This window comes from Schistocerca nitens, chromosome 3 (genome assembly GCF_023898315.1).
Source record: "Schistocerca nitens isolate TAMUIC-IGC-003100 chromosome 3, iqSchNite1.1, whole genome shotgun sequence".
NCBI classification, from domain to species: Eukaryota; Metazoa; Arthropoda; class Insecta; order Orthoptera; family Acrididae; genus Schistocerca; species Schistocerca nitens.
The window spans coordinates 745,607,062-745,726,941 of record NC_064616.1 but is presented as its reverse complement, the minus strand read 5'-3'; the positions used below and the strand labels follow the sequence as shown (position 1 = coordinate 745,726,941).

The 119,880-nt window shown below is 39.9% G+C and overlaps 1 protein-coding gene across 1 annotated transcript; it reads left to right on the top strand.

Annotated features, from left to right (window-relative positions):
• The first annotated feature begins 7,921 nt into the window (after positions 1-7,921).
• On the top strand, positions 7,922-91,945 carry LOC126248728 (vang-like protein 2-B). Its single transcript, XM_049950045.1, has 9 exons — positions 7,922-8,408; positions 8,488-8,605; positions 20,392-20,586; positions 32,144-32,404; positions 40,351-40,503; positions 49,476-49,685; positions 66,808-67,015; positions 82,387-82,595; positions 87,548-91,945. The coding sequence occupies exons 1-9, from the start codon at positions 8,296-8,298 to the stop codon at positions 87,764-87,766; spliced, it is 1,686 nt and encodes a 561-aa protein (XP_049806002.1). The 5' UTR covers positions 7,922-8,295; the 3' UTR covers positions 87,767-91,945.
• Positions 91,946-119,880: the final 27,935 nt, after the last annotated feature.

Genomic DNA, 119,880 nt, shown 5'->3' with positions numbered 1-119,880 from the left:
TAATTTTTCACAAGAAAAATATTCCAGTTCTTGTTATCTTAACTGACTAATACTACACGTTTCTGGCTGCAGTGGATTACACATATAGATTGATCTGCATCCCGTGTTTATCGCCAAAGGTTGCACAATCGCCTGACATTGGTTCCCTTCATTAACCAAAAGCTTAATTTGATCCTGAAGAAGCGCAACTTTGTGTAGTTATCTCGAAAAGTTCGGATCAAACTACAATAGTTTACGAGCAGCTATGTATTTTTATGTAGCATTCCTTTCAGCGAATTGAATTTGCCAGTAACACAAACACTAGTAAATATGTTTCACACTCCTGCAGGTGCAGGAGTAGTTATTAATGTATTGCACAGGCGTAGAGAATCAGAAAAAGTTGACAGATTTTGTAATATCAGCTAGTTAGCGTAATGAACCTATTATTAGAGCACGATCTAAACGGTATGTATTTTCTGTCAGTGTATGAAATACCGTATTTTAAAAATTCGGCGAACTGTTTTCAAATGCATACTGATATAGGAAATTTTCTTGCTAAAGATCTTTCAGATGGAGAAGTTGCCAGTAAGATGCAAAATGTGTTGCAGTAATTCAAGATTATTGATTGTTAAGCTTACTTTAGTATCGCACAACAGTGTGAATTTAAAATAAAAGCTGCTTGTGTGCTTTTCATTAGTGTTTTTGCTGATAAATGAAAAGCAAATGAAAATTGTCACTGTTAATGAAAATGAGAAAAGTAAAGCAAAATGCCAAAGCACATTTTTAATGGTCAGAACCATGACAAAGTAGGTGATAGTTTGTTTTTTTGATGCGAGATGTAAACTTATAAACGCGTCAGAAATGAGTTATTTAAATTGCAAATACAGAAAATGAGATATTCTACACTGAAGTGCCAAAGAAACTGGTCCATCTTCTAATATCGTGTAGGCCCCCCTCGAGCAAGCAGAAGTGGTGCAACATGACGTTCCATGAACTTGACTAATGTCTGAAAGCGTGGTGGACGGAATTGAGACCATGAATTTTGCGTGGCTGTCCATTAATCCGTGAGAGTACGAGGGAGTGGAGATCTCTTCTGAACAGCACGTTCCAAGGCAGCCCAGATATGCTCAATAATGTTTACGTCTGGGGAGTTTGGCAGTCAGTAGACGTGTTTGAACTCAGAATAGTGTCCCTGGACCCACTCTGTAGCAATTCTGGACGTGTGGGGTATCGCATTGTCCTGCTAGAATTGTCCAAGTGCGTCGGAATGAACAACGGACATGAATGGAAATGATCAGACAGGATGCTTATGTATGTGTCACCTGTCAGACTCGTATGTAGACGTATCAGGTATCCCATGTCATTCCAACTGCACACCATCACAGAGCCTCCACCAGCTTGAACATTCCCCTGCTGACATGCAGGGTCTATGGATTCATGAGGTTGTCTCCATACCTGTACACGTCCATCCACTCCATACAATTTGAAACAAGACTTGGCCAACCAGGCAACATGTTTCCAGTCATCATCAGTCCAGTGTCAGTGTTGACAGGCCAAGGTCAGATGTAAATCTTTCTGTCGTGCAGTCATCAAGGGTACACGAGTGGGCCTTAGGCTCAGAAAGCCCATATTGATAATGTTTCGTTGAACGTTTCGCATACTGACACTTGTTGATGGCCCAGCATTGAAATCTGCAGCAATTTGCAGAAGGGTTGCACTTCTGTCACGTTGAACGATTCTTTTCAGTCGTCGTTGGTCCCATTCTTGCAGGATATTATTCCGGTCGCAGCAATGTTGGAGGTTTGATGTTTCACCAGATTTCTGATTGTCACGGTAAACTCATGAAGTGGTCATATGGGAAATCCCCATTTAATTGCTACCTCGGAATTGCTGTATCCCATTGCTCATGCGCCGACTATAACACCACGTTCAGACTCTCCTAAATCTTGATAACCTGCCACTGTAGCTGCAGTAACCAATATTACAACTGCGGCGGACAATTGTTGTCTTATGTAGGCGTTGCTGACCGCAGCGTCGTATTCTGGCTGTTTACATATCTCTGTATTGTATACCAATTTCTTTGGCGTCTCATTGTATATCAGATTGTTGAAATAAACTAATTTTTTATGTCGTTAGTTTCGATTTTGATGAAATTTGGTATAAATTACACATATGAGAAGTCCAATATTTAGTACAAGGCTAGAAGAACATCGTGGCAACAGCGTTCTTTCCCTAATGTTCTGGTATAGCAAGGTTTATGGCATTCAAGATTAAAAATTAAGGCGAATGATCTAGAAATGTAATCTGTTGTAAGAATTTGCAGGTTAAACGGAAACCTCTATACCTTAGTTTCTCTGCTAATTTTCACTCTCCTAAATCTTTATCATTAATTTTTACGAAAATTTTGATTATCATTCCTCGATCTTCGACAATCTGTCGATGTAAGCCTTTAATACTGCCATATCTTGCAGTGCACAAATTACAACTACACTCCTGGAAATGGAAAAAAGAACACATTGACACCGGTGTGTCAGACCCACCATACTTGCTCCGGACACTGCGAGAGGGCTGTACAAGCAATGATCACACGTACGGCACAGCGGACACACCAGGAACCGCGGTGTTGGCCGTCGAATGGCGCTAGCTGCGCAGCATTTGTGCACCGCCGCCGTCAGTGTCAGCCAGTTTGCCGTGGCATACGGAGCTCCATCGCAGTCTTTAACACTGGTAGCATGCCGCGACAGCGTGGACGTGAACCGTATGTGCAGTTGACGGACTTTGAGCGAGGGCGTATAGTGGGCATGCGGGAGGCCGGGTGGACGTACCGCCGAATTGCTCAACACGTGGGGCGTGAGGTCTCCACAGTACATCGATGTTGTCGCCAGTGGTCGGCGGAAGGTGCACGTGCCCGTCGACCTGGGACCGGACCGCAGCGACGCACGGATGCACGCCAAGACCGTAGGATCCTACGCACTGCCGTAGGGGACCGCACCGCCACTTCCCAGCAAATTAGGGACACTGTTGCTCCTGGGGTATCGGCGAGGACCATTCGCAACCGTCTCCATGAAGCTGGGCTGCGGTCCCGCACACCGTTAGGCCGTCTTCCGCTCACGCCCCAACATCGTGCAGCCCGCCTCCAGTGGTGTCGCGACAGGCGTGAATGGAAGGACGAATGGAGACGTGTCGTCTTCAGCGATGAGAGTCGCTTCTGCCTTGGTGCCAATGATGGTCGTATGCGTGTTTGGCGCCGTGCAGGTGAGCGCCACAATCAGGACTGCATACGACCGAGGCACACAGGGCCAACACCCGGCATCATGGTGTGGGGAGCGATCTCCTACACTGGCCGTACACCACTGGTGATCGTCGAGGGGACACTGAATAGTGCACGGTACATCCAAACCGTCATCGAACCCATCGTTCTACCATTCGTAGACCGGCAAGGGAACTTGCTGTTCCAACAGGACAATGCACGTCCGCATGTATCCCGTGCCACCCAACGTGCTCTAGAAGGTGTAAGTCAACTACCCTGGCCAGCAAGATCTCCGGATCTGTCCCCCATTGAGCATGTTTGGGACTGGATGAAGCGTCGTCTCACGCGGTCTGCACGTCCAGCACGAACGCTGGTTCAACTGAGGCGCCAGGTGGAAATGGCATGGCAAGCCGTTCCACAGGACTACATCCAGCATCTCTACGATCGTCTCCATGGGAGAATAGCAGCCTGCATTGCTGCGAAAGGTGGATATACACTGTACTAGTGCCGACATTGTGCATGCTCTGTTGCCTGTGTCTATGTGCCTGTGGTTCTGTCAGTGTGATCATGTGATGTATCTGACCCCAGGAATGTGTCAATAAAGTTTCCCCTTCCTGGGACAATGAATTCACGGTGTTCTTATTTCAATTTCCAGGAGTGTATATGTTTTCCTGCTCTGAGTTGCTGACCCGAGGCTAGCCGAGCACACCCGATCGGTACCGAGACACGATTATACGATTATATTTTTCAGGTTTGAAACTACTATGTTTGTCCTATTGATATAGGCTGCTTCAAATATTGAAGATCTCTCGAAAACGCGTCGCTGTTGGTAAGATTTGTTATAAAATGGTTCGAATGGCTCTAAGCACTATGTGACTCAACTTCTGAGGTCATCAGTCGCCTAGAACTTAGAACTAATTAAACCTAACTAACCTAAGGACATCACACACGTCCATGCCCGAAGCAGGATTCGAACCTGCGACCGTAGCGGTCGCTCGGCTCCAGACTGTAGCGCCTAGAACCACACGGCCACTCTGGCCGGCTAAGATTTGTTATAATTAAATATAAGGTAATAACATAACGACAGATGAAGTCTTCACGGTGTTTAAATTTAAAACCGAGTTGGATGTTGTAAGGCTCTATAGTGGCGTTGTGATTCAAGTGCCTGGTAATATAAAAGAAGTCTAGCTAATACGTCGGTCGCATTGTGCTACATCTAAAAGTGATTTTTTTTGTCTTTTCTAAAAAGATTCTGGGACTTTATTAACTGAAGAAAGTATGTTCTGTAATGTTTGATATTATGTACAGAAAAGAGCGCTCTCTCCCAGGAGTTAGTTGTATTTCTCAATAATTCTCAAATTAAGCATGGAACACGCAAATGCCAGTAAATGTTCGAAATACGTTGATGATCTAGTAAAACAAAGTAATTACCACTCAAAGTAAAAAGCATAGAAAAGACATACATTTGAAAAAGCATTAAAACGTAACTTTTCCCATCCTCCTAAAAATAAAAATTTAATCGCTAGTTACATAAAGTAAACGTTTTCCAAACAAGAACATCCTAATACTACTCAGATGTAATTTATTATGATATTAGAGCAGGAATATAATTGCAACTCATTTTTTCTTGTTATTTCCGTTACTTTCAAAAGTGTAAAGGTAGGTAAGTTTTCTCGCAGTGAATTGTAATTTTTCCCATATATTACAAAATATTTAACACAGCCACCACTCTTTTATCATTGGGAAAACTTAACCTCAAGTATTTATCGTAATACATAATTATGATTTAGAAATAGCCAGTATGAAGTTGGCAGGTTCACACTTTCAAAGAAAAGGCAAGAATGTTTTTCAAAATTAAAATGAATGTACCAATTGAAGATATGAATTGCAGCTGTAATTCGTGAGCAATAATGGCTACCACAGTCACAGTACTCCATACATACAATACTTTTACGATTTCGGAAGAGTGCTACAGTAATATTACATTTATTAGCCTGGTGTTCAAAGCATGAATGATTTTGTATATATAACTAGACAAAATTACATTATGTATGTGGTCCTCAAATGAACAAACAATTCAACTAAAACAAACTCGATAAACAAATCAAATCGAATAAGATGAGGAAAGATGGGAGTTATCCACCGATACACAAACAGTAAATCCGTTTCAATTTTTTAATACTAATGGGGCACACACAACGATTGGCTATTTGCTGACCATTTCTGAGAATAACACAACTTTGTTATCCTCACATTACTTTCAAGCTTGTAAATAATTAATTATTGACAACAGCAACCAGTCTCATTACTTCAGATAGGTAAACTACTAAAAAAAATGTTCCCTAGCTGGTGGCATGCATCAACATGACGATGGGTGCAAGTCCCACTCCCAACTGAAATAATGATGAAACTTCCTGGCAGATTAAAAATGTGTGCCAGACAGAGAATCGAACTCAGGTCCCGAAGTCGAGTCTAGGTCTGGCACACAGTTTCAGTCTGCCACGAAGTTTCATATCAGTGCACACTCAGCTGCAGAGTGGAAATTTCATTCTAAAATCATGATACCTATTCGTCCAGGGGCCACACATTGGGGGCAACGTTGGTGCTAATAGTGTTCATCCAGTGCGTGGATCAATGAAACAGCATTGGAACCAATGTTGGCTCCAATGTTGGTACGACTCCATTGCTTGTCGGTATTTCGATGGAACATCAAAGAACATTTGACTAATACCGCTACGCGGACCACACATTGGCACCTTCATTCAGTTCTATGTCTTTGTCATTTCGAAACCGTTGGTATGTTATTTCGTTGTCATCTTTGTAATCATTTCTAAGTTGAGTTTTTCGAAATGTCTCAGGAACAGTGGAGTTATATTGTTTACAGTCTAAACCACAAAAGCACCACCCGATACCTGCAAGTCAGACAAATTTATCTTGGTTTTATACGAATTCAACTGAATGTTGGCTCAAATGTTTGGGCGCTGTCCCACAAATATTTGCCAACGGCACTAATGTGTGGACGTAGATTAAGAACAAAATGGATGACAGTTTCACGCATGGAGGTAAAAATAAGAGTTGTCATGACGTCACAAACTTGAAGCCGACCCAAGGTAAGACCCGCCATGTTAGCTGACCCAAAACATTCGCTTCTGGTGGTTTGATTCCGTGTAGTCGTGAAGTGTTTTGATATAAAACAAAAGCCGGCTTGCGTTGCTTACGGGTGTACTAATCGTTCTGATTGTAGTCTAAAGTTTAAACAAATCACATTTCATTCGTAAGTGGACTTATTTAAGCGCTATTTTCTTATATATACTTGAAATTTTGATGCACTGTAAAGTTTTACAGTATGGTTTTATTTCTGTGATTTGACGTTAGATTTCGTATCAATCCAAAGCGAAGAGCTCTCTGGAGATGAGCAATACACTTGGTTTTCATTGTTTGATTATTCCCAAGTAACTGAAAAGTCCTGGCAAGAAATATCTTGGAAATGGGAACTAATGTTTTAAAATGCAATGACTTAATATAAAAGTAATGTAACTACATGTAGTTAATTAAATCTTCAGTAAAATGTGTGGAACACCTGTTATAGTGGTTAAATTATAAGTACTTAAAGGGTTACATATTTGTTAAAGGAAAGTTCCCTATCTAAGTCCAAGCTATTTAGATAATTACATTAATCACTGTGTTGTCGTGTTACCCTGTAAATTGCTGTTATTTGCCGCACCGAATGTCACTTGGTACGTACAATTTAATAACAAAGCAGATGTGTAGACTACAATTTGCCTGACAATCTTAAATTCAGTTTTTTTCCTTCGTAATTTAACGAATCTTTCACTTTGTTGACATGACAACTGGCTTGTTTATATCATCCCTGCATACATCTATGGGACACCAAAGGAAATAAGGTAAGTTTCTTACAAACTTGAACATTTAAAATTTGATTTGAAAATGCAACGAATACAAATCGGTGCCTCTAAACTATCAATCATTGCTTTCGGAGTTCTGGCTTTATCAATTATTGACACAAACACAATGAAAGTGAATAGAAATGGATTACGAAAGCACGATTTTCATAGCACATACTTCTCGGTTATTCGAAGCGTGTAATCAAAAAGGAATTACAGTTCTGAGGCCAGAAGCGTCATAATTTCGTGTCGTATTACTGTATCGAATACGCATTTAAGACCAGAAAAACGTTTGAAGTTGCGTTCCTTATGCTGTGTTGTTCACTAAAACACTGTAACATTAACTATATAAAACAAATATCGCGTGTACACGACAGAAATGACGAACAAGAAGCAATTGTAGACACTCGTTTGCTAATGTTTTGGGGGATCCAAGGTGGCGGCAGGCCCCGCCTACTGGCTTCAAAACAACGTACAGCGTTAAGTCTGTAGCGCCATCTCCCCTTATTCTACCTCCATGGTTTCACGAGAAGCTCGCAGCGCCCAGACACAATAGGATCGGGCAAGTCGATAAACGTTCCCAATGGTCGGAACTTGGCAAGTACACGTGATAGTGACGTCACGGAGAAGTTTCCCGTGGTGAATCTAGCGACTACCAAAATTTGACGTTCTTCGATAACGACCAAGTTTTCGACCTTACCGCAATGTCGTACTATCGATGTATGAAATCGAACTATTTCTGTCATAGGATCGATACGTACGCAAAGTTCATAGACTTTCAAGACAACGCTGTTTTGTATGTGATGTGTTGATGTAGCCGAATAAGAGAGGAATTTATAAATGTTGCGCGTGTTGATGAAGCTGGAGGGAAAAGCTCCAGGTTATTCCCATTGTGCTACACTTGTAGTGTATTTGACATGTTGGTTCAGAAGCAGTATAGTTTCACGAAATAAGGCATTGTTTGACAGCAAACGATGCAGTCGCGTACTCAGGTCTGATTATTGGGACGTGCGATTAGCGTATATGGGATCACTGTGTCTTATACGGTGTATTGAAGTTGGAGCTAAAATAAAACTACTATGAGTGCATACAGGTCAGAACAGACGTGATGAACAATTTACTGCTTTCCGGAGCTGTTTAATTTCTTTAATGTAGCTAGTAATGGAGACGGAGTCTGTGAAGTCGGCTGTGAGCGAACAGAGTACCAGATCCAGGAGATCGCGAAGTCATACTCACAGGAACAACCACAGACTACATAATAATCATAGCTTAAGGTAAGATGAAGCGTAAATCGTATTAAGTTTTATGTTGGCAAGTTATTTCGTTTTTGTTCACTTCGAGACATTTTCCTAGGAGCAGCCGAAGTAACAGGAAAGCAGAGGATTCTATGGCACCTTTCCAGACGTCTGTCACTCTTAGAGATGAAAATCGGGGTGGTCAGGAGGTGATTGAAGTCCAGATTCTTCCGCAGGTAGGACTGCAAATAGAGTTGTACAACTTGGACCATAAGTGAGCTATTTGGCACCCTTGTCCAATTTGTTCTTGGTGCATTATAACATGCATGAGGCTTGTATGCAGAAAATCAATTACAAAAGTTACTTTTTGATAATACTTAGTTGAGTCACATGTTAGAGCTTGCTACAGCCGTAAATAGTATGTTTCTGTCAAAGTGCATTATTATCTGAGTGAATAACCTGATGCTGGGGGTGGCTAGGAGGATGAGAGCAACAACTTAGTAATAATAAGATGATGGTCCAGAGCATTGTGTGATTACAATGTGAAATGCAGAATTTTTGTGCTGGTGTACCACTTTAAGCTGTCACACAGATCATCATCTTATTTCTATTGAAACTAACTCTGTATTTGCAAGTCATTAGGGAAATCAATGTGGTGCTTTCCAATAATTAGTTGAGTCCTATCACTGCGGCAACAAAACCAAAAATCAAGTTTGCTGTCCCAGTTATTGAACGATGGTGTTTGTTTTTTTGCAAAACATTTATTGGCCTGATAGCTAGATTCTTTTGAACTCAAGTTCAGAGTTGTGGCCTCATAACTCATATGTCATAAAAAATTCTCTTGTGCCCTGTCTTATATATGAACGAACAGTCTTGATTCACATTCAAGAGGAATAATTTTCAGATTCTCATTTAGGCCTACTATGGATTTTCTACATTACTTGAGGAGGGCAGCATTCTCAGCTGTTTCCTACTGTATTTTTGTACAACTGAGAATATTCTTCCTATCTTATGATGTCTGTTAGATTATTAACTACAACCTTCATTCCTTCTCTTTTTGTATTTCAGAGCAGTGAGGTTCAAATTCCAGTTTAGGTTGTCTGTCGGTGCCCATAAGCTCATAAAGTGACTGCTGGTATGGTACCATATACTGGCCGAGACCTTTGCTTCTGCAGCTGAGTCAGTGTTCCAGTGGCATTATTGTTTGTGAGACATTTAAAATCTAACCTTCCTTCTTAAGTGTTTGTAGAATTTGTGTGGTGTAGCTTTTTGTTGTTAAATCTTTTTGCCAAATGTTTGAAATATAGATTTTTAGTAATGAACACTACACCTTCTTTGCGAGTCTTTGAGAAGGATGTGTGTTTCCCAAGCTTTACATTCACTTACCTTGGTTGATTTGTGTAAAATTGGCACATTGTCTCCCCCCCCCCCCCCCCCCCGCCTTCCACCCCTCCCCCCTCTGCTTTTTCCAGTATGGCTCAGATGTAAATATTAGGCTTTGCTGCCAGCCAGTGTATTAATACAGCTAGATTTTCTGTGTTCACTTTCGTTGTCTTCACCAGCTCAGAACCAATTTGTCACCTTCCAGTCCAACCTATACCTCAGGCTGCACTACAGATCACTCTGTTATCACAAGCTAAAATTTTTTGGGGTGTGGGAGGTGGTCCAATACGGCGTCATGATGATGATCTATTATGCAGTTGATTTTGTATGTAATTACTGCAGTCAAATCCATGAAATGTTCTATGAATTACCATCCTTTCTGTGTAGATATGAGTTCTGCTCCAAAGCATTGTTCTCGGATTATTGCCTTACCAAGACATTTTATTTTAGTAATTTTAGAGTGAAAAATTTAGAAAAATTAAAGCTTCTAATGCGGTTTTGGCAATCTTACCATATTAAAATTTTGTGTATTGTGACTTGAAGAGAATTCTTCCCCTTTCAGGGCTGTGTGTTGTGATATGCAGTTGCCTATGACTTTTTGTCAGAAATTCCTAATTTGTTAGGTTTATTTCTTGAAAGTTTGAAGAATTATTGGATCAGTTTTAGTGGGCAATAACAATTTAGCTGCAGTGACTTTAAGAGAGAAATATACTCAGTGTCCTAAACTGGATTAATTAAAGCCTTTTATACCTCTTTGCCTACACGCTACCAAATTATCAGCTTTCTACCTACCAGTCACCACAACCTATATCGGAAAAAATAATATAGGCCTAGGTGGAGAAAGAAAGTCAGTGTTCTGTTCTCTTCTTATTGGCATATATTTGATATCACACACAAATCATCATTGCATCACAGGATAGAGCCAGCATCTGTTGTTGGTACATTCAGTTGGCCCAAACTTGAATGGGCTGCTCATTGGCTTCTGCTACAGCTACTAAATGTATTATAGGTTACACAAAGTCTGACCAACTGCCAAGTAATGATATTGATTACAGATTTATTTTTTCTACTGGCATGCCATCAGGAAAGGAACTGGTTGTGTTGATTCTAGGCTCGTTACCTTGGAAGCACTCAAATGAATTGCATCTTAGGGAGATATCATTTTCCAAGTATATGTATGCAACTGTAAGTGATAGAGCATCTTAATTTGGTAAAAACCAAATGAGCTAATGTATTTAAGACACTGGTCTCTCAGATTTGGGAGGATGGAGGATTATGCTCTGTTAGGCCATCCTGATTGATGTTTTTCATAAATAATGTTAGGCAGATTCTGGGCTGGCTATGAAGCCAAGGCCTTGTCTAGTCACACACCTTTATGCATCAGTGTGACGCGATTCTTTTTTTTTTTTTTTAATTTTGATGATTTTTTTGAGCTGGAAGCCCCCATACTGAGCAAGTTATGCGAAGTGTATTTTCACAGCTTCCTGGACCACTGAATCATGATAGGATTAAGCAGCTCGTCTGGCATCTGTGAAAGACGATTTGCTTTTATGATCCTATGTCGGCATGGTAAAAGATATGTAGTACTAACAATATGGACTGCACAAGAATATGCATTGAACACTAGCACCACACCTGCTTTTTACAGCTCAGCAAGTCTGAAATGGCTTATCATTATATTTCCTGCAACCTTTCTATGGATTATGGAAAACTCAAGCTACTTGCTGCAACAACATCCTATTGGGATTCAGTCTCAAGGAAGCTGTGGAAATACAGTCAGCAGATAACCTTGTCAACAGAGACGAAGGTATCCAATGTGACAAATCATGGAAACCACTCAGTTCATGTCTGCAGTCTCAGAGGAATTATTATTAGGAGTCCTCAGTGGCTGCCATTCCAACACATGTCATCCATTTTAGTAATCAACCACATAATTTGTAAGCACTGCAGAGTTACTGACCCTGTGCTAGCTTTGTTTTTCTCTTTGGCCCATAAAGTTTTATCTATAACTGATGCTCTTGATGCTGACATTATCTCTGTCGCGTGCACAGTTACTCCACAGTATTGTGTCACGTGGTTTAAATGCTGCCAGTCACTCACCTTGAAGATGATTGTAAGGTTATCAGATGAAGTATCTGAAAGAGAAATAATACTATCCTGGATGCACACTGAGGATTATGGAATAATGAGGTGTTACTCAGTCCAGTTGGGAAGAAAAGATATTCATGGTACAACTTGACTAAAGGAAGGGATCACTTGGCAGCTCATGTGAGGCATCAAGGAATTGTCGATTTGGTAATGGAAGGGAGAGAGAGAGAGAGAGAGAGAGAGAGAGAGAGAGAGAGAGAGAGAGAGAGAGAGAGAGAGAGTCAAACCAGTCATCAGACGGAAGACCACAACAGTGTCAATAATACTAGATGAGATATATAATGCAATTTTAGGTATGAATAAAAAAAAGAGCACTGGAGATAGTGGTGTTTCCATAGAAGTGGCCAAAGCTGTAGGCAAAGCAATATGTTTCTCCTTTTAAGGGGTTATTACAGAACAACTGCAGAGTAAGTCAATTCTCCCAAAGTGGAGGAGCATGCTAATTGTTCAACTTCATAAGAAAGGTGACTGACAAGAGAGGAATAAAATACTGTACTTTACTGGGAGTCAATGGTTTTGAGAATGATTTTCTATTTTCTGAAGAAAAAAGGCATTTTTCAGCATATAATAATATAGAATATAGTGTCAGCATTGCAGCTGCTAGTTGTTCATTAGGAGAGTGAGAAGTTCATTACTGAGATAGTAGTCAGAGAGGGAGTGTCCATACCACCAAAACTATTGTCCGTCCCCGGTAGCTGAGTGGTCAGCGTGACAGAATGTCAGTCCTAAGGGCACGGGTTCGATTCCCGGCTGTGTCGGAGATTTTCTCCACTCAGGGACTGGGTGTTGTGTTGTCCTAATCATCATCATTTCATCCCCATCGATGCGCAAGTCGCTGAAGTGACGTCAAATCGAAAGACTTGCACCCGGAGAATGGTCAACCCGATGGTAGGCCCTAGTCACACGACATTTACATTTACCAGAACTTTAACAGATAAGTCCAAATGGAGGATTTATTTGTAATCGTAATGCAATTATCTTTCAAATAAAAAAATCTCAACAAAACATGTAGAACTAGTGGATGTTTCCAGATTCCTAAACTTGGAAAACTGAGGCGGACTAAATATTAATGGAAAATATCTGTTGACAACTTACGTGGTTTGCGTCTAGTGCAGAGAAAGTTCAACAGTGGATGGAGTCATTTAATACAGCTAAGTTGAAAATATGCCTGAAAATCTATTATAATAAGACATAAATAATCTACAAGAAATACACGGAAAAGAATATAGCAGGCTATCACTTAACAATGAAGTCTTTTTAACTGTATGATTAGTTTTTGTTTTATTTTAACTATGGCAACTGAAGACAGCAGCTGGTTGCACAGGGAAAAAAATAAACAGGAGAATAGAAGTGACCTGGAGTGCTGTTAATAAACTACACAGTTTTTGTGCTTAGCTTTTGAATGTGTCTAAAAATGAAACTTAGCAGTCAATGTGCATTTCCAGTTTTGCTTTATGACATGGACATGAAATGTGAAAACCATTGAAAAACAGGATAGCTTATTGAGCTGCAGAGACATGTCTAAAATTATTGGGAGGGATGGGAAAGAAAATGTGCTGTGGAAAAGACATAATTATGACTGAAATTAAATTAAGAAAGACTTTCAGCCAGGTAAATAGGTGGGAGCAGAGATATGGGAATGTGAGTAGATGATGATTGAAAATGTGCAGGAGTGACATGGTTTTAGCATAGTTCATATCAATCAGGCAGGCTAGGAAAAATTCTTACCTTCATAGTCTCAGATGTTGTTGAATTTATATGTTAAAATGAAGGACTAAGTAAGAAACATGTTTTTTTTTATTTTTTTTTTCTCCAAAAAAATTTCTGCTCAGAGATACAGCCCTCGAAAGATGACACTGTGCAAACCATTTTGAACATGTGAATTTTCGAAAAAAAATTTAATGCCTTATCTCTGGAACAGTTCTACCTGTTTTGTTGAGATTTTTTTATTTGAAAGTTAATTGCATTACGATTACAAAGAAATCCTCCATTTGGACTTATCTGTTAAAGTTCTTTTACTATAGCATTCTGAACTTTTTTATAATTTATGGATGTTTTTTTAAATACCAGTCCATAAAATTTTGACTTTTTTCTGTTGATTAGTACCATATATTTCTGAATTCCCAGAAAAGGAGAGCTTCCACTTTGAGGTTGAACAGGTTTTATAAACAATCGAAATTTTTGCCATACATAAAACCTGTTTTATTACCACATTATCACATAACAGATTCATAAAAATCAAATCTTAGCCTTATTTAACATAATTTCAGTTTTGGAAGATGAGTAAGACTCATTTTTCAAGCATTTTAAATGATTCCAAAATGTATGTGAAAGATCAATTTATACAACTTCTGTGCACTCTGTTTTGTGCCGAAATTAGCCAGTCAATGAACTAAAAATGTGTTCCACTGCTTCAGTATGGTCCTTTGATATAGTGATGCCTTCCTATTGAACCAATAGGAACTGGAGTACTTACAGTCTTCAAAACATTGTGAACAGGAAGTGAGCACTGTTGGTGTTGTTGCTGTCCTCCAGCTGGAAACCTATATCCAACAGCTGGTCCACGTGGGAGCATAAAAGTTCACTACAGTTTCGTTTAACTCGTAACTGGTGTCCGTAATCTCCGCAATCCACCAGTCACACACACACACACACACACACACACACACACACACACACACACACCACCACCACCACACCACCACACCACAAACATCCCTCTTCTCAGATTGTGAATCTGAATATAGAAATGAAATGATTGTTGGCCAGGAGGCTCCCTGCAGGGGAGTTCGGCCGCCGTATTACAAGTCCTTTTTAGTTGATGTCACTTCGCCAACTTGTGAGTCGATGATGATGATGATGATGATGATGATGATGATGGACACACAACACCCAGTCGTCTCGAGGCAGGGAAAATCCCTGACCCTGCTCGGAATCGAACCTGGGACCCCATGCGCGAGAAGCGAGAATGCTACCACAAAACCACGAGCTGCAGACATCTGTATATTGTCCTGCTGTTTCTGAGGTGTTGGCCGAATGAACGAAATTTCTTCTTTCTTGCTCTTTAATGTGTGTGCAGTATGAGTTTGCCCATGTTGAGTCCAAAAATGTCTTCTGAATTCCTTTCACAGGAGTAGTTTCTTTGGACCATTCTTCTTTTTTGTGCTCATGGAACTCTTCGATTTCCTCTTTGGACACAAGAATGAGATGCGTGGATGTGTAATATTTCATAATATTTCACAACTCTTGTAAAATCCTCAGCATTCTGAATCACAGCTGTATTCGGTCTGGAAAGATTGTTTTGTAGCATGGTGCTTCAGCAGGCCTCCTACACCATCACAGTGCCACTTCCCGTGACCAGTAGCACTTTATACCCAATCAGTTGGTACAAGCGACTTACTCAATTCATACAGCTGGTAATGATTTTTAAAATGACTAGGAGCACCATCAGAAATAGTGATCATCTTCTCTGCCCTTGTTTGCAGTTGAAACTGCAATAATTGTAGTCTTGTCCTGAAAATATGTCACTGCTGTAAACATTGAAACCTGGTCATTACTCCAACGATACCCTTGTACTTCTTGTGGGAGAATTACAGACTGGTTCTCAGAAAAATCACAGTGAAGCACTAAACATAATTCTTCAGCTTATAAAGACCCTTTCACTTATGCAATGTCTTGTTCTTGCAATTCCTTCAGATGCTGGCGTGTTACTGCTTTCACTGACCATCTGCCAAGTTCATCAATGAAACTGTCAAAGGCAACAGTTTTCTTAATTAGTTTATTTACCTCCCATGTTGCATATGTAATTTCTGCAGAGTTTTCTGCTACATCTTCCAGGCCAAGTTGTCTGTCAAGACAGTCCTCCCTGTCCAGGGCAGTCACCACATTCTTGATACAAACAAGTCTCTCGCTTTACGTCACAGACTACTGATGACTTCACATGCCCAACCAAGATGTCACATGTCATGTGCTCCAGTAATTTCTCCAGAGTTATCACACAAAGTTCAAAATTTGCACAATACACACATAAATATAGACATCTCTAGGTGGATGTGGAACTACCCACTTGGGTTGTAGTGCATAAAATTTTGATCTTACAATATGTGAAGTTGTATAGTTGCTCTTATAAATTGCAAGAGTTTCTTTAATTTTGCGAGTATGACTACAGTATTTGAATTTGAGCTGCTTCTACAGTATCACCATAATAGGGACCTGGTCTTCCAAAGACTCCTTTTACAATCACATTACTTGATTTTTCTACCACGTACGTTGATACTATTGTTTTCTTTGAAAATGTCTCTGGAATAATAGTTAAAACTTGCACATTTTCACTGTAGGATGCACAATATTAAACACCTCAATTGATGTTTGTGGAAAATTCCTGGCAAGAGGTGCAAGAATGCTTTGGTTCATTTTCTTCTGAAGATGGAATTTCTACTTTGAAGAGTGTGGTCAGTTGTGTTATAGTATATTCATTCATAACTTTAGTATTTTCCCCTGTGCTGTCTTGATGCATAGAGCTTATGACTCGACTTCACTGACCACGGTTTCTTAACTGGACTAGCACCTACCCTGTAGTTGACTGATTCAGGGTATTTATTTCTTCGTCTATCGATGCAAAATTTGCAGCATCTGCACCATGGGAGTCTGCACCCTGTTCAGATACTATAGTTATTCTTTCAAAACATTTCAAACACTAAAAGTCATTACTGGAAACATCTTCACTTTGAAACAGAGTCCTCAAATGAGAACACTTATTCCCAACCTGAACAAAGTCTGTTTTTTTTATTTTTTTTATTTTTTTTGTATATATCACTCTTTTATGGATATGCAAATAGTTGGCACACTTCTCTCTCCGGTGGCCCCAATCGGAAGACATTTCAAACAGTCCTTTTCACAAAACGCACTGCAACTGTGTCAATTGACAAATTCCTCACGAAAAAAGAACTCACTGGATGGTCTCAGATTTCTTAGAAGCCTCTTCAGTAAACAAATTAGCACTGAACAACTACAATACAGAAACCTACAATGAACAACCATGACAGAGAAACTGGCAAGGAACTACAACAAAAAGAAATAACTGCAACATGAAAGTGAAGAGAAATAACTGCAACATGAAAGTGAAGAGAAATAACTGCAACAAAGACAATAGAAATAAACATTGTAACAAAGAAATTGCCGGCCGCGGTGGCCGTGCGGTTCTGGCGCTGCAGTCCGGAACCGCGGGACTGCTACGGTCGCAGGTTTGAATCCTGCCTCGGGCATGGGTGTGTGTGATGTCCTTAGGTTGGTTAGGTTTAAGTAGTTCTAAGTTCTAGGGGACTTATGACCTAAGATGTTGAGTCCCATAGTGCTCAGAGCCATTTGAACCATTTGAACAAAGAAATTAGTAAGAAACAACTTCAGTGAAGACATACATTACCCTTAAAAAAAAAGAGGATTTTTTTTAAAAATAAAACCTGTCCAACTGAAAAGTGGAAGCTCTCCTTTACGGAGAATATAGTACTACATGGGAAAAAAAAATCTAATTATTGTGGATTGGCATTTTTGGAAAAAACCTTTTTTCTGTAAATTATAAAAAAAATTCAAAAGGCGACAAGAACTTTGACAAATATGTCCAAACGGAGGATACCATTGTAATTATAAAGCAATTTTCTTTCAAATAATAAAAAAACTAACAAAATATCTAGAACTGTTACAGAGATACAGCATTTAAAAAAAAAATCCGGAATTCACATTTTCAGACTGGTGTTCACAGTGTCATCTTTGCAGGCCTGTATCTCGGGGTAGGAATTTCTTGGGAGCAAACAAAAAAATGTGTGTTTCTTACTTACTCCTGAATTTTAACGTATGCTAAATTCGATAACATCCAAGACTATGAAGGTAACACCACCCCCATCCCCCCCACCCCCACCCTGCGCTTTAAGTGATGCGGATAATGCCTTTTATGTAGCTGAAGACCATAATCTGCGGAAAGTCTCGAAGCCTTTATCTAGCAGTGGATATCAAATGACTGATGGTGGTGATTATGGCCATATGCAGAAAGTACAGACTACCATCAAGAAAACTAAGGCATCCATCTGGAGTGAAAGGATGTATGTGAGAGGCATATACCAAGATGAGAAATAAAATTACACCAAAGAAAACAGAGTGTGAAACTTCGTTACTAGCATAAGAATGACAACGAATGGGAAAATTATCAGTGAGGAAAGACTAGAAATAGTTCCTGCTATTTCTGAAATGCTTGTTATCCATTAGTTCTGGAAAATATTTTTAGGGGCGTATTTATAACCTTATGATTCAGAAACAACACATGTTTATAAAATTAGTAAAGGAGATAGATATTGAATGATATGACAACTGAGAGCTAAGCTGAAGAAGGACAAAGTGTATGAAAGCACATAATTAACATCTAATTGTGTCTCAAGTGTAGCAATCTGTGTGGATAACTTCTGACTTCAAAGACTAAAGTAAATGTGTTTATTGTCTGTGGCTATATGCCAACTAATAATGAGACAGCATCAAAAAGCACGTCAAATTAAATTTTCAGTTCAGAAATAATTTATTATGATAAATTGAAACTGAGTAACTTTCCACCAATTGACACACCTCGACTGCAAATCTTGCTTGAGAAAATATTCAAGAGAAGATAGGAGACAAATGACCTTAATTTTGTGTACTGCATATGGAAACATTGGTTTTGATCCTATTCATCTCCCCAACTAGAAATTTTTGTTCAAGTCATCTTGTATCCTCCTACAGTCACTCAGTTTCGACACCTTACCACACACCACAGCATCATCAGCAAACAACCACAAATTGCTGCCCACCCTGTCCACCAGACCATTTACATATATAGAGAATAATAGCACTCCTATCACACTTCCCTGAGACTCTTCTGACAATAACATTCTCTCAAGAACACTTGCTGTAGAGGACAACATACTGTGTTCTATAACTTAAGTAGTCTTCCAGCCACTCACATACCTGTGAACCTACTACATGTACTTGTACATTCTTTAATAGCCACCAACGGGGCACTGTGTCGGACACTTTACGGTAATCTAGAAATATGGAATCTGCCTGTTGCCCTTCATCCATGGTTCATAGAATATAATGTGAGAAAACGGCAACCTGAGTTTTGCATGAGTGATGCTTTCTAAAACCAAGCTGATTCACAACCTGTGAACCTCGCAGGAGAGCTTCTGTAAGGTTTGGGAGGTAGGAGACGAGATACTGGCAGAAGTAAAGCTGTGAGGACCGGGCGTGAGTCGTGCTTCAGTAGCTCAGATGGTAGAGCACTTGCCCGCGAAAGGCAAAGGTCCCGAGTTCGAGTCTCGGTCGGGCACACAGTTTTAATCTGCCAGGAAGTTTCAACGGAAACATAGTTTGTAAAGAGAATGTCGCTGAGTTTTTTGCGGACTCTGTGCTAATCTTCGTCATCAAGATAATTAATATTGACCATTTCCTTTCCAGAAGACTGGGCAGTCAAAAAATTTTCCTCGAGAAGCATAAGAGACTGATAAATGTGCCAAAAATATTGTCAAATAGCCAAGGCACTGAGCATTGGATAAGCACTAAGAAATGACAAAAAATTACTCACCCCAACATGTTGGCATTCTTAGCAGCTTATTCACAATCCTTCACCACAGCTATCATGTATCGTGAAGTCATGACAACAGTCTCTGACATATCATAAAAAAAGAAAAATCACATAAAGCTAGGTCAAATGATTGTGGAGAACTTTGAGTAAGATGACAGCATGTTTATATGCATGGCCAATGAAAAATTCTGGAAATTAATATTTAAGATGACTACAACCATATGTATGAAAGTCAGTCGAAGTGTCGTCATGTTGCAACATGAAGTCATCACTATCTTCAAATAATTAGAATGTAAGCCAGTCTCATAGCATGCCTAGGTGCACAGCAGTAACAATTCTCTCTACAAATAAAATGATCCATATACTTTGAGAAAGGATGTGACAGAAACACATACACTTGAAAGGAAATGGCGGGGTGTCTCCTAGTCACATGGAAATTTCTTAGATACTTTCTCAAAAGGCGAGGGCCTTCATTCAGGTCGGTGCAGCACACAGTTTTAATCTGCCAGTTTGACAAGACTGTAGACTCAGTTGCAGAATGAGATATTCATTCTCATTCCATTTTTTTTATGATATGTAGGGGCTATAGAACCACTACTAGCCACCTTTCAACATCAACACAATTTTGTCATTCTTCCGTTCTTCGTGCTGTGTGTTTCTCGCAGTTTGTCATACAAATGCTACATATAATCAATTATTCTCTGGTTTGTAACAATGTTATTAATGGTGTCTGAGAGTGGCACTGAATATAGTCATTGTTCTTTTTTATTTATTGTAATGTGAGTGTATGATGTGGTGCTATATTGTGCGAAGGCCTAAGAATTAATTGTGACTGCACTAGAAATATTGTGATTACACTACATTTTTAAATTATGTATTTTCATATAGGATGACAACTGGGGCGAAAACACTACTGCCTTGACAGGCAACACTTCTGAGCAGTCAGATGCAGAGGAAATGGCTGTGAGCCAGTGGAATGGAGAACCTGACACAGGCTTCAGTTTCATGTGTCATCGGTATTTGGGATCTGCCCTTACTGGATTTGTGTGTGTAGCAGCTTTCCTCAGTCCCCCTGCAATGGTGGTATGTATTCATTTTTACTGTGAGACAGAGTAACTATCCCAGCAATGATTTGGTATATTGTTAACTGTACTACTATTACCACCCTACTACTACTACTGCTACTACTCTTTTTACCTTTACTACTGATGTCTTTGTGGTGTAATGTACCTACTGTCACACTTGGTTCGTATTATTAGGTTAGATAATAACTTCTTCTTCTTTTTTTTTTTTTTCTTTTTTTTTTTTAAAATAAGGAAGACCTACACAGATGAGACAATACACTGTTACATTGAATGCTGTGTAATGTTGTTAATGGTGCTACAGGCACATGATGCAGTAAGGAAAGTATGTATAAGCAGAGCAGAGATGAATGGGAATTGTTATGTTGATGATACTACCTCAAGTGGGGAAATGCACTGACATAAGTGACTTTGACAAGAGGTAGATTGTTATGGCTGGTGCCTGGCAATGAGCACCTCGGAAATGACTGTTTGCATGCCACTGTTGTGAGCATCAATAGAAAACAGTTGGAGGATGACAAGGTGTTGGATGTCGATTCCTCATCACAGGACATGGCGGTCACAGGCTTGTTCATACTGTAAAGCAGGATAGGCGTCAGGCAGTCTGTGGCAGATCTGACAAGAGTACAATGCTGGTACATGCACAAGTGTTTCAAGAGTACTGTGTTGAGTACTCATTGTTGAATATGGAGCACTGCAGCAGATGACTACCTACATGTTTCCGTGCTGACCGAATGATATCATCAGTTATAAGTGCAATGGATGTATGATCATGGAGATTGGAGCATAAATCAATGAAAACTTGTGTCCTGGTTGTATGAATCTCTTGTTACACCAAGTCGATGGCCGTATCTGGATACACCATAATCCAGGCGAACAGCTGCTTGAAACATGTAGCATTCTTTGTACACAGGTTGGTGGGAAGGTGTTATGTTGTGAGGTACATTGACCTGTGCTTCCATGGAACCTGTGGCAGTAATCAAAGGGACCGTGATAGATACAGACTACATGAACGTTATTGTAGACCACCTTCATACTTGATGCTTCCCTGATGATGATAATGGCATTTTCAAGCAGAATAACTGGATGTCACATGGTCAAAATTAAGCTACGGAGGACTGAGGAGCATGATTGTGAACTCATGTTGATGTCTCGACCACCAGATTTGCGTGATGTGGACCCGATGAAATACGTCTGGAACACCATCGGGTGACAGCTCTGCACCCACAAACCACTAGCCTATCACTTACACTAATTGCGTGACCTGTAAATAGACATCTGGTGCCACATATCTCCAGTAACATACCAAAGTTTTGTCTAAACCAGCCACACAGAATCTACTAACTGCGTAACACAACTGTCAAATTCACCATATGGTGTCATAGCACACCACATGTCTTTTGCGGTTCTTGAAAGTCAAAGATATGAGCTGTCACAACAAAGATTTTGCTTCTTTATGTTTTTTTAATTATTTTTATTAAAACTGGAGCACTGCCTTTGCTCTGCAAGGTGTACAGCGATCTTTAAATGCTGTCTGGTGACCAGTAAGTCTTCCTGTGTGGCATGATGCTGGCAGACCCAGTGGTGTGGTCATGTTTTATGCTCTTGTGGAGCCTTCACAACTGTATTAACTTCTACGTCCATTTGAATGTTTAACAGGGATATTAAAGGTGTTAGTTCGGGTTTTGTTGACACTGAGTGTACAGCTCTCTCAAAATCTATAAATACCAGACACCACAGTAATTCACACTCGTTGCTACATTGTATAAGTTCATTCCCAACTAGTAAGATGTCCAATGTGCTATACCTTTTTCTAAACCCAATTTGCTCCTTTGCTTTATTAAAATCTAGTGTTTTTCTATGCAGCTTGTATGTTGCCATCTCACAGTTTCATTTGCTGAGAGTAGTAGCTTGGGATCACAGGATGATAGTGAAGAATATAGAAGGGAAAAAATCAGTAACAAATATATCTGAACCTGAACTACGCTAAATGAAATCTGGTGAGACAAAAAAGACGTTGTCCCTTGGTTTTTTGGTTCACTTTATTAAAGAGAAGTATTATTCAGATCACTGGGTGTAGTTTCAATGTTTGAACAACTGAATCGTAGATACATGTGTGGGTGGTTTTTTTTTTTTTTTTTTTTTTTTTTTTTTTTTTTTTTTTTTTTTTTTTTTCCCTGATGGCAGAAATGGAAATCGTTGCAGAGTCATACTGAATATATGAAACTGTCTCAAACCTTTTGTTGGGCAACCAACTTCTAAGGATAATAATGGTTGTGGCCATAAATGGGCTTAAACATCTTGCCTCAAGAAGTTGAAGGTACAATCCACTTTAATGCTTTCAAAACATCAGTAATTATCATAATTGAACAATCTGGTTTTGCTAAAGAGAGACCACAAGAAACAGTTACCTATATACCTAGCAACAACACCCAACTTTACAAATGAAAGTGTGTGATTCCAGAGTTCATTCCCTAATTTGATATGTATACTATATAGACAAGTACGTAAAGTACATATAACAACAGCTGGGGTCTAACAAAGAAGAATTTAATTTTGATAATGTAATCCAAATACAACTAGTTCCGAAGCCACAAACAACAAATTAAATCATAAAACAACTTAAAAATAACAAAGTATCTGGAGAAGACAATATAGTTGCTGAATTATGGAAACACTCTAGTGACTACTTTATTATGTGTTTAACTAGAAATCGCCCACCCCATGAACCATGGACCTTCCCATTGATGGGGAGGCTTGCGTGCCTCAGCGATACAGATAGCCGTACCGTAGGTGCCACCACAACGGAGGGTTACCTGTTGAGAGGCCAAACAAACATATGGTTCCCGAAGAGGGGCAACAGCCTTTTCAGTAGTTGCAGGGGCAACAATCTGGATGATTGACTGATCTGGCCTTGTAACACTAACCAAAACGGCCTTGCCGTACTGGTACTGCGAATGGCTGAAAGCAAGGGGAAATTACAGTCGTAATTTTTCCTGAGGGCATGCAGCTTTACTCTATGGTTAAATGATGATGGCATCCTCTTGGGTATAATATTCTGGAGGTAAAATAGTCCCCCATTTGGATCTCCAGGTGGGGACTACTCAGAAGGGCGTCATTATCAGGAGAAAGAAAACTGGCATTCTACGGATCGGAGCGTGGAATGTCAGATCCCTTAATCGGGCAGGTAGGTTAGAAAATTTAAAAAGGAAAATGGATAGGTTAAAATTAGATATAGTGGAAATTAGTGAAGTTCGGTGGCAGGAGGAACAGGACTTCTGGTCAGGTGAATACAGGGTTATAAATACAAAATCAAATAGGGGTAATGCAGGAGTAGGTTTAATAATGAATAGGAAAATAGGAATGTGGGTAAGCTACTACAAACAGCCTAGTGAACACATTATTGTGGCCAAGATAGATACGAAGCCCACGCCTACCACAGTGGTAAAAGTTTATATGCCAACTAGCTCCGCAGATGATGAAGAGAGTGATGAAATGTATTATGAGATAAAAGAAATTATTCAGATAGTGAAGGGAGACAAAAATTTAATAGTCATGGGTGACTGGAATTCGATATAGGAAAGGGGAGGGAAGGAAATGTAGTAGGTGAATATGGATTGGGGGGGGGGGGGGAGGGAGGGGGGGGGGAATGAAAGAGGAAGCCGCCTGGTAGAATTTTGCACAGAGAATAACTTAATCATAGCTAACACTTGGTTCAAGAATCGTAAAAGAAGATTGTATACATGGAAGAAGCCTGGAGATACTGGAAGGTGTCAGATAGATTATATAACGGTAAGACAGAGATTTAGGAACCAGGTTTTAAATTGTAAGACATTTCCACGGGCAGATGTGGACTCTGACCACAATCTATTGGTTATGAACTGTAGATTAAAACTGAAGAAACTGCAAAAAGTGGGAAATTGAGGAGATGGGACCGGGATAAACTGAAAGAACCAGAGGTTGTAGAGAGCTTCAGGAAGAGCATTAGGGAACGATAGACATGAATGAGGGAAAGAAATACAGCAGAAGAAGAATGGTTAGCTTTGAGAGATGAAATAGTGAAGGTAGCAGAGGATCAAGGAGGTAAAAAGACGAGGGCTAGTAGAAATCCTTGGATAACAGAAGATACATTGAATTTAATTGATAAAAGGTAAAAAATATAAAAATGCAGAAAATGAAGCAGGTAAAGAGGAATACAAACGTCTGAAAAATGAGATCGACAGGAAGTGCAAAATAGCTAAGCAGGGATGGCTAGAGGACAAATGTAAGGATGTAGAGGCACATATCACTAGGAGTAAGATAGATACTGCCTACAGGAAAATTAAAGAGACCTTTGGAAAAAGAGAACCACTTGCATGAATATCAAGAGCTCAGATGGAAACCCAATTCTAAGCAAAGAAGGGAAAGCAGAAAGATGGAAGGAGTATATAGAGGGTCTATACAAGGGCGATGTTCTTGAGGACAATATTATAGAAATGGAAGAGAATGTAGATGAACATGAAATAGGAGATATGGTACTATGTGAAGAGTTTGACAGAGCACTGAAAGACCTAAGTCGAAACAAGGCCCCGGGAGTAGACAACATTCCATTAGAACTACTGACAGCCTTGGGAGAGTCAGGCGTAACAAAACTCTATGATCTGGTGAGCAAGATGTATGAGACAGGTGAAATACCCTCACACTTCAAGAATAATATAATAACTCCAATCCCAAAGAAAGGAGGTGTTGACAGATGTGAAAATTACCGAACTATCAGTTTAATAAGTCACTGCTGCAAAATACTAACACGAATTCTTTACAGATGAATGGAAAAACTGGTCGAAGCCGACCTTGGAGAAGATCAGTTTGGATTCTGTAGAAATGTTGGAACACGTGAGGCAATACTGACCCTATGACTTACTTTAGAAAATATATTAAGGAAAGGCAAACCTACGTTTCTAGCATTTGTAGACTTAGAGAAAGCTTTTGACAATATTGACTGGAATACTCTCTTTCAAATTCTGAAGGTGGCAGGGGTAAAATAAAGGGAGCGAAAGGCTATTTACAGTTTGTACAGAAAGCAGATGGTGGTTATAAGAGTCTAGGGACATAAAAGGGAAGCAGTGGTTGGGAAGGGAGTGAGACAGGGTTGTAGCCTCTCCCAAATGCTATTCAATCTGTATATTGAGCAAGCAGTAAAGGAAACAAAAGAAAAATTCGGAGTAGGCATTAAAATCCATGGAGAAGAAATAAAAACTTTGAGGTTCGCCGATGACATTGTAATTCTGTCAGAGACAGCAAAGGACTTGGAAGAGCACTCCAACGTAATGGACAGTGTCTTGAAAGGAGAGTATAAGATGAACATCAACAAAAGCAAAACGAGGATAATGGAATGTAGTCGAATTAAATCGGGCGATGCTGAGGGAATTAGATTAGGAAATGAGTCACTTAAAGTAGTAAAGGAGTTTTGCTATTTGGGGAGCAAAATAACTGATGTGGCCGAAGTAGAGAGGATATAAAATGTAGACTGGCAATGGCAAGGAAAGTGTTTCTGAAGAAGAGAAATTTGTTAACGTCGAGTATAGATTTCAGTGTCAGGAATTCGTTTCTGAAAGTATTTGTATGGGGTGTAGCCATGTATGGAAGTGAAACATGGACGATAAATAGTTTGGACAGGAAGAGAATAGAAGCTTTCGAAATGTGGTGCTACAGAAGAATGCTGAAGATTAGATGGGTAGATCACATAACTAATGAGGACGTGTTGAATAGAATTGGAGAGAAGAGAAATTTGTGGCACACCTTGACTAGAAGAAGGGATCGGTTGGTAGGGCATATTCTGAGGCATCAGGGGATCAGCAGTTTACTATTGGATGGCAGTGTGGAGGGTAAAAATCATAGAGGGAGACCAAGAGATGAATACACTAAACAGATTCAGAAGGATGTAGGTTACAGTAGGTACTGGGAGATGAAGAATCTTGCGCAGGATAGAGTAGCATGGAGAGCTGCATCAAACCAGTCTCTGGACTGAAGACAACAACAACTAGAAATCATTACTTAAATCTGGAGAGCAAACAGCATTCAAGCAGAATTGACCTTTGCATTAATACATCCACTCACAAAAAGGAAAAGAAAACATATCCTAACAATTGTCGGGGAATCTCCCTCTTTCCAGTGATGTGACAATATTGTTATTCATTCTTCATTACTAGATGGTTATTCTGTTAGTAAAAGTGTGAATGGCCTTTCAGACCATGATGCACAAATTTAAACACTAAAAGGCTTTTGTACTCAAACCAGTGTCATATTTAATTACAAACTATGTAGGAAAGTTAATACAACAGCAATAGAGAGTTTTTTAAACCTTGCCAAGGAACAAGAGTGGCAGGATGTTTATAGTGCTGGTAACATAGAAGACAAATATAATGCTTTCATTAACACATTTCTCATGCTCTTTGAGAGTTGCTTCCCATTAGAACATTCTAAAGGGGGTACTAGCAGTAATAGGGAGCCCGGGTGGCTGACTAGTGGGATAAGGATATTTTGTAGAACAATGCAGAAATTTTATCAAAATGTTAGAAGTAGTCACGATCAAGCTACAGTAGTCAATTACAAACAGTATTGTAAAGTGCTTAAAAATGTTGTTAGGAAGGTAAAGAGTATGTGGTATGCAAATAGAATAGCTAATTCACAGGATAAAATTAAAACCATATGGTCTGTTGTGAAGGAAGTGTCTGGTCAGCAGCACAAGGCCGATGATATAAAGTCAGTCTGCATTAAAAATATTTGTTACTGATAAATCAGGTATACGTACAGTATCTAACAATCATTTTCTGAGTGTTGTTGGTGAATTAAATAAAAATTTAGTTTCTACAGGAAATCGTATAACTTTCTTGGCAAATGCCTTTCCGAGATTGATGGCTGAAATACTCCTCTACGATACAGACAAGAGGGAGATTGAGTCAATAATTAAATCACTGAAGACTAAGGACTCTCATGGATATTATGGAGTGTCTAGCAGAATATTAAAGTACTGCGCTGCACACTTTATCCCTGTATTTAGCCATATTTGTAATTTTTTGTTTAGGAATGGTCAGTTTCCTGAGCAATTAAGTACTCTGTAGTAAAGCCACTTTATAAAAAGGGATAATGTAGATAATTTTATACCTATTTCTATGCCATCAGTGTTTGCAAAAGTTATTGAAATGGCTGGTATATAATGATGATTGATCATTTTATATCACATGATTTGCTATCAGATGTACAGTTCGGCTTTGGAAGTCGTCTAACAACTGAAAATGCTATATTCTCTTTTCTCTGTGAGGTACTGGATGGTCTCAACAAAAGGTTTCGAATGCTAGGCATATTTTTTGATTGAACTAAGGCATTTGATTGTATTGATCACAAAATATTGCTCCAGAAGTTGGACCATTATGTAATACAGGGAGCAGCTCACAATTGGTTCACATCTTACTCTGGCAACAGGCAGCAAAAGTCATTATTCACCATGTTGATAACGGCTGTGGTGTGGGGTCTGAGCAGGGTACTGTCAAGCGGGGGGTGCCCCAGGGATCAGTGTTGGGGCCACCTTTTTTCCTTATTTATATAAATTACATGCCCTCTAGTATTACGGGTAGCTCTAAAATATTTCTGTTTGCTGATGACACTAGCTTGGTAGTAAAGAATGTTGTGTGCAACATTGGCTCTGTTTCAAATAGTGCAGTTCATGACAGAAGTTCATGGCTTGTAGAAAATAAACTAATGCTAAATCACAGTAAGACTCAGTTTTTACAGTTTCTAACACAGAATTCAACAAAACCTGACATTTTAATTTCACAGAATGGGCATATGATTAGTGAAACTGAACAGTTCAAATTTTTAGCTGTTCAGGTAGATAGAAAGCTGTAAGGATATTTTTGGCTCAGAAATGTTCGTTTCAGGCAATAAGTGGTGTAAGTTCATGAACCTTTTTTAGTCCCCTGTTTTTGAGTCTGGGTATTTTGACATTGGCCTCTCAATATATATATTCCTTACTGTCATTTCTTGTTAACATTATTAGCTTATTCTCAAGAGTAAGCAGCTTTCACTTGGTTAATACTCAGCAGAAATCAAACCTACATTTGGATTGGACTTCCTTAACTCTTGTGCGGAAAGGTGTGCAGTATACTGCTGCATCCATTTTCAGTAAGTTACCACTCAGATTCAAAAATCTTAGCAGTAATCCATGCACTTTCAAATCCTTACTGAAGAGTTTCCTCATGGGTCACTCCTTCTATTCTGTCAAGGAGTTCCTTGAAAAATTAAGCTGATTCTTATTGTATTTTGAGTGTTGGGCTCCATAAGGTTCCCTTTCTGTGCAGCAACCATGGAATATAAAATATAAAATTATAAGGAATGTGGCAGCCAGTCACGGAACCGTGATTTGTTTGTGTTGTTGCAGGTCAGTTTCGACTGGTATCGGTTGTCGTCGGTGCATTTTTCTAGCCGATGCATACCGTGGGTGGGTGTGCTGTCCTTGGCAGATTTCTATCATGATAGACATCTGCCAAGGACAGTGCTTCTACTTGTGGCATGTGTCATTTGGGAGGATGTGCCGATGGTGGCTGGTGTCGGTTGAGGTCGGTTTGCAGCGGGATGGGTGAATTATGTTTCTGTGACTGGTTGCTGCATTTTTTAAAATCTTATTGTATTGTTGATTGCATTTACTTAAACATGTGAACTGGCTTTTTTCGGGTTCATAAACATTTATTTTTGTCTGTTATTACTTTTATGTTGTAATTTCTTGTACTGACACGTCCATGAGCTTGGAGATTTGCTCCTCAATTTGGTCCTACGGAACTTGACGTGTAAATAAAGAAATCTCGTCCATTGCACTTTCGAGGAAAGCTGAAAGGATACTTAACTCTGAACTAGGAGAATATCAAGCAGAATTTCGGAAGGCAGGGTCTTGCACAAAACAAATATTAAATAAAAAAATACAGAAATGAGAAAAATCAGAAACTTGAAATATAACTTTTGCAGATTTTAAAAATGCCTGTAAATCAGACAGAAATGCGCTAAACATTGTAAAAGAATTTGGGATCAATAATAAAACCACAGAAATAATTAAAGGAACTTTAACAAACACAATGCCAAAAGTAAAGTTTGTGGGTGTACTATAAAAACACACTGAAATACTTTTAAGACAAACAGGTGGTGTGTCACCCCCTATGTTTCAACTGTGTGTTTGATAAGGTATTTAAAGAATGGAGGTAGGTAATCCATCAATATTAAGGATGAACAACTAGGCAGAAATAAAAAAAATAAAGATTATCTAGCTTTTGCAGTCGATGTGGATTTAATTACTGACTTGCTGGGTTGTGCCAAAGAACAAATTACAGAGCTATGGAAATAAACAGCTGAAATAGGACTAAAATATCATTTGAAAAAAAAAAAACCATAGTTCATGACAAGTGTCAGTGATGTTTGTAAAAATTTGAAATTTGTAATGGCACAATATAGAGAAATAAATTATTTTAAATATGTAGGACAATAGATATAATGAGCAATACAAAATATAGTGCATCCATGGGAAGAGCATTTCATGTGACAAACACGTATAACAAAAAATCTTAGTCGTGGAACACACAGTCAAAACGCAAACAGTGGTAAGGTACAAAACAGTATATGCATCAGAAACCCTTAAACTAGCAAGATATGAGGATCTTGAAAAATTGGAAAGAAGAATTCTAAGGAAAATACGGGGAACTAAAAGTAGTAGTAATGCTGAATACAAATTGTGAAGCAAGAGAAGACTCTATTTGAAAATGTAAACTTTAACTAATGTAATGAGAAAAAGAAAACTACTGTTTTATGGACACACAAATACCGAATGGCTAGTAGCAGACTAACCAAGCAGGCCTTCAACTTATTACGCAGCTGGAAATTTAAAAAATCACATGATTAACTGAAACTGACAAAAATATGAAAAACTCTGGAGTTAGAATGATCATATTAAATAACTGAATATTTTCTAGAGAAGCAACACAACAGGAAAGAAAGAGATTGGTAAATGGTATTAAGTGGACACAGGTAGCATAGGAATGACACACTCAAAGGATTAAGGAAATCTGGGAACAAAGAAATCAAAACACGAAGAAGCATTGTCAAAGTTGATTTACTCTACCCACCAAATCGATGAATAAGTTAAATAAATAATACTTTGGAAGGGGAAAGATCAGCCTTGGTTTAATAACTGTAGTAAGGAGTTATTAAAAGCTGAATCACTGATTCAAGAAAATTGCTACCACCACTGAGAAATAAATGCAAAATTTAGTTATAACAAACACACAGAGCGGAGATGGGAGGGGATGGTTTTCAAAACAGTCACATCTCTCAAAATGTTGAAGATCTGAATAAGTTTCAGCCCTGTGAGAGTCAGTTAACTTGTTGAAATAATCTCCTTGATTACCTACTGAGAATACTGGTACTGTGAAATAAAGTGAAGGCAAAAATTATGAATTGTTTCACAAAGGAGAACTCTACCACAGCCCATTCTTTTGCTCACTGTATGGACACAGGTGAAGAATATGGAAAAAGATATTTAATGGTAACTGGATGTGATTGAATGCATGTTGTAAATATGCAGATTACAGGTTACACAACAGAATGGTCTCTTTTCCTAGCAGCTGTTAATTTGGAGGTAATTTAAAGCAATGGATTGCCTCTCATGACGAGGCACAGGTCATTTCAGTTTTCGTGAGGGCACTGGAGTGAAACAAAAACTCAGTGAACTATATTAATTCAATTTGTTATAGAACTATGGAAAGTATTTAGTTCACCTTTTTGGTGACTGAACAATTCCACTGTAGGGACCAGTACAGTTTTCACTGGCAACATTCCTGCACAGCACAGCTGTTTCTAGATCCAAAATACTGTAGGTAACAGTGTTCAGTTTGTGTTATATTTCTTGGCTGCTGTGTACTCTTTGATAAATTCCCCACTGCCAATTCATAAACACATAATATCCAAATAGAATCATTAGATCATTCACAGTGGGGAAAAATTGTTGGAAGTGTAATTAGTGTTAGTTTTAACCAAAGATATTATGATAGGGTCATTATTGTTACTTGTGTTTCTAAATAAAATGTAAGACAGTATGCATAAACAAGTGTAATAAATAGGGGAAAAAGGAGAGGGGGGGGGGGGAGATTCTTCAGTTTCCACATTCTGTCCACAAGTAGATTATAAAAAAGAAGTTGGCAATGCTTATATATATATCCCCTCTGTCTGTGTGTGGACTCCAAATGTTGATGTAACTTGTTGCTTAGGAAATGTAGTGCTATTTTGGGAATAAATGTGCAATAGCTTGTGTAAAATTTTTTTTTTTAATGTTTAGCAGTAGTTGGAAATTATTCAGATGCCAAACTATTAATATCACAATGCATTTACAAATCATTTAAAAGAAACTATTAAATGAGAATCAGACATAGACTATATCTCACAGAGAAGGTATGCAGGTACACAAAAGGCAGAAAAGTATTCCATTGTTCTATTTTATAACAAAGCTGCTTTGTAAATGCCTCTGTTCTTTGTGGATTCAGGTATTACCACGACTGCCAGGGTTGTTACCGATGCCACTTCTGCCTAGTCACCAGCAGTCAACACTGGCATGTGGCACTGAATGCAAGGGTTTGCTTCTAGCTCTTGCTTTCAAGTTAGTGATACTGGCTGTCGGTGCATGGGCACTCTTCCTCAGGCGACCACCCAGAGCTACTATGCCTAGAATATTCCTGCTGCGGGCAGCAGTCAATGGACTAGTGTTAATTTGCACGTTTGCTTACTGGCTGTTTTATGTTGTGCAGGTAAATAACTCCAAAACTGGAAAAAGACATCAAAATAATTTTTGTATTAATGATCTTTGAATTGATATATTGCTGTTGCCTTCAGTAGTTAATTGTTTCCTTTTTGCAAGTGGTATGTATCTATTCTTAGCAATCTGCAACTTATGTAAAACACTTTACCTTTTAATGATATGAATATAACAGAGGGAAACATTCCACGTGGAAAAAATATATCTAAAAAGAAAGAAAGTGATGAGACTTACCAAACAAAAGCGCTGGCAGGTCGATAGACACACAAACAAACACAAACATACACACAAAATTCTAACTTTCGCAACAAACGGTTGCTTCGTCAGGAAAGAGGGAAGGAGAGGGAAAGATGAAAGGAAGTGGGTTTTAAGGGAGAGGGTAAGGAGTCATTCCAATCCCGGGAGCGGAAAGACTTACCTTAGGGGGAAAAAAGGACGGGTGTACACTCGCACACACGCACATATCCATCCGCATATACACAGACACAAGCAGACATTTGTAAAGGCAAAGAGTTTGGGCAGAGATGTCAGTCGAGGCGGAAGTACAGAGGCAAAGGTGATGTTGAAAGACAGGTGAGGTACGAGCGGCGGCAAATAGAAATTGATGAAGGATGGGAGACTGCATGTGATGGGTTGAAGGTGTTGATCTACGTAGGCAGAGATGCGTTCTTACCAAGCCCCCACAGAACGCATCTCTGCCTACGTAGATCAACACCTTCAACCCATCACATGCAGTCTCCCATCCTTCATCAAAGACACCAACCACTTTCTCGAACGCCTGGAATCCCTACCCAGTCTGTTACCCCTGGAAACTATCCTTGTAACCATTGATGCCACTTCCTTATACACAAATATTCTGCATGTCCAGGGCCTCGCTGCGATGGAGCACTTCCTTTCACGCCGATCACCTGCCACCCTACCTAAAACCTCTTTCCTCATCACCTTAGCAAGCTTCATCCTGACCCACAACTTCTTCACTTTTGAAGGCCAGACATACCAACAATTAAAGGGAACAGCCATGGGTACCAGGATGGCCCCCTCGTACGCCAACCTATTCATGGGTCGCTTAGAGGAAGCCTTCTTGGTTACCCAGGCCTGCCAACCCAAAGTTTGGTACAGATTTATTGATGACATTTTCATGATCTGGACTCACAGTGAAGAAGAACTCCAGAATTTCCTCTCCAACCTCAACTCCTTTGGTTCCATCAGATTCACCTGGTCCTACTCTAAATCCCATGCCACTTTCCTTGACGTTGATCTCCACCTGTCCAATGGCCAGCTTCACACGTCCGTCCACATCAAACCCACCAACAAGCAACAGTACCTCCATTATGACAGCTGCCACCCATTCCACATCAAACGGTCCCTTCCCTACAGCCTAGGTCTTCGTGGCAAACGAATCTGCTCGAGTCCGGAATCCTTGAACCATTACACCAACAACCTGAAAACAGCTTTCGCATCCCGTAACTACCCTCCCGACCTGGTACAGAAGCAAATAACCAGAGCCACTTCCTCATCCTCTCAAACCCGGAACCTTCCACAGAAGAACCCCAAAAGTGCCCCACTTGTGACAGGATACTTTCTGGGACTGGATCAGATTCTGGATGTGGCTCTCCAGCAGGGATACGACTTCCTCAAATCCTGCCCTGAAATGAGATCCATCCTTCATGAAATCCTCCCCACTCCACCTAGAGTGTCTTTCCGCCGTCCACCTAACCTTCGTAACCTCTTAGTTCATCCCTATGAAATCCCCAAACCACCTTCCCTACCCTCTGGCTCCTACCCTTGTAACGGCCCCCGGTGTAAAACCTGTCCCATGCACCCTCCCACCACCACCTACTCCAGTCCTGTAACCCGGAAGGTGTACACGATCAAAGGCAGAGCCACGTGTGAAAGCACCCACGTGATTTACCAACTGACCTGCCTACACTGTGAAGCCTTCTATGTGGGAATGACCAGCAACAAACTGTCCATTCGCATGAATGGACACAGGCAGACAGTGTTTGTTGGTAATGAGGATCACCCTGTGGCTAAACATGCCTTGGTGCACGGCCAGCACATCTTGGCACAGTGTTACACCGTCCGGGTTATCTGGATACTTCCCACTAACACCAACCTGTCAGAACTCCGGAGGTGGGAACTTGCCCTTCAGCATATCCTCTCTTCTCGCTATCCGCCAGGCCTCAATCTCCGCTAATCTCCAATTTCTATTTGCCGCCGCTCGTACCTCACCTGTCTTTCAACATCACCTTTGCCTCTGTACTTCCGCCTCGACTGACATCTCTGCCCAAACTCTTTGCCTTTACAAATGTCTGCTTGTGTCTGTGTATATGCGGACTAAGGTAAGTCTTTCCGCTCCCGGGATTGGAATGACTCCTTACCCTCTCCCTTAAAACCCACTTCCTTTCATCTTTCCCTCTCCTTCCCTCTTTCCTGACGAAGCAACCGTTTGTTGCGAAAGCTAGAATTTTGTGTGTATGTTTGTGTTTGTTTGTGTGTCTATCGACCTGCCAGCGCTTTTGTTTGGTAAGTCTCATCACTTTCTTTCTTTTTAGATATACTTTACCTTTTAAGTTACTTACCACTAAATGCTAAAATTGGGATGTTCCAAATAAGAATATTTGTTATAAATATGATCAGTGCAACATGTAACATGAACCAAACCATCATGCTATATTCCGTAATCTTGTTTCGGGTTCCATAATCTTGCTTCGGAGAATGATTTATAGAAGATTTTTTTCTGATTATAGTGTCATTGTTATATTTGATTCCTGCATCTGAACATAATGCGAGATATTTTTCAGCAGATGATTAGCCTTTCAGATTTGGTTGCTGGAGATGTGCTGTCATTAATGACATTAAAATGCTATTGAAATAGTATTAGCAAATTGTAAATTGCTAGATGTTGCTGAACTTGGTCAGTTGATAAGGGGGAATGACTTTAGCCTTAGCAAGCAACATGACCCAATGGTCAAGACACTATACATGTTCCGTAAAATTTTGGATGAACTGCCGGACATGTGTAACTTGGCGGTGTCATATTTCGGCACAGAGTCTTCTGGCTATCTTCAGGTGAATACACGATGCATGTTCTGGTGGGGTCTTAAATATGTGATCTCAGTGCATTTTTGTCATTATTTACCTGAAGATGTCCAGAAGACTCTGTGCCAAAATATCATGGCAGCAAGTTGCAGACATCTGGCAGTTCGCCCAAAATTTTATGGAACCATCTGTATTCCATTAAAGTTTTAAATTTCACAGTATACATGTGTTTGGGACAGGGCTCAAATCCCTATCTGGCCATACTGACTTCAGTTTCCATAATTTCCCTACACGACTTTAATAAAATGCTGAAATAGTTTTCTTGTGAAAGGCCATGGCTGTCTTCCCACCCTATCTTTGTCCCGTCTTAGCTCTGTGCAGAGTCTCTAATGACTCCTTTGCTTCAAGGCATTAAGCCTTTTTTCTTGGTTATCACTCTCAACAATCTTCCATTGACAAATGCTGTGTGTTGTTAGGTTCATTGTTAGTCACAGATGTTTACAGAAGCATAAACACCACTTTTGGTGATTATACAGAAACATGATGCCTTTGCATCAGTAAACACTACTGCGTACATGTCATTGAGTACTGTTTGCAGGTAGATGACTCTAGTTACACATGAGAGTAAATGGTAAATAACTGTGGTAACTAATTGAAATAATACTACAGACTCAATAAGAGGGCGAAACTTGAAAATGTCCAATAGTAACAAAGACTGTTACAGAAAGAGTAACATAAACCAGTACTGGCCACATCTAGATTATGTTAGTTAGGTTTTCTGGCTGTGTATTCATGTTAGTAACTGCTTGAAAATGATTCTGATAATGTTATATCATATGTAAGATAGCCTTCATGAAATTTAGTGCCAAAGGAATGATTTGCATGTTTGGTCTCTGTAAAAAGGTCAGACAAACTGGCCACACTCTGGCATGTATTTCCCTGCTTCAGGCAGTATAACTGAAAAATATTCATCTACACATGCACAGAATATTCCACAAGCCACCATATGGTGCATGATGGAGGGTACCTTGTATCACTACAAGTCGTTTCCTTTAAATAGAGTGAAGCAAAAAGACTGTCTATATTCCTCTATACAAACCCTAATTTATCTTATCTTGTCTTTGTGGTCCTTACACAAAATGTATGTTGGTGCCAGTAGAATCATTCTGCAGTCAGCTGCAAATGCCAACGAAGCGCCTCCATAGTAATTGCATGCTGATCGAACCTATCGGTAACAATCTAGCGGTACGCCTCCAAACTGCTTCAGTATCTTGCTGTAATTTGACCTGGTGGGGATCCCAAAAACTCGAGCAGTACTCACAAATGGGTCGCACTAGCATTCTATATGCGGTCTCTCGTATAGATGAGCTACACTTTTCTAAAATCCTCCCAATAAACTGAAGCGAACTATTCGTCTTCCCTAGTACCGACTTTATCTGCTCCTTCCATTTCATATCACATTGCAGTGTTATGCATAGATATTTAATCAATGTGACTGCATCAAGTAGCACACCACTAATACGGTGTTAAAGGGAACATTTTTCCTATTCATATGCATTAACGTACATAAACACTTGCCTTCAAGGACAGGGACCGATGACCGTGGCAGTCTGGTCCCTTTAATCCCACAAACCAACCAACCTTAAAGGTCAACATATTGTGTTCCGTTACTGAAGTAGTCTTAGTCGCGTACGTATCTGGAAACATATGCTCAGAACTATAAGTCTCCAGTGTGGCACCATGTCAAATGCTTTCCAGAAATCCAGGAATATGGAATCTGCCTGTTGTCCTTCATCCGTAGTTTGCTGGATATCAGGCAAGTGAAGTTTTGCATGAGTGGTACATTCTGAATCTGAGCTGATTTGTGAACAGAAACTTTTCTGTCCCAAGGAAATGTGTTATATTCGAACTTAGAATATGCTCAATAATTCTGCAACAAATCAGTGTTAAGGATACTGATCTGTAATTTTGCATGTCCTTTCTTTTACACGTCTTGATCATGGTGCCCCACAAAGGAGTTTACACTGTTTGAACTTTAATAACTCAAACAAAATAACAAAAACTGTGAAATTTAAGTCACATGGATGGTCACGTCATTACGGAGGATGTTTTATAGTTGAAGGTGTCAAAATGTCCCCATCAGCAGCAGTATGGCATCTGCAGTGCTGCAGAACAGATTGACACAAGTGTTATGGAATGGATTCATGGGCAGTCACAATCACCTCTCTGTCATCGAGCATATGTGGCTTTGTGTTGTTGACGCTGTTATTCAGAGCTCCTCACAGTAAGAAACGTATCAGTATGAGATTGGCAGAGCTGAATGGAAACACAACCCCTCTTCATCGTCTCAACAAATGTTTCACACAGGAATTGCCACACAGCATGGTGATAATGTGACAGTGCACCATCTTGTTGAAAAGCAACAGTCTTCCCCTTGGTACCAGTGGTGAACAGCTGGTACAATTTGTTTCCGCAACATGGAAAGCTACTTTACACCTGTCACTGTTCCTTCAAAAAAGAATGGCCTACAGGTCCTCTGACGGACATACCACGCTATACTGATAACCCAGGAAGATTAACACCTAATTTTTCCATAAATTGGGAATTATGTCTTGCCCAGTACACACAGTTGTGGTGATCGATTGTTCCATCCAATTTAAATGTTACGCCATCAGACCAAACAATGACATTATTGCAGATCCAGTCACAAAATTCATGACATCTATCCAGATTGTCCTCATTCATCATGTGAAGCAACCTGGGAATGTTGTATTTAAACTGTACTTGTTTTAAAATGTGGTGAACACTTGATTTGCTTAAACCTGGTTCACACGCAGCTTGCCGTATGGGCTTCTTTGAGGATCTTGTGAAAGCTTGTACCGCAGCGTCCACCACTTTTTTGTCCACTTCTGATTTCTTCCTGCCACATTGTCCCATCTTCAGATCACACGCACTTCCTTCTCTCACAAACATGTCTTGTAATTTCATTACTGTCACATGTGATGGTGGTGCAGTATCAAACTCTGTCTGCCATCGTCTCTGCACTACTTTCATATTTTTAAAATTCTAATAACACTTTAAAATAAATTTTCTTTGCTCTGTGGGCAATCTTGTTGTTATAAGTAATTACCGGCAACTGAAAATGAACAAAAGAAACAAATGAATGGCTACACACACTAGTCATGAGAGCACCATATAATCCCAGTTGGATCAAGTTTTTTCAGTTGCTTCTCAGTGCCAGGAATGCCTGTTACTCTGCCTTCTGTGTTGGAATCTGTGTGGCTGTCAAACAATGATATGTCTGTATGATCCTCCTGTGTGAATGATTTCTTATGAGTGAAATTTAAAACTTCAGCTTTCTTTTTGCTGTCCTTTATTGCCACAGAGACTGGTCAATAAGTCACTGGATAGAAGCCTTCAGCCAGCCTAGTGCTTTTACATAGGACCAGAATTTTCTAAGTTTCCCAGCAAGATCTTTATCTAAGGTATGGCTGTGGAAATTGTTGTATGCTTTTGCATTGATCTTTTTGTAGATGCATGAACTTGTAACTTTTGTCTGTTATCATTTCCACATTCTTTTTTGAACAGTGTGTGCAACAATCTCTGTTTCCACAGTATTTTCTGAATTTTGTTACTAACTCCCCGTGGGTCTTTTCCATTTTCAATCCACTTATTTGGCACACGTTTCTCAAGAGCACGATCTACAGTCAGTTTAAACTTTGCCCATTATTCCTTCATTTCCATCATATCAGAACTAAATGATGTTCATTCCTTGTGTAAGTAGGATTCTAACAACTACTCACCTGCTCTTTCAAGAATAAATTCTCTCAGTAAAAACAAATGAATAGCTACACGCACTAGTCATGAGAGCACCCTATAATCACAGTAAAAATGTTTGATGATTAAGTTGAGTTTACCTAGGTAGATTACACAAATCCAGAAAACTTGGCAGTTAGACTCAATGTTGACCTCAATAGACAAAATTTTTTGTTGGCTGCAATTAACACCCACCCTTCTATAGTGTCTAATCCATCTTTTCGATACATGTTTCATGCCCCATTAAATGTTTTAGAGTGTTCTACTTCAGGTTTCATCCAGATCTCCATTTATAGTTTGAGTATGACAAGTTTCCTAGGGGATAGTAAATTGCATGGCATCTTAGCGTAGAAGAAAACTATATTTCTTTTCTCAAGTGTTAGATAAGTCAGGAGAAATATTACCCATTAGTTTTTTTCAGCCATATAACTTTTCGCGACTGTCATGCGTAATAAGAAAAATTAGATAAGATCCAAAGAAGAGCAGCATGTTTTATTATAGGTCCATTTAGTAACCGTGAAAGAATCGCAGAGATGTTCAGCCACCTCCAGTGACAGGTGCTGCAAGAGAGGCATTCTCCATCACTGTGTGGTTTACTGTTAAAGTTGCAAGAGCATACATTCCTAGAATAGTCAGCCAATATATTTCATGTAAAGGCCATGAAAGTAAAATCTGAAAGATTTGAGCTCATACAGAGGCTTACCGACAATTGTTTTCCCATAAATCATTTGCGACTGAATTGGAAAGGGACAAAGTGCCAGTGGTTCACAAAGTACCCTCTGCCCTATATCCTAAGGTCACTTGCAGAGTATTGATGCAGATGTGGTAGTAAAGTTATCACCAGTGCACAATCTTGTTTCTTCATAATCAGTAGCCCTATGTGTAAACTCGTAAATTTTAATGCAGAGTGAAATGGTTTTAATTTTATTAAGAAGATATTGACACACCTTGTTCTGCATTAATGCTGTACAGTGAATTATATTACTTTCAGTAAATTTACTTATTTTGATCAATTGTTGCACTATACAATATCATAATTATCATGTAATAATGGTAATGCTTTTTTTAAATTACTTCCAGGTCACAGAGGGTGGACTGACAGGTGGAGAGGCAGTAGAATACAGAGGTCTTGTATCTTATGCTGGAAGTTTGACGGACACACTGTTGTTCATTCACTATTTGGCTGTCGTATTAGTAGAACTTCGACACTTGCAGCCTATGTATTACATTAAGGCAAGTATCTTTTGTTAATTAAAATAAGTCTCATTAGAATTTCATAATGTAGTTGTGATGATTAGTCACTAATTGTTAAGTCAACTATGCACCAGAGCTGCATTAATTCCTTCAGTCTGGTGAGGCTAAACATTATTTGAATAGCTTTTCCTTGATTGGTTAGAGGAACACCAGACCAATTCCAGGTCATTAAATTACACACGACAGCTCACAGTATTTCGCACACTCAAACGGCAGCTGGAAGGGAACGTCCTTTCATTGACTACACATTGCAGTGAATCCTAAATTGCCCCATTTACAGAGTGGGAGCTCCTTAGTGCCCTTGTACATTGCCCCGACACAGCTCCTGTGCCTAATCGCATCCACAGCCAGATGATTATACATCTCTCGTCTGACTACAAGGGACACCTTCTCATCATCTTCAACCGGCTCTGGTGCAATGGCATCTTGCCATTGCAATGGTGAGAGAGCACCATCATTCCGGTGCTCAAACCCGGTAAAAACCCACTTGATGTGGATAGCTCTCGGCCAATCAGTCTCACCAATGTTCTTTGTAAGCTGCTGGAACGTATGGTATGTCGGTGGTTGGGTTGGGTCCTGGAGTCACGTGGCTTGCTGGCTCCATGTCAGGGCAGCTTCTGCCAGGGTCCCAGGGTCGCTCTACCACTGATAATCTTGTGTCCATCGAGTCTGCCATCCGAACAGTCTTTTCCAGACGGCAACACCTGATTGCCGTCTTTTTTGACTTACGTAAAGCATACGAAACGACTTGGCGACATCATATCCTTGCCACATTGTATGAGTGGGGTCTCTGGGGACCACTTCCGATTTTTTTCCAAAGCCTCCTGTCACTCCGTACTTTGTGTCCAAGTTGGTGACTCCCATAGTTCCATCCATATACAGAAGAATGGAGTCCCGCAGGGCTCTGTATTGAGTCTATCTCTATTTTTAGTGGCCATTAACGGTCTAGCAGCAGCTGTCGGGCCCTCCGTCTCACCTTCTCTGTATGCAGACGACTTCTACATTTCGTACTGCTGCTCCAGTACTGTTGTTGCTGTGCAGCGCCTCCAGGGAGCCATCCACAATGCGCAGGCATGGGCTCTAGCCCACGGCTTCCAGTTCTCAGCCGCAAAGTCGTGTTTCATGCACTTCTGTCGGCACTTTACCTTATTGATGATCCACTCACTGCAGGGGAGACATATCAGTTCCTAGGACCAGTTTTCGATGCTCGATTGACTTGGCTCCCTCATCTTTGTCAGCTTAAGCAGAAGTGCTGGCAGCACCTCAATGCCCTCCATTGCCCCAGCAACACCAATTGGGGTGCAGATCACTGTACGCTGGTGCAGCTGTACAGAGCCGTTGTCCAATCCTGAATTGACTATGCAAGTGTGGTTTATGGTTCGGCAGCACCTTCACCATTGCATTTACTCAACCCTGTGCACCACTGTGGGGTTAGACTAGCGACAGGAGCTTTTAGGACGAGTCTGGTGACCAGCGTACTGGTGGAGGCTGGTGTCCCTCCACTGCAGATGCGCAACTGCTACCAGTTACCTAGCACACATTCATAGTTCCCCTGAGCATCCGAATTACTGTCTCCTTTTTGTGACCGCAGCAGTCCATCTCCCGCATCAGTGACCCTGATCGGGGCTAACGATTGTGGTTTGTGTGTGTTCCCTTCTCTCCGAACTGGAGTCCTTCCCTTTACCACCTCTACTTGCAGTCCGTTCACGTACACCTCTATGGTGTACACCTTGGCTGCAGCTTCGTCTGGACCTTTCGCATGGCCCTAAGGAATCTGTTAACCCCACCGCTCTCCGCTGTCACTTCCTCTCGATTCTTGACGTGTTCCGGGGCTCTGAAGCGGTTTACACCAATTGCTCAATGGCTGGTGGTCATGTAGGCTTTGCCTATGTTCATGGAGGACATATTGAGCAGCACTCATTGCCAGTCGGCTGCGGTGTTTTCACTGCAGAGCTGGCGGCTATCTCTCGTGCTCTTGAGTACATCCGCTCATGCCCTGGTGAGTCATTTCTCCTGTGTATTGACTCGTTGAGCAGCCTAAAAGCTATCAACCAGTGCTACCCTCGCCACCCTCTGGTAGCGTCCATTCAGGGGTCCATCTATGCCCTGGAAGTCCCGCTGTTCCGTGGTGTTTGTGTGGACAGCAGGACACCACAGAATCCCCAGCAATGAACTTGCTGACAGGCTGGCCAAACAGGCGAAGCGGAAACCGCTTCTGGAGATAGGCATCTCTGAAGCTGACCTGCGTTCTGTCTTACACTGCAGGGGTTTCCGGCTTTGGGAGATGGAATGGCATAACAGTATGCACAACAAACTGCATGTCATTACGGAGACTATGAATGTGTGGAAGTCTTCCATGCAGGCCTCTCGCAGGGAATCAGTTGTCCTCTGCTGGCTCTGCATTGGCCATACGTGGCTAACGCATGGTTACCTACTCCGTTGCGAGGACCCACCTCACAAGGGGAGGCCGCCAATTGTGAAATTCAGATTCGATTCATACTGCGCATAATAAAAGCTCATGGCCAGAGGTGTAATGTGGCAAAGCACCAAGATGCACTTCTCAGCCGTTGTCGAGAAAATCGACAGTTAAAAGAAACCGTTGCGGTGAAATACTCTCTACGATTAATAACTTTCTACAGCGTCGTGGTGCAGCGGTAAGCGCTCGGCTTCGTAATCCAGAGGTCGCCGGATCGAATCTCGCACCATGCAACTTTTTTTTTTTAGTATTTGTTTTTTGTAATTCAAATATATATATATATATATATATATATATATATATATATATATATATATATATATATATATATAAAATTCCCGGCAATCAGTTGCAACAATTATGCATATAATCATTATGTTTTCCGTAAACAAAGTTGTATTTTACAAATGTTATTAATTGTCTTCATAATGTTAACCACGTATAGTTAACGGAAGACATAGAAACGATATTCCGAAACGAATACGTATAGCGTAAAGTCAAACGTTCGAATTAGAATAGACACCCCACGAACACAAATTTGCTGTGGCAGGTATGAAATATAAACTCCGTTACTCGCTCGTTACACTTGAAGAACAGATGTTGAATGGGCCGAAACGAGCCGCCGCATAACTAGCGTAGTTGCCTGCTAACTTCGAAAGAAGGTAGATGTGGTCCCTAGCGCAACTTACAACATCGTCGAAAATCAGTGCGGACGGGAGAGCTTTGGTACACCCTATTAAACAAACGGAAAAATGGAGGCGGTACAATTGGAGAGCGATCCGCCTTCACCAACATGCATAAGCAAAATGATGTCACTTACTAAACGAAAGCGCTGGCAGGTCGATAGACACACAAACAAACACAAACACACACACAAAATTCAAGCTTTCGCAACAAACTGTTGCCTCATCAGGAAAGAGGGAAGGAGAGGGAAAGACGAAAGGATGTGGGTTTTAGGGAGAGGGTAAGGAGTCATTCCAATCCCGGGAGCGGAAAGACTTACCTTAGGGGGAAAAAAGGACGGGTATACACTCGCGCGCGCACACACACACATATCCATCCACACATATACAGACACAAGCAGACATCTCACAAGCAGACATATATACAAAAAGCTAATTATAAAAAAAAATTGCATGGCGCGAGATTCGATCTGGCGACCTTTGGATTACGAACCCGAGCGCTTACCGCTGCGCCACGACGCTGGAGAATGTCAATAATCGTAGAGAGAAATTTCACCGCAACGGTTTCTTTTAACTGTCGATTTTCTCGACAACGGCTGAGAAGTGCATCTTAGTGCTTTGCCACATTACACCTCTGGCCATGAGCTTTTATTATGCGCAGTATGAATCGAATCTGAATTTCACAATTGGCGGCCTCCCCTTGTCAGTGTCACTGTGGCTCCCAAATGACAGTCATCCATCTCTTGCTGGACTGCCCACTTTTAGCCGCTCTGCGGGAGGCTTTTAACTTTCCCAGCACCCTGCTTTCCGTGTTGCCTCCACAGCAGCTTTAGTCTTACGTTTTATCCGTGAGAGTGGGTTTTAGTGCATGTCCTTTGTCCCTTTGTGTCCTCCACCCTAGTGCTTTTAGGGTGGAGTTTTTAGTGTGTTGCAGAGTGGCTGGCTTTCCCTCTTTTATCTCATGGTTGGCCAGCCACTGTAATCTGCTTTCATGTTTTACTCTCTTCTGTTTCTAGTGTCTCTCTGTTGTTTTCTTGTCCTCTTTTGTTCCTTTTAATGTTGGTTGCCTTCCCTTTGTTCATGTTGATTTTCCTTTCTTTCTGTTTTGTGTAATATGTTTCATCCATTTTATTCCCACACTTGTGGCATTGTTTTATTATGAACAAGGTACCGATTACCTCGTAGTTTGGTCCCTTCTCCTGCCTTTTAACCAACCAACCACCAACAGCTCGCAGTATAATGGATGTGAACCCTTCACCACCTTGGTTTCGTGCAGTGGCCTGTGTTCACCTTACACTTGATTCACTTCCTAAGGAACTACTCCAGACTTGCCTCTATTACCGTTCCTTGGCCTTTGCATAGAATTTCGTGATAATACCTTTGTGAGCACTGATGGCTCTCAGACTGGCTGCGGAGTTGGGTGTGCCTTAGTCATTGGCACTGACAATTTTCAGTATCGGCTTCCAGAACTCTGCTCAGTATTTACAACAGAGCTCTTTGCCCTGTATCTGGCCACATGGTACATCTGGTGATACAGGCTTTTCAATTGTCATTTGATTCAACTCTCTGTCCCCTTCAGAGCCTGTGTTTACTGTACACCATCCATCCCTTAGTGCATTGGTTCCAGGAAAGCGTGCTCACTCTTGGTGGAGCCACTGTGAGGTTCATGTGGGTCCCTGGTCACGTCGATATGACTGGAAACGAGGCCGCTGCTGCTGCTGCCAAGGCTGCAGTCCTCTTACCTCGGCTCGCTAGTTCTTTTTCTCCCTCTGATGATCTCTGTGTTGCCATCTGTCAGCGGATGGTGTCACTTTGGGATTGCCACTGGTCCTCCCTTCATGGGAATAATCTCCAGGGAGTTAAACCTCTCCCTGCGGCTTGGTCGACCTCCTCTTTGCCCTCACGCCTTAATGAGATCATTTTAGGTAGGCTGTGTACTGGGCGCTGTCTTTCAGCCATCACCAAGTGTTGAGCCCCCACTACTTTGTGTCCATTGTCATCAACCTTTGACGGTTAGCCATTTCTTAATGGAATGCCCTTTTTTAACCACTTATGTTTTAATTTATGTTTGCCATCTGAGTTATTGGCTGCTTTAGCAAATGAGGCACGTTTTGTTGACTGCATTTTACTTTTTATCTGTCCTAGCAAAGTGGCGACTATATTTAAATTTATAGTTCAGGACCTCCATTGTTTCTATGGCATATTTTGTGGCCCTTTCTCCAAGAGGAAGTCAATGTTTTTTAGGTTTCTTTCCTTCCGTTGATTGGGCTTAATGTGTAGTTGCTTTTAACTCCTTTTTCATCTTCATATTCTATGGTTCTGCCTGGGCACATATGACTTTAGTTGTTTTTGTGCCATAAAACAAACAGCTCACTATGATTTTACTTCATCATTTTTGTATGTAAGGAATGTTGCTGAAAGTTGGTAACTGTGGCAAAATTTGATAACTTGAAATCAATAAATACCACATCACACACACATCACATTGGGGATTAATTTTTGTATAGCAAAGACACTGAAACAACTGTGGACTATTTTTTCATTGATTGTAAGTGTACTAATTATCTGATATAATTTTACCTTCACTGAATGTAAGTGTACTAATTACCTGATATAATTTTACCTTACTGTATGGACTTCTTAAGTTGCCGCTAAGTGTAATGATTATTGCTTCCCATGTCCTCGGTTTTATTTGTTTTGAAACCCTATCTATTTCATAAATGTATGAACCAGGAAACTGAATTGAAGGGCAGGCCACAGTGGCACTATCATGTTTATACCCAAGAACAGGGTGGGAATATAAATTTCAGTACTTTTACAAATGTGACTCAGGTACAGAAGTCATTTATTAATAATTCATAATTAAATGCTCATGTAAAACAAGAATGCAAATGAGACCTACAGTATATTTATGTGACCATAGCTGGCAGCATCGGTAGAATGACCCACCATGGAGATGTTACTATCTTCCTTAGCTGTGTCTCTCGAATCATTGTTTGCTATTTGGTGTGGACATTAATGACAACTCTGTGTTTGCGTCATTACTGACTAGTATTATTATTTTCAATATGTCAAAAATCCGCCTGAGCTGTGGAATGTTACTGGTCTTTACCCAGGTTTCAGCTAGAGTGATCTAGCCTTCTTCAAAAGCATAAAATAAACTAATACATGCCAGAATAAGGCACGGTCCAACATAAAAAGCTAAAGTACCATGGTACCGTGTCAAGCTACGTTACTTAGCTGAGGAACAGCCCCAGCTCCACTTTGTGGAAAGCGGTCGGTTAGCTGCGGATGCTATGTTAGAACTGACTGTGGCACATGGATGTGTACCGAGCAAGACGATGGATCACGCGCATGCACGCACGGAAAGTCAAAGGTGCCTGCCATTGGCTGTCTTTATGTTATGTACTGGGAAATTACCTATAGTTAAACCGTAAATTTGTGAGAGAACAAGGCATTAAGTAGATAGAATCCTGATAAGCATTAACTGTAAACTGATACTTTATTAACTGATGAGAAATTTACTTAGACAATAAGTTGTTAGATTAAAACCGCGTATGATCACCACTGTGTTGTATGGTTCTGCACGAGTTCATGCGGGGGATGAACAAGGTTGTATGTCCGTAACGCGAGAACTTCTCAGGGTTAGGAGAAGGCAGAAATAAAATAATTTCAATTATACATGGAGTAATATGTCAGTTTGTTAATGTGAAATTTGACTAAGGTTGAAAACTTGTAGTCACAAGGGTGACGTGGAATAAAACTCACCTGCGCGCCACAGTCAGTTCTAACGTAATGTTGGCAGCTAACCGACTGCTTTCCACGAAGTGGGAGTAGGGCTGTTCCTCAGCTAAGTAACATAGCTTGACATGGTACCATGGTACTTCAGCTTTTTATGTTTGACCGTGCCTTATTCTGGCAAGTATTAGTTTATCTTTTGCATCTGAAGAAGGCTAGATTACTCTAGCTGAAACCTGGGTAAAGACCAGTAACATTTCGCAACTGAGGTGGGTTTTTGACATATTAATTTATCACAGTTGCTGACAGGGTTGCAACATGTTAAAAATTGTTAGATTATTATTTTCAGCTGCCTAATCCATCAGTGCTCGCGCTGTTTTCTGTAGTCACAGTAACAAAAGCATCAACTGTTAGTATTTCAGCTCCAAGAGCTGCAGATGCTTGACTATTTTGATTGGAGATTTTATTCTTTGAAAGATTCCAGGTCAGTGCTGTGGGATTTAGGTCTGGATGGTATGATAGCAATTGTAGGTGAACAAAGCTGTTTCCTTGCAAAATTTTGTGTCTGGAATAAACATGAGAAGGTTTTTGCTCCTTAACCAAGTTCAACTTTTTTTATATCTGGCTCAGGATGTATGGGATGCTTGGCCAGCCAGGACTGCATTTCACTTTCTAGTGAACTATAGGGAGAGGGTTTACTCTCTTGCTTGTTGTGATATGGAGCATTATCAAAGCTATACTTCTAGGACGTATACTTGGAATAATCTGGATATCTGTGTATCTTGTTAATAATTTTGGTTTGTCAATTTCTGAATGATAGTACAATGTTTTGCATTTTGAATCATATATGAGAAGTGATCCGAGAACAGAATCCATGTCACCGCCTGTGTGCATAGCAATTAAAACAGACTGGCTATTTTGTTTGACAATTCTAATTGTACACTGTCGCTTTGCAAATATTTATTTGAAGAAATGTTGTGGGTTTGAATCCACATTTCTTCTAAATAAACCACTTGCTGCGTTGGTTATTATGCTCCATTTTTTCTGTAAATATCTTGTTTGCACATGAGTATTCATTTATTTTGGCAACTTTGAAAATGAAATATTTTAATAGAAAGAACAATTTCTATTATAGTTCACTTGTTAATCTTGAAGTCAAGTGCTGTGAAGTTTTCACAAATTTGGCATTTTTTGTGTTCATAATAATGCAGAAATTGCTGCCCAATGACACATATATTTCTATCCACAAATGAGTATTTATTGTGTGCACTACTTCTTTTGGAGTAAATCTTGAATATCATTGTACTTGGTATCGTGTTCCTCCTCGCATAATTTGTAAGTAGTCAGGGTACTCAGTATCAACATTTTGTTTGCAATTGCACCTCCTTCTCCGTCAGCACTGTCACATTTTTCTCCTTTTTAATGTCAGTAAATTTGAAGACATTGACAGCAATCCATTATACCTGAGTAGGAAGACATTTTCTGCAGTCACATCCCAAAATTTTACTCTGAGTTAATGATGTGCACTACTTTTGAACTGGAATGTGGCGGTACCTAGTCTTGTGACCAAGTTATTGTTTGCTGTGACCATGTTTGTATTTCTCTGTGTCAAATAATAGTAATTGTGGTGCATCACATTTCTCATGGCAAAAACAATGAATATTGGAATACCTTTCCCTAGAAGTAAATTCTTATGACTACCAGAAACATAAGCCAGGCAGTAATAGCAGTAGAAATGAGTGACCTAATGGGTATACGTAAATCAATTGATGGAAGCTGCTGGTAAGAATTTTTGTGGGCCGAGACTATGATAAATTTCTGAAATGTACAAAAATGTAAAGGTGTAACAAACTTGGACTCTCTTATGACCTAATCTGTGACTGCATTTTGCACCTATTTATTATCTTTCTGTATTTTTGTCTGTATCAGTATCCTGCTAGTATAACATGCTGTTTAATTTGTGTCCCATAGCCAAGTTGCATTTGATCATAAATTGTGATGTACATTGGATAATTCAGTGCTTCTCTAATTGTTCACCCATATGTCATTTCTAGATTGTACGAAGCCCTGACGGTGAGAGCCGTTCCTATGCTATTGGACAGCTAAGCATTCAGCGTGCAGCTGTTTGGGTGTTAGAACATTACTACACTGATTTTCCTATATATAATCCATATCTGGAACGGTTACCAGTTTCAAAGTCGCACAAAAGTGGCTCAAGTTTTAAATTCTATGATGTAGATGGAATCAACAACACTTCAGTGCAGGTAATTACTATAATTTTCCACTATATTCACACATTGTGCCTGTTGTATTGGTTTCTCTCTCGTAGATAATTGTGTGCCTTGTTTTTATATATGTTGGAAACTGATATTTAGCTCATTTTATATCAGACCTGATAAATTTAACTCTAGATAAAGTGTTGTAGGTCAGTAATTGTAGGTGAGGCAGTGTACACAGTGAGACATAAAGACAGCTGCACTCTTATACTGGAAGATGTGTTTACCATAGAATTTGATGATCAGGAAGAGCATTTCATAATACACACAAGATGGTGCAGTTGTACTTCTTATACAAACTGCGTATTGAAATGGTTTACTCTGAGGTGGCAAGTCATGGGATAGCAGTATACACATATACAGATGGCAGTAGCATCATGACATAAGGTATAAAAGGGCAGTGCATTGGTACTGCCATATGTACTCAGATGATTGCTGTGAAAAGGTTTCCAACATGATTATGGCCACACAACAGGAATTAACAGGCATTGAATGCGGAATGGTTGTTGGTGTTAGACGCATGGGCATTCTGTTCTGGAAATTGTTAGGTAATTCAGTGTGCTGATATCCAGTGTTGAGAGTGTGCCAAGAATACTAAATTTCAGGCATTACGTCTGATGGACAATGCCTTCGCTGTTGGCCTTCACTTAACAACTGAGAGCAGTGGCATTTGCATAGAGTTATCAGTGCTAACAGACAAGCAACACTGCACAAGATAACAACTGAAATCAATGTGGGACGTATGGTGAATGTATCTATTAGGCGAAATTTGGTGTGAATGCACAATGGCAGCAGACGACTGATGCAAGTACCTTTACTAATAGCACATCACCTTCAGCACCTCTCTTGGGCTCATGACCAGACAACCTAGACAACTGAAAAACTGTGACCTGGTCAGGTGAGTGAGGATTTCAGTTGATAAAAGCTGGTAGTAGGGTTTGAGTGTGCCACAGGCCCCACAAAGCCATGGATCTGAGTTTTCAGCAAGGCACTGTACAAGCAGGTGGTGGCTCCATAATGGTGTGGGCTGTGTTCACATTGGATGGACTGGATCCTGTGGTCCAACTGAACCAATCATTGACTGCAAATCGTTATGTTCAGCTGCTTGGAGACAATTTGCAACCATTCATGGTCATCATGGTCTCAAATGATGATTGAATATTTATGGATGACAATGCACCATGTCAGAAAATTCTGGACAGTTCGCGTGAATGATTTGGCCACCTAGATCATCCAACATGAATCCCATCGAACATTTATGGGACATACCCGAGAGGTCAATTCGTGCACAAAATCCTGCACTGGGAACACTCTCGCAATTATGTATGGCTATAGAAGCAGGCATGGCTTAATATTTCTTCAGGGGACTTCCAATGACTTGCTGAGCCCATGACACATGGAATTGCTGCACTACACTGGGCAAAAAGAAGTCTGACACAATATTAAGAGGTATCCCATATATTTTGTCACCTCAGTGTAAATACGGTGAGTCAGTAGCTTTAGTTCCGCCATGAGTTGTGAAAACATTCATATGTCATTGTGTAATATGACCCCTCACCCCCTTTTCCCCCCCTCTTTTTGCTGGAGATGTATAGTTTATATTATATATTGGGCCTGGTCTCTGAAAATCTTACTGTTTTTTTCAGTTAGCTTGTTGGCTCTCTAGTAAATGATATCACCTAGGTCTTTGCCAGTATTAGCATTATGTAATGATTTGATTACTCAAATGCAGCTGGTTGGGACAAATAAAATCACAGTTTAAAACATACTTTATTCCAGCTAGAGTTCGCATCCAAGTTCATATCCACACTGCAGCACTGCCCCAATGGAAAAGACCCCCCACAACATCCGCCTGGACCCCTCACTACTTGCGCTGCTTCCGCCACATTTCAGACGTACAAAGTGGTCTCTCCAAAATAATGATTTCCACTACTTTCTCACATTTTGGCATTATAAGATTATTGTTTAATAACAAATTACACTGTTCTTAATGAAATATCATTACTCTGTTTTAGTTCTGAGGAAAATTTGTCAAGATGTGACACATGGATACAATATTTAGGAGTACAGATTTCCAGTGAAAACAACAGACATGTGAAAATAAAATCTTTGTATTACTTTCAGAGAGTCTTTAGATGTCATTTATCACTAACCATCGATGTTATTGTAATGTTATAATTACCCCCCCCCCCCCCCCCCCGAATTTTTGTCAAATCACAGATGAAGAATAGAATCTCTCAATGGCTAATCTGAAAGACTTACAGTTTAAAGTAACACTTAAAAACAATCCCACCGAATGAAAACATATGTACCCAGTGGTCATTCCAATATCAGATAACTGAATAGTTAATTACACATAAGACTTGAAGTAACAAGTAAATATAACTAAAATATGTACAAAATATACAGGTAATCTCACCTATATGCCCGAAATGTGGAAGATATGTAAACTTACTTTCCATACCATATTAAATACCCACATGCAAAAAATGCAAATTTTTCTTTTAAATTGTGTAAGATTGGAAAAGAAAAAACAGTGAACATCTTAAAAATGCATTTACTCTTATGCTGCAGACGATTTTTCAGAACAACAAATGTGCGACATGTTTTTATCAGTTTCATAATGAACTTTTCTGTGTCCCTGTAAAACATACATATTTCCTACTGTGATATAGCTGTCCCTCAGCATCAATAAAATGAACTCCAACCCCCACATCTCACAAGAAAGTTATCCGTTAATCTCCAACATGTAAATGAAATGGCTCAATTTATTCTCCTACTGTGTAACAACCACATACAAATTAAAATCCAAGCAACAACAAAATTCTTAAGTGTGCACTTGACAGACTCTCACAAAATATTATTACATGGCCACTGATGAACTAATACCCATTATTCAGGACTACTATACAATTTTTACCCTCAAAAGTAGCACACAAATCTATAAGAAAACAAACACACACACACACACACACACACACACACACACACACACACACACACACAACTCCCCTCCCCTCCCTGCCCTTCCCTTCCCTTCCCTTCCCTTCTCTCTCGCTCTCTCTCTCTCTCTCTCTCTCTCTCTCTCTCTCTCTCTCCTTACTTCAGTATATTCCATCATGATCCCCTTACTTTATACAGTTTTATCTCATTTATATTACTCACCCGAAGTATTTTGTTTGACTGTGAGCAAACCAAACACAGTATGTACTTGGATGTGGAATTGCCATTACTTCAAAAGGCCCATAATGTAATTAAAAAAATTCTTTGTTTCCTTGTGGTGTTCTTCTCCTTAGTTCTCGCCAATAACAGATCCCCAATTCTTATTCTGTAGTGGATTGTTCTAAGCCTTTCAGATAAAATGCATTTAGTTCAACACACACTGGGCTACAAATTAACATCATTATCACATAGCTGAATGTATTCTTTAATATATTTTTAATAGTTAAAAGTTATCAGCCACAAATAAGAAAACTCAATTTTTTAACAGTAGTTTTCCAAAGAAAGATTAATTTCTCAGTTTTATTATCTTTTCTGCTATTACATTGTATAGTATAGTTACTTTTTATAGAATGTAAATGGTGAGCAGCTTACACTTAAAAAATACACTATTTTTAAAAATGTATTTTATTAATTTTTCCATTTCGTGGCCTGCAATATCTTTGTTGGGGGACCAGATAAAAATCTGAAAATTTCACAGTTAATAGACCTTTATGAAATCAAACTTCAGTATAAATTTCAACTTTGAGATTACTTCTCTGGTATTTAAATTGCATGTATTTCTAACTTCAACTCTGACAGATGTCAAGTTGTTTTTGTGCTCATCTGACCATGTTATTGAACATGGCATTTTATGTATTTCAAGTCCACAGGGTGTGCATAGCTCAAGTGCACATGCTGAATTAAATCATTGACATAGTCCTCTGGATGACATAACTTCCACTCATCACTGTTTTTGTTTGCCCTTCTGAACAAAATTCCCTTATGTATTTTGTGGTGTTTATCCAAATTTTCCTCCCCTCTTGTTCCAAGGCTCCTCTTCATCTGTTACAGCTTGAGATCTTGTTCCCTACATACTCCCAATATTTTTCTCACTTGTCAAATCCTTTATGTACAACATTTTAAATTCTTTATTTTCATCGTCTTCCTCTCATAAAATATCCCTGTTTCCCACCGAGAACAAATCAGCCACAACATTATCAGTACCCTTTACGTACTGGATGCTGTAATTAAATTGCTGCAGGAACATATCCCGCCTCATTAGTCTAGTTTACATTTACGTAAATAGCCGCTCTTCGGTCAGTGAAAACAATCACTTTGTGATCCAGTGGATGGTTCCAGAATTTGGCAAATGCCCTCACAACTGCTACCAACTACTTTTCAGTGGTCCCATTGCACTGCTCATGTTTGGGAAGTGTCCTTGATGCAAAAGCTATACTCCTCAAAGCTTTATGTCCACTTGGCTTTATGTCCACTTACCTACCCCCCCCCCCCCCCTCCCCTCTGACAGTGCCACTCCCAAACCAGAACCACTTCTGTCAGTGTGTAAACAGTAAGGAAAGGTTGCATCTGGGTGTTACAGCAATCCACTATTACTCTAAAGCTGTCCTTTATTTGCTGAAAATATTGAGTGCAGTTCTGTGTCCACATCCAAGATGGATGTTTCTTCAGTAACTTGGTCAGATTTGGTGTGTTCAGACCTTGATTCCCGATTATCTTTTGGTAGAAGCTACACATTCCTAAAAAGGACTGTAATTAGTTCTTGTTATTAGGAATGGGGCATGTAACTGTAGCCTGTATCCGGCCTTTCTTTGGCATCTTTCCAGTGGGTGTGACAACGTATCCTAAGAATTCTGTCTCCTTCCTTGAAAACTCACACGTGCATAGTTTTAGCTTCATGCCAGCCTTTCTAAGACCACTTAACACTTCCCTCAGTGAATGGCAGTGACTTTCCCAGTCAACAAATGCCATCAATATATCAGTTTGCTCATAAGTTTTCTACATCAAACAATTGAATGCTCCTATAAAAGCTGCCATAGCAATTTTCAGACCAAAGGGGACTACCTTAAACTGGTAGTGTCTGCTCCCACACACGAAAGCTGTATACTGCGTACTATTCTTGAGTATGGAAATTTGCCAGAAACCAACATCAAATCAACACTGGCTTTATTTAGACATGGTGGAACTGATAGAGCAGATCATTCATATTTTCTAGATGGTCTGTTTCCCCACATATTATGGCATTCAGCTTTCTGCCATCGAACATTAGTCTCACTGATTTTTCCCTCCTCTTAACAGCTAGTGGATTATTATATTGACTGTTGCTTTTCTCCATTATCCCTATCTGCGGCATTCTTTCTGTGGTACCGCGTGCCGCGGAATTTGAGTCCCCGCCAGATGTCATAGATGTCGAAGACCCCTAGAGGTGTCTGCGCCATTGTGCCGTAAGCTGTGGTGGTGCACGCCTCCTGGCCCGCATTTACTGTGAGGGCGCCACAGTGGAACACGTGGTTCCAGCTGCCAATAGCGGTGCCCCCGATAGATTATTTAAGCGTCTGCCTCTCGCTCAGCCAGTCAGTCTAACCTTGCGTACGTCTCTGGACACATCGCCTCGCCTTAGACAGCTTTTTTACTTTCTTGTTCTGTGTACGAGTGGACGTGGTTGTTAGGTTTTCTTGTGACTCCGTTGTTTCGATCTTGTTGTTGTTCGTTCTGTCCTTCGTTGGTCATGTCCGTCCCACCCCCGTTGTGTTGTTGTTCGCGGGCCGTTCTGTGGGTCCCGCCACGCGCTTTCTGTCACTTCAACCCCGCGACCATTCTGGTCGGCATTACAATACTTTCCAACTCGGTTTCAGCTGCCTTCTTTAGAGCAATAGCTATATGGTATGATCTCTGCATGAATTGTTCATGTGGCATTTTTATAATGCATTCAAAGTCATCCAACTTTCCTGGCACATCAGAAAAGCTCTCTAGTTCTGCCCCCACTGCTCACCATTTTCTCTTGCCCTCTTATCCATTACAAGGTATGCTGTCATTATTTTCCCTCGTTATACTGTATGACCAAATTAGTCCCACTTCCTTCTGTTCATAACTGGTTACTGTTGCAGTGTACAACAGCTCTTACATCATTCATCTAATCCATTCCAATAACATCATTTTACAGATTTCAGATATAACCACACAGTTGTAACAAAACTCTGTGTCACCTATCTTAAAACACAGCATTACTTATGTCCTAACAAGAGTTTTTTTTTTTGGGGGGGGGGGGGGGCGTTGCCACATGATCAAACAGCGAGGTCATTGGTCCGATCGGATTAGGGAAGGGTGGGGAAGGAAGTTGACTGTGCCCTTCCGAAGGAACCATCCCAGCATTTGCCTAAGATATGGGTTGCATACGTAATCTGTATTCCAATGAATGGCAATTCCATAACTTGTGTAATAGATTTCAGATACTCATAAAACAGCTCAGAGACACCACTAACCTCACTACCTGAATCTAGAAGTGCTTCAGTCTCAAACCCCCAACACTAACTTCAATTTTTGATTGTAATATTACCACCCTGTTACTTCTAAAAGGTTCTTTTTTCTAACAGATCCTTCTCAGTGCTTTCAAATTCATCTGTAGCATCTTCCATGGTTGTAATGTTGAATTCTCCCACTGTATGATTCATTGCTTTATTGCTACTCCCAAAAGCAACTTTACATTTTAATTAAACACACACTACACTGGCATCTACATCTCCACAACTTGTATCCCCTGCTGTATTGACATCATACTGCAAAACTGCCCTCTACCATATCAGTTTCATCAAAATGTTCCTCAGTAGTTGCCAATAATTTATATTTATTTCATTTCACCACAATAAATTTTTTCTCCACTGTGCTTTAGTATCTCTGACTGCCAATTCTGTTCTTGTGGCTCTAAACTGCTGACTACATTTACATATTCCCCACTAATTTCATCTAGTCCTGACTTGGTACCCAGGAAAATGAAATTCCATTTTGTTTACAATTTTCACTCGTGTCCTTAACTGACTGCTGCCTTAACATCGTCATTTGCATTAGGTATGACTGCTAGTGCCTCCTTTCTAGAATAAACTTCATCTTATGTGCATAAAGAAATAGTTACACCAGTAACATCTACACTGTGGTGCAAAAATAATTGGTATAGGCTTGCATATTCAATTACGGAGATCTGTAAACAGGAAGAATACAGTGCTGTGGTCGGCAACGCCTGTATAAGACAAGTATCTGGCATAGTTGTTACAAGGTGTACAACTTTGCTTCTGCCATTTGCCAATAGGTGGCGACAACAGTAAGTAGCGGTTGAAAGAAACAGATCAGACATCAGGCAGTTAGCTTGGACCTTGATCAAAATAACCTGATTCAAACATTAGTCAATTTGTGTCTGCATCATAAAGTTGTTCCTGACTGAAAATGTCAGTTTACAAGCCTAATTCTCGTCATTCGCGGGAGGTGTTACTGTTTTGTTTCAATGTGAAGAAAACAACAGCTGAGTCTTATCAGATGCTCTCAAGTACATATGGTAAGAATGCTATTAGTGAAAGAACATGTCGTGAGTGGTTTCAATGCTTCAAAAATGTTGATTTTAATGTTGTAGACCGGCATAGTGGTGGAAGAGATAATGTTTTCGAAGATGCAGAATTGGAGACATTGCTGAGTGAAGACTCGCGTCAAACTCAAGAAGAATTGGCATGATTAGTGGGAGTGACACAGCAAGCCATTTCAAAATGTCTCAAGGCTATGGGTATGATTAGGAGAGAAGGAACTTGGGTCCCCTGTGAGCTGAAACCAAGAGACGTTGAACGGCGTTTCTGTGTTTGTGGACAGTTGCTTCAGAGGCAAAAAGGAAGGGATTTCTGCATCGCATTGTGACCGAGGATGAAAAATGGGTTCATTACGATAACCCTAAATGCAAAAAATCATGGGGATATCCCGGCCATGGTTCCACGTTGATGGCCAAATCGAATATTCACAGCTCCTAGGTCATGCTCTGCATTTGGTGGGACCAGCTTGGCGTCGTGTACTATGAGGTGTTATAACCAAGTGAAACAATTACAGGTGCTCGTTATCAAATGCAATTAAAGCATTTGAGCAGAGCATTAAAAGACAAATGGTCGCAATGCAGCGAGAGGCACTATAAAGTGATTTTGCAGCACAACACTGCTTGACCCCACGTTGCAAAAGAGGTCAAAATGTACTTGCAAACATTAAAATGGGAAATCCTACCCCACCTGCCGTATTCTCCAGACATTACTCCCTCTGACTATTATCTGTTTAGATCAATGGCGTATGGCCTGGCTGACCAACACTTCCCATCTCATGGAGAAGTGAGAAATTGGATCGATTCATGGATCGCTTCAGAAGATGAACAATTTTTTTGACGCAGGATTCATACAGTGCCAGAAAGGAGGGAGAAATTAGTGGCCAGCAATGGAAAATACTCTGAATGATACATGTGTAAACAATTTGTTTCATTAAAGCCTCAAATGTTGGGGAAAAAATGGCGGAAGCAAAGTTGTACACCTTGTAGATTGGTTACTGCTGCTACAATGGCAGGTTATGAAGATTTAAGAGAGAGTGAATGTGGTGTTATAGTCAGCGCACGAGAGATGGGACACAACATGTCTGAAGCGGCAATGAATTGGGTATTTTCCCATATGACCCTTTCATGAGTGTGCCGTAAATATCAGGGTTCTAGTAAAACATCAAATACCTGACATTGCTGCAGCCAGAAAAATCTCCTGCAAGAACTGGACCGACGATGACTGAAGAGAATTGTTCAATGTGACAGGAATGCAACCCTTCTGCAAATTCCTGCAGATTTCAATGCTGGGCCATCAACAAGTGTCAGCATGTGAACCATTCAATGAAACATCATCAATATTGGCTTTTGGAGCTGAAGGCCCACTCGTGTACCCTTGATGACTGCACGACTTGAAGCTTTACGCCTTGCCTGGGCCTGTCAACACCGACACTGGACTGTTAATGAGTGGAAATATGTTGCCTGGTTGGACAAGTCTCATTTTAAATTGTATTGAGCAGATGGATGTGTACAGGTATGGAGACAGCGTCATGAATCCATAGACCCAACATTTCAGCAGCAGACTGTTCAAGCTGTTGGAGGCTCTGTAATGGTATGGGACATGTGCAGCTGGAGTGATATGGGACCCCTGATATGTCTAGATACAGCTCTGACTGGTGACATGTTCGTAAACATCCAGTCTGATCACTTGCTTCCATTCATGTACATTGTGCATTCTGATGGGCTTGGGCAATTCCAGTAAGACAATGCAATGCTCCACATGTCCAGAATTGCTACAGAGTAGCTCCAGGAACACTCTTCTGAGTTTAAACACATCCGCTGGCCACCAAACTCCCCACACATGAACGTTACTAAGCATACCTGGGATACCTTGCAACTTGCTGTTAAGAAGAGATCTCCACCCCCTCGTACTCTTATGGATTTATGGACAGCCCTGTAGGATTCCTGAGGTCAGTTCTCTCCAGCACTGCTTCAGATTTTAGTCGAGTCCATGCAACATCGTGTTGCAGCACTTCCATGTGCTTGCAGAGGCCCTACATGATATTAGGCAGGTGTACCAGTTTCTTTGCCTCTTCAATGTATGTTACACTATATCTGCCCCTGCAGTACTACTGCCTACAACAAAAACATCTGAAACATTGTTCCCAATAATGACTTCAGGAAACCCTCCTGTAATAAGGTTAACACCATTACTATTATATGGATCCACTTTCACTATCTCATTTATTTCAACCTCTATACTAATATCATCAGTGACAGCATATGCATATGCTACATCTTCCTTGAAACAAGGTTCAGAATTAACATGAGCATCAACAACATTTGAAATATCACATACAGAATCAGCACAATACATATTAGCATATTAAGGATCCACCCTCCCAACATCAACATGTAAAGCAACACAGTTGCCTGTAACTTCACTTACAATGGTCTCATGCTGCTCACTAGTATCAATATGCACTCTGTCAACATTTTTATCAGCAGCTGTAGTACAAGAACAAACACATTATCATACCTCAAAATTTTTAAACTAGCATTTCCATTACCATTCACATTTGAATTTTCACCATTAAAGCCATCATTTGATTCAACCCACTGAAACAGTCACAGTATCATTTACAATCTTTTCTTTGAATATTCTCTCCCTTTTCATACTAACAGTTTCAAAAACTTCTTTCCAAAATTAGCCTTCCCACCAAAAGTCTCTCCACACAGAATGAATTAAACTGCCTACATATTGGTTCCTTCATCATCAGCATTTCTCTTTTGGTCTAGTCTTTATCTTAGATCTTACCTCAGGTGGGATTGGAATACCAGCTCGTTTCCCCAGTTGTGAGGTCTGTCTGCTCCCTCCCCCCCCCCCCCCCCCCCCTCAGCTTGCCCTTCAACATGATCGTAGTGTGGCTTACTGTAATCTCTTCTATCATTTGGTCTCCAATTTCTCCTACCATCATTCCTGAAATCTCTGTGAATGTCTCTGTGGTCTTCTCTGTAATCCCTTCTGTCCCACTCATCATTATTTGTCATTTTAGAATTTTTTTTCTGTTTCTAAGTGGTAAAGCAGTGTACATATTCCCTACATTAACAGTGAATGACTCTATAGTATCTCCTGGAGCATTTATGAGCTCCCATTTTACATGTTTAGGCAATCTCCTCTTTGAAGTGAAAATGATAATTAATGGGCCCCATTGGCTTTTCCATTTGTGCCATTGTTTCAATTTACCTAATACAAAAATCTCTCATGTTTCCCTTCCCTGGTGTATATACATTCCCACTTAAAAATCATGTTGAATTCTGGATTGTTTCACCTCTCCCCAATATTTATTTGACAATCCCTTCTCAGAGTCTTCATACGTCTCAAAATTCTTCTGATTTTGGTTTGTCCACGACAAAGTTTCCCTCCCATTGCCCCTTTTGTGTATTTAATCTGTTTTAAATCAACCATTCCATCCACAAATCTATCCCCACAATATACAACAAAATCAGCAGGGTGATATTTTCCATCATCTGTCTAAAATTCTGATCATTTTTTTATGAGCAGCATATTAATAATATTACTAACATTTCCATGTTCCATCATAGTAACTTTTGACTCTTAAGTTTTCAGTTTTTGTTTTTATATTATAGTACTGACATCAACTTTTAATGTAGCCGGTTTACTATCTGCTGCAAAAACCTTTTCCATTATGCCACTATGACTCTCTTCCAATTTTCTTTTGAATCTTTCTTCAAATTAGGAATTTTCACCTGTGCATATTTCATCCAGCTTAACAATTTTGTCCCTTACCTCAGCGTTTAATCTGACACATCCATGTTCATTTCTGTGTATTTGTAATCTTAACTTGCCTTCCATTTCTGACAGCCCCTGATTTAATCTCTCCTCCACAGACTGTATTCCGGTCTTTTTTTTTTTTTTCTTTTCTTTTTTTTTTTTTCTTCCTCCCATACATGCTACTCTTAGCTTCTTTTAATTGTTCTTTCCTTTGGCTCTCTTGGGGTTTTAATTGCATGTCTTCTGCTTGCACACTATTTTGAACATCATTTACACTTTTCTGCAGTTGTGCAAGAGAGTTCAAAATTTCTTTGATTACACTTACATCAATAATGTCTTTTTGAACAATAATATTCTTGTCTGTACTATGTCTAATGACGTCTAGTCTAGTAATCATAAAAATTGTTGCTTAATCTGATCTGTCCATTTTCATCCCATTTATAAATTTAGTACTGCAACATAAATTACTTGTGTATCTCGATCGTTAAAATAGAAACATTTCTTACTAACTATTATACATCCGAGTATCACATCTTGGTATCAGAAAAAGAAATGTGTAAACCGAGAGCAGCCCTGCAGAGAGACAATGATGTCCACATCCTCTATATGCTGCTTCCTCAATATCATGTTACCTAAAATCATTTTTCAGGTGGTTTAACAAGTTGTGGATGAAAAGATTGTTGCATCAGTTAGTTTCTTGGGTTATGCATGAAGTGTCAAACTAGTGAAGCACATTTTGTTTATCCGCATCACTGACATGCCTCAATAGATTTCTGTTAACTGTTAGAGATGTTCAGTAACTTAGAGTACTTTCAATCCTTTTTATACTTACTTACCTACCTACCTACCTATTCAGTAGTCATGGTCCTGTAGACCGTGCCCTGTGTCAACACTCAGTCTCCACTGCATTCTGTCTGGTGCTATTTACTCCCAATTGACTACATTCAAAGCTTTGTATCTACTTTTGTAGATCAGAAATGGAGAAAGGAGGAGTTGCCACATTCATCAGGAACTGTCATAAATTTAAGAAAATAGACATTTATAAATTTTGCCTAGAACAGTATATGGAAGCATGTGCAACAGAAGTACAATTTCACAAAAAATCCTTCATAATGTTAAGTGTATATCGAGCACCTGCAGGTAACTTTAATCTGTTTGTAAACCACCTTGAAGCTGTACTGGCCCATTTAACAACCAAAAAGAAAGAAATAATGATTACTGGTGATTTCAATGTAGATTTCCTTAAAGACTCTTCCTATAAAAACTTATTTGAGTTAGTAACACTATCATTCAACTTAATTCCCACTGTAAAGTTCCCCACTAGGGTAGCCAATTGCTCACAAACAGCCATTGATAATATCTTTAAGAAAAGTCCAATGAACAAAATTATATTACAAAACCAATAGTCAATGGCCTCTCAGATAATGACAGGCATTTCCTTCTGTTAAATGTTAACACTGAACAGGATATAAAATCTGTTAAATCTGAGCTCAAGTGGGTAATCAATAAGCCAAAAATTGATTATTTTAGGACACTCCTCAGAGACATTCACTGGACTGATGTTTACAGTGCTCATGGCATGAATGAAAAATATAACACTTTTGCTAATAAAGTGCTTACCTTATTCGAACACTGTTTTCCCAAAAAAAAAAAAAAAATTACCAAGGTTAGAGCAAAGTCTACAAACAAACCATGGATTACTCAAGGAATAGGGGTATCTTGTAAAACAAAAAGAAAACTGTATCTGTCAATCCGAAACAGTTCTGATGTTGATGCTATAGCACATTACAAGAAATACTGCAAAATATTAAAGACTGTAATACGGACATCAAATCAAATATTTTACAAGGAAAAGATAGTCATATCAGATAACAAAATGAAGACTATATGGGATATAGTGAAGGAGGAGACCGGTAGAACCAGACATGGAGGAGGACAAATAGCATTAAGAGTAAATGATACATTGGTGACAGATGTGTATAGTGTTGCAGAACTTTTTAACAAACATTTCATAACTGTTACTGAAAAGATGTAGTTGTCCAGTTCTGTAGATGCTGCTGTGGAATACCTCAGACTAGACATTTCAAGTAACTTCCATAATATGAATTTGACCCTCACTACCCCAGCAGAAATAATGTCCACCATAAAACTTTTAGAATCAAAAACATCTAGTGGGTATGATGAAATATCAACAAAGCTAATTAAAGAATGTGATTCTGAGGTAAGTAACATATTAAGCTATCTGTGTAACCAGTCGTTTATCAGTGGAATATTTCCTGAATGGTTGAAATATGCTGAAGTTAAGCCACTGTTTAAGAAGGGAGATAAAGAAATAGCATCAAATTTCCGTTCAATTTCACTTTTGCCAGCAGTCTCAAATATTTTAGAAAAAGTAACGTACAATCCGCTTTATAACCATCTTATCTCAGATAACATACTGTCAAAGTCACAGTTCAGATTTCTAAAGGGTCCTGATGTTGAGAAAGCTATCTACACTTACAGTGAAAATGTGCTTAATTCATTCGATAAAAAATTGCAGGCAACTGGTATATTTTGTGATCTGTGAAAGGCATTTGACTGTGTAAATCACAATATCCTTTTAAGTAAATTAGAATATTACAGTGTAACAGGAAATGCTGCAAAATGGTTCAAATCTTATATCTCTGGCAGGAAATAAAGAGTATTATTAGGAAACAGACATGTATCAAGCTATCGGGCATCATCCAACATGGAACTAATTACATGTGGGGTCCCACAAGATTCCATTTTGGGCCCTTACTTTTTCTTGTATATATCAATGACCTTTCATCAGTAACATTACCAGATGCCAAATTCGTTTTGGTTGCTGATGATACAAACATTGCAATAAATAGCGAAACAAGTGTAGTCTTAGAAAGATCAGCTAATAAAATATTTGTGGACATTAATCACTGGTTCGTAGCCAATTCCTTGTCACTAAACTTTGAAAAAACACACTACATGCAGTTCAGAACTTGTAAGGGGTGTCCCACAAGTATATGCCTAACATATGATGACAAGCAGCTAGAAGAAGTGGCCAGTGTTAAATTCTTGGGATTACAGCTTGATAATAAATTCAACTGGGAGGAGCACAGCACAGAACTGCTGAAGCGTCTTAACAAAACTCTATTTGCAGTGCGAATTGTGTCAGACATAGGGGATATAAAAATGAAAAATCTGGCATACTATGCTTACTTTCATTTCATAATGTCATATGGGATTATTTTTTGGGGTAATTCATCAAGCCAAGCTAAAATTTTACGGGCATAAAAACGTGCAGTAAGAGTTATGTGTGGTGTGAACTCAAGAACATCCTGCAGAAGCCTGTTTAGGGAACTAGGGATACTAACTACTGCTTCCCAATATATTTATTCTTTAATGACATTTGTCATTAAAAATGTATCACTTTTTCAAACCAACAACTCAATTCATGGAATCAATACTAGAAATAAGAATAATCTTCACAAGGGTTTAAAGTCGCTTAGTCTTGTACAAAAAGATGTGCATTATTCAGGAGCACACATTTTCAGTAACTTGCCAGCAGCCATAAAAAGCTTAACAACCGATGAAATTTAGTTTAAGAGAAGCCTAAAGGATTTATTGGTGGCCAACTTCTTTGACTCCATTGATGAATTTCTCAGTAGAACCAACTGATTTGTGTGTGTATATATGTAAGTACAATATAGCTTCTGCACAATTTCAGTGCAGTAATGTGTTCATTGTAAATAAGTGTGTGTGTGTGTGTGTGTGTGTGTGTGTGTGTGTGAGTACAATCTAACTTCTGCACCATTTCAGTGAAGTAATGTGTTCATTGTAAATAAGTATTATGGTAGTTGTATTACACGTTTATTACCTTATAAATAAACAAAAAACTTTTTTTTATTTTAAATTCAGTACTTTATTATTTGTAAAATGATTCTTCCATATAGTGTTCATTAAAAATTGACGATCATTCCACTTGAGACCTGCGGAATGGTACATTAGCTTATTTGTTTGAGTTGTAAATATTTGTCATGTATTGTTCTTTTTCTAACATCTTCTACATCCTGGAGGACGTCCTCACTACAGATCAATTGGAATGAAGTAAATCTAATCTAAAAATCTAATCTTCCACATCTTTATGTCATCTTCCTATGTGTTTCTTGGCGTACACTAGGGTCATGGAAGCTTGAATAGGAATTCACATCCCTGGCATACGGATTATGTGACGTGCCCATTGAAGTTGTTTACTCTTGTGATATTCTTAAACTTTGCGCTGGTTCATGATTTCATAAATTTTATTACTCTTTCTTGCTCTTGAAGTATCTCCATCTCTCGTCAGGCATCATATTCTTTTCATCACTGATTATTGATCCTGGATTGCAAACCAACTCTTCCATCAAGTGATACCTTAAATGAAAAGGATGCATTCATAAAAGGGATGTTTCTGTCACCTAATGTAACCTACCTAATACAGCCTATGGATCAATGCTTTATTGAGACTTCCAAACAGTATTACTGAAGAGAATTGTTGTATAATGTATTGTTGGAAAGAGAAGGGGAAGGAGAATAAACTCTGTTAAGAAATCATAAAAATATTGATTTGAAATATCCGATGTACTTGGTCGGAGCAGCACGGGATTGTGTAAAGGAACAGAATTTGAAAAAAAAAAAAAAAAAAAAATCAGGAATAAAATTTTGGGTATGGCAGAAAGTTCTCAAACTCCAATAGAAAATGACAAACAGATTGATATATCCAAAATGCTCAGTATGCCAAAAGAACTCAATTGTCATGAATGTGATGAACAAGACATTTAAAAATTTGAGTGTTGATGATGCAGATCCAAGGCACCAAATCATGTAGGATAGCGAAATCATAAATCTCACCCAGCATTTCATCAAATAATGATGTATAAAATGAAAGTGAAAGTACACCAGCTTGTTCTGAAGCATTTATATGTTTAGATTCTGCTGTGCAATGGTTTGAATCTCAAGATGAAAGCAACAAGTATAAAATATCTGTCCTGAGAAAAGTGTGTGATGTAGCTCCTTGTAAGCAGGCGGACTTGGTTAGACAGATGAAAATCAAGGGTTTTTTAAATAATTATTTCTTTATATATGTACTGTATATACACAATGCAAATGTAGTACATGCTTTTTGTTTACCAGGTTGTACTACATACATCTCTACTGTCCTTGTCCTTGCAATAATAAAAGATATTCATTTTGTTATAAGTACATGCAGCTTTTATTGGTAAACTGCTAAATAAAATTATATGGGTGGATTATCGGAATAAATCGGTTTTCCAAACTCCCATGTACCCTAATTTCTTCAAATAGTCGACACTTTCCATTGATTGTGGCCTGTTATTGGATATAAAGTGGACCAGCCCTCTTCCAGTACTGCTGCTATCTCAAGCTTCCTTCGACTCTCTCATTAACTTGTGCCTTATTTCTAACTTGCTACCAACATCATTGTCCACAATGTCACAGACATTCTCCATCTGTCTTTGGAACCAATACACCACACCTGTACATCTTATGTGAGAGTCAGTTTATTGTATCTCTAAAATCAGTTATTTTGCCTGCTTCAAGTGTGAAGCTAAGGAAACATACAGGTTATTTCTTATACTGAGGAAATATAATTATGTGAATTTAGTTTTTACAGCTGCGTAATATTAAGGAAATTGTTAAAAGTGGGAAAAATAAAAAATTAGAATTGAACAATTACAAACGTTTTATTTGAACAAAGACTTGTCATTAAATTACAGAGTCAATCTCGGGCAGTGCTGGCAGCACATGCTAGGAGAAGAGACTCTAGCCACAATGAACGTTTCTATGAGGAACATGACTATGAGCGGAGGGTGAAAAAACGAAGAGCACGGCTGATAACAGCAGCCGAAGAAGCATTTACACACATCAAGAGGCTGCACAATGATCAGGGAGATGCATTAAATAGGCATGTTCTGGCAAATACAGGTAAGATATTAATAGCTTTTTTGCTTAACAGAATTAAGGTGGAGTATGATCATTTGCTTGAGAAACTAAAGGCAATGATTTTTGTTGAGTGGCATAAGCATTGTGTACCTCTTGCCTACTAGTGCAAGTTTTCGTGGGGTGTGCCACAAATTTTGGGTGACTCAAATGGCCACAAGAACAACACAGATATTCTCATTTTTAATATATTGTAATATAAGTTATGAAAACGTGTTGGTCTTTATTTTATGAGTCTCTGGTCACTGTTCAACAACATGAAAACATATTAAAAATATCTTTTAATGAGTAAAGTAATTTAAGATGAAACAGTTTGGCACATCTCTGCCTTGTCCTTGGTATGATGTAAGCTGATGCAAACTCAAAATTCTATAAAATTCATATCTAGGTGTGCTAAGTACATGAGCTACCTGTTCTCCATAAGAACAGATCATACACTTCTTATGAAATGTAGTGCTTTTGGAATCTTAAATGTATTTCAGTTTAAAAGATTGAAAATTTTTGGTATAGTTAGGATTGTCCCACCTCACTGAAGTGTAAGTAGTTGCTGCAAAAATGTATTTCTGCAATAATGTGATAGTGTACACAGTGTACTTGTTGACACATTAAATGAAAACAGTTTTGTTGTTAAGAACTTACTCAACTTTTCTCCTCGTTCTTCCCTCTCCAGAACCCGTGAAAAATTTTTGTATTGAAGTAGTTTCCTCCCTTCCACATCAGTACACTTGTTGAGAGTCCAGTTCTGTCAGAAGGCAATTTGTATCTGAATTTTCTGCCTTAGACACATTGCAGTTAATGCTGTGTGGTTGAAGCCCCAGAGTTACTTTATGACCAGCTTCCTACTCAAACACTGCTCAGTATAAAGCTGGTCTAGTCATTCATTTCAGTCACCATTTCATTATCTTCATGCTCCTGTCAGACAAGGCAGATGCTGAGGAAATGCCATGTAAATAGTGGCCAACATATACTTTTCACGTGCATTTGAACATTTCAGTATCCAGAATTGTCACTGTGCTGCTGATATCTCGATACCAGTGTTCTCAAAAACCTTTGCTGACAACCAGTCTCTCAATAGTGCGATAATTATCCTCCCACGAGTTAAGGATGAGTAGGTGCTGCAAGAACCTCATAGAATTTCATGCCATGAGGGCAAGTAGTCATTTTATCTGAAAAAGGAAACATGAAAAGACCATAAGAAAATTTGAAATAAATCCTCAAGCCACTGATTTTTCTGAGATGTATGAGTTCATGTAAATGCTTTCATACAATTGCCAAGGTACCCTGCAGTTATTGTATTAAACTGGGTATGTCTGCCTAAAATATGGAAGGTTGGGGGTAATGTTAATCACATCCATGCCATTCAGTAAAGCCACTTGGCTCATATGAAATGACAAACGCCTCAGGGAACTCATTCAGTCTAGGCTGGTTATGGATTTCATTATCCCAAGCTTCCAGAGCTAGGATCTGATGAGCACCACCAATTATCTGTAACTGCAAGCTATGGGCATGCTTCATTGTTCACTGTGTAGTGAGGTACTGGAACTTTGTGTGTCACAGGGTGCTGGAATGTTGTTCTAACTGCTGAGATTGGAATGATGATGCAAGTCTCTCAAAGAAAGAAAGAAATCAGCCTCAAAGTGTTCTACATGCCAACAGAGTGGATGGCTTTTGAGATGAAAAGTAATTAGTGGGCAACTTCTAGGGCACCTTTTGCACCTTGGTTGTATCTTCCTTGTCCAGATAAGGCAAGGCCTTGTTTGGACTGACCTTCAATATCCCAGCTAAACATGAATGTCGATAACTTTCACAATTCAAAACTTCACAGTGGACTGAATGGACCGTTGGTTGGAACTTTCATCCAACTACCAAAGGGAGCTCGATAGACCAATCTTCCACACCAGTCAACAGCTAATGTTAAAAATTTGGTTTTTAACAGGGTATATCTCACCTTTCTGTAGAAAGAAACCGAGACTCTAAAGATAGTGAATTTTCTGTGGAATGGGGCACTGCTTATTCAAACATAATCATCTGCTCAATCTGAACAGCTGCTCAAATGCAAAAGTTAGAGAACATAAGATTGTGTCATAAGAAACACAGTTCCCGTAAATTAAGAAAGGGTGTGGATTCTTAGCAAGACATGAATATTGCCACAAAGAATTTTCTGAAGAAATGATCTGATGAAGGGGTAACAATTTAGGAAATATTATGAAATAAGTCAGTTGTCAGCTTTAGAAGAGTGCTGCTCATGTTCTACCTTTTGAATCACCAAATTTTGCAGACTACATGAAGACATATTTCTGTTTTCAAAATGCTCATGTATCCGTACCATAACAGCTTTTACTGTTTGAGTTGTCACTGCTGTAGCCACAAGACATTTCAGTGTAATGCACACGGAATGCGTGGCAGATTTGTTAAAGCATACCACGAAGCTGAATTCACATGTTCATTCAGTGAATTTTGTGTCAGTTTCTCTGTTGATAATTCTTTATGGAGCCAAAAATGCCAAGGAAAAAAAGGAGTGAGACGATGTTGTCTTAATATTTAGGCTAAGAAGATATATAAATCATTAAATGTCAGTATTTAAGAATGCTACTACCACAGATAGTTTCAGAGAGAGCATTAGTGAATGATTGACAGGAACAGGGGAAAGAAATACTGTAGAAGAAGAATGGGTAGGTTTGAGAGATGAAATAGTGAAGGCAGCAGAGTATCAAGTAGGAAAAAGCCGAGGGCTAGTAGAAATCCTTGGGTAACAGAAGATATATTGAATTTAATTGATGAAAGGATAAAATACACTCCTGGAAATGGAAAAAAGAACACATTGACACCGGTGTGTCAGACCCACCATACTTGCTCCGGACACTGCGAGAGGGCTGTACAAGCAATGATCACACGCACGGCACAGCGGACACACCAGGAACCGCGGTGTTGGCCGTCGAATGGCGCTAGCTGCGCAGCATTTGTGCACGGCCGCCGTCAGTGTCAGCCAGTTTGCCGTGGCATACGGAGCTCCATCGCAGTCTTTAACACTGGTAGCATGCCGCGACAGTGTGGACGTGAACCGTATGTGCAGTTGACGGACTTTGAGCGAGGGCGTATAGTGGGCATGCGGGAGGTCGGGTGGACGTACCGCCGAATTGCTCAACACGTGGGGCGTGAGGTCTCCACAGTACATCGATGTTGTCGCCAGTGGTCGGCGGAAGGTGCACGTGCCCGTCGACCTGGGACCGGACCGCAGCGACGCACGGATGCACGCCAAGACCGTAGGATCCTACGCAGTGCCGTAGGGGACCGCACCGCCACTTCCCAGCAAATTAGGGACACTGTTGCTCCTGGGGTATCGGTGAGGACCATTCGCAACCGTCTCCATGAAGCTGGGCTACGGTCCCGCACACCGTTAGGCCGTCTTCCGCTCACGCCCCAACATCGTGCAGCCCGCCTCCAGTGGTGTCGCGGCAGGCGTGAATGGAGGGACGAATGGAGACGTGTCGTCTTCAGCGATGAGAGTCGCTTCTGCCTTGGTGCCAATGATGGTCGTATGCGTGTTTGGCGCCGTGCAGGTGAGCGCCACAATCAGGACTGCATACGACCGAGGCACACAGGGCCAACACCCGGCATCATGGTGTGGGGAGCGATCTCCTACACTGGCCGTACACCACTGGTGATCATCGAGGGGACACTGAATAGTGCACGGTACATCCAAACCGTCATCGAACCCATCGTTCTACCATTCCTAGACCGGCAAGGGAACTTGCTGTTCCAACAGGACAATGCACGTCCGCATGTATCCCGTGCCACCCAATGTGCTCTAGAAGGTGTAAGTCAACAACCCTGGCCAGCAAGATCTCCGGATCTGTCCCCCATTGAGCATGTTTGGGACTGGATGAAGCGTCGTCTCACGCGGTCTGCACATCCAGCACGAACGCTGGTCCAACTGAGGCGTCAGGTGGAAATGGCATGGCAGCCGTTCCACAGGACTACATCCAGCATCTCTACGATCGTCTCCATGGGAGAATAGCAGCCTGCATTGCTGCGAAAGGTGGATATACACTGTACTAGTGCCGACATTGTGCATGCTCTATTGCCTGTGTCTATGTGCTGTGGTTCTGTCAGTGTGATCATGTGATGTATCTGACCCCAGGAATGTGTCAATAAAGTTTCCCCTTCCTGGGACAATGAATTCACGGTGTTCTTATTTCAATTTCCAGGAGTGTATAAAAATGCAGTAAATGAGGCAGGCAAAAAGGAATACAAATGTCTCAAAAATGAGATCGACAGGAAGTGCAAAATGGCTAGCAGGGATGGCTAGAGGGCAAATGTAAGGATATAGAGGCATATATCACTAGGGGTAAGATAGATACTGCCTACAGGAAAATTAAAGAGACCTTTGGAGAAAAGAGAACCACTTGTATGAATATCAAGAGCTCAGATGCAAAACCAGTTCTAAGCAAAGAAGGGAAAGCAGAAAGATGGAAGGAGTATATAGAGGGTCTACGCAAGGCCGATGTACTTGAGGGCAATGTTATGGAAATGGACGAGGGCGTAAGTGCAGATGAAATGGGAGATGTGATACTGCGTGAAGAATTTGACAGAGCACTGAAAGACTTAAGTGGAAACAAGACCCCGGGATTAGACAACGTTCCATTAGAACTACTGATAGCCTTGAGAGAGCCATCTATGACAAAACTCTACCATCTGGTGAGCAAGATGCAGGAGGCAGGCGAAATACCCTCAGATTTCAAGAAGAATATAATAATTCCAATCCCAAAGAAAGCAGGTGTTGACAGATGTGAAAATTACCGAACTGTCAGTTTAATAAGTCACAGCTGCAAAATACTTACACAAATTCTTTACAGACGAATGGAAAAACTGGTAGAAGCTGACGTTGCGGAAGATCAGTTTGGATTCCGTAGAAATGTTGGAACACGTGAGGCAATACTGACCCTACGACTTACCTTAGAAGATAGGTTAAGGAAAGGCAAACTTACATTTCTAGCAATTGTAGACCTAGAGAAAGCTTTTGACAAGATTGACTGGAGTACTCTGTTTCAAATTCTGAAGGTGTCAGGGATAAAATACAGGGAGCGAAAGGCTGTTTACAATTGGTACACGAACCAGATGGCAGTTAAGAGTCGAGGGGCATGAAAGGGAAGCAGCGGTTGGGAAGGGAGTGATACAGGGTGGTAGCCTATCCCCGATGTTATTCAATATGTGTATTGAGCAAGCAGTAAAGGAAACAAAAAAAATTTGGAGTAGGAATTTAAATCCATGGAGAAGAAATAAAAACTTTGAGGTTTGCCCATGAAATTGTAATTCTGTCAGAGACAGCAATGGACCTGGAAGAGCAGTTGAATGGAATGGACAGTGTCTTAAAAAGCGGATACAAGATGAACATAAACAATAGCAAAACGAGGATAATGGACTGTAGTCGAATTAAATCGAGTGATGCTGCGGGAATTAGATTAGGAAATGAGACGCTTAAAGTAGTAAATGAGTTTTGCTATTTGGGGAGCAAAGTAACTCATGATGGTTGAAGTAGAGAGGATATAAAATGTAGACTGGTAATGGCAAGGAAAGCGTTTCTGAAGAAGAGAAATTTGTTAACATCGAGTATAGATTTAAGTGTCAGGAAGTCTTTTCCAAAAGTATTTGTATGGAGTGTAGCCATTTATGGATGTGAAACATGGAAAATAAATAGTTTAGCCAAGAAGAGAATAGAAACTTTCAAAATGTGGTGCTACAGAAGAATACTGAAGATTAGATGGGTATATCACATAACTAATGAGGAGGTACTGAATAGAATCGGGGAGAAGAGGAATTTGTGGCACAACTTGACTAGAAGAAGGGATCGGTTAGTAGGACATGTTCTGCGGCATCAAGGGATCACCAACTTAGTGATGGAGGGAAGTGTGGAGAGTAAAAATCATAGAGGGAGACCAAGAGATGAATACACTAAGCAGATTCAGAAGTATGTAGGTTGCAGTAGTCACTTGGAGATGAAGGAGATTGCACAGGATAGAGTAGCATGGAGAGCTGCATCAAACCAGTCTCTAGAATGAAGAAGACAACAACAACAACTGCGACTACAACTACTACCACATTTGATATATCATATCTTAACCTGACCAATTATGTAAGAATTAATGCATGCTTTTCCAAGCTGTTCCTTTCCTTCAAAACTGCAAGCTATATCAAAACTAAGTACCATACAGAATTCAAGTAGTGTGCCATCCTCATCAACATCACCACTGCAAGATAATTGCCAAGTGCACAATCAGAAACGTAATGAGGTGGGTCAATAACCAACAGACGATACGGCATTTGAGCGGTGATTGATGAGACTAAAGAGAGCCCATCCACCAAGGTGATGGAATACAAGTTGTACCAGAGGGAACTCACCAGTCCCTCTGAATCATTAGCTGCCATACAGTTAAAATCTTGGTGAAACGATGAAAACGCTGTGGCAGCGGGTGGGAATGCAGGAGGCAGTTGCGAAAGTCTAATGACAAGGTCTCAAGTGGTAATCAGCTGATGAAGCGAGTCTAACTTTTTGTTCAAACTGCTGCTGCCACTGTAACAACTGAACTAACACCGAAGCCATTATACTCGCAGAATAAGTGCTGAAATGGAACAACCTTGTCGCTAAAGACTGTAGGACCTACAGGTCTTTATTACAACTACTAATTGCAAGAAGCACAATGGCAGTGACAGAGCACCAGAATGACATGTGAGGACAGTAACAAAAGAATAGCATTCCAGGCCAGTTCTAATAACATGCACTGTTCCCCATACAAAATGATAGAAAATAGTCCTAGTCAGTGAGTGGAACCTTCATTGAGAACAGTTGAGGCTAGAGAGAGCAAGGCCATGCTGGGAACTTGCCACGTGCACTACTTTGCTGGTGGTGGCAGTGACAGCGAGAGAAGTGGGCGCTCTTCTTTCAACTTCCCACTGGTGGTGCTGAATGTGAATTCTGCAGTCACAGTGGCAGCGTACATGGATCCACCACCACACTTGGCAACAAGACGAAGGAACGGATTTATAAAACCTTGCTGCTGGTTGTCATACTACAGTGGAACATAAATCAGTTCAGGGCACAGGGGAAGGAGCTGAAAGGTCAATATCCCAGTGTGTAAAAGAGATAGTTCAGAGGTACTGGAATGTTCAAAGAGAAAGTATACATAGAAAGTAAACCTTTGAGATTAAACTGGTTTAACCACCTTTATTAATAAAATTTTTCACACCTCATATCTTCCCCTTACTACCTCCTTGCGCATAGGCACTGTAATGGTTGTCATGCCATAACTCTATTTCCAGTACCTGCTTCTAACTCCACAGCAGATGGACAGGCTTTCATAGAACTCACAGCACAAAACTCCAGACTGGTCTGCCCCTGTTTTGGCTTAAATGCTCCATAACCTTCTACCCCAGGGACAGAACTGTAGTGGGCTTCAAAGTGTTCAGAAGAATTTCATTACTGGATTGTGTTTGTTCTCCAACATGGATCTCTCAATATGCTCTCCTGCCTTGCTGGCATTTTTCATTGGGATACGATTAATGATGTGCCCTCCACTGACAGCTCACTGATCTGTATACGTATACAGGACAGATAAGGCAGTTTCCTAAAGGAAGCTGCAAAATATATGTTTAGCTGGCTTAACTGAATGTGTACAGCCAACTCACTGTATCTGAGCACCGTGACAGCAACTGACTGATGCATCCATCTCTGTGTTTAGTCCAGTTAAAAAACCCTAGTCAATGGTTAACCATTAAGTGGTCTGGGTACTAATGACATGGATCCTTACTAACTGCTATCTGTGTTGGTAAGGCGGGATCAATGAGAAGTTGACAACTTTACCCAGCTGAGGACTGCTATATAGCACTACCTGGAGGCATAATAATCTCGGGTAGCTCCATCAGCGAGACTTATGTGGTTGTCTGCCTTTATTCACTCAATCCTTCGTATCGCAACACTTATTTTGGTATCAAGTTGGTGAAGTCCTGACTGTCAAGTATTAACAGATTAATGAGGAAGCTTGTGACTGTCATCCCCCCCCCCCCCCCCCCCCTCCCCCAACGTATCTTGGTTGTTATGACAGACTTATCAGTTGTGTAGCCTGAGACCTAGGTTTGGTTCGTTAAATTCAAGAAAGCTGGTTTAGATAATAAACGAATTTCTGCTGAGAGTTTTGGTGTTATTATTTACATATATCAAACAATGGAAACTCCAAGGTGAAATAACAACAATATGGAAAGGATAGATTGCTACTTGCCATGTGAGGAGGCATTGAGTCGTAGATCGGCACACTGAAAAAGATTCCTAAAATATCGAAGCTTTCGGACAAAGTCCTCCTCCTGCAGTAGAAAACACACTCATTAACACAAGCACAACTCTCACACATATGTGCTTGTGTGACTGTGTGTGTTTTCTACTGCAGAAACTTAGAAAGCTTTTATATTTTTGTGGTCTTTTCCATTGTGCCTGTCTGAAACTCAATGCTTCCTCTATGTGGTTATTTATATATGTCGTACGTAAACTGTAAAAAATGCAACAGAAGAGCTACTGTGTAACTCTTACCAGAGAATTCATCAAGGAAACTAACTAAGGTGTTGCAGTATCCAGGGGAAATTTACAAAATGTCTTGTGACTTAGTCCCATTCCTTGACATGCAGTCACCTCAGCCAGGTGATGTTTTCAAGAATATTGCCTAGAAGTAACATACAAAAAGCTGCAACTGTTAAAGTCGACCATTTGTCTGGAGCATACCTCTGCGCAACTACTCCGGCTAGATGAGGTATTTTTAACTCCGATTTAGATAGGGTGCAGTTCACTAAGACATGGTTTTATGTCCCAGAAAGGGGACCATCCAGTGTGCAATGCTTGGCGTGTATGAATTATAATCCACTCTATTTTACATGATAGTGTGTATAAAACAGTTTTCTTCCCTCTCAGACAAAAGGCCAAAGGTGAAATCTGTTCTGCGCAGCAGGCAAATTAAATGAATATGGTACAGATTTGAAGATTCTTTTCAAATCCCCAATTTGCTTCATTCATCTATCACAGTCGGTCATGTAACATGATTTTGTGTACTTCTATAAGGCAATGCTTCAGTGTTGCACCTCACAGTTCTACAGATGACTGTAGGTCTCGGCTTCAGTACCGCCAATAGCCTTTTGCATTTCACAGTTGAAAGCTGGCAACAACATTGCCAGATGTCAGTTTTATTTTCACCATACCAAGTACAGGCCACTAATAACCTTGGATGAATAAATTACTAATACTTTTAAGCACTTACAATCCCCCCACCCCACCCTCCCTCCCTCCCTCCCTCCCTCCCTCCCTCCCTCCCTCCTCCCCTCCCTCTCACCCTCTCATACACACAAAGAATACATTATTACATGAGATACAAACAGAGTAATTCACGAGTTTTTATTGCCTTACACTGACACTACAGGGTCATGGAGAAAGTCATTTGAAATGTCAGTTCCTCCAAGGGTGTGTCACATAAATGTGATTTTCTCTGAGAGTCTGGAAATTAATAGCATTCCATTCCTCATGAGGACAATATTCAGTGCAGAAAATTAAACTCCAAGGAAACTAGTCAGAAGACATACTATTATAATCTTTTATTTATTTATTTTAATTGCTGAGAAGATACTTAATTGGTTCGTGTATTACAGCTCTTCGTTCTGCTTTGCATCTTGACATAGACAACCAATTATCTAGTCAACAGAAAATTTGACTGAGCAATATGCATTTGAGTTAACAAATGATTTTTTCCTCTGATTATTCATGCTTCTTTTTAACATGTTAGTATTCTGGTGAAGAGAACTGTTTTCAGTTTTTAAAAAAATCATTTAAGCTCGCCTTTAGAGCTAGTTCCACACCTGCTCCCCATCTGAAACTGTGAGCCTACATTTGTTATCCAGCAAAGACTTTTCATGGGGTAAGTCTCAGGCTGATACTGATCTTCGGCCTGACATGGCTGCTTGTCCTGTTCCAGAGGTTGCCCCTCAGTCTGCAAGATCCGGGCGGTCGCAGAGGGTGGGCTTACTGGTAGTTGGGAGCTCCAACGTCAGGCGCGTAATGGGGCCCCTTAGGGAAATGGCAGCAAGAGAGGGGAAGAAAACCAATGTGCACTCCGTGTGCGTACCGGGGGGAGTCATTCCAGATGTGGAAAGGGTCCTTCCAGATGCCATGAAGGGTACAGGGTGCACCCATCTGCAGGTGGTCGCTCATGTCTGCACCAATGATGTGTGTCGCTATGGATCGGAGGAAATCCTCTCTGGCTTCCGGCGGCTATCTGATTTGGTGAAGACTGCCAGTCTCGCTAGCGGGATGAAAGCAGAGCTCACCATCTGCAGCATCATCGACAGGACTGACTGTGGACCTTTGGTACAGAGCCGAGTGGAGGGTCTGAATCAGAGGCTGAGACGGTTCTGCGACCATGTGGGCTGCAGATTCCTCAACTTGCGCCGTAGGGTGGTGGGGTTTTGGGTTTCCGCTGGATAGGTCAGGAGTCCACTACACGCAACAAGCGGCTACACGGGTAGCAGGGGTTGTGTGGCGTGGGCTGGGCGGTTTTTTAGGTTAGATGGCCTTGGGCAAGTACAGAAAGGGCAACAGCCTCAACGGGTGCGGGGAAAAGTCAGGACATGCGGGTACCAAGCAGCAATCGGTATTGTAATTGTCAACTGTCGAAGCTGCGTTGGTAAAGTACTGGAACTTCAAGCGCTGATAGAAAGCACCGAAGCTGAAATCGTTATAGGTACAGAAAGCTGGCTTAAGCCAGAGATAAATTCTGCCGAAATTTTTACAAAGGTACAGACGGTGTTTAGGAAGGATAGATTGCATGCAACCGGTGGTGGAGTGTTCGTCGCTGTTAGTAGTAGTTTATCCTGTAGTGAAGTAGAAGTGGATAGTTCCTGTGAATTATTATGGGTGGAGGTTACACTCAACAACCGAGCTAGGTTAATAGTTGGCTCCTTTTACTGACCTCCCGACTCAGCAGCATTAGTGGCAGAACAACTGAGAGAAAATTTGGAATACATTTCACATAAATTTTCTCAGCATGTTATAGTCTTAGGTGGAGATTTCAATTTACCAGATATAGACTGGGACACTCAGATGTTTAGGACGGGTGGTAGGGATAGAGCATCAAGTGACATTATACTGAGTGCACTATCCGAAAATTACCTCGAGCAATTAAACAGAGAACCGACTCATGGAGATAACATCTTGGACCTACTGATAACAAACAGACCTGAACTTTTCGACTCTGTAAGTGCAGAACAGGGAATCCGTGATCATAAGGCCATTGCAGCATCCCTGAATATGGAAGTTAATAGGAATATAAAAAAGGGAGGAAGGTTTATCTGTTTAGCAAGAGTAATAGAAGGCAAATTTCAGACTACCTAACAGATCAAAACGAAAATTTCTGTTCCGACACTGACAATGTTGAGTGTTTATGGAAAAAGTTCAAGGCAATCGTAAAATGCGTTTTAGACAGGTACGTGCCGAGTAAAACTGTGAGGGACGGGAAAAACCCACCGTGGTTCAGCAACAAAGTTAGGAAACTACTGCGAAAGCAAAGAGAGCTTCACTCGAAGTGTAAACGCAGCCAAAACCTCTCAGACAAACAGAAGCTAAACGATGTCAAAGTTAGCGTAAGGAGGGCTATGCGTGAAGCGTTCAGTGAATTCGAAAGTAAAATTCTATGTACCGACTTGACAGAAAATCCTAGGAAGTTCTGGTCTTATGTTAAATCAGTAAGTGGCTCAAAACAGTATATCCAGACACTCCAGGATGATGATGGCATTGAAACAGAGGATGACACACATAAAGCTGAAATACTAAACACCTTTTTCCAAAGCTGTTTCACAGAGGAAGACCGCACTGCAGTTCCTTCTCTAAATCCTCGCACAAACGAAAAAATGGCTGACATCGAAATAAGTGTCCAAGGAATAGAAAAGCAACTGGAATCACTCAACAGAGGAAAGTCCGCTGGACCTGACGGGATACCAATTCGATTCTACACAGAGTATGCGAAAGAACTTGCCCCCCCTTCTAACAGCCGTGTACCGCAAGTCTTTAGAGGAACGGAAGGTTCCAAATGATTGGAAAAGAGCACAGGTAGTCCCAGTCTTCAAGAAGGGTCGTCGAGCAGATGCGCAAAACTATAGACCTATATCTCTGACGTCGATCTGTTGTAGAATTTTAGAACATGTTTTTTGCTCGAGTATCATGTCGTTTTTGGAAACCCAGAATCTACTCTGTAGGAATCAACATGGATTCCGGAAACAGCGATCGTGTGAGACCCAACTCGCTTTATTTGTCCATGAGACCCAGAAAATATTAGATACAGGCTCCCATGTAGATGCTATTTTCCTTGACTTCCGGAAGGCGTTCGATACAGTTCCGCACTGTCGCCTGATAAACAAAGTAAGAGCCTACGGAATATCAGACCAGCTGTGTGGCTGGATTGAAGAGTTTTTAGCAAACAGAACACAGCATGTTGTTATCAATGGAGAGACGTCTACAGACGTTAAAGTAACCTCTGGCGTGCCACAGGGGAGTGTTATGGGACCATTGCTTTTCACAATATATATAAATGACCTAGTAGATAGTGTCAGAAGTTCCATGCGGCTTTTCGCGGATGATGCTGTAGTATACAGAGAAGTTGCAGCATTAGAAAATTGTAGCGAAATGCAGGAAGATCTGCAGCGGATAGGCACTTGGTGCAGGGAGTGGCAACTGTCCCTTAACATAGACAAATGTAATGTATTGCGAATACATAGAAAGAAGGATCCTTTATTGTATGATTATATGATAGCGGAACAAACACTGGTAGCAGTTACTTCTGTAAAATATCTGGGAGTATGCGTGCGGAACGATTTGAAGTGGAATGATCATATAAAATTAATTGTTGGTAAGGCGGGTACCAGGTTGAGATTCATTGGGAGAGTGCTTAGAAAATGTAGTCCATCAACAAAGGAGGTGGCTTACAAAACACTCGTTCGACCTATACTTGCGTATTGCTCATCAGTGTGGGATCCGTACCAGATCGGGTTGACGGAGGAGATAGAGAAGATCCAAAGAAGAGCGGCGCGTTTCGTCACAGGGTTATTTGGTAACCGTGATAGTGTTATGGAGATGTTTAATAAACTCAAGTGGCAGACTCTGCAAGAGAGGCGCTCTGCATCGCGGTGTAGCTTGCTCGCCAGGTTTCGAGAGGGTGCGTTTCTGGATGAGGTATCGAATATATTGCTTCCCCCTACTTATACCTCCCGAGGAGATCACGAATGTAAAATTAGAGAGATTCGAGCGCGCACGGAGGCTTTCAGACAGTCGTTCTTCCCGCGAACCATACGCGACTGGAACAGGAAAGGGAGGTAATGACAGTGGCACTTAAAGCGCCCTCCGCCACACACCGTTTGGTGGCTTGCGGAGTATAAATGTAGATGTAGATGTAAGTATACAAAGATTTTGCCTTACCAAGTTTACTGGTGTATGACTGTCAAAATACTGCATCTAGACTAGATTTTAATTTCTAATTCTGCAATATCTGAACCATAATTTGTTATATCACTGTGGCATGCATTAATATTTGCAAACAAGTGGTTATTCAAGGACTTAACTGTAACAAACAAATTGACAATGGTACATATGTAGACTCCAAACCTGTGCGACACATTGAAGCTGATAGGGCATAATCAGACAAGTATTCAGTCACTGATTAACAGGGCATCATCATACTTATCCAGCAAATATAAAGGAAACAGATTTTAATATCCTCACTTCTAAGGCTCATGGAAGTCCAGGACAGTGTGGTAGCTGAACAAGTTACCACATACACCTTTAACGAAGAGTTTAAGACCATTCTTTACCACCTCATTACCTCACTGGTGATGTGAAAAGTGATACATGAGTGGGAGGCTAAATAAATGGCAGTGAGGGAAGTAACCTGCCCTGTAATCTCAAATCCTTATCATTGAGAAGGAACGGAAAGTTTCTGATGAGCCATCTAAACTATTCTTATTGTATAATGCATCTTGTCATTGCAAGGGGCCCCACAAGCTCTATACACTGATAAGCCAAAACATTATGACCGCTGCCCACTGTGACATTGGTTGCTGCCTGATGTTGTTGTGGGCATGTGATACGGTTACAAAAGTTTGCAAGTAAAGCAGACACAAACGGGAATCACCCCAGCAAAGATACATGCTGCAAATTGGGAAATCCATTGAGATAACAAAGGGCAGATTATTATTACGGAGGCTCTGTGAATGAGTATCTCGAAAATCGTGAAGCTGGTCGAATGTTCCCATGCTACTGTCTTGAGCATCTACAGAAAGAGGTAGGAGGACAGTGAAAATATCATTAGGCGCTAAATAGTTGGATGTCCATGACTCATTGTAGAATGTGGGGTTTGGAGGCTTGTCTGCTTAGTAAAGTAGGATAGATGGTGACTGTGGCATCTCTGCTGAAAGAGCACAATGCTGGTGCATGCACAAGTGTTTTGGAGTGCACCGTTCATCATACATTATTGAACATGGAGCTCTGCGAAAGACCAAACTTACATGGTCATATGTTGACCCGACAACATTGTCAATAAAGATTTCAATGAGCAGGGGACCATCAGGATTCGACCGTTGATCAATTGAAATGTGTCGGCTCTTTGGGTGAATCACATTTCAGCTACACCGCGTCTTCACAGACGCCATCATTGAGGTGAACCACAGATCTAAATGTGCAGCATGCCCCGGACGCATTCTGGTGGTAGTAGTAGTATTATGCTGTGGGAGACATTCTCCTGCACTTGCATGAGACCTATGGTAATAATCGAAGACATACTGACAGCTGCGAACCACCTGCATCCTCTCATGCTTGATGTCTTCCCCAATGGTGTCATCATTTTTCAGCAGTATAATTGTCCATTTCTCAGAGTCAGAAATGTGCTACAGTGGTTTGAGGAGCATTATAGTGAACTCATGTTTGTCTCAGCAACCAGATTTTCACCTGATGTAAATCCTATGGAACCTATCTGTGTTGCTATTGGGCACCATCACCGCATACGCTGATCAGCAGCCCGTTATTTGTGTGAATTACATGACCTGTGTGTAGACATCTGATGCCACATACCTCTATGAACCTACCAACAAGCTGTCGGATACCTGACAGGCATAATCAGTTATGTATTTTGTTCCAAAGGTGGACAAACAAGCTATAAAGCAGGTGGTCATAATGTTTTGGCTCATCAGTGTATCCTTGCAGTCTGCATAGTTCTGTATGCCAAATTTGAGAAAATGTTTTTTCATCTTGTTTATTTCATTAATACAGCATATTGTGTCTTTAGTTCCAGCAATTCCAATGGATCCTCATGAAGCAGCCCAGGCTGTTTTTCCATCAATGGCACGGGCATTACAGAAATACTTGCGCATCACCCGGCAACAACCACGGCATTCGGTGGAATCTATTTTAGCACACTTAGCAAAGTGTTTAAGTCATGATTTCACACCCAGGGCATTCCTTGAACCTTATTTGGTGCCTTCTCCAGTTCTGCAGGTAAGTACCACAAACATAAAAGGCGTCTTCTGCTTTCAGCTTTTTAATCTCTCATATTATTATTATTATGTGAATTCAGAACATAAGTTAAAATTAATGGGTATCATGTGCTCTATAGTTCTTTGCTCTTTGTGAAAGTGAATGTTTATTTTTGTGGCTCCACTAATGACATTGTACTACAACCACACTGTATATCCTCCAGAGGAGTGAATAAAGGCAACAACAGTGATAATCCTGTATCAGCACAGTCATCGTCGGCTAAATAGAAATATTGTGTAGGTACATTCAAAGCAAAACCAGTTAGTAGCACAAGACCCAGTACTAGAGTTGAAAGTAAACAGTGGAATTGCAGTCAATGGTTCAATAACCGGTGAAAAGAGAAGGTATAAACTGCATTTATTGTAAACACAATAATGGCTGGACACTGACCCTTTACCACATATCATCACAGAGGTGTTGTACATAAGATGCAGTAAGATGGGCGGTTCATGAGTCTTGCGTGGATAGCTCAGTTGGTAGAGCACTTTCCCACAAAAGGTAAATGTTCCAGATTTGAGTCCTGGTCTAGCACACAGTTTTAATCTACCAGGGAGGTTTCAAGGAGCAGTAAGATTGGTACTTGAAGCAGCATCTGGAGTCTCACAGTTGTAGTGCTCTTGGTAGTGCGTGAATAGTTACTGTCTGATGGAGATGTGAAATGCATGAAAATGCATGAGCTCCAGGAAGAGCTGCTGAGATCTCTGCCAGAGGTTCCTGTGTGGAAGTTTTCACCAAAAGTAGTGCTACTGGCAGTTTAATGAGTCCACTGCAAGAAACATCAAGGACATTGGCAGTGCTGATAGAACCAGAGACCTCCATCTGTGTCCATACCTACAGTGATAGGTCATCATGGTCCCAAGGCATTGGCTGATGAGGTAACAGTGGTGAGCAGTATCACCGACCTTGCAGGTTTTTTTGGTGGTGTGGTTAGGCCACCAACACCACCATATGGCATGTGGGATGCCTGGGATCCTGATGGGGTGTTGGATGTTGTTTGGAGGCATTCTCTCATGGTTGCAGCCTCAGCTGGTTCTAATCACACACAAGGGTTTTGCCTTGGACTGTGATGGAGAACATGTATTTGGCCTTTATAAACAATGATCATGCCAGTATCCTTGTAGGGATTTGTCCAGATTTTCAATTCCAAATAGGTACCTCAGCTTGGAAAAATGACATCTTGGTGTGTGTCACTGGAGGGTCCAGCAGGGATCGATTGTGGTGGCTGTAAGTAATCTTGACTGGACTTTACCCTTTGATGGTTAATATGCATAACACCTGTAGGTAGGCAAGAATACTGTCAATGCTTCATTCTTTGTTGTTACCAGTAATCCCTTTTACATTTGGAACTTGAATGCCTCACAAATTGCTCAGCCTTCAAGTTGAATACGGGATGAAAATGAGTGGTTGTGAGCCACTGAATTCCATTCCTGCAGCAGAAAGATGTAAATTTTTGATGATAAGCTGACATGTGGTGTTACAGGCACCCTTTATGGTGAAAATGGTTACCAAAGCTTTCATGGTCCCTACAGTTGTTGTGGATGCCATGCAGGCCACAACTTGCAAATTGCACAAGATGTCCACCACGAGGAGCCACATGTAGCCCAAGAAGGGCCCTGCATAAATAATGTTGATGCACTCCCATGATTACTATAGGGCTATTCGTAGTAAACAGCAGCATGCAATGATGGTCGGTTACGTGCACAGGCTGTCCATTCATAGACTTGGCAGAGTGGTTCTGTAGCCTACCGTTTCAGTAGCAGCAGGATGACACTGTACAGTGTGTTAAGGTGACAGTGCATGTAGTAATAGTTCATAGAGAGGGTGGAACATACACACATAAAAAAAAAAAAAAAAATTGCATCACTCTGTTTCCCAGAACTCCTGAAGATAGACGTTGACTGTGGGTATTGTGTCACAGACACAGTCCCTTTGACTGTCACTGTCACTAAACCCACCCAAAGATGTAAACAACCATGCATGAGCAGCACCTATTAGATGGAGAAGGTCCGACAGCCGATCAATTCCAGTCATTCCACCAGGAAGGAGGTACACGGCTCATGTTGTCTGTAATTCAACCATGCCTAGGCGGTCAGTATTGCGGTTAGATAATGGCCACATTGTTATTTTGTGCCAGGAAGGGCTCTCAACAAGGGAAGTGCCCAGGCGTCTCGGAATGAACCAAAGCGATGTTGTTCGGACATGGAGGGTATACAGAGAGACAGGAACTGTCAATGACATGCCTCGCTGAGGGAGCCCAAGGGCTACTATTGCAGTGGATGACTGCTACCTATGGATTATGGCTCAGAAGAACCCTGACAGCAATGCCACCATGTTGAATAATGCTTTTTGTGCAGCCACAGGACATCTTGTTAAGACTCAAACTGTGTGCAACTTCACTCCCAACGTCCATGGCGAGGTCCATCTTTGCAACCACGACACTATGCAGCGAAGTACAGATGGGCCCAACAACGAATGGACCACTCAGGATTGGCATCACGTTCTCTTCACTGATGAGTGTTGCATATGTCTTCAACCAGATAATCGTCGGAGATGTGTTTGGAGGCAACTCAGTCAGGGTGAATGCCTTACACACACTGTCCAGCGAGTGCAGCTAGGTGGAGGTTCCCTGCTGTTTTGGGGTGGCACTATGTGAGGCCGACGTACGCTGCTGGTGGTCGTGGAAGGCATTGTAACGGCTGTTGCATACGTGAATGCCATCGTCCAATTGGTAGTGCAATCATACTAGCAGCATATTGGCGAGGTGGTCTTCATGGACGACAATTCACACCCCCATCATGAACATCTTATGAATGACTTCCTTCAGGATAATGACATCACTTGACTAGAGTGGCCATCATGTTTTCCAGAAATGAACCCTATCTAACATGCCTGGGATAGATTGAAAAGGGCTGTTTGTGGACGATGTGACCCATCAACCACTCTGAGGGATCTACGCCAAATTGCCGTTGAGGAGTGGGACAGTCCGGACCAACAATGCCTTGATGAACTTGTGTATAGTATGCCCTGACAAATACAGGCATGCATCTGTGCAAGAGGACATGCTACTGGGCATTAGAGGTACCGGTGTGTATGGCAATCTGGACCACCACCTTCGAAGGTCTCACTGTATGGTGGTACAACATGCAATGTGTGGTTTCTTGAGCAATAAAAAGGGTGGAAATCATGTTTGTGTTGATCTTTCTTCCAATTTTCTGTACAGGTTCTGGAACCGAGGTGATGCAAAACTTTTTTTGGTGTATGTATGTAGAAAGATGACATGACAACCCCTGCCGGATGTAAGTGAATGCTTATTGTAGCAGTGGATCCTTTGTACTGGCAACTGCCATTTCTCAGGATTTCACAGTAAAATTACCCTGTGACTCTTGTAAATTTAGGTCCAGCTTCAAGCAAAGTGCATCTGTAGAGTCGGAATCAATATTTGAGTCAGTTGAAGTGCATGATAAAGATAGACATTGGAGTGTTGCACCATGGCCCAATGATGAACTGAGTATTCGAAATTGTTTTGACAGATCTCCCATTTTTACTGTCACTCCACCTCCCTTTTTGGGAGGCAAACAGGATTGACCTTAGTGTACAGAAACATGGTAATGCAAGTAACTTCATTGTTATGTAAGCTTTGAAATTATTAGCACAACCTAACCCAGTTCTAAGAGTGTTGTCATTTCAACAAAGGGGTGCCCGTCGGGCACTAGACAGGCACCCTTAATTGAGGCATGGGATACAGACTCTTCTGTTGTGGAATCAGCAATGTAACATGCAACCACACTCTTTATCAACGCCATTGTGTCTTATTCTCTGCTGTAGTCATTGCAGATCATGGCAACACTCATCGTTTATGTACCCATTTATAATATACCCATGTCTGTAATCATGTATTAGATAGGAAAAAAAATCTTCTGGATGATAATTCTATTTTGAGACAGTGTTATTTGTTTCCTTTTTGGGGTTTTGTAAGCGTACCATAGGTTCTGTTAACCACAGATTCATTATCCCATGAATGTAATCGTGCACCAACATCTGGTCACTAGCAATTAATATATATGTAATAACACAAGACTGGGTGACTATGATGGTAGCACCAAAACTCTCTCTTGATAGTCTCCTTATGGTCTCTAAATATAATGCCATTGGTGGTGAGCAAATAAGATCCTCTTAGTTTTCAAGCCACATCAGCCGAGTTAAAATTCTCAATCTTTTAGTAGCTGTTACTGCCATCATTGTCATGTTTTAAAACTATGGACTGTGAGAAATCGCAAGGTATTATTTTTATATGCATTAAGAAACACAATCTTGAACTTTCCCAAGATGTGTCAAATCTACACATGCAATGTGAGTCAAGCAGTAGATGGAAGATCCAATCCACCATGTGATGTTATGGACCTGAACAATTTCCAGAACTCTCTCTTGCACTCTCTCTAACCATCCACAAATGTTTGAGAGTTTATAACATAGTGCTCCTAGTGCCCCACCGTGGGTGCTAGTAACTTCCACGTGTGATAAGTAGGAGATCCCAATTTGGGTTCTAGTCTGGCAAAGATTTCTATTGATCACAATATATTCATGGCATTGCAGGTTAACCATTTATGGATGGTTTTATTAATGATAAAAGCTAAAATTGCAGCTGTTGCCCAAATCATAATGCTATTTAAAACATGCATTTGTGAATGCACTTCATAATTGTTTAAAATTTTGTGATTAAGTGTTTAAAATGTATTTTTTGGTCCTTTGTTCAAGAAATTGTGTGTGACAAAAATGAATGAAAAGCAAAACAATGCAGTTTAAATAGTATAGTGAAAATGTAGTGGACTTGTTTGTGTATTCTTTCTTTGATCACCCACTCAGAGACAGGAAAATCACAAAGTTAATGTTGACTGATGCATTATCTTTTTCAGAATGAAAAAGAACAAAAGTCAGTTCAGACATGGGCTTTGATTTGTGACGAGTTGCTGTCACGATCCATTACTGATGGCACGTGCTTCCAGCTGCGTCAGAATGATGTTTCTCTTCTCTGTAATGTGAAAACATTACCACATTTCAATATAACTGAAGAAGTTGTGGACCCAAAATCGAATAAATTTGTGCTTCGTCTAAATTCAGAAACATCAGTGTAATATAAGGATTGACAGTATTACTTTTTTTACTTTTGTATGTATTACTTCATATTAAAATAAATGTTGCCTTTACTCTTTGCTATTCAGACTGTTTATATAAAAATTTTTTTGTAATGTAATATATAAACATACTGTGCTTCATATATAGTGCATCGCGTAACAACAGACAGCTTATACCACAAACCTGAAAACTTTTGGACTGCTGTTGTCATTTTAAAGGGTTCCTTATGACTGAAATAATTGACACAGTATTTGTGGATAAATGACAGCATGTAACCTATATGTTTAGTAATTACGGTGTTTATGGTTTGTACATTTTGAGAAAGACAAGAATGAAAGATTCTTCTTTGTTGACAAACGTGATTCTAAAGTAAGCTTCATCCAATTCATATAGCACATATTGGGTTTTGATACTGAAAACCATTAAGACATTATACTGCTCAGAATAAGTTTTGTGAGCCTGTTCAGTCTGCATTATGTGAGTAATGTAAAGCATATTTTAAGAAATACTGATTTAAAAGTTTCTTGCATTTTATTTTTAAATAGCAGTGCACATTCATGTAGAATGCGTATTTGTACTGATTAGCATTAGTTAGCAGTTTTGATTTATTAAACTGATGCTCTGTTTTGTGCAGGTGTTATTGGAGTACTATGCAGAACAGCGTTTTGCAGAACTATAGGCACAAAGTTAGTTTTAGTGCAGTTCCAACAAACTTAAAGTGAAAGTGTGCAGCCTAGGGCGTTCACCTATTTTCTGTTTTTGTTATTACTTGAAATAGGCGTTTAATGTCCAATTTCTGGCAAATGTTGGAAATGCAAAATAATAAAAGCACAAAACAAAATTAACAAATAATATTTGTTTACATGCTTCATATATGAACTGTACACTCTTGTCGCCTCACTTCAGAATGCTGTAACTAGTACTCAGTTTTGAATATTGAATTAATTCAGGTATGCAGCACTCAAAGACTGCAGCAAACTGAACAGCTTTAACAAAATTTAAATATTTTTTTGTAATTATATGTTGTGGAAATATATATAATGTATAAAGTTTAGTTAATGATAACATTGTTCTTGGAGTGATGTGCTTGTGAGTGTGACTTTTGTAGAACATTTGAGAAGTGTAGTGATTTTGGAGAATTGAGTGATAGATATAAAAATTTCATTTATTTTAAGTGTAGTGAACAGTCGATTGATACAGAAACATCAATTTTTGTGATACATTTCATTCCTCAAAATATTTATGACAAAGTTTTGTATTATAAAAGGATACACTGGAGTGCCTCTGATTCCTCAGGAGTTTTAGCAACATTGAATCACTCATATGGAAGAAAAGTATTAAAATATATTCATTAAAGCACCACTATGCAGAGTGAGAAAATTGTAATTTGTGAGAATTATTGTCTGAAGAAGACCTGATTTGCAGCTTTAATATTTGACTTCTTCTCATCAAATGAAGAATAATGTACAGTTTTTTTAATAAAGAATTTTATATTGTGATTTTGTTTTTCGAGTTCATAGAAACTTTAACACTGTAAATATGAGGTGTGCCTAAAATGTAATGGGACTGATTTCCTAGAAATACCTTTTAACACTTAAGCTACAAATTAACATTTTTGTGTAGAAATGTTTGCCTCTATATAATGACATTGTTGTTAGCAGACCACCAAATACTAGCAAAAACAGTTGCATTGAATCTCAGTGTACTTCACTCTCAGTGCTTCAGCTTCCTGTAAGAATGTTGGAAATAGGCTTCTCAAGTTATTTACTTTTCAGCCTTTCAAATGTCCTTAGTTGCAAGGCATTTGCTTACTGGGTTGTTTTTAGTCTAGTTAGGGGCACGAAGCTATTGTTTTGGCTCATAGGTGGGAATCGGCTATCATGCAGAATTGAAACTGTAACCTTCCCGGCAAAATTTATCATTATATGAGCTGCCTTTGCTTTAAATATGATGCTAGCTCATATTGAAGTGCAAACTATTGCTTGAAACACTTTTTTTATATATATACTTTCTAGTGTATCAACTGAAGTAATGAGTTTGTTAGTTAGTTTATCCTTTCCTGTTCTACACTCATACCTTTAATCTATAAATATTTATTTGACATCAACTGTATGTTTGCACCTCATTTAGATAGTGTTTGTGGATAGTTTACTCTAGTGGCTCCATACCCACAGTTCTTCAGATTTATCTATTACTGAACATACCCAGTTTTTTATTATTTTTACTTTTCCTCTTTATCTGATTTATACTTTCTGAATCCTCTTGTTCTCCTCTCTTCAGCATCCAGGCCATTGTATCATACTATTTAAAGTTTAAATGTAAATTTTACAGTATCTTTGGTTTGGTTCAAGAAGTTCTACTGGGGGCATTAAATAGAAGACCTGTTGTTCTTATTATTTCCACGATCTTATCATCCTCCTTAACATGAATAACCCAACATAACTTGAATTTTGTGATTTCTTCTAGTGGATAACTATTCACTGGAATATTGTTCCATTCCGCGCTCCTGCTAATTATCATGGTCTTTGTTTTTGCAGTTTCATCCCAATTTCTTTCATGAGTAACTCCTCTAATTACTGTGATTTTTTGTTTTTGTTACAGTCGCATTCATTCTTTTATTTGTCAGCTTTTCTAAATATTATGGTTTTGCTTTTTCCATGCTTTTCCCCATTTCTTTCTTCACAAACCCCTCTAATTATATGGCCTTTGTTGACATCTCTGTTACTTTCTGTGTCAATCTTCTACACACATATTGATATAAATTCGTTGATTCTATTCATTGAGAGCTTTTATCATATGACCAGCCACAAATATGAGGCTGTCCAGCCACATAGATAGCTGGAGTAATTTGTTTCTTTACTCTACCATGACATTGCTTTATAAATTCTCCAGTGAGTGAGTGAGTGAGTGAGTGAGTGAGTGAGAGAGAGAGAGAGAGAGAGAGAGAGAGAGAGAGAGAGAGAGAGACCAGTAGATTGTAATTAGTCATGACTGACTCCTTGCTTTGTAATACGCTCAGCTTGCTAGTAGTATCCTGTTCCCACATAATTCCTGTGTTTCCTTTATAGACTGCTAATGGAAAGAGACAAAGCTTGACTGAAATCATATCCCGTTGATATAAGTGTGGTAATGGAAAATCCTTGGTGGTATACAAGTGATGGAAGGAGTAAAGGTAACAACACACCTGAAAACACAAACATTGCATTGTTAGCAGGAACATAAACAAGACTGAAAAGTTGTGAAGCTTTTGGGCTAGTTGCCACTAGTACAGAAAACACACTTGCTCACTCACTGTGTGTGTGTAGGAATGTTGTGCACTGGTTAGCTCTAAAGGGGGACATGGTCCAAAAGCTCATAACATTTTCAATCTTGTGTATGTGCCTATTGGCTACTCAGTGCCTCTACTATAGAGAGAGAGAGTTATTACCTTTACTCCTTCCATTAATTATATTCACACTGAAATGCCTAGAATTTTGATCCAGGAACCCTATCAAAACCTTGTATGAGATTTGAAAAATGCAATTTTCCATCAATATTTTTGCTAGTCATTGTAGCTTCATAAATAAAATCATGGGTGCTTCTTCCAAGATCCTTGCAAAGAATTTTACACTAATAGCAGTGAAATGCATTGATGGTTCTTACTTTCTTAGTGGTTCCCTGACTCAAAGATGGAGCTAACAGCAATTTCCCAATCACTGAAGTTATTTTTGTGTTACAAGCATGTGCCAAACCTTGAGTAGTCAAGTGTCTTGCTTTCTGTCATATGCTTTTAACCATGTCCAGGTAGAGCTCAAGAGTCATAATCCCACTACACTCTATTGGATATTGTCACAGTATGGTTCAGAGTTCCATTTCATAATGCTGTGAAGTGTTTCATCATAATTACATGAAATACACTTACCTGTAATTGCGTACTGGATAAGCTGCTGGTGCTGCCAAAGGGGCAATTCAACAGTATTTAGAGTCTTGTAAATTAAAAGTTCAGTCTCATTCACTTAAACACACCTTATATACAACTTAGAAATTTTGTTGATGTTAGAACATGTATTCATAATGTTTTACATGAATGACGTTTTTGCTCAGAATCTCAACAGTATGATTTATTAGAAGATATTTATCTCAAAAGTATTTCATGGCATAAATATTGGTTATCTGCAATAAAATTGTGTCATCAGCAACTGTTGTTGTAATGTATTTTATTTATGTAATTTATTATTGTTTTCATCGCATAAGACATGCTTGCATTTGGAATTTTAGTAAGGAAAGAATTGTATGGAAAGTTGGAGAATCTAGTCATACAGCAGAAATGTGGAACTTTCCCTTCAGTGCTGTGTCATGTCAGAAAGCTAGTGTCTCTCCCTCTCCCTCTCCCTGTCTTTCTCCAGACAGGAGACTTTACAAGATGCTGCTGTTTCCCTTCCTACTCATCATGAGTCTAATTTAAATGACTTTCTGTGTATCATCCCCACATGTATATATTCCAGACATTGCGAGAATGGGGGGCAATCTGTAGTATGATGAACTATGGAATAAAATCCAAACAGTGAAGATTGCTTGTAAAGTATTTATCAGATGACCAGTTTTGCAAAGACAATATTACAATCTTCAACTTTACAATTTGTACAATCTGCACTTTATATCGTGTCACATCACAAATGTATGTATGAGGGTTGTGGAAGACAAGGGATGTTGTCATGCCATAATTAAAATAACTGTATATGCAAAACATAAGATTAATGCTCTGACTGCCAGTGTTCATGTTCATACCACAGCTAAATACAGACTAGTCTGTATTATCAAACCAGTCATCTAAATTTTGGACTTTTTCCAGAGTTCATTCCCCACGTGTCCTGCAGTAGTAATGCCTATAATCATGTTAACTAGATTGAATAATGTCAATCGTGCACACCATGAAGGCCTATTAACAGCTGTCTGTGTGTCCTTGATGTAGAAACCATTTCCAAATGTGAAACGAATGATTGAAAACTACAAATATTGCTAATGTTTGCAGCCATTCTTTCTGAGTTGCTACTTCAGTTATGTTTATCCTGTAGATGAGAATGCATATTGTTCATCTGTTGCAAAATTCAGTTGCAAAAGACAGATAATATTTACTCTTATCTACATGATGAACACACATGAAAACTGTATTACCATATCTAAAAATTAGGACAGCTGTATTATGGACTATGGATCTCTAAGATTTAAGATAATATGAAGGTTGAACTTTGGTAATTGTCTGTTCCTTTGTTAGGAGCTAAATGAGGCAAGAGAAAGATTACATTTTGGAAAGTATTACAGATAATGGCAAAAGGTAAAAAATACACAATTTTCTACATACCCAATTTTCTATATTCCTCATCAAATACACTATTTCAAGTGATTATATCATGTCAGTATCAGGGCTGTTTTGTCTAATACTTTCTTTACATCTGTCAAACAGTGCATTGAATAATAGCATAATTGCAAAACAGAATTATTTGTGTTGGAAAAGAGGAAATACAAGAAGAAAAACAATAAGACACTAACACTTGAGATATTTCCTGTTTGAAGTTACTTTAAGGCGCATTTTCTGACATTACTAGCTGTAATTGTATCAACTGCTTTTGCTGCATTTCATATTTAGTATTCACATTATGAAAACTAACACTCACACAAAGGAGATAATTATTGACACCAATAATAGGAATGGCAAGTCGCACTGAACAGAGGATAGGCCATGTGGCCTTTGAAGTTGGAATCTGTGCTTTCAGTTGAGAGATTTGCAGAAATGGCATATGTTTTGTTCAAATTAATATTCATGATTTCAGGATACTAGTAGAATTCAAATGAAGGCATCATACATCTTATATGGAAGATGTAATGTGCGCACGTATAATTCACTGTGTGTAAGTGTTAAGAAAAGTCCTAGAGCAGGAGAATATCCTTATGTTATTAAAGTCACTGTAGCATTTGCCTACTTGAATTTCATTTCCTTATGAAGGCCACCTGTTGCCCAACAACTTGAATTATTTAAATGATTTAGGTCTACACATTACTTTTGTTTCAAATATAAATCACAGTTTGGAAGGTTTTTCAGAGCAGATTAAACTGCATTTTGTAACTAAAAAATGTAGTAAATTTAATGTAATTATATGTTTGAATGATGTTTGATACTGATGTACACAAACAGAAGAGAGATGTGAGTTAAGAAATCTAAAGAATCAAACTCGCATATACAAAGTCGATTCAGACATCTGATTATGTTACAAATTATTTTGTGTGTTAAATATTTGACATAATGCTTGTAAATGAGTAGTAGTTTAGAAAAGATGTGAAGTTATGTTTAAAGCTTGCCGGAAGTCACTAAGGGCTTTCATTGTCAAACACTGGATGGGTATAATCTTGGTGATTTGTGCTCAATTTTAAGCAATATTTAGTTTTTCATCCATCTCATTGTTTATATGTGATATCTCCTGAACTGTGTGTAGTACAATGATATAATGTTGCACGCTCATTCAGTAGTATATGTGCCTACTGGTTGAAAAATGTGTTGCATATAGAGTGAGTAATAAATTGAAACATCATACCTGATGGTGAAATTTTTACTGTATGAACAGCAAAAATGTAGTAACTGATAAACTTTTTTTTTTCCTTTCGTTGTTTTGTGTGATGGGTAAGTGAGAAAAAGTTTCAGGGTTGAAATTATTTGTAAAGTTTGTTGGAAGTGACTCTGCTCATTCTCAAATACTGGATAAATGTAGTCTGGGTAATGTGCACACCACGAATTATGCTACCTCAAGACATACACACAGTTTTTAACTAATACTTGTCTTACTGTGTTAAACCTTTAACTTAATGAGTAGATTATGACAGCATTTCAAATGTTGAATTTGCTCGATAATTACATGAAATATTGGAAACCAAATTTTTTGTTGCCCATGGAAGATGTTTGATAGGTAACCTGGAACTGGGAATGTGTCATTTAGTAATAAGGATAAGTTATAAAATGTATGTATAACTAAAACAAACAAGATATGATCTGAAACATACTTTCACTTCTCAATGTAATGTTGTCATACAGTGAGACAATTGTTGCAGTGTTTTCCATGTCCATGAAACCATTGGCATAAAATTCTTTGCAGTACCACCTGCATTAGATAATATCTTCTCTTCCTAAAGTTGCATGCTGAGTATCTTCACCAGAAAGATGATGATTTAACATGACCAAATGAATAGAGTACTGTTATAAGTCAAGGCTGCATAGATGATGCTGTTTGATAATTTATAGCATTGTTTCATTTATTTGCAGTAGGTATTCATGAATTGTCATTCAAGAGGAACAGGAGTTTGGTAAAGGAGCATGGCCACTTCAAAGAATTAAATGGGTAATATGCCTTCACGATAGCAACTGAAATGCTGTGACACCAGTCCCATTACGTGTTTTGTTATGGCTCAGAACGTACAATGCAATGACAGCAGAGATGTGCGCTATGAAGTGAGCCATTCAATGGGAAGACCATAGCAGTAACTTAACTGTCTTTAGTGATCATCTTGCCTGTTTTTATTAAGTTCTCAGCCTATTACACATTCATATCTATGCAGTCTCTGTTGATCATCCAACAGGATGTTCCTCCTCAAGGCTTCCCTTTAGATAACTGTTGGTTCTAAACAGCTTGATCTAACTAGTTCATTTCTTCATGTATGGAAGACATTCCTTATGAATACTTGTATAGTGCATGCTCTTGCGTACAAAGATCAGCAATGTAGTGCTGCTCAACTGTTGCACACTCATTCAGTGTAACTGCCACCTCCCACTGCTTTCTCACATTTGTAAAAATGTGTTTACTATTGTCAGGTACAATAAATTGCCACTGTGCTGTATGGTGACAATCATTGATCTTTATTCAAACGCATGGTACCTCATACTAATTTGTAACTTAATGACTCTCTTTTAAGTTTGTTGTGCACATCAGTTAAGAGTGCTTTGATGCAGCTCTGAACTCCAGTGTGTCTTGCAGAAGTCTTTTCGTACCTTGATAACTACTGTGCTCTTCATCTGTTTGAACATGTTACTGTAGTCAAGCCTCGATCTCAATAATTTTTACCCCTCAATAATTTTTACACGCGCGCGCGCGCGCCCACGCCCACACACACACACACACACACACACACACACACACACACACACACACACACACACACACCTCCCAGTAACAAATTAACTACTTCTTGGTGTCTTAAGATGTGTTTTCTCAACCAGTCCCATCTTTCAGTCAATTTGTACCATATGCCTCTTCACTCCTCAATCTGCTCCAGTATATCAATATTAGTTATTGGGTCTAAGTCTCTAATCTTCATCATTCCTCTTTAGCACCACATTTCAAAAGCTTATATTCTCGTCTTGTTTGCACTCATTATCAACTGTTTCACTTCCAGGTAAGGCTATTCTGTAAACAATTACCTTCAGAATCGTCTTACAGGCACTTAAATTTATATTGGGTGTTTACAAATTTCTTTTATTCAAAAAGTAGTTTCTTTCTACTGTAAGTCTCTATCATCAGTTACTTTTGTACACAAATTTAAAAACTCATATCTACTTTTAGTGCCACATTTCATAATCTAATTCCTTCAGCATGCTTTGAATTAATTTCTGTTGATTTTTATCTTATTATCTTTGTAAGACTGTCTATTCTATTCAAATGTTCTTCTAAGTTAGGTGTTGTCTCTGACAGAATTATATCATCAGCAAACCTTTTTTATTTATTTCTTCCTTTTCCAGATTTCTCTTAGTTTTATTAAAAATTTTTGTTCAATTTAAAAACTGAATAAGATGCAGGACAGGCTACAATGCTGTCTCACTCCCTGCCAGCCGGAGTGGCCAAGCGGTTCTAGGCGCTACAGTCTGGACCCGCGCAACTGCTACAGTCGCAGGTTTGAATCCTGCCTCGGGCATGGATATGTGTGATGTCCTTAGGTTAGTTAGGTTTAGCCGGCCACGGTGGTCTAGAGGTTCTAGGCGCTCAGTCCGGAACCGCGCGACTGCTACGGTCGCAGGTTCGAATCCTGCCTCGGGCATGGATGTGTGTGATGTCCTTAGGTTAGTTGGTTTAAGTAGTTCTAAGTTCTAGGGGTCTGATGACCACAGATGTTAAGTCCCATAGTGCTCAGAGCCATTTAGTTAGGTTTAAGTAGTTCTAAGTGCTAGGGGACTGATGACCTCAGAAGTTAAGTCCCATAGTGCTCAGAGCCATTTGAACTGTCTCACTCCCTTCTCAGTTAATGCCACCATTTTATGTTCTTCAACTCATTCTGGTTTCTGACCACTTGTAGATAACCCTTTTATCATGTATTTTATGCTTTATAACTTCAGAATTTCGAAACGTGTATTCCACTCAACAGTATAAAAAGCTTTTTCATTTTTTCAGTCTATCTTCAAAGGTAAAACTTAGGGTCAGTATCTCATATGTGTGCCTGCATTCGTGTTGAAACCAAAATGGTCTTTCCTCAGGTTGGCTTCTATAATTCTTTCTGTTATTCTTTAAAGAACTTGTGTTAGTATTTTGCAACCATTAGTTATAAAACTGATGTATTGGTAATACGAACAAATGTCAGCATATGCCATGGAATTATAAATACTCCTTGAAGTCTGATAGTATTTTGCCTGTCTGTTGACTACTGCATACCAGGTGGAACAATTTTCTCATGGTTAGTTCTCCCAAGGATCTTAATAATTATTAGGGAATTATTGGCCCACCCCAGCATCAGACAGGTAGCACTAAGTATCTACAGGTGGGCAGCATAATGGTAATAAATTATGTACACAAATGTTACTTGTGAATCAATCGGTCTATTAGTGAAAAAAAAGTATCAAAAGCCCTATAGTAGTTCCTGGCATTAGCTTTGACATACATAAAGAAAAATGCAGCAAAGGGTTTTTAGGTTTATAATAAGTAGTAACATAGTGTATTCCAAGTTCATGGTTTTGACTTTGTTGTTTCAGTTCTCTGGAAAAGTCTCCTTGTGGTATCATATCTTCCAACTGATCTTCATTACTTCTTCCCCCTTTCCATAATATTTTTTTAAAAATTTGTATCTTGTGTGCAGACCTTACATATAGTCTTCCTGCCTTTTTGTCTGTGCTTAGTATTGGCTTCCCATCTCAGTTCTTGATGTCTGTACAGCTTCTTCTTTTTTCTCTGAAGGTTCCTTTAATTTCCTACATGTGTTGCATGTCTCCACAGCCTTGCGTGGCTGCTTTGCCACATAGCACTTCCTGTCAGTCTCATTTTTTAGATGGCTATATACTATGTTGTCTTTTCATTTGCTGCATTTTTATATTTTCTCTTTTCATCAGTCAAATTCAATATTTTCTGACTTATATTAGGGTTGCTGGTAGACTAGTCTTTTGCATAGTTTTTCTTCAGTTGGCTCCACTACTTCATGGATTAAAGCAACCTAAGACAAATTTTGATTCCTCTGTTTCTGCTAGTTGTTTCCCATCACTCTCCTTGAGACTCTTGACAGTCTCTGGTTGTTTCATCTTATCCCAACTTCTTATTTCTTATCTTTTTGTGCAGTTTTCAGCTTTAGTTTGTATTGCATTGCAATAAATTATGGTTGTAGGAAACATCAGCCCATAAAATCTTTTCATAATTTAAAATCTGATATCCAAATTTGCCTCCCCTTTATATAATCTATCCGAAGCATTCTGATATCTCCAGAACTTTTCCACATACATGGCCTTCTTTGATGAAACTTAAGCAAAATGTTTCCAATAATAAAATTGTACTGTAAAAAATTATATCAGGTGGCCTCCCCTTTCACTCTTTTCACCCAGTCCATGAACTCTTACCAGTTTTCTATCTTTTATTAGTACCATATTTTGGCCCCCATCACAATTAAATTTTGGCATTTTGCATTGAATAGTTCTTACATATCATCATACATTTTTTCTATTTATTCCTTATCTGTAGAGCTCATAGATGCGTATACTTTTACTACTGTGGGGTTGCATGCATTTCTGTTTTATTGTTCATTATTAGATCCATCTGTGCATTACCCCTATTTAATTTTGCAGTGGTAACCCAGTGACTTCCTATCAGTGCACTTAATTAAATACCAATATATCTAACTTCATCATGTCCATTTTCTTCTGAAGTTTTCTAACCTGCCTGCATAATTAACAATTCTAACATTCCACATTCCATCTCTTAACACACTTCCTGATATAATGACAGCTGAAGATGGCAGCAGCCCTTTAAGTGCTTGCAAGACTTGCAGTCTGGAAATATTATTATTATTATTCTTCTTTACTTTCTCAGACGTTTTTAAGTCTGGTTAAAAATGAAAAGTGACGCGGACCTTGATCAGGCGTCACTTCCTTTTAACTGTATGGTATGTGTTATATTGCATTTAGGAACTTTCGGGTAATTGAACATGTATCAATAATTACTGATTTCTGTAGTTGTATATATACGTTTGGATGTAGCTCTATTGCATTGATGTACTGGTGGATATTGTGTGGTATGACTCCTGTAGTTGATAGTATAATTGGTATGATGTCAACTTTATCCTGATGCCACATGTCTTTGACTTCCTCAGACAGTTGGATGTATTTTTCAATTTTTTCTCCTGTTTTCTTTTGTATATTTGTTGTATTGGGTATGGATATTTCGATTAGTTGTGTTAATTTCTTCTTTTTATTGGTGAGTATGATGTCAGGTTTGTTATGTGGTGTTGTTTTATCTGTTATAATGGTTCTGTTCCAGTATAATTTGTATTCATCATTCTCCAGTACATTTTGTGGTGCATACTTGTATGTGGGAACGTGTTGTTTTATAAGTTTATGTTGTAAGGCAAGCTGTTGATGTATTATTTTTGCGACATTGTCATGTCTTCTGGGGTATTCTGTATTTGCTAGTATTGTACATCCGCTTGTGATGTGATCTACTGTTTCTATTTGTTGTTTACAAAGTCTGCATTTATCTGTTGTGGTATTGGGATCTTTAATAATATGCTTGCTGTAATACCTGGTGTTTATTGTTTGATCCTGTATTGCAATCATGAATCCTTCTGTCTCACTGTATATATTGCCTTTTCTTAGCCATGTGTTGGATGCGTCTTGATCGATGTGTGGCTGTGTTAGATGATACGGGTGCTTGCCATGAAGTGTTTTCTTTTTCCAATTTACTTTCTTCGTATCTGTTGATGTTATGTGGTCTAACGGGTTGTAGAGGTGGTTATGAAATTGTAGTGGTGTAGCCGATGTATTTATATGAGTGATTGCTTTGTGTATTTTGCTAGTTTCTGCTCGTTCTATAAAGAATTTTCTTAAATTGTCTACCTGTCCATAATGTAGGTTTTTTATATCGATAAATCCCCTTCCTCCTTCCTTTCTGCTTAATGTGAATCTTTCTGTTGCTGAATGTATGTGATGTATTCTATATTTATGGCATTGTGATCGTGTAAGTGTATTGAGTGCTTCTAGGTCTGTGTTACTCCATTTCACTACTCCAAATGAGTAGGTCAATATTGGTATGGCATAAGTATTTATAGCTTTGGTCTTGTTTCTTGCTGTCAATTCTGTTTTCAGTATTTTTGTTAGTCTTTGTCTATATTTTTCTTTTAGTTCTTCTTTAATATTTGTATTATCTATTCCTATTTTTTGTCTGTATCCTAGATATTTATAGGCATCCGTTTTTTCCATCGCTTCTATGCAGTCGCTGTGGTTATCCAATATGTAATCTTCTTGTTTAGTGTGTTTTCCCTTGACTATGCTATTTTTCTTACATTTGTCTGTTCCAAACGCCATACTTATATCATTGCTGAATACTTCTGTTATCTTTAGTAATTGGTTGAGTTGTTGATTTGTTGCTGCCAGTAGTTTTAGATCATCCATGTATAGCAAATGTGTGATTTTGTGTGGGTATGTTCCAGTAATATTGTATCCATAATTTGTATTATTTAGCATGTTGGATAGTGGGTTCAGAGCAAGGCAGAACCAGAAAGGACTTAATGAGTCTCCTTGGTATATTCCACACTTAATCTGTATTGGCTGTGATGTGATATTATCTGAATTTGTTTGGATATTAAGTGTGGTTTTCCAGTTTTTCATTACTATGTTTAGGAACTGTATCAATTTAGGATCTACTTTGTATATTTCCAATATTTGTAGTAACCATGAGTGGGGTACACTATCAAAAGCTTTTTGGTAATCAATGTATGCGTAGTGTAGAGACCTTTGTTTAGTTTTAGCTTGATATGTCACCTCTGCATCTATTATCAGTTGCTCCTTACATCCTCGCGCTCCTTTGCAGCAGCCTTTTTGTTCTTCATTTATAATTTTGTTCTGTGTTGTATGTGTCATTAATTTCTGTGTAATGACTGACGTTAATATTTTGTAGATTGTTGGTAGGCATGTTATGGGGCGATATTTAGCTGGGTTTGCTGTGTCTGCTTGTTCTTTAGGTTTCAGATAAGTTATTCCATGTGTAAGTGTATCAGGGAATATGTATGGGTCTGCAATGTAACTGTTAAATAATTTAGTTAGATGTGAATGTGTTGAGGTGAACTTCTTTAGCCAGAAATTTGCTATTTTATCATTTCCAGGGGCTTTCCAATTGTGCGTAGAATTAATTGCTCGGGTGACTTCATGTTGCAAAATTATCACTTCAGGCATTTGTGGTATCATCTTGTATGTATCTGTTTCTGCTTGTATCCACCGTGCATGCCTGTTATGTTGTACCGGGTTTGACCATATGCTGCTCCAGAAGTGTTCCATGTCTCTTATGTTTGGTGGATTGTCTATTTTTATGTGTGTGTTATCTATTGTTTGGTAAAATTTCTTTTGGTTTGTGTTGAATGTTTGGTTTTGTTTCCTTCTATTTTCACTTTTTTTGTATCTTCTAAGTCGTTTCGCCAAAGCTTGTAATTTTTGCTTCTTTTCATCTAATTGCTCTATTGCTTCTTGTTGTGAGATTTTACCTAACCTTTTTCGTTTTTTGTCTGATATTTCATTTCTTATAAATTGTGTTAACTGTCCGATGTCTTTTCTCAGTTTTTCTATTCTGATCTGTAGCCTGTGTTGCCATGCTGGTTTTGTGGGTTTCTTCTGTGTGTTGGTTGGTTCTGATATCTGCCTAGTGTGTATATTTAGTGTAGTGAGTGCTCCCACATAAACCAGTAGTTGTAACTCTTCCATAGTTGTGTATTCATTTATTTTGTTGTGTATGATCGTGTTGATAGTTTTTATTGTTGTTTCGACTTGTGGGCTATTTGGTGGTCTATGCAAGATGGTCTAATGTCTGTATTTGTGTCTTTGTATTCTATATATGTCAACTGAAATTTTTCTTCTATATCTAACATGTGTGTCACTTCGTGTTCTATTTGTGCTTGTGCTGGTGGCTGTCTTAAAATTTCATTTTCCTCTGATTGTTTAATTGATGCGTGTTGTTCTTTGTTTGTTTGCTCTGGGATGTTTGAGTCCATTACTGTATTTTCTTCTTCTTCTAATTGCACATTATTTTGTTCCAGTATTTGTTGTACTTGTTGTTTGATGTTTTCTAATTCTGACTGGGGTATCCTGTTATTTTTTATTATTACACGAATCTGATCAGCTAGACGTTGTTCTGTTAAAAATTTTAATTCTGGGTATCTGGTAATAAATGTTGTGTATACTTGTGATCTGTATCCAGTTGTGTTGGTTCCTAGGTTTGTTGCTTGGTAATAACGGAACATGAGGTGTCGATTAACTTCATCTGACCATCTCATCCTCTGTCTTTGTTTTCCTTCTAGGGTGGTTGCAGGAAGCATATCCTGCAAAACACCTCTATTTGGATTTAAATCATTTTCCAGTTGGCTAGCAGTGTCATTACCATTGTGGGCGGGCATAGGGTTCAAGCGCCGTCCCCGACCATGACGGCGCTTGTCCGAGGCTTCTTTAGTTCTGTCCTGGACCAAGTAATCACACTAAAAGGGGGGTTAGCCCTATTAGTGGTTTGTTCTTTTCGTCGCCTTTTACGACTGGCAGAACATACCGGAGGCCTATTCTTTTCCCGGGCCTCCACGGGAATTATTATTATTATTATTATTATTATTATTATTATTATTATTATTATTATTTTCCCCTGAGCTGTCTTCTCATTGATGCTTCCATCACATGACAGTGAGACGTTGATTAAGAGGTATGCTCTTTCGTCTCGTTGACATATAAGAACACTGGGCTGTTTAGTTCCAGCTGTTCAATCATTACATATTTGTTGATCATACAGGATAATACTTCCCCCATGAACCATGGACCTTGCCGTTGGTGGGGAGGCTTGCGTGCCTCAGCGATACAGATGGCCGTACCGTAGGTGCAACCACAACGGAGGGGTATCTGTTGAGAGGCCAGACAAACATGTGGTTCCTGAAGAGGGGCAGCAGCCTTTTCAGTAGTTGCAGGGGCCACAGTCTGGATGATTGACTGATCTGGCCTTGTAACATTAACCAAAATGGCCTTGCTGTGCTGGTACTGCGAACGGCTGAAAGCAAGGGGAAACTACAGCCGTAATTTTTCCCGAGGACATGCAGCTTTACTGTACGATTAAATGATGATGGCGTCCTCTTGGGTAAAATATTCCGGAGGTAAAATAGTCCCCCATTCGGATCTCCGGGCGGGGACTACTCAAGAGGACGTCGTTATCAGGAGAAAGAAAACTGGCATTCTACGGATCGGAGCGTGGAATGTCAGATCCCTTAATCGGGCAGGTAGGTTAGAAAATTTAAAAAGGGAAATGGATAGGTTAAAGTTAGATATAGTGGGAATTAGTGAAGTTCGGTGGCGGGAGGAACAAGACTTTTGGTCAGGTGATTACAGGGTTATAAATACAAAATCAAATAGGGGTAATGCAGGAGTAGGTTTAATAATGAATAAAAAAATAGGAGTACGGGTTAGCTACTACAAACAGCATAGTGAACGCATTATTGTGGCCAAGATAGACACAAAGCCCATGCCTACTACAGTAGTACAAGTTTATATGCCAACTAGCTCTGCAGATGATGAAGAAATTGATGAAATGTATGACGAGATAAAAGAAATTATTCAGGTAGTGAAGGGAGACGAAAATTTAATAGTCATGGGTGACTGGAATTCGTCAGTAGGAAAAGGGAGAGAAGGAAACATAGTAGGTGAATATGGATTGGGGGGAAGAAATGAAAGAGGAAGCCGCCTTGTAGAATTTTGCACAGAGCATAACTTAATCATAGCTAACACTTGGTTCAAGAATCATAAAAGAAGGTTGTATACCTGGAAGAATCCTGGAGATACTAATAGGTATCAGATAGATTATATAATGGTAAGACAGAGATTTAGGAACCAGGTTTTAAATTGTAAGACATTTCCAGAGGCAGATGTGGATTCTGACCACAATCTGTTGGTTAAAACTAAACTGAAGAAACTGCAAAAAGGTGGGAATTTAAGGAGATGGGACCTGGATAAACTGAAAGAACCAGAGGTTGTAGAGAGTTTCAGGGAGAGCATAAGGGAACAATTGACAGGAATGGGGGAAAGGGACACAGTAGAAGAAGAATGGGTAGCTCTGAAGAATGAAGTAGTGAAGGCAGCAGAGGATCAAGTAGGTAAAAAGACGAGGGCTAATAGAAATCCTTGGGTAACAGAAGAAATATTGAATTTAATTGATGAAAGGAGAAAATATAAAAATGCAGTAAATGAAGCAGGCAAAAGGGAATACAAACGTCTCAAAAATGAGATCGACAGAAAGTGCAAAATGGCTAAGCAGGGATGGCTAGAGGACAAATGTAAGGATGTAGAGGCACATATCACTAGGAGTAAGATAGATACTGCCTACAGGAAAATTAAAGAGACCTTTGGAGAGAAGAGAACCACTTGTATGAATATCAAGAGCTCAGATGGCAACCCAGTTCTAAGCAAAGAAGGGAAGGCAGAAAGGTGGAAGGAGTATATAGAGGGTTTATACAAGGGCGATGTACTTGAGGACAGTATTATGGAAATGGAAGAGGATGTAGATGAAGATGAAATGGGAGATAAGATACTGCGTGAAGAGTTTGACAGAGCACTGAAAGACCTGAGGCGAAACAAGGCCCCGGGAGTAGACAACATTCCATTGGAACTACTGATGGCTTTGGGACAGCAAGTCATGACAAAACTCTACCATCTGGTGAGCAAGATGTATGAGACAGGCGAAATACCCACAGACTTCAAGAAGAATATAATAATTCCAATACCAAAGAAAGCAGGTGTTGACAGATGTGAAAATTACCGAACTATCAGTTTAATAAGTCACAGTTGCAAAATACTAACGCGAATTCTTTACAGACGAATGGAAAAACTGGTAGAAGCGGACCTCGGGGAAGATCATTTTGCATTCCGTAGAAATGTTGGAACACGTGAGGCAATACTAACCTTACGACTTATCTTAGAAGAAAGATTAAGAAAAGGCAAACCTATGTTTCTAGCATTTGTAGACTTAGAGAAAGCTTTTGACAATGTTGATTGGAATACTCTCTTTCAAATTCTGAAGGTGGCAGGGGTAAAATACAGGGAGCGAAAGGCTATTTACAATTTGTACAGAAACCAGATGGCAGTTATAAGAGTCGAGGGGCATGAAAGGGAAGCAGTGGTTGGGAAAGGAGTGAGACAGGGTTGTAGCCTCTCCCCGATGTTATTCAATCTGTATATTGAGCAAGCAGTAAAGGAAACAAAAGAAAAATTCGGAGTAGGTATTAAAATTCATGGAGAAGAAGTAAAAACTTTGAGGTTCGCCGATGACATTGTAATTCTATCAGAGACAGCAAAGGACTTGGAAGAGCAGTTGAACGGAATGGACAGTGTCTTGAAAGGAGGATATAAGATGAACATCAACAAAAGCAAAACGAGGATAATGGAATGTAGTCAAATTAAATCGGGTGATGCTGAGGGGATTAGATTAGGAAATGAGACACTTAAAGTAGTAAAGGAGTTTTGCTATTTAGGGAGTAAAATAACTGATGATGGTCGAAGTAGAGAGGATATAAAATGTAGACTGGCAATGGCAAGGAAATCGTTTCTGAAGAAGAGAAATTTGTTAACATCGAGTATAGATTTAAGTGTCAGGAAGTCGTTTCTGAAAGTATTTGTATGGAGTGTAGCCATGTATGGAAGTGAAACATGGACGATAACCAGTTTGGACAAGAAGAGAATAGAAGCTTTCGAAATGTGGTGCTACAGAAGAATGCTGAAGATAAGGTGGGTAGATCACGTAACTAATGAGGAGGTATTGAATAGGATTGGGGAGAAGAGAAGTTTGTGGCACAACTTGACTAGAAGAAGGGATCGGTTGGTAGGACATGTTTTGAGGCATCAAGGGATCACAAATTTAGCATTGGAGGGTAAAAATCGTAGAGGGAGACCAAGAGATCAATACACTACACAGATTCAGAAGGATGTAGGTTGCAGTAGGTACTGGGAGATGAAGAAGCTTGCACAGTATAGAGTAGCATGGAGAGCTGCATCAAACCAGTCTCAGGACTGAAGACCACAACAACAACAACAGGATAATATTACATACAGCTGTCAGGACTACTTTAGGATGTGATTGTACCATTTCTCGGAGAGATCTTGTATTCCTAAAACTTGGCAAGAGCATACTTCATTGCGTCTCTTGAGGTATTTTGTTGAGTCAGGGCCACCTCACAGTGCAAACCAAGTCAACATCTATTGTCTCGAGTAGTTTCCTCTATAACTTTGCCATAGTTCTGTCTGCAGGGCTTTATCCTGTGCAGCCACTATAAGAGTTGCTTCCTCGATATTCAAGTTCTACGGGTGGTTTGGGTACTGATCCTACAGAGATTTCTCTCTCTAGGTTTGTTTTAGCTTATTACAAGTTTCCATTTTGATATTTCTTTGCAGAAGTAATTAGTAACAGTACCTTCTGCACTCAAATGAGATCTTTCATGCAACTTTCTGAGCTTGGAAAATAATTCTCCTGTTTCTATTTGCATCACAGTCTTTATTATTTGATGCATTGGTGGGTCATTCATTTGATGGGTCATTTAACTGCCAAATCCCACCTTCGATCCAAAACAGTCATTTACTTTAAAGTAGCTAAATAGATGACAATGCTGATATCAATACACTCCTCCCATGCAGTGCTCTAACTGGAGACTGCAGTACCGAAGCAAAGCTTACACCACTCACAAATCTGATATCTGCGCCACCAATGTGCACCCTTTTAGAGTTCTTATGTTCAGCTCATACACCAAACTTGCCACAATTCTTTGTCAGAAACAAAGGGCAGAGCTAAGAAATCACTTCCTAGCCCTTGAATTTCCACATGATGACCACCATCAGGATGACACTGGCTCTCCACACTAGGACCTTCAAGTCCACGGCATTCCATCCCCAACCAACTGCTTCTGTGGGGCCCACCGACAAATGGTCTTGCCCTCTGACACCGATGTTGCTCCTCACACACTGTCCAGAGCTAACTCACAGCAACCCCCTTCTTCCTCGTTCTGACATCTCGCAGCATGTGGGAAGCCAACTCGCTGAAGATATGCGGCTACTAGAGACTGCAATCCAATCTTGATATTGACATCGCAGTGAGTACTGAGAAGACGGGTGATTTCAAAAACAAACAAAAATTTAAATAGCAAGCCGTATCAACTCACACAGCACCATCAGGCAACAACTACAGATTGCTGCCCATCCTTCCTACCAGACCATTTCTGTGCATAAAAAATAATAGTGATCCTATCATACTTCCCTGGGGCACTCCTGATGATACTGTTCTCTCTGAAGAACACTTGCCATTGAGGAGAACATACCGGGTGATTTATCATACTCTTGATACAACTATAGAAGGGGATTTTACTCGTAACCATCCTCAGCTATTTATAGTGCGCTGAGGAGAAAGAGGAGAACACTGAAATGCTGATAATGATTACCGACAAGAACACACACATTTACTGAAAAATACTCAACTTTGTACAAATCGGATCGGGTAGCAGATCCTGCAGTTTGACTACTATTCCAGAAGCTAAGGGTGGATAGTACACAGTTCTTGTCCCACTACAATGTGCACTGAAGACAGGCCGATATGGATTTGCTAGAAGCAGACGATGCCGTGTGAAGTACACAAGTGGAAGGCGATATTCTCAGTACACAAGCTGACTTGGAAGTGCCCCTCTGCTATGGTGCCAGCACATATCACTTCTCTGGCACCACTACTGCTGCAACTTCTTGGTATGGCAATCTCTGGGCTATACTCCATCTCTGGAGTGGGTTGTCGACTTGTCAACACCTGTGATGCTGCCTGGTGGTGCGTGCTATGCTTCTGACACCACACTTGCCCCCCCCCTCCACCCCCCCCCACCCCCCGTCCTGCCCTCCTCAACAATCTCGTGGTGATGGTTGTATATGGTTGTGGTGCCAACTGACAGTGAGGGGAGGTCTGGGTGCAGGTACAGCAGATGGGACATGAACTGGGACTGAAGCTGGCGACCGTCCGCGTCTCAGCATTTGCCTGAGCCCTCCAGGGGAATGCCTGGAAAACTGCAGGGAGGGTGCACGCCCACATCCAGGGTCAGAATTATGAATGCTCAAGAACCCCTGCAGAGTGGTAGTGGCAATACACAGAGGCATAGCCAATGGTGACATGGACTAGTATGGTGATGGCATCGGGGCTGAGATTGCATCTACTTCCATGGGAAGCACCTCAGGCTGAGATGCCATCTGGCCCATGGCACATGGCCACAACCCTGGCTCATGGCTGCATGCTGAATCTCTAAAACAAAATGCAGTGGCAGGATCATGGAGTCTCAGAGAGTGAAGCTAGTTCTAGTGTCTTTTGAGCAGCAATTGTGTAGGACAAGAAACCAAGAACATGTCTTGTCCAAGGGGACACAGAATGGTCTTCTCTTGCCACAGCTGTCCAGGCCAGAAGGTCCTGAAGAGTACTGTGTCCTGGATCTGAAAATGAGAATCTTTGTACTGAGCGGTATTCCTCATTGGTGGGTGCAGCCGATGAAGTAGGGTACGATGCCAGCATGTTCAGTACCATTGGCCATGCAAATTGCTCAAATTCCTGTGAGTTGAATTGTGGTCCATTGTCAGACACTATCACTTCTGGTAAGCCATCAATGCAAAAAACTGAAATAAGTGTTCTGATAGTAGTGGGCGACATTGTAGAGTTTATCAGAACCACAAAGGAAAAATGACTAAAGGCATCCACTACAATAAGCCACTGTGTGTTCCAGAAAGCTCCAACAAAATCAATGTGGATGTGTTTCCATCGACCGATAGGGTGTGGCCAGTGAGAAAAGCATTGAGGTGGAGCCACCTATTGCTCCATGCAAGTGATGCAGCATGACATCATGTATTCAATCTGGGCATCTGTCCCTGGGCAAGAACAATGGCGTCAAGCAAGCTGCTTTGCCCTCACAATACCCTAGCATCCCTGATGAAACAACCTAAAAACATCCTGCTGAAAGGTGCATGGGATGATGACTCAGGTCTGGTCATTCTGAGTGTGTAACAGTGAAACACTGTGCCGTACTGACAAGGCTAGATGGTGAGCGGCCAAACAATGTCTTTCACTCTCCTTGGCCACCCTGTGTGCGTGTAATTCAGTACAATGCTTAAATATTCATCTGCACCTGTCTTCTGTGCTATGCAACAAAAGTCCATGGGAAAATTGTGAACTGTGGAAGCATCCAGAGCACCTATCTGACAACACAATGCTTCAGAGGAATTGAACTGATCATCCTTCTCCACTGGTAACCTCGACATCATGTCGGCATTGGAATCTTGAGCCATAGGGTTGTACAAGATTTTGTAGTTGTAGTTTGACAACCATAAAGTGCGTCATTGAAATTTCTGCACCATGTGCGGTGGAACAGGTGTTTGGGTGAAACACTGAAGTGAGTGTCTTATGATCCATGACCAAGTAGAACTTCCTTCCGTAGAAGTAATGATGAAACTTGGATACACCATAACTGGTTGCCAATGCTTCTTTTCCAATCTGACTGTAATTTGCCTGAGTCCTAGCCAAAAGTTTGGAGGCAAATGCTATTGGATGATCTGTTGATCTGACATAATGTGACACAATGGTGCCTAGGCCAACAGAAGAAGGATCATCAACCACTAACACCACTGGTTTAGCCAGAGCAAAATGTATGAGGTGCATTTTACTAAGTAGCATACGTTTCAATTGATCAAAAGCCAACTGACATTCCCTGGTCCATGCAAACAGGACATCCTTACAGTGTACCTGTTAAGGGGAGCTGCAATCTGAGAGACATGGGGAATGAATTTGAAGTAGTATCAGTTTGTCTAACACTGCTTGCAGCTCCTTCAAATTTTTGAAAGCCGAAAAATCTCTGATAGCTCACAAATGAGTCTGTATGGAGTGAATACCCTGCACGTTAATGACATGTCCCAGATATTCTATTTCCAACTGGAAAAAAGAACACTTGTCTTTGCATCACTTGAGGCCTGCTGATAATAGTACTTCAACAAGGCACTTGAGATTAGCTTCTGCAGGACATCAGACATGACAATGTCATCCATGTAATTTGAGACACCTTGGCAGTCACTTGTTCTAAAAAGCACTGAAAGATTGCGAGTGCTGAGGCACTACCAAAGGGCAAGTGTTGAAATCCAAATAATGTGATATGAGTGTTAATAACCAAAAATTTCTTTGGGTAATTATCCAAAGGCAATTGGAGGCAACCATCCACCAAGTCTGTCTTGGAAAAATAATGACTCTCACCTAATCTGTCCATTAGTTCCTCTGGGTGGGGCTAAGGGTACATGTCTATTGTTGTTTGAGAGTTCACAGTCAACTTAATATCAACACAGTCGAAGTCATCCTGAAATTTTGTGAAGGGTGACTCGTGGGGAAGACCAATGACTTTCACTGACAGGCTTGATGAACCCATCAGCTTGCCATTGCCACAACTGTTCAGTGACCTATTCTCTAATGGCAGTGGGCGCTGGCTTGGCTCTACAAAACTTTGGTTGTGCATTGTCTTTGAGTCACAAATGAGCTAAAAAATTGTTCACACAACTGATACCATCACTAAAAGTTTCTCTAAACTTGTCATATGCTGTTTAAAGGTTGTCTGTAGGCACAGCTGTTGAAATTTGCAACACTGACTTGTGGACTGACAATCCAATAATTTCAAAAGAATCTAAGCCAAACATATTCTGTGAAGATTTGACAGAAAGCACAATGAATAAACTAACTTTGTTACACCTAGAAAAGCAGCTGTCATACTGAAAGTTCCTAAAACTGTTATAAGCTGACAACATATGCATAGCTGGACTCAGTATTGGTGAACCTAATCATTCATAAATAAGTTTGTTCAGAAGTGTTACTGAAGAACCAGTGTCCAGTTGCAATTTGACATCTTTCTTAGCTATTGTCAAAGTAACAAACCCCTTGTCTCAACTACATTCCACATCTAAGAGTGAACTATCACTTCCTGACTATTGCTGTGAGCTACTGCGCATCAGCTTGACTTGTTTGGCACATGAAAATCATCCAACTGGTGTTTGCCAAGTTTTGTACTTGGGTAACCTTTCACAACTTTTACTACAGCGACCAGGTCACACTGTTTTGTGGTGGCTGTGCCATGACAACATTAATGGTTTGAACTGGTTTATTGGCATGTTGTTTTGGATTTTTCCCCTCCACACAGCTTTCTCATGCACACAGGTTGAACATGACCTTTTACATTGCAAAAGTAATAAATAGCATGGTGACTTTGGCACTGAGGATGCTTCTGGTGACTACAGCACATTGGGCAAGACTTTGCAATGCTTTTCCGTCTACCGGCATTCTGCTGGTGCAGCAGGGCACTGTTTGTGTCTGCATGTGATGTCACACACTGTGTCACACAGGCTGGGTGGGCACAGGACTGTTTACATTTTACAGTACTACTAATACTGTCACTATGCAATTCATTAATATTTGACATTTGCATCTCTCACTTAGTTATAAGTGTCCTGAACCTCAATTAACTGTAACACTGTATCTAAAGAAGGATCATTTTGTTTCAAAATAGCATTATGAATTCTATCATCACATGTCCACAGTGACACAAAAATTTGTAATGCCTAGTTAAACCTTGTAATTCAGTGATACACTGTTTGAGTTTCACCTGCTGCCCACTGAAGGCTGAAAAACTTGAACCTTGCAGCAGCCATGAGTGTTTGTTCATCAAATTAAGTGGTTAACTTGCTAACTAAAGCTTCAAACTTCTGGTTGTTTGTCAGGAAACAACTTCACTACAAGCCTGTAAACTTCTGTGCTCTTTATAGAAAACTGCTTTGGTCTTCATACCTTGTAATTGGTATGCACCCATATGATTCATAACTTGAGCTAAGTATTACGACCAGTCTTCATGCTGTTTGTTGAAAGTATGGAATGGTGGAATGGCTGATGGAGGCTGCAGCTGAGGCTGCTGAGCTGCTTGTAGATTCTTCTGTCATTGTTGTGTTAGCTGCATCATAGCTTGCAATGACTGCTGGATTTGCTCTCTCTGTAACTGAATAACACACATTAGACAACCATCTTGTGATGCTGAAGCAATGACTACAAGGAATTCAGATTAGATGCCACACACAAAATAACATGCTCATCTCAGTACTAATATCTGTCCTGAGTCAAAAATCCACACACTAATGCACTAGACATATAAAAAGAAATAGCAAGCAACAAGGGTGGGTGGGAAAAAACAAAAATTAATCCCGTAACTTGCTCAGATCCTCTCTCTCATCAGTGCCAGCTGTTGATATAACCACAGAAGGAGATTTTATTTGTTGCCACCCTCAACTATTTATAGTGTGCCAAGGGAAACACTATGAGAGGAGAATGAGGAGAACACTGAAACTCTGATAATGATTAGTGACAAGGACACATACTTTTATTGAAAAATACTGAACTTTGTACAAATCACTCAGGTAGCAGATCCTGAAGTTCATCTACTATTCCAGAAACTAAGGCTGGATAGTAAAAAATTCTCGTCCCCTTACAATATTCACTGAAGAAGGGCTGATGTGGGATCACTAGAAGCAGATGATGCTGCACAAAGTGCATATGTAGAAGGTGGTCTTTAGTCAAGCTGACTTTGAAGTACCCCTCTGCTGTGGCACCAGTGCATATCACTTCCCTGATGGTGCCACTGCTGCAACTTTTGGGGCAGCAATCACTGGGCTATACACCATCTCTAGAGAAGGTTGTTGTCCTATTGACACCTGTGGTGTGTACTGTGCTTATGACGCCACACTGGGTTCTGTTAGTTAAGAAGTCTTAGAGCTGCTTACACATCAGGAAACCTATTCCATGTGCTCGTACCTTTGTGAACAGTCGGCAGTAGGGAAGTATGCCAAATATGGAATCTGCCTGTTGCCCTTCATCCATAGTTCACAGTACATCATGTGATAAAAGGACAAGCTGAGTTTCACATGAGCAATGCTTTCTAAAATTGTACTAATCCATGAACATAAGCTTTTCAGTCTCAAGGAACCTGATTATATTCAAACTCAGAATACATTCAATAATTCTGCAGCAAACCGATGTTAAGCATATTGGTCTGTAATTTTGTAGGTCTGTTCTATTACCAGGAGTGACCTGCCCTTTTTTTTCCAGTCTCTCAGGACTTTTTCAGAATACTACCAGACATTCATGAAGGACTTCTATATCAAGTTATTTCCTTTGCAAGAACTACCATTTTGTGTGCTGGCTGACTAGCCTGAAGGATCTGTTGGTTCAACTGGTGAGATGAGAACAGAGGCGTCAGGAGAATGATATCACAATAGTATACAAAAATGGACACAATTGTAAGAACACTGATTGCATTTCAAGGAATCTGTTGGCAGAACACAGGAATATGGATGAAAACTCAATCATTGCTGCATTAAATGATACTGTTCCTGAACAGTGAGAAGATCCAGCATTGCTGAAAACAGTAGAAGCCTTGTAGAATGAGGAACTGACCAAAGTATGATTCCAATTAATAAATGATACATTATATAAGAGCAACTATGATCTGATGGGGTGGAAATGGTTACTTGTCATCTCAGCAATCCATAAATATTTCCATGACACTGTGGCATCTGGACACCTCAGATTTGTGAACACACTAAACCAAATAAGATGCAGTTATCACTGGCCAGACCTCTGCTGATGCATTATACGCTATGTGAGCCACTGCAAGCAATGCCTACAGCAAGAGCGCACAACACAGCTACCTCCAAGGCACCTGTTACCAATCCTGTCTGCAGCAATGCTGTTCCACTTAACTAAAATCAGTCTCTTGGGGAGGTATCTGAAGTCAACAAAGGTCTGGACTGACTACCTCACCTTCTATGCTATCACCAAAGATGTACCGACAGCTGAAGCTCCAGAAATTGCAAGTTCCTTGTAGAAGACATCATTCTGAAGCATGGAGCACCTATTGTGATGATATCTGATTGTGGAAAAGTTTTCCAGTCAAGACTAGTAGTAGAGGGAATTTCACATTGTGGCATCCATCACCCACAGGATGACAAGTGCCTACTGTTCACCTATGAATGGCCCCACAGAATGCTTTGATAAGATGTTGGCAGTTATGCTCTTGATATGTGTTAATGTCGAACAGAGAGACTGGATTAAAGTGCTGCTCATCGTGACATTCACATAGAATACAGTGAGCAAGATACCACAGGCTTCACACCATTATTTCTGCTTCATGATCATGAGGCCAAAGCAACAACAGATACACCATTTCTTTCTTCAACCAGGTGATACTCAGTATGGCTTCATGAATCAGCTTATCACAAAGCTCAAAAAAGTAAGGCAGCTGAGGTGCATATGCACCCCGGGTACCCAGGATAAAGACTGAGAGTGCTACAAGTATATGCCAAGTACTGGTCAGTGAGATGCAGACTGGGAGACTTGGTATGGATTGTTATACCTGTACAGAAAGTTGGACTATGGGAAGTTAGTAAAGCACTACTTTGGGCCACATCGTACCCTTTGTTGCTTCTCAGATGTCACTTCTGAAGTTGAGGATTACAACCCTTCATCAAGAAGAAAAAAGCAGAAAGACATCATCCATGTCCTCCATATGGATCCCTACTACAAACCAATGGCCACAGATTGACAATGAGAGGTTCAAAGACAATCACGAAGCTTTAACATGGGGAGGGGGGGGCGGGCTAACTTCGACACTCCTCATAGTGAAGAGGAAGTAAAACATGACCAGTGCATGCTGTGGGTTGCTGGTGCAAGCCTGACCATCAGCAGTTATTTGTTATTTTGTATTTATAATTTCTGGAATGTTCTTGAAACAATTTATGCTTATATAAATAACTTCCCTCTCTGTCCAGGAGGTCTGTTCTGTTGTAGTTGTCCTTTGGTGTCAGTAATAAATGTGCTTTCAGTTCTGAGTGTTGAACTTCACTGACAACCCTGCTTTTGTATTTCTACATGGTTGTGGTTTGGATTGTGATTTGGGTGACATAATAGGTCAATGAAGTTCAAGGCAGGACAGAGAAAACATGACATTCCTTATTCAACCCATCCCAGATAACCCTAGAAACCCTTCACTTTTGACGGAATTCTACATCTATATAAAGTACAATGTCTTCGCTTTTCGTAGGGTATCACTCACATGAAGCAACTAGAAGTGAACTCCCATATCTTAAACAAATATTAATGGTTTTCTTTTATAATTTGTATCTGTGTAAATCAATTGTACATGAGTGTGCCACACTAACAGTGTAGTAAGTAATGGTTCATTGAGCAAAGCATGAATTCTGACACAAGAGCTCAGAAACTGTATACCAAAATTAAAAGTTGTGCATCAGTCACAGAAGCAACTACGTACAAATGGCGTTCAAAAAGTTTTGCACAGTCATCTGTAATTTTTATTTTTTGCAGGAGGAGAATGAAATTTTTTGTGAACATACTTGGAACATTTGGCTATAAGTAGGTATATAAAAGTAATTTATTTTATTTACAGGTGAGCCATAATGGACCATGAGGTAGATGTCAGGTTGTGATATCAGTCAGTGATGGAGTTCCTCTTCAAGACCGGCGGTGACTCTGTCACATCGATTCACAGGAAGTTTCTCCCTGTTTATGGGGAGGATGCAGCAGATCACAGCAGTATCCAGTGGTGGTTGCAGAGGTTTAAATAAGGTGATTTCTCTCTACTGGACAATCCACAATGCGGTAGACCATCAACAGCAGTAAGTGATGTGAATAAGTTGATCATTGATCAAATCATCCAAAATGACAGGTGTGTGACAACACGACAGCTTTCTGAAATGACTTATTTGTCATGGGGTAGTGTGGTATCACTGGTACAGTCAGTTCATCAGACTACACCATGACAATGCCAAACCCCATACAGCCCTTATGACTCAGGAGAAAATCAGGAAAATGGGTTGGAAAATTGTTCCTCATCCTCCCTACAGTCCGGACTTGGCTCTGTCTGATTTTTACCTCTTTGGTCAACTGAAGGCCAACCTGTGCAATAAAACATTTGATAGTGGGAAAGACCTTATTTCCTGTGTCAAAATTTCATCACTGGTGGGATCTGTTAAAGATGACCTGGGCCTACGTAAATCAGGTGTTTACAAAATTCCGTGTGAATGCGGCAAATCATATATAGGGCAAACAACACGAACTGTGCAGGAACGCATTGTGGAACACCAACGGCATACTCGCCTTCTTCAACCCACCAAGTCTGCAATCGCTGAACATTGTATTTCCACAGACCATTCTGTGAATTACAATGACACAAAAATTTTGGACCATATCTCAAACTTTTGGAGCTCGATTATCAATGAATCTGTGGAAATAAGATTGTCTGACAATGAGACTCTCATCAATCAAGATAGCGGTTATCAGCTAAACTCTGCTTGGAATCCTGTTATAGAGAAACTTCATAGTCGACATAGTTATCTGCTTAAAGATGAAAATTGACCTGATATCGATATGCCAAGCTTTCACCATGGTGGGCGCGAGGCGCAGCGCACGGAGTTGTTATGAACGCGCACGCTGAGCAGCGCATGCACAATGTCACCTCAGTATGGTTTTAAATAGTGGAGCTCAGTGCGTACTCGCCAGTACTACTACAGTGTACTCACCTAAAGATGGCCAGAAGACTGTGCCAAAATATCGTGGCAGGACATTACTGATATCTGACAGTTCTCCCATGTTTTTATGGAACAATCAGCTAAATCAATTTTAGAAACGAATAATCTATGTGGTAGGTGATCCATAAACTATTCAGTACAGCGAAGTGGAAAAGAATTAATAACTGTTTGTGTGTTAACTGTAACTTTAAAATTGGCACAATGTCTGATTTTCCTGTTTGAAGTTCATGTAATCACAAGGGGAGATGCCCATTGACTTCCAGTAATGGATTACAGTCTGTTGAGTTGAGAAGCAACTTCATCACAAATGGTGTGAGATACTGGATGGGCATGGTGAAACTTTGGTTTTTCGTTGTCCTTCAGTGTAATGTGCACTTGAAATGTCCTAATGTGCCATCAAACAAATGTCTGTGTTTTTCATCCAGTTTATCAGTGCTGGCATGTGAAAACTGATTATCAATAGCATGCACTTTGTCCAAACAAAATGAATCACATGCAGCCATACCAAAAATATTGGGACTCAGGTGTGAATGAAGTACTGTGAATGGCACTGATGTACTCATATTTCTATATTTTGCTTGCAAAATGCGCATCCAAAGAACAGAGATATTTTTGCTGTTGTAGACTGTGAGGTGCAGAAGTGATTTCTGTAGCTGAGAGTGTCCAAAGTGCTTGAAAATAGTTTGATTAATCAATGTCACTCAACCATCAGTGCCTTTTGATTGCCAATCTGTAAAGATATGAGCAGTTTTTGATTATTCCTCTGGCTATGATTCTTAAGACTGTCTTTATCCCATCTGTGAGTGATAGAGCATTTTGCTGATTTTTTTTTTTTTTTTTTTCCAGACATAGTTGCTGTGTTGTGTGTCTCATCCTCTGGACCTGTTGCCATTCCACTTGATGGAAGAAGCAATGTTTGTAGTCATGCATTACATAATACTTAACAGAAGACTTCAGAGCATGTGAATTTGCAGACAAATAGGTTGGCAGCTTCATGCGCTGGTTGCACTGCTGTTTGTGATTGCAGTCAACATGAGCCATGCAGGATTGCAACTGTTTGGATCTGTCCACAGTCAATGTTGAAACAACAGGCATTTTAAAGTCTAGTTCTGCAGAGTCTTTCACTTTATGAGAATCAGTCACTTTTAGTACATCAGTGAAAGCAGCACTGTGATGCTTTAAAATCTCAGCCTGTATTTTATTTTCAGTCAGGTACTGACTGAATAATTGCATCATGAAGCATCTTGTCTTGAAAAGGAGCTCCATAAGTGCATCTAAATTTATAACTTGTCATCATGATCTTGAGGTCAGTGACCCATCCCTTGTAAGTTTCATTGCTATGACAACAGGTATGGGAAAATTTTAAACAAGCAGCAGTTACACAAATTTTGGCTTTGAAAAATTTGTCTAATTTCTGAATGACTTCCTCATAGGGTAGGGTATGCAGTTCAACCTCAGATAATAACTTACAACACAGCCCAAAAACTGACACTCCTACCCAAGGAAACAAGAAAAGATGTCATGGGACACCCCCCTTTGATTTTGTAAGCTGCAAAATGTTCATTGAGGTGTGATTTGTATTCTGTCCAGTCCTCTTTGTCTTTCATCAAAGGGACAGAAATGAGGAAGTGGCACCTGTCCTCCAGAATTCTGTACTTCAGTCATAGTCTGCTGGTCTGCTTGCTGTGCATCTAGCAATCTAGTTATTTCTGATAATAATATCTGAATTTATTGGCTCCGAAACTGAATGAGTGCAGTGAGTGGTTGCTCTACTGTTATTTCCATTTCATTCACAAATTAATACACTTTGGTACACAAGCAACAGAGAAAGAGTAAAATTCAAAACTGTGATACAACTCAGGGGGAAAAAAAGTTTTGATTAGTTTCATGATGCTCAATCCTGGTCAAACAAATAGAAATATCTAATGTGTCCATATGTGAATGAGGTGGCACAGAAAATTGATTAAATGATTAAAACATGAGGATATTTATTTTTAATATGTACAGATGAATAATACATATACATAATTTTGTTATCCTTGTGTATGACTGTTCCACACTCTGATAATTTGATAGTGCTGTAGATCACTGGCTATCAGTATAATTTTAATCACTTTCTGACTATTATCAAATTAGTAACATCATGCTGGGTCCATCTGTTCTCACTGTCAGTTTTCTGAAATGTGGACTGGAAACTGGTGCATAATAACTTATAAAGACGTGTGGAGGGCTACATTTGCTTGCAGTAAGTTGAAGTGATGATGGCGTCCTCTGGTGGAATTTTTGGAGCTACCCATCAGAGGACTGAAGCTCTGGAGAGAGCATGGCCTGCAGGGGTACAATGGCAGGCTATTTAAAGTCTTGTTTTCCACATCAATGTGTGTGGCTCATGGTACACTGTGAAATGGTGTTGATACTATAAGGTAAGTTGTTGTTATTTTGTTTTGCTGCATTTGAATTTGCTTTATCCATTCAACAAAGAAAATAACAAGGTATCATAGCTGCAATGGGGAAGAGATCATGGAGATACCCATAAAGAGTGACAGTGAATATGAATTACTCAATGTTGATGTAAGTGATAACTTTCCCACAGATTCTGAAAGCAACAGTCATGAGGTGTAATACAGTAGTCTTACATTCCAACAAGAGATGTAATTGATAGTTTTTCCAAATCCAAAGGATCTGAAAGTGATAGTAACTTTCAGAGTGGGTTAACAAAATTAGATCAGAAACTATTGAAGAAAAGCCATCTTTAAATGTCTGTGAATTTGTAACAACTTTAAATTCACAGAAAAGCTCCAATTCTAACTACTTCTTATATGTACAATAGTGTTTGTCTTAGCAGTGTCAAATCATAGAGCAAAAAAAGGAGACTTCACAGAAAGCACTCCATAAATATTCAGCACAGTGTGATACAGGTTGCTCGGTTTTGCCCAGCCCAGTTTAGAAGTCCAATTGCAGTGTGTTTAGTGAAGGATGCAT

Excerpts from the sequence above, each read along its gene's own strand:
- LOC126248728 (XM_049950045.1), top strand. The coding sequence starts at position 8,296 with ATGGAGACGGAGTCTGTGAAGTCGGCTGTGAGCGAACAGAGTACCAGA. Across the intron at positions 8,606-20,391 it reads AAGTCCAGATTCTTCCGCAG|GATGACAACTGGGGCGAAAA; the intron begins GTAGGACTGCAA and ends ATTTTCATATAG. Across the intron at positions 67,016-82,386 it reads GCATGTTCTGGCAAATACAG|TTCCAGCAATTCCAATGGAT; the intron begins GTAAGATATTAA and ends TTGTGTCTTTAG.